At 33.5% G+C, this 144,179-nt stretch overlaps 11 protein-coding genes across 15 annotated transcripts in view; 4 read left to right on the top strand and 7 right to left on the bottom strand.

The window, feature by feature from the left end:
* Nucleotides 1-841: 841 nt before the first annotated feature.
* LOC148604658 (uncharacterized) lies at nucleotides 842-1,243 on the bottom strand. The gene has a single exon (XM_088550211.1). It carries the CDS (start codon nucleotides 1,241-1,243, stop codon nucleotides 842-844), a length of 402 nt encoding a protein of 133 aa, XP_088406337.1.
* Nucleotides 1,244-12,133: 10,890 nt separating this feature from the next.
* LOC148604659 (cholecystokinin receptor-like) lies at nucleotides 12,134-13,810 on the top strand. Its single transcript, XM_088550893.1, has one exon. It carries the CDS (start codon nucleotides 12,134-12,136, stop codon nucleotides 13,217-13,219), a length of 1,086 nt encoding a protein of 361 aa, XP_088407019.1. The 3' UTR covers nucleotides 13,220-13,810.
* A 116-nt stretch (nucleotides 13,811-13,926) lies between these two features.
* On the bottom strand, nucleotides 13,927-18,070 carry LOC148604660 (uncharacterized). The gene is made up of 3 exons (XM_088547854.1): nucleotides 17,776-18,070; nucleotides 16,945-17,013; nucleotides 13,927-15,680 (listed from the first exon to the last, which is right to left on the bottom strand). Exons 1-3 carry the CDS (start codon nucleotides 18,017-18,019, stop codon nucleotides 15,214-15,216), a joined length of 780 nt encoding a protein of 259 aa, XP_088403980.1. The 5' UTR covers nucleotides 18,020-18,070; the 3' UTR covers nucleotides 13,927-15,213.
* Nucleotides 18,071-19,764: 1,694 nt separating this feature from the next.
* LOC148604661 (uncharacterized) lies at nucleotides 19,765-36,080 on the top strand. Of its 2 annotated transcripts, none has more exons than XM_088547850.1 (7): nucleotides 19,765-19,917; nucleotides 20,291-20,367; nucleotides 28,849-29,064; nucleotides 29,678-29,809; nucleotides 31,267-33,647; nucleotides 34,431-34,513; nucleotides 35,408-36,080. In XM_088547850.1, exons 2-7 carry the CDS (start codon nucleotides 20,295-20,297, stop codon nucleotides 35,640-35,642), a joined length of 3,120 nt encoding a protein of 1,039 aa, XP_088403976.1. In that variant the 5' UTR covers nucleotides 19,765-19,917; nucleotides 20,291-20,294; the 3' UTR covers nucleotides 35,643-36,080. The 2 variants fall into 2 exon arrangements, with proteins under 2 accessions (XP_088403976.1, XP_088403977.1); XM_088547851.1 differs by having other exon boundaries at nucleotides 19,793-19,917; nucleotides 28,893-29,064.
* A 1,124-nt stretch (nucleotides 36,081-37,204) lies between these two features.
* LOC148604662 (uncharacterized) lies at nucleotides 37,205-43,187 on the bottom strand. Of its 2 annotated transcripts, XM_088547853.1 has the most exons (3): nucleotides 43,138-43,182; nucleotides 40,539-40,601; nucleotides 37,205-38,286 (listed from the first exon to the last, which is right to left on the bottom strand). In XM_088547853.1, exon 3 carries the CDS (start codon nucleotides 38,257-38,259, stop codon nucleotides 37,210-37,212), a length of 1,050 nt encoding a protein of 349 aa, XP_088403979.1. In that variant the 5' UTR covers nucleotides 38,260-38,286; nucleotides 40,539-40,601; nucleotides 43,138-43,182; the 3' UTR covers nucleotides 37,205-37,209. The 2 variants fall into 2 exon arrangements, with proteins under 2 accessions (XP_088403979.1, XP_088403978.1); XM_088547852.1 differs by lacking the exon at nucleotides 40,539-40,601 and having other exon boundaries at nucleotides 43,138-43,187.
* A 2,843-nt stretch (nucleotides 43,188-46,030) lies between these two features.
* LOC148604663 (uncharacterized) lies at nucleotides 46,031-56,715 on the bottom strand. Its single transcript, XM_088550620.1, has 5 exons — nucleotides 56,582-56,715; nucleotides 48,696-50,254; nucleotides 48,182-48,284; nucleotides 47,132-47,308; nucleotides 46,031-46,611 (listed from the first exon to the last, which is right to left on the bottom strand). The coding sequence occupies exons 1-5, from the start codon at nucleotides 56,694-56,696 to the stop codon at nucleotides 46,313-46,315; spliced, it is 2,253 nt and encodes a 750-aa protein (XP_088406746.1). The 5' UTR covers nucleotides 56,697-56,715; the 3' UTR covers nucleotides 46,031-46,312.
* Nucleotides 56,716-62,530: 5,815 nt separating this feature from the next.
* Nucleotides 62,531-88,943, bottom strand: LOC148604664 (peptidylaminoacyl-L/D-isomerase polyprotein-like). Its single transcript, XM_088549967.1, has 9 exons — nucleotides 88,473-88,943; nucleotides 77,675-77,723; nucleotides 74,179-75,467; nucleotides 73,560-73,641; nucleotides 72,156-72,188; nucleotides 69,439-70,715; nucleotides 68,857-68,953; nucleotides 66,409-66,456; nucleotides 62,531-64,573 (listed from the first exon to the last, which is right to left on the bottom strand). Exons 1-9 carry the CDS (start codon nucleotides 88,485-88,487, stop codon nucleotides 63,981-63,983), a joined length of 3,483 nt encoding a protein of 1,160 aa, XP_088406093.1. The 5' UTR covers nucleotides 88,488-88,943; the 3' UTR covers nucleotides 62,531-63,980.
* A 10,490-nt stretch (nucleotides 88,944-99,433) lies between these two features.
* LOC148604665 (apoptosis-inducing factor 1, mitochondrial-like) lies at nucleotides 99,434-129,963 on the top strand. Of its 3 annotated transcripts, none has more exons than XM_088549031.1 (17): nucleotides 99,434-99,491; nucleotides 103,194-103,390; nucleotides 103,991-104,090; nucleotides 104,297-104,412; nucleotides 107,526-107,608; nucleotides 109,088-109,178; nucleotides 109,998-110,082; nucleotides 111,277-111,353; nucleotides 113,327-113,435; nucleotides 120,710-120,763; nucleotides 122,438-122,500; nucleotides 122,907-122,995; nucleotides 123,879-124,019; nucleotides 125,452-125,594; nucleotides 126,030-126,159; nucleotides 129,077-129,196; nucleotides 129,771-129,963. In XM_088549031.1, exons 1-17 carry the CDS (start codon nucleotides 99,482-99,484, stop codon nucleotides 129,891-129,893), a joined length of 1,731 nt encoding a protein of 576 aa, XP_088405157.1. In that variant the 5' UTR covers nucleotides 99,434-99,481; the 3' UTR covers nucleotides 129,894-129,963. The 3 variants fall into 3 exon arrangements, with proteins under 3 accessions (XP_088405157.1, XP_088405156.1, XP_088405158.1); XM_088549030.1 differs by having other exon boundaries at nucleotides 99,447-99,584; XM_088549032.1 differs by lacking the exon at nucleotides 99,434-99,491 and adding an exon at nucleotides 101,510-101,699.
* LOC148604666 (uncharacterized) lies at nucleotides 114,347-115,271 on the bottom strand. Its single transcript, XM_088550025.1, has one exon. The coding sequence runs from the start codon at nucleotides 115,269-115,271 to the stop codon at nucleotides 114,441-114,443; it is 831 nt and encodes a 276-aa protein (XP_088406151.1). The 3' UTR covers nucleotides 114,347-114,440.
* Nucleotides 129,964-135,549: 5,586 nt separating the features above from the next.
* Nucleotides 135,550-139,470, bottom strand: LOC148604667 (uncharacterized). Its single transcript, XM_088549551.1, has 3 exons — nucleotides 139,318-139,470; nucleotides 136,383-136,582; nucleotides 135,550-135,749 (listed from the first exon to the last, which is right to left on the bottom strand). The coding sequence occupies exons 1-3, from the start codon at nucleotides 139,379-139,381 to the stop codon at nucleotides 135,639-135,641; spliced, it is 375 nt and encodes a 124-aa protein (XP_088405677.1). The 5' UTR covers nucleotides 139,382-139,470; the 3' UTR covers nucleotides 135,550-135,638.
* Nucleotides 139,471-139,483: 13 nt separating this feature from the next.
* The window catches only part of LOC148604668 (vacuolar protein-sorting-associated protein 36-like), an 11,791-nt gene continuing 7,095 nt past the window's right edge, over nucleotides 139,484-144,179 (top strand). Inside the window, exons 1-6 of the mRNA XM_088549549.1 lie at nucleotides 139,484-139,642; nucleotides 142,020-142,088; nucleotides 142,368-142,438; nucleotides 142,752-142,866; nucleotides 143,145-143,222; nucleotides 143,799-143,912. Of these exons, the coding sequence (XP_088405675.1) occupies nucleotides 139,541-139,642; nucleotides 142,020-142,088; nucleotides 142,368-142,438; nucleotides 142,752-142,866; nucleotides 143,145-143,222; nucleotides 143,799-143,912 (549 nt within the window). The 5' untranslated portion in view covers nucleotides 139,484-139,540. The remainder of the gene's footprint in view (nucleotides 139,643-142,019; nucleotides 142,089-142,367; nucleotides 142,439-142,751; nucleotides 142,867-143,144; nucleotides 143,223-143,798; nucleotides 143,913-144,179) is intronic.

The following is a 144,179-nucleotide window of genomic DNA, read 5'->3' on the forward strand; positions in this document are numbered from 1 at the left end:
GATTCCCTCAACTAGGCGCCCCTTTTGGCATGACATAGGTTATATTTTTCTATATACTACTGATATCAATATACATTATACTACGAAGTGTTATGAATTGGATCTTATTTGATGAGGCATTATCTTCCAATCAGTTTCAATTATGGTAAGGAGCTGTCATAGCAGTATCTGCTAGTAGTCAATCCGAGTATTATTATTATATGCGAAAGAAGAACAAAACTAAAAAAAAAATTAATCATGCAAGAAGAAAGTTAGTGTTTTAAAGGAACTACCATTTGATTTTTACAGGGAGCTAGGATCAAATTTGAAATAAAAAAGCAGATTAAAATTATCAAGAAATAGGCAATAAGAAAAAATAAATTAAAAGAGACCTAATATCTTTTTTTTATTTAAAAAATAAACCCGCACCCTAACTCAACAAAGCAATAAGCTTTCAATTTGGTCCATCAATTTTTTTTCATTTTTGTAAATGTTTAATTAGTAAGATCAAGAAGAGGTTCACAGAAAGTTTACGTTTTTTTACCTATAAACAGTGCGTCACGCCAAATCTCCCGCATAAAATAGTTGTCATACATGACGACCCCACATCTCTGAGGTAAACAGGTATGCCTTCGAGACCCCTTGTCTTTATCTATGGTCCTTTATTCTTTGGACCGTTGTGACCTGTAATTTCAATAAACAGATTTTCAGTCTTAGAAAAAATGTTTATATAAAATTAACATGAACATTATTAGCGGAAGCAAATAGGTACAATTCTCCTTTGGAATAAGAAGCACCATTTATGTCATGAATTACTTTTAAGTCCAGCAACGAAGCCAAAATAATCATACATATTTTTTGTTTATTTAGAGCATACGACACACGTTATTGGATAGTTGTTGACATACGGCGGACAAGGTAGCGATCCACACTTGCCAGTGACGCTGTAGAAAAGTACCCCGTCACTGTCACGAGCACCAGAATTAAGATATTCAGGTTCAATATCTACACAGGCAAACGAAGCCGATGCCAGATGGACATGTTTTCCAGAAGCAAGGTAACCATAGTATTGCTTTGTCCATCCGTTATTGCAATCGTATGTCCCTGGAATCATGACTGTTGTTGCAAATGATGTACGACATAAAGAACAAGGAACGTCTTCATCATCGGCATTATGTGCCCAAAAGTTGGACTCATATTCTCCACCATAGAGCCGACCATAATCTTCTCCTTTTGTTTTGTTATATTTTGGTTCTGGTGTCATGCAAAGGTAGTCTACGCCAGCACCGGTTTCAGCATACCCTCCCCCTCCTCATAGCCTGAAAAGAAGAATGAAAACAGTTTGACCTTATCTTTCTTTATCGAATAAGCACACGAACGAACATTGTGCATTTACAATATAAAAAACTTAGACTCATTAACAAAAGTGTTTAATAAATGATATTTCGTAAGAACTCCTTAAATTCAGTTTTCTTCTAAAAAAAAAGACTATGGTTACATCATTACATTACAATGTACTAGAAGATGCCCGCGGAATTGCGTCGATTGAGCTAAGTATGGACACAGTACTACTTTGAATAAAATAAGTAATCATTGTAAAGGATCGATGATCATCTACCATACATCAATGATGTAGTTCGTTCAAATTTCTTTAGCGGTTTAAGAGGAGTTGGCCATTAACCTTTCAGGTGTATTTGGTTTGCCAATGCACTTTCCTGAAAAAATTGGTTTAATCTGGGTCTTAGAAGTAGCATTTTATTAGTCCAAGGTGTAATTTGACCCAGGGGTATGGAAGGAGCTGATGTTTCACGACGACGATGACGACACCGACAAACGCAAAGAGAAGACTGTAAAAGTTGATATGGCCCGTTGAGAAAAAAATTAACTCCATTAAAATACACTTGCAAAAAACAATAAGACTTCTCCAGACATGCGTTGCATCAATGACGTATTTTTGCAGCGATCAACTAATTCAAGATTAGCAGTCTCTACTTGTAACCCTGGTGCTATTAGCTAGTATCCTGAGGCTTCGATCAAGTTTTCACTCCATGGCCAATGGGCAGCAAAAGAGTAACTGGCTTGATTTTTATTTTAACATCAGGAATTCTGTTCATGTGCACGTTATAGGGGGCTTCTTGGTCTGGTTTGAGGGTGTTAATGTTTTTTTTCATTGTTGAAGACCCTCGTACAACATCAAGTCCCAGAAGAGGCATTTTAAAAAGCCCTATACATTGATATCGGTTATTTTCAATGTATTGTGTAAGTTTTTTTTATTTTTGTAAATGCACATTCACTCCGTAACCACCCTTTTATATGTACATACAAATATGTGATCAACCCAGAAACTTGGACTTGTAATTTTTTAATGGTTAAATTGGCGAGGAAAGTCGGAAGGGTACTTTTTAGCATTTTGTCCTATTATTCTGCAAAATGTCCTGTCAGTTATCAAAAAATTACGCCCAAAAATGCTTTAAAGTAGGTTATCAAAGTGGTCTTTTGCTAACTCGGAAAATATTTTTTATCCAGCTCAAAATCGAACGAAGTGTTGTTTATCAATGGAAAACGTCAGGATACGAATGGACAGACAGACGGACACTCAACTGATTTTTTTATGTTAAAGCTTCATTCACAATTTATCCGAACTGTGCATTTTTTCTCTAACAGAACTTTTTATCATACAATGTAATAGAAGAAAAACAACTACATGTATATTATAAGCTTTTCTGACTGGATACAACATTCTAAATATATGAAAATGTTATTTCCTGTTTGTTTGTGATTGATGATCCAGTCGTTTTTTTTAAACCCTTTAATTTTCTGAAAGTTCTGCTCCACCCAGTTAAAAGGTATATAATAAATTCTAAAATTTTAAATAATTCAATATATTACTCAAAACAATTGGTAGGGGGTTTACCAGTCATGGCAGATCATACATAAAAAGCAGGGTCTGGACTTCGGGCGCAGATGTTTGTACATAGAAAGGGAAAGGTTTATTTCGACACGTTCTACGCCTTTCCATGTCTTGACAGTTTTGCACCTTAGAAAATGGTGGATGTCGTTTAATTTAGCAAAGTAATGGTGTAACACATGTACACATGATCCGGATAGTACGTCTGTTGAGCATGCGCGAGGGCGTATTATAACACACGGACCAAAGACGGTCTCCGAATTGAGGAATTTTCAAAAAAAATGGCGTTTTCCGTAGAAAAAAGATTGTTTCAAAGACAAATTTAGGAAGTACACAGCACTACATTTATACGTAATATCACAAATATATTCGACCTTGTATGGTTAATTTCTGAGGAGTTACTGCTCAAAGAAATCGGTCTCTTCCTTTAGTAGTATAGATAATCTCAGATGATGCAGTAAACAAATGTACAAGAAAAACTCTTTACTTTCCAAATTATGAAGCGATAAGCCTAGCGGCCCACTGAAATCTAAATGGCTTACTTGAACAGGAACGGCAAAAAAAACATATTTATCGTCAATAAAAATACACACCAGACTTTGCAATGTTGACATCAAAACTCGCTTTCCTTTTTTATATTTTCGAAATGAGATCAGGACACCCATTAATAAGCAGGCGAGCTATAAAATTCATAGAAATTCATTCTAAAAATTATCATACTATCAAACTACACTACATCACTATCTACTGAAGCTTTACAAATAGTCGAAAATGCCGCCTAACCAAAACATTTAAAAGACGTATATACAGGTTGATCGGAACTACTCGGATTATTTCCGGTTGCAGAGATCGTTAGAAAACCCTGCTTTCTATGCTGAACCCGGACCTGATTGACCGATGACTTTATAAATGTCTGGAATGATTATTGCCGGTTCCGACTGATGTAAATATCCTAGTCAAAGTGGGGCCCCGTGCAGGTCCGGGTGTCAAAAGAATAGGCCTGCAGCAGCGCTAAGCTTGTCGTAAAAGGCGACTAAATAGTGCTCAGAAATCTAGCCGGGGACTAGCCGCTCTGCCCACAGAGCAACTGGGATGTGTGCCCCAGGTGGTGGAATGGGGTACCCCTGGCATGTTACATTATATACAGAAAACCTGACCGCAAACCATAGCGGTGCACCGTGTTGGGAAAGATGCCACGTTCCTCGCACGTTAAAGAACCCTGCTGTGGTATTCTATAGGAGTAGGAATCTTTGCGCTCCGCCACAGGAGGCTAAATTGCCCGCCCCTACCCAACCCCCCTTTTTCTAGTGGCAACCAAAATATGTCGACCCTATTGCCCTTCTGTTCCATCCCTTGTTTCATTTCATCATCATTCATGTTCATTTTATCATCCACTTCGTGTTCATCGCCTGAATATAGCTGAAATATTGCTGCTCGGGCGTTAAACCCTAACAAACAAAACCTAGTCAAACTGGGCAGAAACGATAAATGACCTGAAGAGGGATACATATTGTCCCGGCTTCCACAGATGAAATTATCATAAATCAATTTTAGCAAAAATGGTTAATGACATATTTTAAAGTGAACCTAGTAAATGGTTCACTCGCACGTAAGGCAAATGCCTTCGTCATAATACTGAAATTAAAGGAAAACAATTTGAAAGTCATGAGATAAGTCAGGTAAATTATATACCAAACAAAGGACACGATAAAAAATCTTTTATCAAATGTAAATATTTTATCGTTTGGTAGAAAGCAATAAAAATAAATTGATAGAATATGAATCTGTATTGAAACATTCTACGCAACACGGCACCAAAAAATAATGTCTCAGACAGCAATTATGGATGGATCAAAATAAATAAATAGTCCGGACTTTCAGATTGCGGAATTTAATGGTAAGTATGAATGTCTCTTGAAGATGACCTGGATTTTTTACCTCCTCGGACCTTATTTTCTACATTCAATGTACGGTTGCGCTTGAAAAAACTGTTTAGTACTGTCTTGACGGTCGTTTCTAATCGGAGTCATTATTAACGAAATAACAGTAATTTTTGGACGTCCACCTCTGACCTTTCCATTTGTTTGTTTACGCTAATTTTTTTAGTATATATAATCAATAAACAATATTTTAGTTTTTTGTTACACTTTTAAACATGGGGAGTTAAAGTCTATTGTAGACATAACTAGTTTTGAAAGATATTTAACAAAATGTGAAATTCAATTACAGTTGAAAGAAGTTTTGCTGTAAGGGTGCTAATCTAACACCTTTGCATTCGATCAATATAACATCAGAACCGGTCTTTACAAAATATACACAATGGCTTGAGCTCAGGTAAATTTAAGGTCAATGTCCTGAAGCTCATGGATACACAGTCCTTCTGTCTGAAGTAACAATATTCTTACTTAAACATGTATAAATTTACAGTGTTTCCTCAACAGCGATTGATTAGTACACGACATTAACTGTGAAAATTTAAGTGTATTGCATATTTGATAATAATACTTTGGTATAAAATTCTTTCGTTGCTCAAGAAATGCTGGACATTCAATAATAAGATGGTATTCATCTCCAATGCTCCACATATTACAGAAATTACAAATTCTGTTTTCTTTATCAACATTCCAAAGTACAATTTCGATGAGTAAATAATGGTGTGTAGTTCTGAATTTACAAATTTTGATTGAATCTCGTGTTTCCAAATTTCAAGAAATATTTGTCCAACTTAAAGTGGGTTTAAAAAAATTCTATGATTAATCGCTTTACTAGACTCGAGTACCTATGCTGTATATATTGGTCTTGCAATCGCTATTTCAGAGTGCATTTTAGGTTTTAACATTATGTTGATTGGTTGGTTGAATAAATGATTGATTGATTGATTGATAGCGTAACCTGGTTTAGTCCCTGATAACTCGCTAACCGTAACTGATAGAAACACATATGCAGGCATTTTTTATGAGGAATCTGAAAAAAAAATAAATTGAACAAAATATTTAAAGTTTGGGTTTTTGTATTCGGAGAAGGGGCTTGGACTACTTTAGTCCATTATTTATGACTCGAAATCTTATATCTGATTGAAAAACGCAGGCAGGAATTTCCATGAGGAATCTAATGAAAAGGAAAATTTATGAAATAGGACCAAAAATAGAAAAGTTCATTTTTGGGGCATGGCTCAATTTCGTAATCATAGCACTCGAAAACGGTTTAAGGTAAGTCTATTCATGACAAAAATTCTAAAAATCGAATTTGAGAAGGAATACATTGACAACATAATCATTAAAACCAGATTAATAATTAACTATATCTACAAAAATGTATATATACCATTTCTAATTACAAAATTTAATCCACTATTTTAGACCGTTATTTTACATTAATGTGGAGCAAGAATCTCTAAAAACTGTAGACCCCATATAATATTTGCTTAAGTTATCGTAAATAAACTAAAGTTAACCGATAAATTCAAAATTTGATACAGCACTTTTCTACTCTGTATCTTGCTGCATAAGACCAAAGCATACTAATGTTCTTTTTTAAGGCGCTAATATTGTTAGTGACTTCTTGCACTCGTAATTTAAGTACTTTACATTCACATATGATTTGCATACTACACCACCTTATGCTGCTAATCTATGCCGTAAAACCGTCAATTCGAGCTTCATACGAAACCAAAATATATCTCTTAAAATGTGTTCTACTAGTGCTTTTTGCTTGTATACGAACGGAAAATTTACTTTGAAAGATAATAAGATCAGTTAGCATTGAACTTATAGTACATTTGTATATGTAACATTATTCAGTCTCTGATTCAGACATGGGGCTTCTTACAATTGACATAATGTCATAAACATCCTCAGGGGGTCCGGATAATATTTATGATAAATATAGTCATTGTCAGTTGTTTAATCTGGTTCCTAATCTGGTTCCCTGGTCAATATCATAAGCGACCCAAAGATCGCTAAAAAAAATGAGAAAATTTGTGGAACCAAAACATTACCCTCACTTCCTGGTAACCAGTTGTTTTGATTGAGAAACATCAGGGTCATCACGGTAATGAAAGAGTAATCACATCAATAGAACAGAGATTCTATACCGAAAACTACCCGATTTTACAGCATATGGCATTCGTGCCATTTCGTATGTTGAAAGGAAGCCAAAATCAGTGGCATTGAATATTTGACGATTAGCGACTTTATCCACCCTATTTATGAAATCTGGCAGTATTCCAAATTCAAAAATACGTTAAGCTCTGATGCTTCATTCCTTGCATTACATATGGTAAAACCTCTCCGTGAAATATTTGGCTTCCTCTTTCGATCGTTTTGGTTTGAGTTCTTCTTGTATACAACTAATATTTTGATTATAATCTTCCTACATATTTGATTTTAATGCTGCTGATGAGAGGTTACTCCTTGAGACACGTGTACAGCATATCGAAATTTACGATATATAAAACTGGTATTTTTGCATTTAAGAACCACTGGGTCGATACCGCTGCTAGTGGACCTGAGGTTCCCGAGGATATTCCCCAATCGAGTAGACAGACTTGTCTGACCCCGAATTATATCATAATTTATCTACTATTTATGAAATATTGCAGTATATAAAATTCAAATATACGTTAAGCACTGAGGCTTCATTCCTTGCATTGCATATGGTAGAACCACTCGGTGATGGATTTGGCTTCCTCTTTTGATAGTTTTGGTTTTGAGCAGACTACTTCTTGTATACAACTAATATTTTGATTATGATCTTCCTACATATTTGATTTTAATGCTGCTGATGAGAGGTTAATCTTTGAAATACGTGTACAGCATATCGAAATTTACAATACATAAAACTGGTATTTTTTGGTACTCGAAGACTTGAGTCTTCGATTAAATATGTATATCGACATTGACTAACTACCCACCAACCAACAACCTTCCGTGCAATCTTTGGGGATGGTGGTAATGATGGACGCACCATAGCATTAGAGTCTTATTTTAGTGTGATAATATCCCATAAACGGGAGAGGAGGATTCGTGCTTGAATCATACAAGATATGATGACATGAAATTCTCTAAGCTATTCCCTACTTGCGGAACTCGGGATACAGCCATATTTTATCCTATTTTTGAGTTACCTCCCGTACGAGCAGGTATAATTTCGAAGTCTCTCTAATCGATGTTCGGATTCGGGTGCAGAAAAAAAGAGGTAACTCGGATGAAAACGGAATCCCCAGCAGACAAACACAACGGTGTTTCTAAAATTTACAGGGTGTTTCATTTTGTTGGTAGGTTACATAAGGATGATTTTCATTTGTATTCCTGGTAAAGAAAATTTATGGCAGGGTCAGTAGAACGAGAAATTCCCTTTTGACTTTCGAGATTTTCTAAAGTATCGTCGATATCGGATGGAAAACCTTATGTGTTCCGAACAGATACCTGCTACAAAGGGAGATAAATGATGACAAAATGTTGGTCCGCAAGTTGGGAATATTCGGCTACTTTTAAGGAGAAATCTTATTCTGAGACCAATGTCATTTCAACATTAATGTACAATGTATATATACATTTACCTGAATACACTAAATCAGTGTTCGGAGGACATGTTTTGCTTCCCCATCTAACAAACGTTGAACCAGTTTCTGTGAAAGAATAGATAAAAAACGATGAAATGAGTTGATAAATCAGAAAAAAAAATACATGTAGCGTCAAGATGATTCAGATTTGAAATGAAAGAAACGAAACGAAATCGTTTTCTATTGCGATTATGTATACAAAATGACTAAAATGAACTCAAAGTGTTTTCACAGTCTAAATTATTTGCATTCGACTATCTATCTATCCTTGGTAATAGTGAAAATAAAGTATCTTTGAGTATTGGCTTTTTTGTCAATGAAAGCAACGTTTACTTGGCTGACATCGACCTAAACATTATGCGAAATCTGAACTTCTCATAATAAACGGAACAAATACACATGTATACCGCCATTAAATATCAGAAACTACCAATCATTAAACAATCATATTTTTTTCACAGAAGAAAATCACCGAGTATAAGCTAATTAGAAGATGACTGTATTGAATTTGGAGGTATTAGTCGTGGGTCTGAAAAAGCTTAAGGTTACTGACAAAACAGGTATTTGAAACCGTCAAATCTTTATAATTACTTTCGTGTTAAGTCGATGAGCATGCGCGAAATATACTTCCTCGAGGAAGGGCTTGTTTCAATCCCGTCCGCAGACTCATAACCGCTTTCTGATTCATTACATATCACTCCGTTATTTTATATAGGCTCAGCTATACAGGAAGTGGAAAAAAATCAAAGCATGAGCACTTCTCATAACAAATCAGCGATGTTATTTCTATTGTACTGTACTGATTTGCAGACAGAGCAGGGCCGGATCCGTACACTTTGAAAAGGACTGATGCCAGCTAAGGTCCCTCAGAAAAGGGGGTGTTAGGATATTGTTTGCCCTTTTTGTGTCAATTGTACACATAAAAACTGACAAATTTTCCAATAAAAAATAGGTTGTCAACCCCCTGCACCTCCATCTTTGGATCCGCCACTGTAGATGCGGAATTAAGTACTGAATATGGCAGAGGTGTAAAATTTTGGAATATATACCATCTTACAGTAGGTTGGGTTTGGGTAGAATAAAATAAGTTTCCTAACTCACAGAAAGTGTATAATGAACATGGTCCACGCATGCTAATCGACTATCCCTCATTACCACGAAAGACTCTATGTTTGACAAGAAGTCTTCAAATACAACACAGTTATCTCTTTCTAATGCAACTGGCAAATATATCAGAGGAATCTTTAAAAACAAATACTGTCTTGGTGCTCTCTTTGCATTTACCTTGGAATACCGGAGGTCGTGGGTTCGATCTTCGGCCGAGTCGTACAAAAGACTAAAATTGTTAGTCACTGCTTTTTCACTAAGCACGTAGGATATCGGAAAAGTGACAATTAGTTTTCGGGACTCAAAATCATGTATTTTAGTGGGATGACTGACTGTCGTTTCTGTGAGTTAGCACATTGAATATCTGGCCCATTATAACGAAAGATTAATAAAAAAAAACAAGAGCAGAAATCAAAAGATTACAATTCAATGATATAAAATAGAACACTTAACAAAGAACATGAAATAACCACCCCCCCCCCCAAAAAAAAAAAAAAGAACCGTTCAAAGAAACCAAAGCAAATGAACAACTCGGACTCCACAAAAAAAAACTGGCAGCATGGACCAGGTGGTGTCCTCCTCTTCTTTTTTAGAAATACCCACCGAGTCAAGTCCGGGGTAGAAGAAAGAGGAATGGTACAAAGGTACTTCGAAGGATTTGTTCGATAGGTCAAACATTTGCGTTCTGAAATGCATGACATATCTGCCATACTCAAACAATCTTTGAAATAACGTCTACACATGCGTCAAAATTTTGAGGAAGTCGATTGTAGAATTGAAACGATGTTATCCAATGCAAGTTGACGTTTTAAGGAAGTCGATTGTAGAATTGATACGATGTTATCAAATTAAAGTTGACGTTACAACGAAAGTTACATATAACAGTTAGTATTGATGCATATTCAATACATCCCACTCTGAATGGTACCGACACTAAAAGCGTGGAGATTATTTAACGTTAAACTCTAATGAAACACTTACGTTTAGTAGCTTCAAGTTTTATCACTTTTTCTTCCAACTGACGTATTCTATTCAAAACAGCATCCGGGTCATTTAAAAGGAGCCTTTTGTCCAAATCTTTTGAACATACGTCTGTTAATATCAAAAAGAAAATAAGAAATGATTTCGGAGAAGGCAGCTTCGATATAATAACTGACTTTGACATATTTTCTGCACTGCTTGATCTTTGCTATCTAACTTGTCGGCTGATCATTCAGTAAACTGTCACATAGTATAACGAAAGCTAGTTTTAACTATTAGAAATAATTGTTTAGCTATGCTACTTTTCATCTACTTGCACCAATCATTTTTTACCTTTAAGACATAAACTTCTAAAAAGACCATCAAAGATTAACTAAAAATGCACTGAATACACAAAAAAACAATCATATAAGTATTGCTAATTTCGGAATAATGTACACCTGTACACCTTTTTCAACGAGTAACCTCACTAGAAATATATATATTTTACTTAAGAAGTTCGAGATTCAAATGTAAATTGTATACAAAAAGTACTCAAAACCCAAAATATCGAAATTGGAAGCCAAATACAACACCGAAGAGTCCTACCAATATATGTCAGATCTACATTATTTTAGCCCCATGTTTAATACAAGTAATGCTGCATCAGTGTTATAGGGGTTGCGAATTTTGTGATATTGCAAATTTCGGTAAATAAATTTATGTTTGTAGTTCAGGTCAATACAGGTCTGACTACTTGCTACTTGTTTGAATATAAATATTGAGGACTTATGGTCTACCAGAAGTGACATCGGTCCAGTGGCTTCTAATTTCAAAACCAAACAATCATATGAAAATGACAAATTTCTGTATGCTGTCCATGTGTTTCAATAAGAAAACATGCATATGTATACTGCTTTGGTAATAGCATTATGTTTTATCGAGTAGAGTCATATCTGTGTAAATACATTTGTTTTGAAATATTCAGATTCTACTTAAATCCCATTTGGAGATTAGAAATTATGACAAAACATTATATTAAAGAACAGTCTGCCAGACAAACCTATTAATAAGTATTGGAAGGGTATGATATGTTCTGCTGTTCAAACAATTTGTCGGCTATTGATTTCTATTGTTTATATAAAGACCCAATTATACTAGAATTAGATTGGATCGTCTAAATAAGAGACAGATCCACTCAATGTATTGACTTTCTGTTGGGACACCTGCTTCCTTTAAAGACCAAAGTTATTGCTTCTAATACCGGAGAGAAACCTAATATAACAAGGAACATCAGCTCAAGTCATAACTTACATTCTACTAATACCGTTATTTTATTTCTCATGTATAGAAGCGATGGCTTCAATATGGACCTAATTTGTTCCCCAGAATTGCTGAGGATTCATTCATTGAAATTTGTTTTGATCAAATCCATTTTCCTCAATTACTCAAAGCAGTTTACAGATATACAGAACTGCATTATGTTTCGTGTGAAAGTGGTATAGAAAATTTTGTGATTTTAAAATTAGGAATCAGAGACTAATAAAACAATGAATATTTCGGTTAACCAATCGCAGAATAACTTTTCATATATACAGTCGACGACGAATGAGGACATGATACCACCACTTATTTATTTAGGGTGCTTGTTCTTGTTTGGAATTCCCGGAAATAGTCTCGTTGTAGCTGTTTTCGGTTTGCGACGAAAACCCTCAGCATACAGAACAATAATTCTATTTTTGGGAGTTAATGACCTACTTATATGTAGCGTAACAATTCCATTCGAGTTTTACTACCTTAATTATCATATGTCGTTTTATAATAAGTGGATATGCAAAGTGTTCCGTTCGTTTAATTACATGTTCGTGTATAATTCAGTCCTTGTCCTGCAGCTAATGGCCATAGAGCGCTTCAGAAGAGTTTGCAAACCACTGAAAATTCAGATGTCAAATAAAGTAGGGAGAATTTGTATTATATGTATTTCTATCTTCTCCGTGATTTACACTGTACCGAATTTATTAATACGGGGAATACACAAGGTATCTTTGTCAAGGAATATAACCGGTTATGAATGTTCAACTTCTGATGATTATAAGCATTCAATATTACCGGTAGTTTACACCCTTTCGACTTTATGTATTTGTGCTGGACACATCACAGTTTTCATCATTGTGTACGCCTGTATTGGAAGACAGATTTATCGCCATTTTATTTTTGTCAAAAGTATAAACCCGGACAACAGCTCGTTCCAGGAACAAACGGTTGACGTAGCAGGACACTCTAAATCAACATCTCTCGAAGTAACTGGAGACTTTGACTCCGTTGTCAAATTTACGGAACATTTGCAATTTTCTAATCTTTCCTTCAGACGCAAATATCCAAGTGCAAGAACATCGCAGAAGATCAAATGCAAAAGATTAGCCGATGCTCAAAACAATAAATGCACAAAAATTGCGATTTTAATTACGTCCTTTTTTGTTGTGAGTTATATTCCCAATTTAGCTCTCAGTACCTTATCTGGAATCTACGGTGATAGTTTTTTAGCTGAGCACTTATCTCCCCCAGTGTTGCACTTTCTGCAAAGGACATACGTCATAAATCATGTGCTTAACCCTGTAATATACGGCTTTATAGACCGAAGGTTTCGGATAGATTGTAAGCATCTGACAATGCAACTGTTTAGAGGATGCCTGTGTAAATGAGTAGCGAGTTACATGTAATTTGTTCTACATTTTTGCCATTTCTGTTCAGAAATTGGTATGAAAACACGTCAGTAACGCATCGACGACACCATGAGTGATAACGTACTGTAATTACTTACATGTGTTTGTGTATATTTATTTTTTTTTCTTTCCAACGTTCTTTCTGCATATAAATTTTATTTTTTTTCAAAATGTGTTATATTATTTCTAACAGAGAAGTAAAGACATTTTGTGAAGTTTGACAAATGTGTTTATAGTGTTAAAAATGTGCGAATTTCTTTTGTTTACTTTTTTTTTATTTTTAGTATCTTGCTATCTACATTTGCTTAAGTTGTGAAGTTGGCGCCTTGTCAATCTAGTTCAATATCAATGCATCTTTTGCATCAGAAACGTCTAGCAATTATTTATCTCCTTAGATTATAATCATGTTTTTATATGTGATATCTATTTTGCTGAACCAGTATACTTGTTTTAGGGGTAAGTCGACGGCAAACACCATGGACTACATTTGGTTTTCTTGTCGTTTTTTTTTCTCAGTTTTGGTTGATTTTGTAACTTTGACACACTTCTCATTTCTGCCTTTTCTCTAGGTTCCCCGTTCACCTTGCCAATGAAGAAAACTGGAAAAATACATAAATTAATAATCAAAACGTCACATCCAGTGAAAGTTAAGATCTAAAATAGTGCAATAAAATGAGTCAAAACAGTTTTACACTATATAAATACATTTATTCCACAATGGAAAGTGACAAATATATATTTACCTCTTCACAATGTGAAACATTTTAGTTAGGCGAATCCAAACGAAGGAAACAATTCTCTTTTAAATACACGTGTAAGCCATTGCATTCTGGAAAGGTTTAACATTAAGAATGCTTTAGCATATGTAAACACCAGGCTCGATGCAGAATTCTAAAACTTTGTGAACACAAGAGCACTATGTTTATTTCATCTCAACAATGTTGTGTCATTCATGCTTGTGGTGTAAAGAAATCTTCATTAAAAATGTTTAAAATTTTAACTTAAACACTCCGTAATTGCTTACAACGGTGTTTTCAATATTGTGAATTCATAATTGCTCATGGAATGTAGAGTACTCCGAATATTTTCAAGATCAGTATAAGATTTTAAGACACCTAGCCTACATTTAGCACGTGCTACTTAAATGGCGGACTTATTTGATACCAGTATCACATTGCATATCCCTGAGCGGGTGTACGTCAAAACATGGATGCTATAAAAATATAGTGCATTTTACTTTTGCCTCTCTACAAATTAATGTTTTGTCAAATGATATGAAAAATGACTTATAAAATAGAGCAAATGTAAATATTCTCTGAAGGTACGGGTCAAACTGGAATTTATATGGAAACCAGTCAACTTTACATATTTGCACTAGGTTAATATTTAATCGATTTTATGATCAATATGATATTTGGTGTTTTCTATGATGTAATGATTAGACTGTCTGGAGTATCAGAACACGTAAATACACATAGCAGAAAATTTATTCAAAGATAGATGAATATAAGAATTTCTCCAAAATAAAGATCTGTGTACAGAAAGGGAGTAAAGTCAAGTAAAAATGCAGCATATGTACTAGCATCAATTGTTCGATTTTTCAATTGTCTTAATGCACCTTGTATTCTATACTCTATATTTAGCAGCGTTTGCATTTTATATCGATTGATACTTAAATTAATATTGAAAATACAGTTTTAATGTATAAAAATATGACCATATGACACGACATAATCATTAGGAGAAAAATGTGGTTGACCAAATATTTGAGAGCTAGCAAATTGGTACAAAAAAAAACATTTTTTTAATAGTTCTGATACAAATTCAAAAGAAAATGGAGTGCTTGGTTTGCACTAAAAATGTTTTATGTTCACCATGTATATAATGAATGAAAATTAGAAGGAAATAAAGAATGTTCAAGCCCCATTTTAGCTACAACTAAAATATAAATGGTTTCTGATCTTTTAAGTTACTCATTTAGAACAGACAACACAAGTTAATGGATAGTTATTGATGTATGGTGGGCATTTCAGTGATCCACACTTTGCTATGACACTGTTGAAAAGCTTCCCCTGGTGATTTTCCACTCCCCCGAATATATATTCTGGATTGATGTCAATGCATGCAAATGATGATTGAGCAGTTTGTCTGTAGTCAGCAGCCGACAGATACCCATGGTATTCCTGTTTCCATCCATCATGGCAGACATTCTTTCCCGGAATCATAATGGACGACGATGTGTGCAGTGATCTACATAAAGCACACGGTACATCCTCATCCATCGAGTTCGACTTAAAGAAGTTTTCAGAATCGTATTCTGCACCGTAAATGTGAGCCGAGAGTCTATCACCAGCGGTTTTGACAAAGTCAGGATTTGGAGGAAGGCAAACGTATTCGGCCCCTGAACCCGATTCGCTATAATGTCCACCAGCTGCAAATCCTACAAAACATTTTGCAGTGAAATTATTATTTCTTTCATACTTGTGTACTTGCCGTGTGCTGTGTTAACGAACAAAATCATATCCTGAGATTGAATAAAAGGCAAAGACAGGTTTTAGAAATGATTCGGTGGGGTCTTCCGGCTTGTCTAAGGGTGTGAATAGAGGGTGTCCGAATACTAACTTCGCAAAGACATCCCAATCTACGTCTGAATTCATAAAAACAATCAATCATGACATGGTGTTGGTTGCAAAAAAATGATAATTTTCATTTCAGTATAGTATATTTTATTGTTTTTTTTTGTTGGTTTTTTTTTGGCTTTTTTTTTTTTTGTTTTTGTTTTTTTTTTTTTTTTTGTGTTTTTTTTTTTTTTTTCATTCAAATGCAATATTTTGTCATTTAATTGGTATAATTTTTCGTTTGAATGTAATATTTTTTTTTCATCTTATCGGGATAAGTTTGTAGTCGAATGTAGTATATAGTATATTTAATGAAAAATATTGCATTCAAGAACATATACCATCTGAACAGAAATTATTACATTCAAATGAAAATTATTAGATTTTTGCAACCAATAACCGTATGATACGTTCAATCAGCCATATATTTGGTATAGAGATATATGACATGTATAGTATGGATCGTAAAGCTAAGTATAACTTTTTACAACATTAGTCGTCTTAAAATATAAAAAAAAAACAAATTGAAGACGTTTTCTGTCGATAATGGAATAAAGAATGGATATGGCGAAACGCAACAAATGCACTAGTATATACAACTAAAGTCAAATCAAAGATCGCTTAAAGGTCTTCAACAAGTGTAAACACACCTTTAAGTAAGTTCTAAAAGTCCCTGACAACAAAAGTAATAAAATCCACAGTAATAGAATGATGACTATTCTTGAAAAACAACACGAAGGTGCATTAATGACCAATACCAATAACATGACTAAAGAGTAAAATATATCAGGTGAGGTAGCAATACCTAAGGTACAAATAATGTAGCATTGTTGGGCAAGACAATGCCTGGAACACTAAAAAAGGATACACAAATCAGCGTACCAAGAACAAATCGTACAACGCAAAAGAACTAAAACCTTCGCAAAAATGAACACCATAAAGCCCACTGAAAAAAGGGACTGGGAACTCAGGTACTTCGGAAGGGTAAGAAGTTCCTGCTTCTTGAAGGACTCCCGATTTGCTGCTCGAATGTGAACACGATAAGTATTATTATCATGTCACGTTCAAATTTAATCAGAACTATACCAGAGTAAATTTCTTCCGTTCTATTGTTGTTGACACAGTGATGTCTTCCCCATCTGATGTAAGTGGAACCTGTGAATTGTAATTGACAATATTACCTGAAGATTTAATATATACTTTCTATTCGCTTTCCTACAAACGTGTATTACAAAGCTTGGGTAGGTAAACTGATTTGTTTATATTTTATTTGCATTTCGAAGTGCTGCTCTTAAGGGACGACAATTCGACTCTAAGACTCCATGGTAACATACGGTCAATAAAATATTACGTATATAGTTCATGATATTTTTTTCAAAGAAATATGGCATCCATTTATCAGATCCATTTATTTATTAAATTGTCGGTTTGAAATATTTTTCAATGTTTTCCTGACTTTTCATCATAAACACTGATGACACCAAGAAGGTGAAGGGAGTAATTGACATTTTATTTGTATTACCAAAGCGTATATAACAATATCGTTATTGGCAAGGGTGAAATCATCCAGGTGCACTGTTTCGAACACTCAGTCTTATTATGTCAAATTTAAAATTAATTTTAAAAAGTTGAAATTTGCAATGTTTCAATCTCCGTCGTAATGGTTCCTCTCATCAGCATCATTTAGTTGACTTTCTAAGGCAAATGTTAGGAATTAAAGGTGCAAGACAATAATCGAAAAAGATATTATTCCTTTCCCAACCTCTTTCCTCCTATGGTAGTAAATTGCTTGATACTAGAATTTTTAAAAGCACACTTCTAATTTGTGATAATTTTTTTGTACTAAAACTCAGTAATATATTTTTTTTTCAATATAAAAATTAACAAGGATATGCCCATGAAGAATACGCAACGTACCTGTTTGTTTGGTCAGAGAACTTTCTAAAGTTTGAACCTTGCTTTTAAGTAGGTTATTCTCCGTTTGTTGCTGAATAAGAGTTAAGTTGAGCACTGCAACCACCTGTTCAAGTTTTGCAAGACGGTCTGCCATCACGGTCTGGTCATTCAGCAAGAGTCGTTTAATATCACTTCCACTGCAAACACTCATCAGAGGTGAGAGCAGCAGTGGGTTTAAGAAGAGAAATATTAATAAGTTTGTCATTATTTGTATTCATCTGTTGTATGATTATACACAGTTCAAAGGTGAGGAGATAAGCAATCTCGTTTACGTCAGAGTGTCACCTTAATTCTTGTCTATTGAATGTTAATTCTGTCTATTAGAACCATAGATTTGACAATTTAAATGCATTTTATTTTGTTAAAACATACTGCTACAGTCTTTTGATTTTGCCATTTTTTTCATACCACTAATGTTAATGGTAGCAGAACTGACAGAAACTTCGTCCAAAAAAAATGACATCAAACTACCTTTTTCGAATGAAGATTTTCAGAAGAATTTTTGCCCACGGCTTTTGTCAAGAAATTTCAATGTGCCCATTTTGATAATCTACATTTTGCCGAAAGGTGTGCAAATTGATGATGGTAAAATGATCTAATTAATTACGATTGTTTGTTTATTTAGATAGTAAAATATTTCTATAAGTGCGGACGAATTTATCATTAACAACAGACTTCTGGAAAAAACCAGTTACTTTGTATCTCGTTATATATAGAACCATAGGATTGCACACAAGTAATGTGTTTCGACAAGGGCGTCAAATGTTCGAGATTGCCTAGTATTATCTAATCACTTGGGTGTTGTTCATGATGGGGTATTTAACGTCCTTAACTGCTTTTGCGAGTCTTGCACGGCCGGCATCTTAGCTGTGTAAGTAATTGAGATTCGTAAATCTTTTATTGATTTAGTGAAAGAATTATTTGTGTTAAGGGCTAATCACTGATAATTATATTTTTACTTATTGATATTAATAAGATATGTATTTTTAAGTAAATGAATGAACTGTAATGTAAATTTTATGTCATGACTTCAAGTTTTTTCTTCATTCTCAAAACGTTTTTCCCATGAACATGTAAATTTTAAGTAAGAAAATAAAAATCAACAGTCAAATCACTGAGTCGGGAAGTGCTAAAAATCAGCAGTCTAATCACTGTCGGGAAGCGTTATAAATCAGCAGTCTAATCACTGTTGGGAAGCGTTATAAATCAGCAGTCAAATCACTGTCGGGAAGCGTTATAAATCAGTAGTCTAATCACTGTCGGGAAGCGTCATATGTTGATTCTATGGTTTAATTTTGAAAAATCAATGGAGGAATATTGCTAAAATGTAATCAACCCTTATTTTCACTAATATAAGAAAGTACACAAGAACATATTAATTCAGATTCAGAAAGGACATTAACCCTATTAGAAACAACTAATTATCCAGTTCTACTGGTCCTTGTAATTAAAATCATTTGGAATTAACTTAGGCTGTAATCTAAATAGATAGAACCCGAGTTGTCAAGGAAAGGACCTGTGCTGTCGGTGATATAACCTGTGTAATCAAGGATATAACATTTGTTCCGTGTTATCGGGGATGGAACCTGTGTTACCGAGAATAGAACCTGTTTTATCGAGGACGGAACCTGCCTTATCGAGAATAGAATTAACCCATGCTATCGAGAACAGAATCCCTGTTATCGAGGAAAGATCCTGTGTTATGGAGGATGGAATCTGCCTTATCGAGAAAATAACTCGTGTTATCGAGGATAGATCTATTGCAGAATTAGACGACGAGTCTACTTCTTCCAATGAACATGACGATGGTGGCTGTAATGTTTATAAACGGGAATGAAATGAAAATGCTCTTTACTTTGTGTTAACCCGAATAAGTTTTTGATATTACTTTTATACTATAACCCTACTTATTATTTATTATGAATATATTCAAGCATTTAAACATTTAAAAATTTAAAATTCGGTATACAGCGTTTAATGAACCGTATAGTTTTTTTTTAAAAACAGGTATCCAATTGTGAGTTCAAATACCTTTATTTGTGTCAAATCAGTGATTGAGGATAGTGTAAAAAGCAGGTGAATCAATAGTTTTACCAGATGAGGGTAAGGATAGATGCAGACAATTGATTTTAATCACGTCCTATTTTAATTTTAGTTAAAATACTAATGTTTAATCACTTTCTGCTTTCTAGAACTTTCAATTATGTTTGTTTCTAAAAATAAATATTGTTACAATAATAATTATTCATTGCAATGTTAGGTCGTGTACTGTTTCGTATTTTATTATGTATTTAATTTCCAACATCTTTCTTATTATAATTTTGTTTGTTTTCTTACGTTTTTGTGCACTTGGTACAAGTAATCTGGAAATTTCTATAGACTTCGCCATCATATATATTTATAGCTTGAAAAAAGTCCCTTTTATTTTACAAGTAAAAAAAGTTTACAACAAAGTAAAGTGTTGATATTATTTAAGGAGTATGGCTTACCCAAGGAGCAGCACATTGAGTTATGAAAAGCTATGTCTAGAAGTTGCTGAAAGTTTAACACCAGGTAACATTTACCTATACAATATTTTAGGTAACCTATATTGATTGACTTACGCATGTCCTGTTTAGTGTAATTCTTTTGATGGTCGTATGACATGTCTTTCTCCCAAGTCGCATTTCAAGTTGAAATATCTGAAAGCTAAGAACAACGAATAAGTTGACTTAAAAATTAGTTTTACAAAAGAATTAAATGTTGTTTTTAATCGGCCAGTGTACTTAGGCCTATCAGGATCATTATTCTTCTCAATGAAAACTTTTTTCATTCATTTACTACATTAGTTAAGATTTTTGCCGTGGTTTCCGAAAGTATCTTGAGATGTATTTTAAATCAAATCTGGGGACGACTTTATGACTATATAAGGACTTATATCCTAATAGGTAAATCAAAACTTTTTTTCAGGAATATTCTAAGAATGACAGTCTTAAGATAGCCATAAATGCATATATTTAATACTCACTACATACTTAGTAGCCCCAGCGCTAAGCTTGTCGTATAAGGCGACTAAATAGTGCTCAGAAACCTAGCCGGGGCTAGGCGCTCTGCCCACAGAGCAACTGGGATGTGTGCCCCAGGTGGTGGAATGGGGTACCCCTGGCGTGTTACATGCTGGGGTTGTCAGGCTATAATACGGAAAACCTGACTGCAAACCATAGTGGTGCACCGTGTTGGGAAGGATGCCACGTTCCTCGCACGTTAAAGAACTCGCTGGGGTATTCGATAGGAGTAGGAACCTTTGCGCTCCGCCACAGGAGGCTAAATTGCCCGACCTTACCTACCCCTCTTTTTCCAGTGGCAATCAAAATTTGTCGACCCTATTATCCTTGTGACCCATCCTTTTTTTCATTTCATGTTCATTTTATCATCCATTTCATGTTCATTGTCTGAATATAGCTGAAATATTGCTGCTCGGACGTTAAGCCCCAACAAACAAACAAACAAACAAACATACTTAGTACATCCGGGTTTATTTTGTTTATTTGGGGTTTTTTTGGGGGGTTTAGTTTTTTTGGGGGGGAATATGAAATTGAAAATACCACGATACTGTAATATTGAGAATAACTTAAAATAAAAAATAATAGTTTCATGAAAATAGCGGTAAGAAGAAATTATATTTAGGTTACAGCCCACCAATTCAACCAGTGAGCATTTGGAACGTACGCAAAAAAAGTCCTACGCAGAAATTACCCCCGTTCCTCATAGTGCTGTGAAAAATGTCCTCATTTTATTTTAAAAATTAGAACTGTTTCTGAAAGGAAAAAAACATTTCTGTACATTTTATGGGTGCATTTTGCTTCTTGTGATGTAAAGCCTGATCTCCATAATGATTTCTAAATATACCCCTATCTTGTGAAAACACGGGGATTTCCCATGCTATTTATAGATCCTTCACTTCCGGTGACCAGTACTGCACTGCAAGTCTGCTAACTTCACATGCCATTCTGAGGATAGTGAGTTGACATGTGTGAAATCATGCTGATATATAGTCCTGTGCAGGTTAAAGTTAAGGTAAAGTCCAGAGAAACCATTGAATATTTTGAAATTAGCATTGAAGCCTATGGGGAGTGGAATTAGTGGTTTCTAGCCTTAAAGTATACATTTATTTTTTTAAACATTTTTTTTTTCAATCTATATTTCAAATTATTAATGTATTCATGTTTTTTAAATATATCATGAATATGTACATCTGCATGTCTCAATTTTAACAAACACCAATATGACACTATTGAAAGGCCTATTGAATAAAGTTTAAACTGACTTGCAAGAAATACTCTAACATGTTTTTAAGTTGCTAATATTGTTAGCGACTTCTTGCACTCGTAATTTCAGTACTTAATATTCGCATATTATTTGAATAAATATATAGTAATACGCCACTTAATGCTGCAGATCTTCGCCGTGTTAACCGCCATAGCGTCATAGTTCTAGTATCATACGAGATAAAAATGTACCTCTTGAGTATCATACACGTGTGTTCTGCGTGTGTTTCTTGCTTGTGTGCGAACGGGAAGTTTACATGAAATGATTGGTTATCTATGAATATGCATTGCCAGTTGTTTAATCTGGTTCCTAAACTGGTACCCTTGTCAAAATCATTAGCGACCCGAATATCGCTACAACATACCTTTTTTTTTTTTAAAAAAAGTATCATTATACACATGTCTATGTGTTTTGTTTTGTTTTTTGTTTTTTGTTTTTTGTTTTTTTTTGGGGGGGGGTTTTGGGGGGGTTGCTTGTATTAGAACGTTAAGTTTACAATTAAAGATGAATTAATCGGTTAGCATTGAATTAATGTAATATTACCCAGTTTCCGATTCAAATACTGGGGCTCGTTACAATTGACTATATATAGGCCATAAATATTAACAGGACCCCAATATCTATATATAGCCATTGCTAGTTGTTTAATCTGGTTCCGGGAAATTGAAAACATTCGGGTCATCTCGGTTACGAAAGAGTAGCAATCATATCAAGGGAAACAAGATTTTGGCGGAAGTCACCCGATTTTAGAGGATATCGCATTTGTGCCTTTTCGGATGTTGAAAGTAAGCCAAAATCAGTTACAGAGAATATTTGACGACCAGCGACTTTGGAGTTCTCAGTCTTTGATTTTTAATGCAGTCACTACATACACAAAACTTTGGACTTTGAAGGTCCCTAATTCATATCAGAATTCACAAGCAACAATTCAAAGAACTAGAGAAACTACTTCATGGTATCAGAAATAGGTTATAAGAATTTGAAGCATAAGAACATAATAACCGAACTATCAGTTGACAATTCAGATACACCTAAATCCGAGTGCATAGAAACATTGAACAAAGACAATCTACACGCACATAGTAGCGAACCCAACAGAATAAAATAGATTACATATAAAAACTGAGGATAGAGGAAACAAGACGTAACACAAAAAATAAAAACACTACACAAGTATGGCCTTCCACGATAACATATTGCCTGACACTTTAGAAATATTGAACATGATTTGTCAGTTTTTGATTAGAACTTTATTTGTTTGTTTGTTTGTTTGTTTGTTTGTTTGTTTGGGTTTAATGCCCGAGCAGCAATATTTCAGTTATATTCAGGCGATGAACATTAAATGTATGATAAAATGAACATGAAATTATGATGAAATGAAAAATGGTATGGGACACAAGGACAATGGGGTCGACAAATTTTGATTGCCACAGGAATTAGAGGTGGGTAGGGTCGGGCAATTTAGCCTCCTGTGGCGGAGCCCTATGGTTCCTACTCCGGGAGAATACCACAGTAGGGTTCTTTTACGTGCGAGGAACGTGGCATCTTTCCCAACACAGTGCACCACTATGGTTGGCGGTCAGGTTTTCTGTATCATAGCCTGACAACCCCAGCATGTAACACACCAGGGGTACCCCATTCCACCACTTGGGGCACACAACTCAGTTGCTCTGTGGGCAGAGCGCCCTAGCCCCCGGCTAGGGTTTTGAGCACTATTTAGTCGCCTTTTACGACAAGCTTAGCGCTGTTGCAGGCCTATTCTTTCGACACCCGGACCTGCACGGGGCAATTAGAACTTTATAGAAATCCACCTGTTTTGATGAATGCTTACATTGTTACCTGCATGTTATTTATGCACTCCTAGAATGTTTTTTTCTGCGTAGAAAGACATAATTATAATCAAAGTAGTCATGTACTGAATCAATTTATATCAATTGTTTGAATTTTCCCGTCTCAAATAATGGTCAAATTGCAAAGAGGGGATAAATTTTAAAAAAAGGAATGAACTGGAATCTACTTCAAATGTATCTAAACACAAGCTTGTTGTGTAAATTGTTGACATTAAACTCTCTGATTCAAATTCACAATTCTGGTTGCGATCGAAAGACAACACTAATTCGAAATATCACACAAAAAAATTACGTGGCATTTTCTCAGTTGATAAGCTATAATTCAGTTGCTACAAACTGTTGCATAGACACTTTATATAGATTATTACAAATTAGAAAAAATTATCAAAATAACGTATTTTTGTGTGTGAATATGCACGCATGAAAAGTGTTTAACAAAAATTATGTGCCCCCTTTCAAGTGATTCTCTGGATTCGCCACTGTTACAAATAACAATTACACCAGACTGCAGACTGATACCATTTTGGGAAAATCGATTATCAAAGTTACATGTATTATATATGTCACCATCTCATCAAAGTTATAATTTTATTTGTTATCTCCTTCCGATGTCACGAGGCGAAAATCTGTTAAGATTAAAAATCATTTCACAATTTGTTTTCAACCTAACAGTCAGTTTTTAGTTCGTTTGAATCGGCGTTTTTGTTTTTTTTTTTTCCGTTTAGTAGAAAATGGAATAAATATGCATTCTGTGCTGAAGATAATGGAACGTACCCACTCGGTATAATGGTCTGCAAAGACCGACTCAATCATTATAAATACTGCTGTTCTGAAATACACTACTACATCAGGTTGGTTTCGGGGTTGACTCACCCTTTTGTTATTCAGTTTGTGTACAACTTGGTCAAAATGAACAAATAATAGCCTTGAACCCCTTTCTTTATCGGAATCACTGCCCTTTTTTTGTAAATATTTGGATCTGCCTGCATGAAATGTGAAGATAGCTCTTTCAATTTGTTCCCAGGACCGGTACCTCTGTTTTTATTTTTCTTTCTAGGATTGATGACGACTTATAATCTTATAGGGGTTCTCCTGCTAGCTTTACATCAAATGGTTGGTTTATTAAGCGTCTAACATTTGTAGACAATATGAGTATATAAAGAAAATGACTGGTTTATTCGGGTAAACATGGCACAGAAATGATAAGAAGTCAGAGGTCAACTACATCTATTTTTTTATTAATTAGCGTTTAAGTTCGAAGTAAGAGTTGTTTGTTGGTTTTGTTTATTGGCGTAAATAGTATGAATTGACCTTGATATTTTAGAAATTATGGCAAAGGGGACCCACCTGTTTGCATTTTAACTTTAACGGAGTTTATCAGTGGAACTATTTTCCTGCGGCGGAGTCAGAGATAGTTGCAGATGCTAACAGACTACAAATCTATATGCTCTGGTCACTGCTATATCAGTTCTGATCTTCGATCTAAAATGATAAAAAGAGGGGATCTGTGTTGAATTTACGCACTTTCAAAGATCTGTATTCACCTTCTCATGATTTAGTTTGAAATGCTAGAAAATGTAACTGGATTTTCGAAACTATCATCTTTGTAGACCCCAGAACATGTTGCGTCTCCCATAAAAATTCAAGTCGTCCAAACACATGGAAAAGTTATAATAATCATCAAGGAAACAAGTGAAGGGTGTTTTTGAAATAGTGTATTCCATGAAAAAAACCGTATGCGCATTACTAAATCATACAGAGACCGGTTTAAAAAATCCCGAATAACATACTAGTATACAAAATACGTCTATAATATTTTCCTCCATGGGCTTAGAGTAAGGCAATAATTTTCGTTGGTACTCACCAAAAAAATCTGTGAACAGCTGTACAAACATGATATTTTACTTATTCTGCAGTACCAATCAATTTTAGGCTGCTACGCCCCTGTCCTCAAATTTACTGATTTGCATACATTTAATTGGTTTATTCCTGGAATGCCAACATCCTTTGATCTACCGACAAATTACCCGTAACATTTTGTTGGCGTTCAAGGAATAGGTGTGAGTGGATATCACTAAGTGCATCCTTATCAAAACATCCATACCAATTAACAGGTAGCTAAACCTCAGGTGACTTATTTCAGTTCATATTTCAGATAGTTATTCAAGTTGTAAAAGTCCTTTTTTTTTTCTTTTTGGCCGTTTCTACTTAAGAATTTTCTTCACAAAATCAGACATACACATGTTTAGCACAATAGACTTTTGAATTAGTTTTGTAGTCCAATAACTTGAAGATATTTCAATCTATCTTTCTACTTTATGTAAGAATACTAGTACTAAACACTAGTTTTTGTTCAATTTAATAAAATATTTGTAATTGCTACACAATAAATATATTCATATTATTAGTTGAAACATTAGAATGATAAAGAATGAAATAAATCGTAGTCTTCAATATTAAAGTTCAGAGGTTGAAATAATGTTTATTGGTGTCAAATTTCTGAATTTCTGTAATATTTAGGTATATAACTCATACATTTCTTTAAATAAAAGTAAAAAAAAAATGTTACAATTTTATTATATTTTTACAAATTTTTAATAATTCACTTTTATCATGTTCTTACATATTTTCAAAAATCTGCTTTTTTTCATATAAAAATGGTCCCATTTATCAACTTCACTAATTAATCTCAACAGTTTAATACTTATAAAAAAAATTAATTGTTATAAAAACTCCTATTGTTATAACATAAACATCTATTGAAGTATTATTGTTGGCATTCAAGTAATAGGTAACATATAAAATGTTGTCATTCGAGGAAGACACCATTTAATTACAGGTTTAAATAAACATAAATGAAATTGTTGTTTTAATAATTATAGTCTTTTCTTTATTGCTCACCTTAATTTCACCTGGATTTTACTTGTGGAATTATAGTTAAAATAATAAAATACAGCCAAAAACTTATTAGAAAAAAAAGGTATTTGTTATCAAACATAATAACTGAATGGTGTTTTAATATTTTATTACATGTTGTTGAGTAGTTGGATTATAGTACAAAAATATAATTATTTACATGTATATAACTTAATAAAATTGAAAAGAAAGGTTAGTTTTACCTTTAATTAATACATGTTGAAATTTATTATGTTCCGTAATGTCAAGCCTCCAAGCAATCACAGTTAGATTGCAAGCTAAACATGTTTGAAAAGTGTTCAACTGCTATGCAACGGTGCTATGTTCCAAATAGTATTCGGCTTACTAGTTACTACCAGGCAAACCCCAGCTGCTACTGTATTCATAGGTGTGACCATCGAATAATTTTTGGCGCAAGACCCAAAAGTTTGGACTCCAGACCTACTATGAGGACAACGTCGACATCACTCAACTAGTGAGACAAGCAGCAGTACTACCACTGGTCCCTCAGAATGAAGGTTATGACGTATGGTTCCTCTCACTCCAAGACATTGACAATGCAGACAATGTATCCGACACTACTACATTTACGGACTACTTTCCTGAACACTGGGTTGAGAACAACAGATTTTTATGGAACCACTACTAGACAGAAGGACATCGCTGTACGAACCACTTAGAGAGCTGGCACAAGATAAAGAAGAAAATCCAACATGCACATCCAAACGTCTATGAAATAATTGACTAACTACTGACTATTCAGGCCATGACAGAAATTACAATTATTCAGTACTCAGCAGGAGGAGGTCGCCAATCCAGAAGACCCGTCTACCAACGCATCGACTCAAGACTACAACAACTCAAAGACTGATACCGACAGGTGTTAATTACTGTGACAGACTATGCAGATGCTGCCTCCCACCGACTGCATCTTGATAAGTGAACTTTTATATTATACAATTTACAAACATTGTAATATATTTCAAGCTTTGTCATCTTTAATAACTGTATTTGATTTTTTATTTATTTGTATTGTGTGAAACTGATCATATAGATACATTTATGAAACTGATAGTCTATAATGTGTCTTAAATGTTCTTGTTTTTTCCTGCTATATGTTTATTATTGATTTAATTTGTAGTAAATCTTATCTATCTGAAACTGAATTGTCATTTATCCTTTGATTTGTGATGTTGATTTTGTTATTCATTAAATAGATTTATCGCAAATTAGTTTGATTCAACATAAAATATATCATCAACATTCGAAATGCACTTCAATGACGAACTCAAACATATAAAATGCAAAAAAAAGTTGGTTTTTTTTTTTGCCTAGTATTCTACATACATTTATAGTATTTTTACAGGTAAAAAAATTTAATGCATTTTATTATACATATGTAAAACAAACCATAGATCTTCTAGGTACGTGAACCTATTGTCTTTTTTGTTTATTTAACTATTTAATTAGTAGGGTAATTATTAAATGTATGCCAACCAGGACGACACCCTCAAATCTTCCAGTTTTTACTTAAGTTGAGAAGTGATGTGAGGGAAGCCTCAAAACGAGACAGTAAAATAAGGCCAAGCACACATTTTTAAGCAGTAATATATTGCGCAATGATATTATCAGGGTCAGGGAGTTGTTATTAAGTTTGAGAAGGCCTGGTCATTACTCGCTAAAATCTGCGAACTTAATCAAAAGTACCTAAAAATCGTTGCGGATATTAAACCAATAATTTTTGTACGGATTTCAGACTTCAGATCAATCATTTTAACTCACAAGTACACAGTATGATAAAATGACCATTCAACGTGGTCAATTTAGTCAATGAATTCGTTTTGTTTACTAGTAATTGATTTTGATGTGTGTGTGTGTGTGTGTGTGTGTGTGTGTGTGTGTGTGCCAAGAACGTGTACTTTCTCCTTACATCGCCTGGTTTTATTCGATTATTTTGTAGGTGATATAAAAAAAATTATATTTTTTCTCCGCAATGATATAAAGAAGGCAGTTTCCGAGAGGATTGTGGACGGCAAAGATCTCATCAAGGTGCTAGAAGAACGAGAATACTTCTGTAGAAATAATGTTGAAAAACTGGAAAAGCTGTTTGATCAAGTCGAATTGTCTTCACTAGCTACTCTCATTCGGAACTACAGAGAAGGTTACAATTTATTCGGTAAGCTTGAATATGACTACTTATTTCAATACATGTATTCAATACCATCTTCTATAATATTTTTTTATAATGTCGATGTGTGTATACAATATAATTGTCCGTTGTGTTTTGTTCTGAATTCTGGTGCGTACAGTTCTCTAAGCACAGATCATTCAGTATGACTATCAGGGACTGTGCAATATTTATCTGAGGGAGGGGCCGGTGTACAGCAATCAATAGCTTTTAAAAAATCTTTTTTAAGTATTCTAGTCAGAATGCTTAACTGTGATTGTATTATGTGTTATTTTAACTGAAAAATATTGATTTTTATAATTTACTGTTATTTTATTTACTTTTGATTAATAAACTTAGTTCTTTTATTATGTCTTTAATATTAGGTTTTGAAAAGTTTATGCCCCGCCAAAAGACTTTAAAAAAAAACTTATCACCCTTCTAATTATTTTTACGAAAAAAAGTATTTGCCCCGTCTGCATTTGCACCGGCTCCTCCCTCAGATAAATATTGCACAGTCCCTTACATATATGAAATATTAGTGTGACTACTTTTATCAGAACATCGAATAAGAATAAATATTATAGAAACAGTTAACTATTACTTGTATCATGCATTGTAGATATCACAGAGTCACCCGACAGTTTCACAGAGTTTTCAATGATTACAGTACATAACTTCGTAGAAACAGAAAATTTTAGGAAAATGGAAAAACTCTTACAAACAAAGGAGGAAAAATCTGCTCTGTTAAAAGGTTAGATGTTTTAGCGACTAAGAAAGTTATTCATAATACTCTGCAATTTGTTAGAAGATTTTGCACAAAAGTCGGTTTATTTATAAGCAGATAATGCTTAATTCTAGGTTTTCGCATAAAAGTAAATTACAACTGACAGATGGAAGGAATTGTGTTTTTATATCATTTTATTCAATATATCAGCTACAATATAACAATATTCCAAGCCTACGGGGTATTATTTCAAAGATAATCTGTTACTGCCAGAGCGTATACAGCCTTTGTTGATGTCACATCATATATAAAGTTTCTATCTCACAGATGAGACCATAGATTTAACGTCTTGCCGGCATGATAACCCACCTACCTTACTAGCTACTGTAATGTAGCTCCTTTGATATTCAGTGTCGGAGAAGCTACAGAGCTAGGTCTTATGATTCACTACTGTTCAATATTCAATGCAAATTTTTAAGCACAATACCATCATGTAAAGACGTTAAAATGAGATGTACGGAACGCCATAACTGTCTTATCTGGTCAATTATATTTATACGCGGTGCTGTTTTCTTTATATTCGATACTTTCTTATTTATATGTGGTTGTATTATCTTAATATGTAGTGGTTTTACCTTTATATGCAGTGGCTTTACCTTTATATTCGGTGGGTTTACCTTTATAATCGGTGGTTTTACCTTTATATGCGGTGGCTTTATCTTTATATAAAGTGGATTTACCTTTATATGCGGTGGTTTTACCTTTATATGCGGTGGCTTTATCTTTATATAAAGTGGTTTTATCTTTATATGCGGTGGTTTCATCTTTATATGCGATGGTTTCATCTTTATATGCGGTGGTTTTATTTATATATGCGGTGTATTTTTCTACACCAGCACTCTCCTTTATATACTGTTCGAAATTCATTGTATGCTGTAGAAAGCTTTGATTATCTCATTGCAAAGCTTAATGGTCGGAACTTTTTAACTTGATCAATTTTGCACAGCACATTGTGAAAAAAAATGGAGGAAATTTTGCAAGAATTGGGCTTCGACAATCTTGTAGAATCATTTGTAAATAAACAGATAACACCTGTTATTATTGGACTTCTATCTTTTTCTCAAATGAAACAGTTAGGCGTAAAGGATGTATCGGAAACGATGAAACTACGTATGAAATGTTTGCCTTATAGAAGTCGAAAGCCAAGTAAAAATGTTGGAAATTTCGAGTTCCCAAAAGAATTATTTGAAAACTTATTAGAAACCAACTTTACAATTATGGACATCAGCAAGGTTCCCTCGGTTTCTGAAATTGTTCTGTATAGAAAAATGAGGATGTACGATTTAAGCAAGCATGACTTTGATGACGTTGAAGATGATGCACTAAACAGAACACTTGGTTTTCGACTTCAATAAGGCAAATTAAAAGGTTTCACCTTCATCATATTATACTTAGTATATATTGGTTTGATTTCTTTCTAATAGGACCTCCAGGTTCAGGAAAATCACAAAATGCATTCCATTTTGCAAAGAAGTTCAGTCGATCAAATCATAAAAGCATAGTTTGGCGAATAAATTGCAAATCGTACAGAGACATGCATTTCTCTTTCGCTAGTTTGATGTTAAAACTTGGTATCAGGGAAACTGTACGTTACAAAGAACAATGTATTCTTGAATGTCTTCAGGAAATGTTTAAATTTATATTTTGTCAACTTACAAAGGGAGATCATCTGTCCTCGAACCATCTTTTTATAATGGATGACATGGAGTCGCACAACTCAACACCGGAAGTTCACAATATGTTAGAACATTTGATCATTGCAAGAAATATTTACGTCATCGCTACCTCACAACACAGGTACTCTCCTATGCTTACTCATAAATACGGAATGGACATTGAAAAAATGGCTGATGATGAGGTTATTCAACTGTTTAAACGTGATCTGAATCGTTCTAATTATAACTTAGATGATAAAGATGAGCAAGATATCAAACTTCTTGCAAATGAGATGGATCACTTACCACTGAGCCTCGCTTTAGCATCGTCATACATAAATATAACGAAGGTTAGTATAAGTGACTATACAAAATACTGGTCGAAGTTGCAGGAAGACGCGCATGAAATATCTACTGATGGGAAAAGTTTTAATGCTTCGTTTGTTCTGACGTTAGAAAAACTAGATCATGAATTATCAGATACCTGCAAGAAGCTTTTAGACTATATACCCCACCTCAACTATGGTTTAATACACGTTCAAATCTTGGAGAGTTTACTGGAGTCGGAGTCTTCAACAAGCATCGCTGCTGATTTAAACAAGTTTTTGGCAGTATTGCATGACTTTTCTATTGCTACAATCAATGGGGAAGGGAATAATAGAATTGTATCAGTACACAGTATTACTGTATGGTTTTTAGATAAACAGAAACAAAAAATTGACAGACAAAAAGAGAGATTAAAATTACTTAAACATTTTTGTCACTATATTGATACCGATGCAAGACTGCTGGAAACAGTGAATCGAAATGTCAAATTTCTTGACCATGCATGTTGTCTTCTAAAGTGCCTAGAGGAAAATGCTAATACTGATTGTACGGAGACATTGATTTTCGAATGCTATCTGTGTTGTTGTGTGGCAGTAACATTTCTAATATATGGTAATACTCAGTTATCAGCAGATCACTTTTTCAAAAAGGCAAAACGATATCTCTTTGGTTTGTTGTCATGGAATGAGATTGATCATATAGATAACAATGATAACGATCAATACAGTAAAGTAGAAACTTTTTTAAGCGGAAACGATACAATTAAAACTTCTTCCAGTCAACTCTTTGAAGCTCTTCTGAAAAAGTCGAAAGAAATTCCTCTACAATCTATTAAAAGTTTCGTTGTGCACAAGCACAGAAGTGGACGAGACATGCGATTAGTGAGACAATACGGAAAGTTTGCCGAAAGCGAGAAAACTGGCCATCACATTCCAGAAACACGTCTTGAATCCCTTACTGAACAGAAAGTCTTAATACCTTTACAAAACATACAAGAGATATTTTTAGCGGAATTATTCGTGACTATCATGTATAACCACAGTAAAAATATAGTCTTTATTGAAGAAGGTAAGCAAAGTACATTTGCGGAAGATATCCAATCTGGATATCAATCCTCTTCGAAATACGCGTCAAAAGCTTTGGAACAATTTCAGTATGCTTATAATGTGTCATATTTGCTTGAAAAACATCTTAAAAATATACAGCCTACTTTGCACAGTGGACAGTACACCATGACAAAGCGTGGAGGAATTTATCACTTCTTAAAACAAACAAACAACACTGACGTGCTTCAAGACATTATACGTGTCATGGACAATATGTACGATTCTTGCGAAAGAGAACGCTTCTATAACTTTGGAATACTAAAAATGTGCAAGTCCTTTAATCTGTATCAAAGATGTATGATTCAAAATATTCTACGTTCGTGCTACTCTCGATTGTCTTTAATGGATCCATCTAGACAAGGTGATCACACTAGTAAAGCCCTGAAACACTGTACAAATGTAGAATCCATACTATTGGAAATGGATCCGTGGATAGCCCTTACAAATGTACATTTAGACATAGCTGAGACGTTTACAGCAGTCGGGAGACCGGACGTAGAGAAAGCTAGGCGTCATTATGAACTGGCTCTTCGGAAACAGGAACTACCAACAAGGTACAAAATAAAGGCTTTCCGGTGCTTTATCAAGTTCTGTAAAGCTCAAGGGACAAATGAAGACTACAAAACAGCTGAATATTTTGCAAATGAAATCCTACGAAAATCCACGAAGACAGAACAGATAAACTTTATGATGGAATCCATAGACAAGTTAAAAAGGGTAAGCAGCAGCAAACCATAATCTATCCACAAAGAGGCTACACGCGTCATTCTCTTTATTTATCTCTATCAATGAACGGAATGCAATAATACCTATCATATAATAAAATATTGTAAATATCAGTATGCTGTACACGTGCTTCAAGAAGTAACCTTTCATCAGTTGCATTTATGAAAAAAACGTAACATTTGTAAATACTGTTGAAGTTCAAGATCCAAAATCAAATTGTATACTAGAAGCACTCAAAAACCAAATTTATCGAAAGAGGAACCCAAACCCAACACTGAGAAGTTCTTCTAGGTGTAATACAAATGTTTATGTATATATTTCCTATTTCCGGTAGTTTTGGGTCCACTCGAACAGTTTAACACTTTTACAAATATTGCACGTCAGCCAGGAATGCATTTTTTTTTTACAAAAATTTTATTTACTTCGTGTAAAGCCCTGAAACACTGTACAAAAGTAGAGTCCATACTATTGTAGTACAGTTGTCATGTAAAAAGTTGTTACCGTATAACGTAACAGAGCAGCGATTTAGTACATTGGTTTTTTTTTTTTGTTGATATCCTGCTTATTACTTTAAAAAGTATTTCAATTGGGTAGTCTTCGACGTATTCGTAATATGCAGGTTTTCAAATTCTAAAAGAATGGTAATAACACAGTGTCAATTGAAAAATGTTAAACCCTACGGCACGTTAAAAAACAGACGCCGGATTATGATGTTATAAAGCACATATTAATAACGGATTGAGGTTCAGTAACTATATAGTATATGTGTTTTAGATAACGGGATCATCTGAAAATAGGGAAGCTTCAGTACCAATGAGAAGTGACGATGGTGATACTGAATCGAGGACCTTTAAAAGGTACGTATATATAGCCTTTAACCTATGTCTTGTTTTTAAAACCACAAAAAAAAATGTCATACTTCTCCATCAACATGCGGCTTGTATTAAACAGAATTTCTGGCATAGACGGATCCCAGGGGTTGCTTCCCTTATGCTCGAAATTTTAGTTATCATTGGAAATCATCGGAGTTCATTTTTTCCTTATTAGTACATGTTAGTTTAGTCGAATTTATCGTTAATTAGAACATTTACAAGATCAATTAGTAAAGTTCAGCAATATTTAGTTAAAGTTCAGGGAAATTCAGTAACATTTAGCAGAACTAAGTAAAAATTTAACAAAATTTAAAAACTTTTGTGAATTTCAGTGAAATTAATGGTACTTACCTGAAATAATTTCGTTTTCGTAACTTTAAAATTTTCAAAGTTCTTGTTGGTTCAGAGTCCGAATTGTTCGGGTGATATATTGCTGAAAGCTAATGTGTTGTAACAAGAGAGTCGGTCAGGTAACCAAATGTTTTTTATTTTACGACCAGGTGCATCGGTAGGGTAAGTGTCGCCTGCTTTTCTAGAAACACCCGCCGAGTTGCTCATAAAAAGTCAAGTCCAGGGTAGACGGAAGGGGGAAGGAAAACTATGACACGTCGAACAAATCAGTTTTCATGTCAATTCAGATGCAGGTGTATGTACGTAGAATGGTATAATCACCTAATATTAATAAGTATCTGTTTAGAAATTTAGAAATTCAAAATTAACATTTGTACTAGTTTCTATTGGAGTTTTGTAACCCCCTCGTCACTGAATTTATGCGTGGTTGAATTAAATGTTTTATTTGAAATATTTTTTAATTAAGACTTAACGTCATGTTAATTGCATTATGTTTTGTTCTTAATTTTGTTTTTTCCCGTTTTTAAGCGTCGGGGTTCAATGTCATAATGAACCAATTTTCCTAACTGGACAAGAAGATACGGGGGTACAAACCGGTTTAATTCATCAGAGTTTAGAACACTTGAAACAAATTCAGCAGCAATTACTGACTGTTAACAAAGAGCGGCTGTCGGTCGAAAAACAGAGGTTAGAAATAGAACAAGAGAGACTCAACATTGAACGAGAAAGAATAGCGATAGAAAAATCGAAACTTAAACAGTAGTGAAAGTATGGACACTGAATAAAAAAAATATAGCGAAATTTCACCTTGGATGTTAGTCGCGCTTTTCAGAGCTTTCTTAAAGGTGAGGATACGCTTGAAACCTTATATGACATATCTGTTCCTTTTTTCATTGAGTGACAGGAAATCTGTATGCTCCTTGCGCTTTTGTGATGGATTGGTTGAATACTCGTAGTGCGTTGGGCAAATGTATTTGCTTAAGGCATTCTATCCGTGTATTATTCACTGGTTTAATTTAATTCTTGTGTAAAATCCTTAGTGTTCTGTTAATATCTTTGTAAATTTGTTGTTTGTATATATTTGTAAGATACTAAAATATCAAAACCAGTTTCATAGTAAACCTTACTATAAAACACTGGTATAAACTGACATAAGAACAGCTAGGCAGTTTCCCTGTAATAAAAGACTGAGTTGGTTTAATACATAATTGTCTTCCTTATTGAAAAAAATCAAAGACTGAAATCTTCAAAGTCGCTAATCGTCAAATATTCACTGTCACTGATTTTGAATTACTTTCGACATCTGAAATGGTACGAATGCGATATGTTCTTAAATCGGGTGACTTCCGTAACATCTTAGTTCCCTTGATATTATTGCGTACTCTTGGCGTGATTACCCGAATGTTTTCAATCGTCCGGGAGAAGATAAACAACTGGGTCGCTTATGACATTGACCATATTGACCAGGGAACCAGTTTAGGAACCAGATTAAGCAACTGGCAATGAATATTAATAAATATCGGGGCGTGGTAATATATATGACCTATATAGTCTTTGTAACGAGCCCCAGTGCCTGAATCAGAAACTGGGTAATGTTGAAAGCTAACCTATCATTTCGTATAATCTTTCTGTCCTCGTACAAGCAAGAAACACACGTAGAACACACGTTTATGACACTTTGAGGTACATTTTTTTCTCGTATGAAGCTAGAACTATGACGCTATAGCGGTAAACACGGTGAGGATCTGCAGCTTTATGTGGCGTATAACTACTTATTTATGCAAATCATATACGAAAACTAAGGTCTCACTAACCACTTCCGGGTCAAATGGCCACCACCCCACTATGTAGTACCAAAAAAACACACTGAACCTAGACATATGCATTGAAAGTGCATTATTTGTGTTATTATGATTAAAAGCAGTCAAAATAAAGCTGAGAATGTGTACTTTAAAATCATATGTGTAATTAACTACAAAAGTGCATGAATATTGTTTACATGTGTGAGTAATTTGCTTCCATGCTGTCAGTTAGCAGAACAGGTAAAAATATGGATTTTCAGTATTATTTATTTAAGTAAATTTTGTGAAGAATTTCTACAATCATCGTACCATTAGCATAATGATTTTGGAAGCCTTATTTTCCAATCTTCGCAACTGTATGCAACTTTAAGATGTCATTTGTCCTGGGAATTCACAGTGAGACTTTGAAAATTACTTTGTTAACATGTAAAGTAAAGGAAACGTTAGAAATGGTTAGTGAGACCTAAGTACTGAAATAACGAGTGCAGGAAGTCACTAACAATATCAGCGACTTAAAAAACGCTCAAGCTACATGACGGATTTTATTTCGTTCAATACCTCTGTCATGTTAAGTGACTGGTGGGCAATGGTCTGTATACCTGATAACCAGTTGCTTTTTGTCGTATCGTAGTACATGTTCAGGACATTCATCGACCAGGGAATTGGTTTGATGTTTCGAGCAAAATATTTTGCAAAATTGATTACCTCCCTTTTAGTTAAATGCCCAAATTCATTATCAACTGGCATCCACGCGCCTAGATAAGTTGGAAGAAGATGCCGAGTCGTGAAATCTCTGGCAACATGTATTGCTGAATCTACATTCCTTTGTCCAGCCTTACTTCCGTCGCCTTCCCAGTATTTCTGACCTGGATGACCGTGCAACATTTTCTTGTTTGGACCCGATGCAAATATGTGCCATTCGGCCATCATATGGTGATCATGTCTGTAAATGTGTTGGTCTATTAACTCTAGACCATCAGCAGTTTTCATGGGAGAGGCGAGAATTATTATGCGCTTATCGTTATTCCCACCCGAGTTTCTAATTCTATGGACAACAGCCCTCGTCCAATCATTATACTTCGTTGTATTTTCTCTGAGGCTTCCGGCACAAGAGGTACCACATTTATCAACCCCTAGCTCCGTAAATAAGTTAAAGGATAGTCTGTAGTCCTTATCTTTGAGTCTTGTTGCTACATGTCTCCACCATCTTAGATATTCCGTGCGGTGATAGTCCGTGGCGTGAGCCTCGGCTTCGTGGTGAATCCATGATATTATAGGAGTAACATTTGTCTCGAGGCAATCGTCGACGACTCTCTCCAGGTTTGTAAGAAAAATGTCCATGTTAAAGTTGTTTAAGTCTGCTCTGCATCGTAGTCGGACATTTCTGAAACCTTGAGCATAAATGTCTTGAAGGTTCTTCTTGTGATACTTCCTGTCTAAGTTGTTTGATTTGAAATAGTTCGTAGAGAATCCCTGTCCGATTTGTGTTTGATAGTCCGAAGGGGTAAAAGGTGTGTTTCTAGCAGCACAGTCAGTAGAAGGTACAACTGTTAGAGTCAGTAGTATTAGGAACACCATTTCACTTACTGAGAAGTATAACTGTAACTGTAAAAGTAACCATAGTGTAAACAAGAGTACAAATATAGTGTCGATAACTTTTCGATTGCATCGTACTCAGTGATGAACAATATTCTGCGAATTTCTATCAACGTAATGAGAAATAATACATCTTAGTATGTTTTATCAACTTAAACATGAGCAGTGTTTTGCATATGATGAGTTGCAATGCTTGTGTGTCTTTATGAGCATTGTTTTTCGGTTAATTGGGAATTGGATGTTTCATTTTGTATTTTTCATCGGCGTGTAAAAGCGTTGACCGTAGCACATTTTCAGTTAAGCGAGCTATGCTTCATGTCCAATATGTGCGATTAATCAACATGATGATGAGAAACATCATGCGTGTTTTTTATTGTGTGTTATAGCAGTATAATGACAGAATTTCGGCATATGATAAAATACACACATCATAGTGTAATTGAACTACAGTATATGATAGAATACACGCATTATAGTGTAATTGAACTACAGTATATGATAGAATACACGCATTATAGTGTAATTGAACTACAGTATATGATAGAATACACGCATTATAGTGTAATTGAACTACAGTATATGATAGAATACACGCATTATAGTGTAATTGAACTACAGTATATGATAGAATACACGCATTATAGTGTAATTGAACTACAGTATATGATAGAATACACGCATTATAGTGTAATTGAACTACAGTATATGATAGAATACACGCATTATAGTGTAATTGAACTACAGTATATGATAGAATACACGCATTATAGTGTAATTGAACTACAGTATATGATAGAATACACGCATTATAGTGTAATTGAACTACAGTATATGATAGAATACACGCATTATAGTGTAATTGAACAACGGCTTATGATGAAATACCCACCTCTTAGTGCTTCAGTACTGAACATTTACAATGAAAATGCCACTCATTATGTTGTTGATCCATTTGAATATCTACTTTTCAAATGTTTGTGGTTTGAAAAAAGTTATTGACCCATGTATTTAATGAAATTAATATGTAATCATGATGTATGTGTTTTTGTAGAAACAAAACTTACATATTTTGATGAGTTGAAACTCCCAGTTGGGTATACTTATATTGTCAAAAATAGAATCAACTGTAAGAGAGCATCAGGTGGGATTGTTTTGGTTTTAAAACTGAATTATCTCAAAACCTAAAACTTGATATCAAAAATGATAGTTAATCTGTACTTTGGTTCAAGATCTCGAAAAATATGTTAGCTATTGATTCGGATGTACTTTTTGGTTGCATCTACATACCCTCTTTGGCGAAAGAACATGTAATAACTCGAGCGTTGTAGACTATCTGATTTTGTCGTCAAATATTTTTGCTTACATTACTCATTTTATAATTGACGAATTTTGCCCATTATATTCAGATTGTCATAGTAGTTTACGTTTTGGTCTTAAGTTCAAGTCTAGGCTTGATCACGTGGTGGTCACAGACGAAACACCAAATCAAAATTATGTCAGATGGAAATGTGAATAGAAATCTGATTATACAAGGCGTGTTCGTATTTTGATAGCGGTAGATAACAAGTTAGACAATTTATCCCGTAGAAATGACTCAAGACCAACTGAACTCTGTTGTCTCAGATATAAACAATAACTTTACAAAGGCCGCAATTGAAACATTTGGAAAATTAGGGAAGCGAAAAAATATATAAACACGACGATTCAAAACCGTGAAATAACCGCGAATGCTCAAAAAGAAGAAAAAAATCATAAAGCAAGAAAACGTTATAGCTTTGTGAAAAACGCTGAAAATAAACGGAATTTGAGATCAGCAAGTAAGGAATATAAATCATCTCTAAATAAGGCTTACAATGAATACCAACGGAAAGCAGCTGATGAGTTTCGAAATATTTCCAAAAAAGATACTAAAGTATTATGGAAAATTACGAATCAATTCAACTGTAGTAATAAAGGTGAAAATGACGATAACATCACATTACAAACTTTGTTTGAACATTTTAAAAATCTTAATGAAAAAGATGACGATAATGAAGTTGAACCGGACTTCGAATTAAATCATGTCGATGATGACGTAGAAAGGTTTCTTAACAGTCAGATAACTGAAGAAGAAATCAAAAAGCCATATCGAAGCTAAAAAAAAAACGGTAAAGCGTTCGGAGCTGATGGTATATTGAACGATTATATTAAAAACACTGCCACCGATTTGATGCCAATATATATCAAACTTTTCAACATTATACTTGACACGGGTATAGTACCTGACAGTTGGTCTTCTGGAGTTACGATAACTATCTATAGAAATAAAGATTCGAAATCTGATCCTGAAATGTATAGAGGTATCACATTAAACTCGTGTTTTAGTAAGACTTGTTCTGCTATTTTGAATAACAGGCTTAACGATTATGCAGAGTATGTTGAGTTAATAACCAAATCGCAATCTGGCTTCCGAAAAGGGTTTTCAACTGTTGATAATATTTTTGTATCGTATTCTTTAATTACTATTTACTTTTCACTAGGAAAAAAGTTATATTGTACCTTCGTTGATTTTAAGTGTTCTTTCGATACTGTGTGGAGAGCAGTTTTATGGCAGAAAATGCAAAAATGTAATATTAAGGGTAAAATATTCAATGTAATATATAGTATGTATCAAAATATAAAAACTTGTGTTAAAAATGGAAATAATGTATCAGAATATTTTGTGTCACATATTGAAGTGAAACAGGGTGAAAATTTGTCTCGCTTTCTGTATTCATTGTTTTTGATTTGGAGTCATATTTTGTAGACAATGGCGTAGACTTATTATACAGTATTTCGCATATGTGTCAAGAGTATTTAGATATGTATATTAAACTCTTCCTCATTTTATATGCAGGCGATACCGCTTTAATGGCCGAGTCTGCAGATGGACTACAAAATGCATTGAATTATTTTGCGATATCTGGAAACTTAGAGTAAACACCAATAAGACTAAGGTTGTGGTTTTCAGTAAGAGAAAAGTTAACCAAAATATTAATTTTAAAATGTATGGCCAAAATATTGAAATATTAGATTCATACCTTTATCTTGGAATACTATTCAATTATAATGGGAAATTTTGTTCCGCGAGAAAAGAGTTGATAGAACAAGCACAAAAAGCTTAATTTGCTCTTTACAGAAAAATTAGGAAAATATATATACCTATTGATTTACAGCTGAAATTGTTTGACTCACTGGTCAGTCCCATTTTACTATATGCTTTAGAAATATGTTTTTTTATAAAAAGGATGATATTGAAAAAATCCACCTCGAATTTTGTAAGGATATTCCGAAAGTCAGGACCTCTACGCCTAATTATATGGTTTATGGTGAATTAGGAAGGTTTTCTATGGAAACAATAATAAAACGTAAAATGGTGTTATTTTGGAATAATTTGTTACTTGATAACAATAAGTTATCTTCTATAATGTTTCAGCTAATGCTCAAATTACATGAACAAATCCTTCACACTATAAATGGATATCTTACATCAAGTAAATATTTGATAATGTCGGACTGAGTATGGAACGACCAGGTACCAATGAATGAAAAAATGTTAAAAAGTTTAATATCTAGACAATTAAATGATTAATTCATCCAACAATGGTTTTCACAAATGAACAATTCTTCCAGGGGACAATTTTATTCTGAGTTTAAGGTAGAATTTGAATTGAAAAAATATTTACTGAGACATAACTCCTATGATAGGTAAACATAGCCCAGTCCAGATGTTCCAATATAAAGTTTCCTATAGAAACGGGGAGATGGAACGCGATTCCAAAGGAGGAGAGAATTTGTAATCTCTGTGGGGAAGGGGTAGGAGATGAATTCCATTATCTGTTTATATGTCAAAAGGAAGAAGTGAAAAACATTCGTCATACTTAGGTCTTATTCTTTAAACCCAACAGAATACAAACAGAAAGGAATGTTAATGTTCTGTCATATTGAGTTATACAATAACTTGTCAAACTTTCTAAAAACTATGATCCTGTTTTTTATAATATGCAATACCTTGTATATGTATTTATATGTTTATATATGTATTTGTTGTGTCTTCTTGTACACCTGTTTGTCTGATGAAATCTTGTCTTGTCTTGTCTTGAACAAAGACAGGACGTAATTAAACTCGTCTTGACGGGTTTGTTAATTGGACTACATGTCCCGAGCTTGTTAAATAAATACCAATGTACCCTCTTGTACACGTGTTTGTCTAAGGTTTATAAATCAAATATTGTCTTGTCTTGTCTTAGTGTAATTGAATTGAAAGTGTAGGGATTATCAAAACAAATTATCCCCAGCGACTGCTTGAAAAAATATTTTTGCGCTTGCATGAATGTCATAAAAATTCCTGAAACCCCCCCTAACGGCCTGTGCCTAGTTAGAAATGGCTGGTGCGATGTGATAGGCAATGTCTCGTCTGTTATGATAACCCATGTCTTGTTTGTTTGAAAGCGGAATCAATGTATTCAATATGACACAATTTCAGAAAATTACTTGTAGTTCACTTACTGGGTTGTTTATCAATATAAAAAATGAAAAACAAATCTCATTGTGAATAACTTATTCAATATACAAAGCGCAAATATACATTTGTCCAGCGGATTGCTGGTCTATTCTGCTGCAATTTTATGATATCATGTATTATGAATAAATGATATGTACGTCATTTTTATGTAAATAGAGAAATGCTTGGATATGTTTGAGATGTATGTCATAAGAAAAGAGAATGAGTCGCACCTCTGACATATTGTTCAATTATGAAATATAGGTACTATCAACCGTTTTGAGTTAAGATACAGTGGTTCATTGATACGTCTAGTCAAATAATTCAAGATATCATACCTTCTGAGGCCCGCTGATGTCTTATCTATATTTCGTCTGCCTTGTTATTACGAAACAGAAGAGGTCATAAGTCTAAATATCTGATAAATTCTTGATACATTAGTATAGTATAATAGCGATTCGTTCGTAAAAAAAATAAACCTCTCGGGGAAAAATCTACATGAAATTTAACTGCAAAGCAGAATTAAAAAGTTCTTACGAAAAGGGGATCAATCTTTATGATAAAGAAAAAGTAATAATACCGATGGCACAAACAATAGAAAATCGTCGGACAAAAAAAACCACATCAGGAAAACAAAAAGTACAACATGCGAATAACAAATCTACAAAATTTAATAACAAAAAGTATACATACAAATAGATAATGATCAGCACGAAACACGCGAAAAAACACGCTTTGAACACACACTCCGGACGAATGAGCGGTTCTTGATATTTCCAAGATATATACCTGTCTTGCAGCTGGTTGAAGGTCAAGTTAAAGAAAGAAGAGAATATCTGTAACTTGTTGATCATATTGAATCGGACTGTATTTATAAAGGAAACATATCCTTGTCCAAATAGTTTGTGTCAGTCGCTGAGATCTGTCTTGAGCTTTGGTGTTTTTATCGCAATTTTTAGAAAAGCTTTGAGTTGAAAGACAAGCTACCATGTAACTACATGAGAAGGAATAGTTGACAACGGGGAATTAAAAGTAAACGCGTTTGCCATTGAGTTTGGATGACGGTTTTTCTCTATTTTGCGATGAATGTGAAAAAGACTTCGGTGTATCTGTAGTGTCCTTATCTTTAAGCACTCATGGGAATATTCTATATTTTTTTCGTCGTAAAAAGATTATGGAAAGCAATGAAGAAACAACTCGCAGTGCGTCCCATAATAAAACAGAAAATCCTTGATTTCACTTGCTCGATGGTAGATTGATTTTAAATTGGAAATAAGACTTGTCTCTTCGATCATTTAGTGTCCAAAAGAAAACATAATTATAGGCGATAATGCTGTCATCAAAGATTGAATAGTTACTAATATTCAAATTAAAATAGTAGTCTTTTTTCAAAATGCGTTGTTTTTGATATTCTGTCTGTAGAAGTAAAATATACACATGTGTAACCGTCATCAATAGAAACGAAATACCTCGTGCATTATGTTGTAAGAGAATACAAAACTCGCAAATATTTTTGTGTGGAATTATGTTCGGTATTTAAGTCTGCAATGACCTGAACATTACTCGTATTTTTTTTTGGGGGGGGGGGTGGGGGGGTGTTTCTGACACAGTCGGTATATTTTCTCTTTTGACCCTTCGACCTTAAGGACGCTCTTCCATGGAAACGCAAGTCACCTGATCACAATTCTGTACCCCGATTGGCCAAATACTGATAACATAGTGGCGTTCGAAAAAACTATCGAAACTGCGTGCCATGTGTTATTTCCTGAATGAAATGCAGAAAATTATAAGTAGAAAGAACAAAATTTTACCGCGTCGGCTATTTTCTTTTTTTTTTTTTAAGATAGTACTTTCTTATATAAACATGTTTATTGTATTTGTTTTATCAAACAGTGGATGTTGTTTTATTTTTTAAGCTTACAGAAGCCGACATAAATATGTCCTTGGTTTATTACGAGATATTTATATCGTAATAACAAGATGACATGTCCATATTTCAAGATATCGGAGCTCTAATATTTTGCCTGAACTGAATTGATACCAAAGTAAATTGCCATGTCTGCGGTTATTTTTTTTTTTTTTTTTTTGGTGCTGTATTTTCGTTATCTCATACTTCTTCGAACTAGCAGCATGTTATAATAATCAAAGAAGACGCAGAATGAACATTTCCAAACATATACCTAATTGGTAAAGCAGAAACTTATCACTTCTTAATTGTACATGTATATGTTATCAACTTTTTTTGCATATAGTGTCTTTTATTCTGTTCGGTGTGGGCGGTTTTCTTCTTTTTTTTTCATTTTCTTTTGCACCATTTTGAACAAATTTTATACCAAACGCTGAAATGCCAAAATCTTAATCAAATTATACACGTATATCAAAACTGTTAATAACTTTTTGATTGTCTTCCTGGAGTTTCTAATGTATACTTTGATTTAGACGCCTTGTTCTGATGCCATAGTTGTTTTCTTCTTATGAGTTATGCATATCACTCTAGTTTTACTTTCCCTAACTTTGCGGATTTCAATTATACCCTTTTTAATTCTTAATACCTTTCCTCGTTTGTCTACCCCGGACTTGACTTTTTATGAGCAACTCAGCGTGTGTTTCTAGAAAAGTAGAGGACGCTTACCCTACCGGTGCACCTGGTCCATGCTCCCAGTTTTTAGTGGAGTCCGAGTTGCTCATTTACTTTTCTTACTTTGTATATATGATTTTAGTTACTTTATGTTCTTTGTTGTGTATGTCTGTTTTCCATGTCTGGTCTTTGTCCTTAGATTGCATTCTTTTGATTAGAGCTATAACCCTGGTTCCGTTGATTACTCTTAAACATGATCGTATTGCTACAATTTTTTAGTCAACACTACAAAAGGTTTGTGGACTACATCATGAATTCGTGGATCGTTGTTGTGTGTCCGTCTGCACCATGAAAATCGATTTGTTCATACCTTTTCCTTTCCTCTTTCTTCTACCCCAGACGCGACTTTTTGTGGTCAGCAACTTTGCAGGTATTTCTAGAAAAGCAAAGAACGCTTACCTTACGAATGTATCTGGTCCCAGGTTTTAGTGGATTTACGCTTCTATGTGCGTGTTATTCTGGTTATGTCATGCTTTGTTGTGCGTGTCTATTTTTCTTGTTTAATCGTATACCAGGATTATGTTCTTTTTTTAATGTTGGTCGAATTCTGCCCCCCTCCCCCCCCCCCGTTTCCCTTTCACTCTAATTGCTTACACAATTAAATTTAATCAAAATCAAATGCAAGTTTTAAGACTTTAATGAAACATGACAAGTTTGAACACAACTGGATTTGATTTCTAATGGATTTCATTCTACTATATATATTTGTACATATAAACATTTGGCTCAAACAATTGTATAATGTCCTTATGTTGAGCACCATGAAATATTCGCCCTATAAAACAATACAGATCTAAACATAACAAACATTAACAAATCTCGGACGGAAAATAAATATTTTGGGACTATAATTCACACATATGTACAACTCTGTGTTAATTTCTTGGACGTAAAGGTCCACTCGAAGGCCTACTCGCTTCTTGAAATTTGAAGTGTCTTTTGTCGTGTGGTTTGGCAAGAGCTGGGCAGTTCGGGTGACGTTCTTTCAAATGGTTATAATGAATTTCCGGGTCTGTTGTCGAATGGCCACAATCTTCGCATACGTAAGTTTTACTGCGACGCTGTTTATAACCGTAATTCAGATCCAAATTGTGAACTTTCCGACAATGCGATTCTAATGAACACCTTTGAGTAAAAGCTTTTTCACACTGCTCACACTTATAGGGCTTTACACCTAGAAAATAAAAACGTACATTTTAACGAAATTCAACCTAATACAAGTTTACATTATACATTATAATGTCGGATTCTAAACAACAAAGTTCTATTGTGAGAGATAGAATATATTCACAACAATATACCCCACTTCAACGTCCGCTTGTCCGAAGTTCGACGCAATTATCTTGACTACCAATGGATAGATTAATTTCAAATTTTGTTTTAACGTTCTTGGATGATGTCCGAATCAATTTCCTGTTATGTATTACCTATTACCTTGCAATTGTTTATTTTATGGAATGACAGAGAAATTTTCGTCAAAACAATTTCGGCTGCCACGGGGGGATTGACTTCATTGTTTGTGGCTTTGTAAAGATGAGTTATACGTTGTAAGCTGTCTCAATTTTTGTTCGATATCAACTTCTTGTTTCGTGGGACTATCCAATTTTTCACTGTATATGGAACGATATTGGATATACATGTGAAATTTCATGTTTCAAGCAGGTATATGATGAATAACAGATTAAAAGACTTACCTGTATGTATCCGTGTGTGTCTCTTCAGATCGAACGTGTCGTTGAAACCTTTTCCACAGAAAGTACATAAATAGCGCTTAGCCTCGCTGTGACATTTAAGATGGCGGTTCAAGAGACGTTGCATGGCAAATTCTTTCCCGCAAACTTTACAAGCAAAACTGCCTTTCCCGCTCTCGTCTGTAAAGAAATTAACTGTTATATAAATGACTACAGTCTGGAATATAAAGTTTCAAAACAAAAAATGGCAAATCGTAAGGAACACTTAGATTTTAGTTAAATTGAGCTTAAATCGTGAACACTCTGAATGATTTTAAATTGAACAATTGCGTCATTTATATATACTTTTATTTTAAATTCAGGTATTCCATCATACAAATCAGACCAGACTGGACATAAAAGGATGTGTTTTGCGATTTTTTCATGACCTCCCCCCGTAAGAAATTTAAAAAAAACCTGAATTATAAATCGTGAGAAAAAATGGTTTTAACCAACAAATTACAATATTTGATTCATATTAAATTTTCTTAATTGAGTTCCATTTGTGTTATTTTAATCCAATAACAAATTGACACAAGTTAACAAGCAATTACTATGATTTATCCAAACTAACAATCGGTGTTCTTTTTTTTTTCATATTCCATTCTTAATCAATCAGCTGTAAAACTCAAAAACTGCTATTATAAGTGAACCAAATTTATAATGTATTCGCAATAGTGTGAATGAAGGAATCTGTTAAATGTTTACCCAAAACTAATATTTCACCACAAATCTCCCACAAAGCCCTTTATCGCCATTTCACTGATAAAGTAAATAAAGTTACTTCAAGTGGCAACGTTTAAAGATTTAGTCATTTTAATTTAAACAAATTTTAAATACGAATAATAACAAGGAAATGGTTAATTGTTAAATAAGAGGTTGACAGATGGTTCTTACCCATCCATATTGAGATAAACAAACGGCGCGAAACCACTATCGTCTGCTTAGCTGTTCGAAATTGATGGCGCGTGCCAAGTGCAAGGTCACGTTACCTAGAAAACCGAAAGTGCTTACCATGTTGAATGTTAGTTATGTCTGCTGGTTTAGGAGGCACAAATGAAGGGTTCTTTATCCCGAACCCACCATTAATAACTTCGATCTTCTGTGGAACATTGCCCTAAAATGAAAATTTATCATAAATAAGACAACTCACAACTAAACCCGGTGTAATGTTTTGCTGAAGCAGAAAATTAAATTTTTGTGAACTCGGATTATAAATGCTTTTTGAAATAAAGTGCGTTGTGCTTTTTGAGCTCAGATATAACGCAAGTTTTGTTTTTGTTTTTTTTTTAAACAGATATGAAATGCCCGTATAAAGTCGGGACCATCGCGGTCGTTTCCAACTTTCCGGTTTTGCTTTGATATTGCCAAAGTTATATGAACTTTCCATTTTGACTATGCCTAGGTTTTATCAGTTAAATTTGAGTTAAGCCTTTATGTGTGTACCTGTTAAATATTCTGCTTTTACAGTGTGTAGTTGCTATTTTTATTTTTGTCAGGTAAAGGATCTATAGCTTATATTACTTACATTCAATGGTTTGATACAACCATCTTTCTGCATGGGTACATTTTCTTTCAACAGTGATCCTAACACCGCTGGTGACATTGGTCTAAGAGGCATGCGCTGCTGGACAGATGACAAGGGGGTCCGGTTAACCGGGAGATTTTCTTGATCACTTCTGCCATTAACTAACACCGGTGTTATTGGACAAGAGAAACCCATTCTCTCAACGGAATGGTCATAACCTCTCGGTGACGGACTTTCCTTATAGATTTTGAAGGGGAAATTGTCAATTTTTAATCTTTTAGGCGTTTCCTGTGATGGTGTACATGACCGTTTCTGTCCAGTTAGTGGCATAGGAATCTCGTTGAATTGAGCCTTTGGTGTCGTGGAGACCGGTGTAGACACAGGAGTAGACGTACGTGATGACGTCCCCGTCTGGTAGGAATCAGGTGTACAAAATGGTCTATACGGTACAAATGGACTTGGAGCTCTCGGGGAGAATGCTGGGCTGAAACTCATCGACGAGTTAATTTGGGGGACTGTTTGAAATGTATTTGCTGCAATAGTCTGGTATATTGAACTGTCAACACTTAAACAACTTCCATTCTCCGTGCTCCGTCTTTGTGAGATCACTTCCGCTGGAGATCGCGTGGAAATGCTTCTCATCAAACTTGACGGTGCAAACGAACAGTTCATCGGAGAAACTGATACCGGCAACTGGTGACATGGTATGGGAGTGGTATTTCTATAGGGGGAATTCATTACTTGAGTTTCCGTTAGCACTTTGTTTGACTTCGGTGTTGCAACATGAGTAAAAGGATTCCATATCTTGGGAGCACTTTTGGTGGAAATGTCTTTGGTTTCTTTTATATCTTGTTTTACAGTCGATGTTTCTTCGTTTTTGATATCTGGTGTTAATACAGAAGGATTTTTATCATGTTCACTATTGTCCTTGTCTGACGAAATTTCACTATCTCCAGAACTATTTGGTAACTTTAATGGAAGTTTGATTATACCCGCAGGTTTACAATCCATAGTAACGGTTTCTTGAATTGTCTCTCCCATCGGTATCTTAGACGTAATAAATACGTTATATGCAAGAGAAGCGAATGGTGGCAATGGTTGATGTGGTGTGATGACCGGAAGTTTCAAGAATGTCGTCCCGGTTCTATCAGACTCTTGAATCGACTGTGTTGTGGTATTACTGTAGAAGCTTTCGTCAGGCGTGCGACTTTCAATACTTCTAGGACTCAGAACACTTGTTCGTGAAATAGTTTGGCGATCTGAGACGGAACTGAAAGACTTGTCGGTATGGTAAGCTACCTCAGCATCCAGTTCAGGTTCATGCAAATCGTCCTTCACAGAAATATTTAGAAACTGCCCTTTATTTTCGATGGCTCCCGTCAATGCATCGACTTGCAATGCGTTACGCAATGCCTTTGATAGGTATCTTGGAGACTTTTCAATTTGCGTGAGGTTTTCACCACTCTGTAGTTTTGTCACTATTTCTTCTACCTTAGCTTTAGAAGGTGTTTGGGAAGAATGTGGCTCGAAGTGCTGTTTTCTACTGTTAATAGCCAGGTCTACAAATACAAAACAATGCATTGGGATCAATTGAGAAAATCGGATATGGTTTTATTGGAGTGCTACAGTAAAGAAAAAAAACTTGTGTATCTAATATAATGTTAAAACAATCACACCAATTAAAAATCTTATTTCATGGCATTTTACTTCAAAATCCATATCACTGAATATAAAGTAATTTACCGCCATTTAAGCCATTAACGAAATTAATTTGCCACAGCTTGAACGATTTACGTTTTGATTATTAAATAATTGCTGTGGTAACATATTGGTCAAACTGCCCAACATCTGTTTCACCCACAAAGATGTTGCAGTTTCTTATCATTATTACACCATATAATCTGTGAAAATAACTTAATTGAATCTTGACATATTGACATGTGATTTATTCAAACAAGACAAACATGCGATTTGTAATTTCCAAATGATAGCCATTATCAGATCTTGTACATGCACTGAATTGCTATGTTCATGTGACAGAGCCATACGTGCAAAAAATGTGTTACACGTTTGAAAGAGGCGCCAATATTAAACTGTTTTCAGCGAGTGTTTACCAGCATGCTTATCAATTTCAAAAATACATATTACGATTGAACTTCAATAGGATGATATTTACACAAATCACGCGAAGTAATTTTAAAGTGCTTATACATGTTTGGTTAGGCATTTTTTACTTTGTATTTTAAAATGTGCTCACAAAGCGAGGCCTCCTACCGTCCACAATGTATTATCATGCCATGAATCTCCTTGATCAGGAGCACGTACTTGTAAAATGATCAAGAACTATCTAAATTAAAATTAATGTAAAAATGCTATACGAATCCTACTTTAATTACAACAAAGTATATTGTGTGTCGATGATTTTAATATTAATATTTCACAGATACCTGAAGGCAGACATTACGATAGAAAGACGTTTTCAGATACAAATCATTGCATTTCCTGTGCATTCATTTTATAACATCTTCAATTTTGGTAATACCAGGGTGTCAAGAATAAATTATCTCCATTCGGAGTACCGTGGGGTCTTACTTGACCTAATTTACAAATGTAAAGGATTTTGATTCTTGACATAATAATGACACTGACCAATAATTGTAGACGGCAGATGTCTGCTAACTAACTTGACTTTTTCTCTGACCAAAAACACTGTCAATGAATTTTTTGTAAAGAATTAAAAGGTACTTCCCGACTCCCCACGATCTACCTCCCTGACCCCAAAAAGAAAGGTGTCACATCTGTCTTAGGATGTTTTTAACGACCAAACAATTTTTACCTGACAGGTAGCGAACGCAAGGTGCGACAGGTGTTACGGAAATAATAATGCGGTAGTACAGTGGTTCAAGGTAAAATCTTGAATGAAATTCCATTCAAATTAACGGTCATCTCGTTGAGACGTTTTCTCGTTCATTCAAATTTTCCATTGTGGGAACAAAACCGTGCATTCCTCTACTCCAGTTCAATAGTGTATTCGGTTATCAAATCTAAATAATTTCTAAAGGCTCCTGCTATTTTATAGGTTAACTGTTTTACATTTTAACTGTTCCCAAACAAAAACCCATAATTTTTCGTATTTGTCGTGCATTTGTACTTCTTGAAAAACTGACACGTAGAATTTCGAAGGGTCATTTTTCACCGCGTGTCAAAGTCGAAAGTTAAATATAATCAACCTTTCATATGAGGAAAATATTACTGAAATTTCTTTTCACATAAAAAGTTCATAAACTTTATTTAAGTGTTGCCTTTATACGAGTAAGATCTTTGACCACCATTCTTTATTTTTTTATCCCATGAGCAGTTGAAATGACCGCACTAGCCAAGGTCATACCTCTCGAATGGTCAACTCCATTGGAAAATTAATATAACAGTTTAATAAATCGGGGGATATGAAAATAGTTCACGTGTTGCTGTCCAGTTTATACTTTAGGGCGGATATATAAAGTATTTAATTTGTTTTCTTAGAAAATTATTTTCAAAATTGAAAATATTTATGACAATGTGACATTCTTCCATTCGCTCAACCTTTATGTATAGATATTATTCATTCCAAAATATATTGAAATGAAATAGAAGTAGATTAAACGAGAGATTTCGTCTTAAATATCATCCTTAACCGGGTCATATATACTAAAACCTAATACGACACTTAACGAAATTTTGAGGGCTTGTAACCAATGGTTGTGGAGGATTATGAGTAGATACATCGATCTCTTTCTCGTTGTATGAGGGAACATATACTTTTTTACATCGATTTTCAACTTCGATTCGCTCGAGACTCGACTATAAATGAGAATTTCCTGCGTATACGAAGGAGTGGAAATGGTCGATAAATTCCGATTTATGGATTATGGGCTGATACACTTGTAACCTCATCCCAGATTAACACCCAAGAATCTCGAGGGATTAATTCTGTAAAATTGGTTAATTTCAAATGTCATCAACGAATTTACGATTTGTCTTATCAGGTAAATAAATCTCTTTCTATGTTAATTAATTTATCACCCTTCATGACGGAAGTGAGAGATCCGTCACGAATATAACGGAATAACAATACCTGAAGTGTTATCTAAGAAACTGAATTGCGGAGAAAGGCGCGAAATCGTTGGTCTTCGAAATTTGAAGTCATCTCGTGCCACCAATACCTCGATTAGTATTAAATTCATTCATTATGTCACCATAAGGTACAAAAATTAAATTAACATTGATTTTTTTTTTATGTTAAAAGTATGTAAAACTTTTATCTCATATAAATAATAACACCGTTAATTACTTCTTTATTTTCAATTGTAATTTTAATCATAGTTTTTATCTTATTTTCTGCATGTAAATGGTTTTTTTTTCTTTTTGTCGTTTTCAATTTTAGCTCAAAATACGTCACTGCCAAATTTCATTCAAAAAGGCGCCAAATTATCTATCAATAAAACTACATGTAGCGTTTTATCACAGTTTTTTTTCCACTGTTCTATTGTTCCCAGTAACAATCGTTTTTCCCGTTATGCAACAGTCGGTCCATTTAATAATGGATCATCAAACCGTCGTAAATTATAGTGATAAAGACCCATTTCGACACCAGTACCTAACATCGTAATTTAACCGATAAAAACGAGGGTGCCAGGTGCTTTGTTTTCGTATACATAGTTATGTTTTTTAATAGTCAAGAACGAATACTGAGTTTAGTTGAACACAGTTGTACTGTCCTTTGTCTAAGACAGATAAAAGTAGTTATTTTCTTTTTAAATGTTTCAAGTAGTACATCTGTCGATGTTTACAGGAGTTTAACTTTAACTTTTAACAGATGGGAGAATTATATTTAAAACACAAAGATTGTATCATACAACGAGGTAATAGGGTAGATACAGTAATACGAGTGTACACTTAAGATGGACGGGAAAGCGGCCATTAATATGATAATTAAATTCGGTTTCTAGAGATGATACATTTTATTTTTGAAGATTTACTTGATAACATGTATGTGAAACCCACTTTTTGAACAACATTGATTCGTCTTCGGGCGACCAATTTGTACGTTCACTTGTAATACTGTATATGCAAATTATATTAATATAGATCCATTGCGAACGGTCAACGTTTGGATAACCCTAGCCTACTGCCAAATCTTATTCAGCTCTTGAATAATGCAAAATATTGTCACGTCTAAGAAAATGGATAATACTGCGCATTTTGTTCATATTTTCACATTTTTTTTGTCTCTTACTCCTTTGATTACATTCTTTTGATTTTCGCTACAATCTTGGGTCCCTTGATTACTCTTTTAAACGACTTAAGTTCGCTTCTACGACACTTAATTTAAATGTCTGTCGACGAGAAATTTTCGTAACTATAAACGATGATAACGTGGCACATCAACGAAGTTACGTAAACCCTAATATACCATAATGAATTCTTCAAATAATGAAATGGACAGTTAAACCCAGTTATAATCCTTTTATCCGTTACTGTTTCACCAACAGCTACGGTCTGAATGGGCAATATTGGTTTCAGGATTAGCAATAAGACCCTCCGTGCTTCCGTTGTCACAACACAGCGCCGATCCATTGTTTTCGACTTAATCATAATCCAAATTCATAATCCAAATAGGTGAAAAAATGAGATAAGAATGTCCAAATTGTGACACTTTTTGTGTATGAATTAGAGATATGGGAATATATTAGTCACCAGTAAAGTTTGCACAGAAAAAAAGATATTAAAAATTCAGCCCCAAGTCTATGGAGTCCATTGAAATTTCAATAAGTTTGGTACCTTAAGTTAAGCTTCTTACACTTTACATATAAATTATATATCTACTTAGTGACTCTTGCTCTTGGTCCGTAGCATTGCAAACATTTCCTATAATGATTTCTTTTTACGCGCGGAAATTAATAACCGTCGATGATTCCAAGAAAGAGTCTGTGCTGCAAGTGGTCCAGAGAAAGCCTTTAATAGAAATTTATTCCACTTAGCAGCTGTTACAAAGAATAAGGACCCTAAAATAGCCTAATACTCCTGTTTTAGTCGTTAATCATTGTATAACGAAATCAATATGTTATCTACAAAAAGGTTCCTCTTGTAGCCGCCTGACGCAGACGACCGTTATTGATCTTGCAGACGACCAATCCTGGAACGTGGCTGCAGCGGCTGGCTCTTTGGAAATCAATAACGGGACATACTAGAGGAACAGTTTGAAGTGCAACAAAGGCTCGCGACAGATGCTTCATGCAAAATGGAAATTTAATCAGCTATTCACCGTTATATTAATTATTCATTTAAGATGTAATTTGAAATTGTTGGCGCGTTCCGTTGACATTTAAAAATGTAAACACGTATTATGAATCTTGTATGTTCGAATTGGGATTGAACAATTAACGTTACCGCTTTTGGGCACTATTAATTTTCCAGAAGAGAACATTAATCTTAAATTTAAAAAAAAAATGAATAGTATTATACATGCCCCTGGTAAAATTAATGACAAATTGAACTATTTTGTAATAGAGATGTTAGGACAATGTACATGTAGTAAATTATCAAAGATATTAGGTTGTTAATTGCTAATTTCAGTAACATAGCTAACCTTATCTAACATAATTATCAAATAGACAACAAAATTATACAAATAAACAAAAGTTCTTTTTTTTTTTATAAATTTCTTCCCTTGCGGGTATGATAAGGTAACAAACTTTTGAAACCGGTTTATAAAATGTTAACAGTTTGAAATTCTGCGGCTCTTTTGACTGGTGTACTAACGGTGCATACCTCCCTACCGCAGGTGAATATTTGTACGGAAGGTGTGAAACGTCCAATAGTCGCACTCTATATGGAGCTAATGATAAAGGGTGTTAATTGGTGAGAAAATCAATTTAATCCAAGGCGTTAATGCACGGTAATTAAAAATTCCCAGACAGAATGGAAACAATGAATTCAACTATAAAAACACTTTATAAAAACACCTGATTCCTAATCAATCAGGTCGTTATTGATTCGTTTTGTTATCCCATACAAACAACAAAACATCCAATGCCTTTGATAGTTCAAACCTCGACTTTGGAGGCTAAACCCAAAGTTTAAAACATCCTTAATTATGCATCTAGTCATAAGTAAAGAATATTTTCTTATTCATAATATCAAATTACTTAGCGTTGAATATATAGGTTATATTTACAAGAAATGCAGTTACCGTCCATACGAAAACAAAATATAACTAGTCTTATACATGTAGTTGACAGTGTAGTGTTTTGATGAATTACAAAATGTCTCATTTTCGTTAAGATGTCTAGATATGCTGCCAAGGATATATTTTTATAGTGAAGTTAGTCTTTTATTAAATCCTTGATGTAAATATTTAACCAATTACCACAACCCACTACTAAATTGAAACTCCTGGCCATCACATAGATAATTCTATCTGCATGAATAAGAACAGAGAACTGGCACAAATAAATAGAAAATACACATGAGAAAACAGAGCAAAGCAGTGTTGGGTTTGATAGGAAGACTTAATTAATTAATAATACTCATTATGTGTTTGGTATTAGTATTAGACGTGGTTGTTAATAAACATGTGTAGTCTTGGGAATTATCTTGACTTTGATAAACCAAGTCTGTCCACACTGGTCAGTGTTATTAACGGATGCTGACAGATGATGCCAGGCTGAAGCAGGTACCTGTTATCTTCAATACAAATGTTTGTACAAATATAATCTAAATGTAGTCTTTGTGTTTCAAGTTAGATGTGCAAATAAAACCTTTAATATTACATTCTTAAAATAGTCGTATAAAGAGATATTAAAGGTAGTTATTTTCATGCTTCGGTAAATATGAAATAAACATACCTAAGTTCTGGTTCACGTGAAGTTCACTATGTTTATCAGTGTCTTCTTCACTTTCTGTTGAAGATATATTGTCTATTTGTAATGCTGCTCTCCGGACTAAGAACGTCCTTGGCATGGCTTGCACTGTCACATGGATTTAACTCGTTTTCTTACGAAATGTCAAAATATCACTGAAATCATTCCCATTTTGTGGTTCGTAATAAGCGCCGTTCATCTGATAAGCCCCTCCTGCGCATGCCTATCGATTTCAACCAGTCATCGTGCGAGCGCTATTGGTATGCAAATTAGATATTGTAAATAGCGGTATATTCAATTGTAAAGTGGAATACCTCGTGGAAAACCGTTGAAATGAATGAAAAGATTAACAATAGGAACGGCAATAATGGAACTGAATTGTTATCACGTTTATTTTGTGAAACATTTACAATAGATACTTGTTTACTTCCGATACAATTTATTTACATGGTTAATGTAAAGTCTATCATTTTCACGAGTTTTAAAATTGACTTTTAATTCTACTATTAATGATTTTGATAGTTTATTTAAGATAACGCAGGTTCAGTTAACATTTTAATTTTCATTTTACAAATCTTGAAACCGGTATTCGATATTTTCCACGAAGGTTTTAACAACAACTTAAAACGATTTTTTATGAGACTTCAAAACTTTATTATTGTAGGAATGAGGATGAGGAAGCTGTCACGGGAAAATTGATTACTATTGTGTTATATCGGTTTCCTATAATAAATTACTAACCCCAAGAAACAGTTGCTATGGTTATCTGATTAAAAGGCTAGGATAAAATTTGAAACATGTTTAATTTGAGACGACCAACCAATTATATAAATTGCTCACAAAAGTTAGTATCGCCGTGGAAATTTTATGTACATTAAGATTTTTTGGAGGACGTAATTTCGTGCCTGTCTTGACTGATTATCGGTCGATTAAACAAAACACTGGGAGACATGCCTTATAAACGTTGATTTAATGTTCGACATGGTTAGAAAAATCCTTCCAATAAAAGGGAACATAACAAGAAAGAGGAAACAGTAAATTAATTATTATCCTATAAATTCACTCTCAATAAGACATGCTGACAACAGAAAACGAAGGATGTTCTAATAATACTAACATACTAATAATACTCAACAACTAATGCGGCACAAACCGAAACTCTCTCAAGATTCTTACATAATATTCATATGATTTGAGTAGCAACCAAAAATAATTGCAGTAACAAAATTATTTCAACATATTCACCAAAATACATCACATAGAAACATTGCTTTGTTTGGTATTTTTTCCGACACCCTAGTTTCAAGTCTGACTTACATCTTATATACCCAAATGAACTTGAAATTAATTATTTACATTAACTGCTAGTTACTTAAGAATTAAACATTTTTTTTCATACTGGCTGTCCAAATACTTGAGATTCGAAAAAAAATGGGGTTCAGAAAAAGGGGATTCCAGTCTGTAATTTGTTAATTTTTGTCCATTTGTGATTTTTTATCACGTATTTTACAGAATTGTCCAACAAAAATGAGGTCCGACCCACGGAATTCCAAAAGACGCGCCACTGGAATGTTTTGTTCATCGTTGTTCTTCTTCAGAAGTGTTCGAAACTTTGTAGATTTCATCGGTGATGTAATGGTCTGAACAGAGACACGTAGAAAATAGCAAATTTCAACAGTTATACCCGTTAAAACCAAAACAAAAGGTAATCTCAGAAAGAAATTACTTTGGATCTGTTTACATTGTATGTCTTGTTTCAATTATTTGTGAAAATTTCCACCCCTCCTTTCCAGAAAATGAAATGCCATTAACAGACATTTGAAACTGGTTGGAACTTCAAAGGACTATTTTAGAAAAGTCCACTAATGATCCAATATTCCAATTTTTATCAAGTGATTGTTCAATATTTGAGTTATTCAAGATCGATCATAGATAACAGTGCAATAGATAAATTGATTTATGGAGTTTGTATACAAACAATAATCATACGCCCATATCAAAAGTACCGGCTGTAAAAATAATGCCTGCTGACCGCAGGAGTTTCATAAACTGGTTAACAACTTGTTTAACAATTTAATTGAGTTTTAAAGAAAATTCACCCTCTGAGCCCCGCAGGTCTTTCGTCGAATTATGAATCGATTTTTCGATGTAAATACATGGGGTAGACTATAATGTGACCATAAATCCTGATACGTCCTATTGTTCTTAACAATCTACATACAATAACATAGAACCTGAGGTTTTTATGGTCTGTTTATACAAATCTGGGTTAAATTATCATGAAATCATTAAAATTATACGATATAATTATAGAAATTTAGGCAATAAGTTTTGGCAGGCGTATGATAATATGATATTTCTATCTATTTTACGGTAGTTTATTGTAGAACTGGTTCTGGTTTAGGACTCATTATCGATTACAATTTTACACAAATTCAAATTCAAATTTGTTTATTAAAGAAAACTCAGATGGAGCATAATAGAACAATACCAATGTATATATACATAAATATAAAGAAAGAATATAGCTGACACATTGCTAACCGTAAAATTAAGATGATCTGTTGTAGAGTTGTGAGCTGGGTTTTTTTATCATATTTTTCAATTATATGCACTAGAATATGCATCTAAGGTCCTAACAAGCACACCCTAAGTAAATGCTGCAAACCCCGATGTTTGAAAATAGAAATTTGACACAAACATATTGCATTACTGTTCTATTCCTTTGAACGAATGTATTTTTATGTATACGTCCGTTTCTATATTCCTACCGTCTGTTGTCACCATTTATAGAAATCTAAAAGCTCCAGTTTATCTGTTACATTAATTTTCTACGCGTGCCCTGACCCTAATGAAATGTTACTGAAAATACTGTTAAAAAAACTACCATATAATACATCGATTTCTTGTGTGTATACAGACAGTCCAGCAAATCTCCTGGACCAACGCACGTGTGCGCTTGGCTCAAATAAAAAGGATAATTGAAATCCATCCCAATGTATACAAAAATGTATTGTTCCAGTCATTTGTATACTGTTAAAACATAAACAATCCTATTTATTTTGTAAACAACAGATAGAATAATTTCCGGGAAGGGAGAAAACGGTCTAGTTGACACGAGCAAACCATTTAGAGTTTAGATTGAGATAAAGATAATATAATGGCATTTTAGAATTTATAAAAACATTTTGTGTTTTTATAACAATTAACCGTTATATTATTTACTAATCACAACTGCCTAAATAGGTGTCAAACTTAAACAAATATTAGTATACTGTAATCTATTGTTATTTTTGATAGTCCTGTTAACATTGTACCCGACAGGCATTCTGTACATTCTTTCGTGCTGATACTTCAAGTTCATCATATCGGAGCATGATGAATACAATCATGATGAATTAAATTTTAGCTTAAATTTCACCCCACATTGATGATACACCTCCACTCAATACTTCCAAAATATTTCTACATTGTGCTTTTTTTAGAAAATTGCTGATACAGCTCATGTTAACTGTCGCAATGGCCTTTTATATTTCAGTTGGACAGAGTTCTACGGTTTCATTTTTTTTTTTTTGTGAAAGCGTACATATTAATGCCGACTTAAAATTTACTTACTTATACTTAAAGTGGCGCTACAATGTATATTTCAAGAAGCAAATTTTACGGCTTCGATATTCTTCTTATGTGAATCCAACAAAAATAAATCCCTCCCCTTTTTCTGTGCTTTAAAGGCTTCCACATTGATTTGGCCCTGACTACGTAAATGATTAGGTCTTATTTACTTACTTACAGTTGTTATTTCTATTAAATGAGAATAATTTCATAAGTGACAAGAAAGCAATACATGTATTATGTATTTCCTTATCTATTTTTTTTAACAGTTCTATTTCTTGCTCTTAGTCTAATTTCAAATCCTCACGAAACCGAGCATTCTTAGTTAAACGATACGGAATTACCATCTAAATGAATGGAACAGTCAGCTCAACAGTCTTAGATAGACCGCACATTACTTTGTTCTTCGGGCTTATCTGTTGCATTTCAAATTGTTAAAATATATTTCAAGGAAAATTTATATAGGATAGCGTGTATTTGTCTATGGCAGTGCGCTTTATTTAGGTGTCTACATTATTTGTTAAGAAAAACTTTTATTTTTCAATTGGGCATTGTCCTGATGCTTATGTCTGTTTTTATGTTTGTTGCAATTGTCCTACAACGCGGTGGGATATGATAAAATTTGGATAAGTCGTTAAACGACGTTACAATGAACATTACATATATACCGGGTGGAATTCCCAAATTATCTAATAAGAAATTAAACGAACATCGTCCAATGTATGTAAGAATACGGTAAATGCACAAAAGTGTATATTTGTCCGTATGTGGTGCTTAATCGGCGATTTAACTTATTTTCTATACGTTTTCGTGTCGATACATCTCAGTATTAACTTCATTTTGTTTCCCATTGTAAGTCAAGTTTAGAAAAAAAAATAGTGCCATTGTACACGAAATGGTGTTATGCTATAATTTTATATTATATATTTTATCTCTTTAATGAGGAATAGTAGATACCATAACACATCTTTACAACAGTCGGTGCAGGGGTATATGTAGATTTTTGGTAAGGGCATTTTCGCTGCTTGTAGGCATATGTAACGGATCAGTTGGAAAAATTGAATGATCACTTCTGAAGGCATGTGTACATAAAACTAAGATTTACAACACCCAACTGACAACACTAAATTGTTACAAGTTATACTACACGATTTCCGGGGGATGTTTTACATGAAATTCACCAATAAAATAATAAAATCAAAATCTTTATTTTGAATCAAAATGTCACAATGTGAAAATTTCAAATAAATAAAGATTTCGATTTATGATATTAAAATGTCAACATTAGATAATTGTCGCTCCCGTTGAGAGTTGTAGTGTTACGTCTTTGTTAGTGGCCGTTATGGATATATACACTTAGTTCAAGTATTAAACTTTCTAAGCACTTAAGACTAATAGTATTAAAATACCATAAAAATCGCATAAATATAGAGAATTTCGAATATCCGGATCTAGAGCGATTGACAGAAAAAATGTTTCTTTCCAGCCAAACAAATAACAAACAAACATACAAACAAAATGGTCATACGGACATTTTAACATTTTCCAAGGAAAAGAAATAAATGACCCGGTATAAAGTATAGTTTCACCACCGTTAGTCTAATTCTCCAATACTTTCTAACTACCGTGAAGTATGTTACTGAACATTTTAGATTTTAAATTAATATACGCATATCTTAGGTTTCATTTTGTTGTATTTTTTGCGGCTTTGTCCTCACAATTTCAGTTGTAGATTGCAGTGCTCTGCATACATCTTTCTTTGATTTACGAAAAAGATAATCAGGCTTATTTATACACAGATGAAAAAGCTTAAAATCCGGCAAACGTATACTGTGTCTTGTGTTAGTACCTCACATAATGGACAGGTAATTATCAAAGACACCGACCAATAAAATTACTTTGACTTCCATATCATTTTGCTAATTTTGTATGTTTCTCCTCTTTTTTTCTATAAAGACATGAACATATTGTGGCTACACCTTTTCAAGAGTGTGAAGTTCACCGCTTAAGATATTAAGATGTTAACAATAATAAATAATTCTCCAGGTCATAATTTTACCATGAAAGTGACCTTGTAAGACAACTTAATGAAGAAAATGCAGCTAATTGAGTGTGCGATAGAGTGTAAAACAAAACTGACTTTTCACAAGTTGCAATGACCCTCAGGATTTTTTTCTAATATCATAAGATCAAACAAGTTTTAAAATATCATTGTTCAATACCTTGTTAGAAAGCCACTTCAAAGAATTGGGCTGCAATCCGTCAAAAATGCAAGCTACAGTTAACTTCTCCGCTTGCAATGTAAAAAAGAAAAAAAGTATATGACTTTGTTAAACTTTTAATATCCTTTAGTACTGCATAACAAAAATGTCAACAACAACAAGGAAAGAAAAAGAAACAAATCATTATACTAAAGCATTGTTTGAAACGCATTAAAGCATTTAACATAAAAGTTAACTTGTTAGGTATCAAGAGACAGGAAGTAAAGAAATTAAAATCAAATTCGGATCCATTCCGGGGCAGGTGTGAAAAATAAATGTTGGGCAATATCAATCGTTCATTCAATGGATAGTTGACAGCTAAATCTAACTCTTAAACTTAAATTAGGTGTAAAAATATCAAGATCGTTTGAGAATGTCACATTTTCAAGGTTAACGTCGTACTTATTGTGTCAAGGAAACCGTTCTGTTCAGCTCTAGAAATAACAAAAATGACCACTTCAAGACGCAGACATTTCCCATCTCGTAAATGAGATTAATTTTGGACAGTTTGTTGTGCTTTAAAGTCGAGATTATATCACCATACACCTGTGTCTACAAAGATTAGCTAAAGATTGATGGGCAATTCAGTTTTTTTTTCGAATCTATGTAAGAAGAAATAGCCACTACACGTATTCTCACAGACCACACTTTTAGACTTATGTGGTAGAGTTGGGTCGCTGAGATACAGAGCGAACGTTATTATAGTTGTTGCTCATATGTTACATCGCCGTAATGGGATAATGGTGCACAAAAACAACACTTGTCAAATATTAAAATGTATATTTCAATAGTTTGACCTATATGCTGTATAGCATTTGGTATAATAAAAAGAACAGAATAGAATATATCAATGGAAACTAGTATTGGAACAGATCATTTTCTGATGGGGGTAATGCGTTTTATCTCGGAGTTGTGCACCATTCATCACAGTCGACGGTAATTAAACATGTTATAATAATACCAAGCATTGGTAACCAACTGAAATCCATAACATTCAAAATATACGGTCACTGCGGAAGCATACTAACGTAGAACAATATAAGTAAATATGTATATTATATAGTAAAACATATATCATAATATTCGACATCGAAATTAGAACAGCGAGAAAAGCAGCATTAACTCGTATGTAAGAAAAATAAAGTTGCCGGTGGAAAAATGCTATAGCATTATATGTACTGAAGACGTCCATTTCTTTTAAACAAGATTCTGTAAACGTTGCTTTAAGGTTACTTTTAAGCGTAAAAGAGACGTGATGTTTTGTGACACATATTTCTGTTTAGTGAAAAGTAACGATGAAATTATAGAATATTGCAGAATTTTCAGATTTGCGTAAAAGAAACAAGAAAGAACGAGTGTTATTAAAAAATAGTAACGTGTTTGTTTTTTTTTTTAAACAAATTGTTCACTTGAACCCTGAATCATGACTCAGTTTTTTATTATTTCACTGAAACATGTTTTAGATTCTTGTGAAAGAATGGGCCAAATCACTACGTTAAATTCTTACCAAATCACATCCTTCTTACCAAACACCGAGTTTTAATAGTCTGAGCCAGGTTTATAATGTCTAATATGATAACAAAAGAAACCGTCAATACCAGTACAAAAATTCCCGAGAAACCAAGATACCTTACGGAAGTTCTGTCATCGCTCGCCGAATTCAGTTTTCTGATTGACGATGACAATTTGCGCTTGTCAAGATGTAGCGCTCTTTCCAGTTCTTTGAGTCGTTTGCGCAATTTTTCCTCCGTGTTCAAAATATCAGAGTTACATTTACAAGAGCAGGCGCTGCCATCTGTTGTTTGGTCTCCTGTTGTTCTAAACGTGTCGGCTGTGGCAGTGGAAGACTGTCGGCTCTCAGTCGTCTCTGTTAGTAATGTACTGGCAGTTTGAGTTGTCGTTCTTGATACATCGGATGATATTTTTTGCTGTGAAGTTAGAGCATTGGTCATTGTTTCTGTACGAGAATTTCTGAAGAGTGTCGCTTCACTTCTTGTTGTATCCGAGTTTGTTGTTTGGGCTACACTTGTCGAAGTTGTTGTGTCGTCGGCGATAACTGTGCTGGTCAAAAGCGAAGTGGTCAACTCTTGTGTCGTTGTCGGAGCTTAAAAGTTAGTTAAAATTCAAGTAGTTCAAGTATTAAGTTCTTTACGCCTGTACAGAGTGTACAAAATAGAAAAAAATAATCATCGGTTTATTTCTTTCGGAGCGCGATTTTTTTTGTGGAAAATATACATTTACCATATACATATATATATGCTTCACAAAAAATTCTCCTAAGTCTAAAATAATATTTGGTTTCTCCTCCTATATTACTGATATATATTTTTTCTGTGATCGACTTTCTTTTGTTGTTTTCATCGATGTTTTTGTTTGTTTTGTATTTTTATCTTTCAAAAACAACAGAACTTTTATTAGTAAATTAAACGATTATCCCTAAATACATGAATAAATGTATTACATATAGATATAAAATTGATCTCTGTTTGTAACTGACAATTACTATAATATCTATAAAGGTGAAAAAATCACCACGAATTTTCGAAGTTTTAAATGAGCACAATAAATAACAACTAAAGAATATTTTCTTAAGATAGAACGATCTTGTATGCATTGTGGTTTTTCTTTAAGTTAATTCTAAAATATACCAATAACTATTCATGACTTTTGGGAATTAAAGGGGATAATATATTACTACCCTCAAAATTAACAGTTAGTTTATTTCACGGGTCTAAGTATAGTCACAGATGAGGAAGACACAATAATGAATAAAATATATATATGCCTTTTCGACATCTTTCGAATGAACGTCAGTTTCTGAAAAATGGGAAAATATCAGATCTTATATGTTTTATACCTTTATTTTTATATTAGATTTTGAACTGATCTCAATCCATTTTCAAGTAGAGAGTATCGATATGTCAATACAAAGTTAATCCAAACCTGTATCAAGATTACTAAAATTCCTATTAGAAATGCAAATTTTAAGCTTTTTAGATCTAAGCATAGTAGTTAGAAGTCCGGTTTCTTAATGTTACAATTTTAAGCAAAGTTAAACGCTACACAGCGGTTGAATCTCAAAGTTCTATAGGTAAACAATTAGGCCTATTGATTATATGGATTGGGGTAATAGTTTTGCTTTCTATCCCCCCCCCCCAAATTTTGTGATTAAAGGGGTTTCATTATTCCGCATGATCTTTAGAAACAGTATTTATATATTGAATGAAGGAATAACTTATGGATTTTAAATATGTTGATGGCTTTATCGAAATAAAAAACCTAAAATTTACATATTCTTCTGCATTTTTAAACTGAATTACAGCAAAGTATGATATGAAGTTACGAATTTTAAAAAGGGTTAGCTTAAATTTATCAATCTTAAATTTATTGTGTATCTTTTGATGGTGCCCACATATTCAACACAATTAACATTTTTTTTAGTTTATATATGAAGATCGCTTTACTTGTTCAAGTTTTTAGTTTATTTATTTTTACAACCTAGCATTTGCACCCAGACACTTGTATGTGTATCATAACAATTGTATTTTTTAAAGTATCGAAATGATATTCCTTCCCTGATGAACGCCACTTAAGACCTGAGAAATAATTTCTACTATTATACTCGCCGATATTCAAACTTTCGTAAATATCAAACATCAAGTGATTCACAATTTTAATTCATTAACCACTTTAAAAAAAATCATACATTTTCTACTGAAGTTTCGACACAATGGAAGATCAAGAGAGTTTTCAAGGGGTCAGAACCAATTTTTTAACCCAATATGGATTTGCCCATGCTACAACCACACTTGAAAGGTGATTATATCTAGTTCCTTATTCCTCCGAATGCATGCAGTATTCATTTTAGAAATGCATATCTGGCTTTGTTGGATAGAGACTTAAGTAGCTGTGATAATAGTTCTATATATATAAACTTACTTAAGAGTTGCGTATGACAATCTTCTTCGAACATCAGGTTCGCAGAATCTGAAAAGACGTGGTAAAAGCTAAGCCCGTGATAAATCCAGAGAATCACATAAAAGGGGGGTGCAGTAAAGCTTACACAAAATTTTGTTAAACACTTCTTTCTGCGTGCATGTACGCAAAAAGGAGACGCGCTCTTGGATCTGTCTGTGTTACTCCTACAATGTAGCGGTTGGAAATCTTTTCCTCCATACCCCAGCCAAGTAAAAAAATAGCTAGCCAAACAACCCCTAGCACTGCTGGAGAACCGTCTACATAAGCATTACAGAACAATAAAGATAAACAGACCACTTTCTTTGTATCAACAAACAAGAACCAAAATAATGTAGTAACCAAGACAAGTAACAAGAAACCAATGTCTACAGATTTACTTTAATTTCAAACAAGGGGTTCACATTATATCGATTGAAAGGAAAAAAGAATTTCGAAGTTCCATAATTTTGTATATTTTACGCCTCTAAGTTATCAAGATTTGGCCAATCGGGGAAACAGAATTACGACCTGGTGACTTGACCGACAAAACCAAATCATTTTGATATCGAGATTTTATTGATTAAAATATATTACATTCCTACATGTACCATCATTTTCCTTCAACTCGGTTATTGTTTCACAGGAGCGGGTCCAGGATTTTATGAGGAGGGGGCGTAATTACGAGAATCAATAATAAAAAAAAGAAATCAGATGATGACATATTTAATCCAGCCGTGCGAGACCCGACAGGGTAACCAAGGACGTTAAAAAAAAACACTTAGTAGTAGACATATTTAATCACTTTACACGTTGACGTACTCCCTAATAGTTAGAGTGGGGAAACGCTCTCGGACCCACATTGGGGTCAGTGAGTAGGCCAGAGCGTCAACACAGCAGCCCAGCCGCTAGCAGGACATACTCTGACCGAGCTCTTCGGTCAGGTATCCCGAAGGCCTGGCTCCGCCACCAATACCAGTTCGTTCTACTAACCACGACCGTGAGAGGCCTGTATTGATATTCAAGGTCGTTAAAAACCCCTATTCATCGACATATTTAATGAATGAATAAAATAAATGCGATATTCAATACAATATTTAGCAGAATACAATATTTTTTTTTCTTGAAAGGGGGAATGTTCGCCCATTACGCTCTCACCTGGACCCACCCCAGTCTCAATAGTCAACTATTTAGCTCTGAAATAATGATAGCATTTTTTAAATGACAAAAAATCTCGTATTAAAAATTTTACATCTATTTAAACGGATGATATTTTGGAATTTCAAAATAGGAAAATGCATGAGAAAAGAGTGTACAATAATATTTGATAGTAATCGGATTCGTAGACAAGAGGCCTTGTTTTTTTTTTTTTTTTGTCGTTCAAGGGCAATAACTCTAACAAGGAGCTTTCCGACAATTTTGACTAAATGAAGACTATGGTAGGACTTATCATAAGGATCATTTCATCATCTGAAAGTTTTTCATTCTATCATCCATTTCTCTTCGTCGAAATTTTCTAAAATTTGTAATGATTAGCATTTTTTAAATGATAAAAAATCTTCTCATATTAAAAAAAATTACATTTATTTAAACGGATGGTATTTTGGAATTTCGAAATAGAAAAATGCAAAAACTGTAATACTGAAAACTGTGAAAAAAAAATTTTAAAAAATACATTTTTCATCTTTTAAGTGCAATTTACAAGGAGTCGCCTGACAAATTTGATCCCTGGAGACTTTTGTATGCCTTATGATAAAGAAACATTTCAGCAATAAAAAGAATTTGGCTAAACCTAACGGTTTTGATATATAGGAGAATAACTTCTGACTGACCAGATGGGCTAAAATGGAAGACTTGCAATTTTATCTCTCTTACCACCTTCAAAAATAACAAAAATTAACATTGTTATATATGCATTTTATTCCTTTGTCATCGGGGTCTTCCATAGTTTACTTAAAGGTGTGTTTACACTTATTGAAGACCTTATGTCGGTCTCTGAGGGTATTTTGTGTATTTTGGTAGTATACACTGATGCATTTGTTACCTTTCATCATATCAGTTCTTTTTCTTTTAACTGACCAATCATAACTTAGCATTAAGATGGCTGGAAAGTGGTTTCCTCGTATCACATATCTATGACGATCAGTTCATCTTAGCCTCCTTCATCGAACAAACAAAATCCTTCCTTGTTTAAAATGAATTATTGTAACTTTTTACTAATTATGAACACCTCTGCCGGAAAATCTACATAACTCTCCCACAGTATTGTACACGTACAAAATATCGAGTCTAACAGAGGTTAAAAATCAAGAATATACACAATTCACGCCTCAGCCATCTTACATTTGTTTATTATACACTAGATGTGTATATTCCATTACTTTTTGACGACACTGCATAGAGTTGTCATTGTTTTATATTATATATACTTACGCGAAAAAATGCTAGCATTATTACAAGTTTTTTCATCAACGAGTCCATCACAGTCATTGTCTTTTGAGTCTTGAATTTCTTTGGATGGAACACATTCCTGATGAAAAAGAAGAAATACATATTTTGTCAGCATAAAATGGTTGTGACAAAAGCTTTGTATAAAGTTATCTAGAAAGGATGAAGGGGTGAATAAAACCCGAGACAATGTCAGTAGTGTTAAGTAAACATTTTACTATGCCTGGAATAAAAAGAAGGATCTAACAAGGCTACCAGGATAAACAACACACTCGGTTACTATTACTCAATACTTGTATTACATCATCACATTGACTTAAAATTTGGTGGACACTTGTAGAGCCACGCGCGGCTTTGTTTACAAGATAGCAGTACTAATGAGGAATGCCGTTAACAAGAATCTTCAGTGATTTCTTAAGATTAATCTTGACTTGCCAGTGAGATGAACAGAATGATGCTACGCTTACTCATTACATCAGCCCATGACCCGTTACATCCAAAATAAACCGGAAGTTATACGCTAGCATTGTGTATACAAATCGGAGCAGAATGCAGATCGATTATTACCTGAACAATTGCGTGGAGGAGACGACCAGCAACAAATGTATAGCTAGTCTGCGATCCTGACGTGCTATCATTACCTTGAAACAGAACAAATGGCATTATGAATTTATCAGTTGTTAAGTTGTGAATTCCAGTGCTAGTTTCTTGGATGAAGTTCTTAGTTCCTAAACGTATTGAACCATCTAGTTGTAAGTTAGTAGTATTAATTGACGACATAGAAGGTTCCACATTAAGAACATATCCCATGTAAAAACGTTTTTCGCCTTCAAGAGGCAATTGTGGGATAACTAAAAAAGTTTCCGACACAAAATGACGTATACTTGGTAGCAGCATGGAATATAGGTCTCCAAAGATACTGGAAAACATGACTTGTATTGGCTTTCTCCCTGTGATATTCAAGTTACACTGATTACTGATCTCAAACGACATGCTTCTATAGGATCCAGGGTAAGCAAACGTCATCTCATAGTCATATGAACAAGAAACAGAATTGCCAGATGATTTGACCGTTACTACATTGCTACTTGCTCTTGATACAATTTTCAAATAATGAATTTTTGGGTCAGTATTCCTAGAAAATGAAGGTGTTATATAGTTTTGGCCCCAGAATTTTGTTGGCAATATCTGTTCTACGACTATCCCTCGCCCAAAGGTCATACCACCACAAAACACAGCAATTGGTCTATTCGCTCGAATTCTTGTTCCCGTAAGGTCAACATTTCCAACAACTTGAACGGCTCTATAATATCGTATAGAAAAACGCATTTGTTCACCATTCCGATATTTTACGTTGTTCCCAGAATAAAATACAGACAGGTCATCAATAGTACTAAACACTATATTGATGCGTGTATCAGGGCCATTTACAGGTACGATGACACATTGGTACGTAATTGTCTTATTTGGTATGATAACGTAATGGTCTGTCCCCAGAGCGTGTAAGGGATATACGTTAAATGCACTTACAGCACGGGATGAGGGGATATATTGTCCGATCACAACAATATTAGTCGAGGATACTATCCGAACAATTGCACGGCTTATATGTGTCGTTGGAAGTGCTACAGAAAACTTTTTTCTAGTCGTAGATAGTTGTTTTGTTTCGCCGGGATAAAGAATGAAAGAAGTGTTCCAATCCTGGAGGATGTAACAAAGAACGACAACTTCCGCTTGTAATTCAGTTGCGGGAGTCATAATGATCGACACATTTGTGGTGTAATTTATCCAAGGATAGTAAATGAATGTAACATAAAATTCTTTGCCTGTGTTTGTAGTATTTCCTAAACAAACAAAAAAATGAAGAGTAGATTGAAGTAAATAAAACGTAGATGCTAAATATGTGAAAAAAAGTTATAGAACAAGCGTATCTGTTAAAAAAGCTGTTAGCTAGACAGATGAATAATCATAACTTCTTTTGTATCAGAACCAAAATGTATTTAAACAGACTTACTAAAAAATCAGGTATATACGACTTATTGCATAAAAGGTAAAGATGAGTCAGGGAGAGTAATATAAAGTCCCTGGGTGAGCTAGAAAAAAAAAACAAACAAACAAAATGTTCGATCCCTATGACATATTTTTTGTAACTGCAGCTATGTTTATCCACGAATCAGAATCTCTGTATCACAATACACCTAAAGAAATATGTACATTTTTGTAAGGATTTGCAAAACAGGTTGAAAAGAATAATACGGGAAAATAGCAAAATAAAAAGTCAAAAAGGACAATACATGGTCCAGCAGATTTTCACAAAAATTTCACTGTGGATAAATTTCATATTGCTAAACACTTTTTTTATAGTTACTGTGGCCATGTTTGTCGACGGATCAAACATCCAATAATTAACTCTGAGCAGGATAACCTAAGAAACATTTATACCAAGTTTAGTTCAAATTCGTCAATTATTTTTAAGGAGGAGAAGATTCAATGGAATAATCAAATTCACGAATATAGCAAAAACGTTATACATGGCTATTTCAGTGGCTGTTACTACACCAAACGCCAACTGATTTTTTCCTGAAAATTTGACTATTGTAAGGTCGAGCTCTCCTGATGGTAGTGCAGTTAATCTTTTTAAGCTAACTGCTATAAAAGTGTTTATTGCAAAAACAAATGTTAAATAAGTAATAAAATATGTTACTGGTGCAATATCCCTATGGTCTGTGTTTACAACAGCTAAGATCTTGTTAAGGAATCAAATTACTAAATACATTTTTTGGCAGAAAATCGTAAGGAAAAATCATGCAAAATTTCATTGAATTCTGTCCTTTAGTTTTAGACGAAAAAAATGTTCATAGACAACGACGATGACGGAGGTCAAGTGATGGCAACAGCCACCTTCAGGTGAGGTCAAATTTTTATTGCCTAAGGTTTTCCATATTGGCTGAGTTATTGGTCCGAGGCTAACTATATTTCTAGCCGAGGATCAATAACTCAGCCAATATGGATAACCTGACGCAATTATATCTTTATTGACTAACTAGTCTAATACTCTAGGCCAAATTATTGAATATGGATTTTTAACTAGTCCAATATGACGTATTGGGCAGGTAAAAGCCGTATTGGACGGCTATATCCCGTATTGGCGCACTTTTGTATTTTGTATTGTATTAGCAGTTTTGATCATATTTAGGCTAATATTCGAACGTTAGTCAATAATGCCCGTTATTGATCAGCAAATAGACAGGTGCTACAGTCGAAGCAATGATAAACATGCGTACCTGCAGTAATATATTTACAGTCTGTACATGCAACTACAACAAAAAAAAACATATTTGTAAAGTAGATGAGACATAGCATTTGATTACGGGAAATCATTTTCATTTATGGCTACTTGGTATAATGAAGAGATGTATTTTTGTTTCGTGTATGATCGACTCAATAGCAGGTACCGGTATGTAAAAATAAACCAATTACAATTATGTCGGAGCAATCATTAGACAGCATTTGGACTAGCGTGTACGAGGGATATTGGAGGAGGAGACGAGGCGAGTGAGTTTCATAACGAATACTTTTAAAATAATAAAGTGCAACCGAATAGTGTATGCTAAATCAAGCACATTCGCCAAAACTGAAAAAAAAAATATATGTTTAAAGCCAAAGTAATAGGTATTTTATTAACCAAGAGACGAGTTGAGATCGTTTACTGTTTGACGATTAAAGAGGCTGTCCATGTAAAAAACAGGAAAATCCTATGATATAGGTGGCACATGGTAAATTTTATCCAACTGAATTTTGTATTCCAATGTATTGTATATATCATATGTATGTCGAATAGTATTAAATTCTTGTTTTAAATCAACAAAGGATGGCTCGGAAAATGTTTTCAAGTTCCCTAACAAGGCAACCAAATTGTCCCCCAAAGAGTTATCTTCTCTTTTCAATTAGTTTCAATGTTCTTTACAGCTGTAGAAGTTAATCAAAAACCAACCTTAAACTTTGAGAAAAGGTGCATTTGTAAATTGGGTGATTTTTTTAAAACAAAATTTGTCATATGCCACCCACTGTCTGGTTTTTGCTTGGACACCCTCTTATCAAAGGACTACTGAAGGTCTCAAACTACTAACAGTCATTTACTAACACAATCCCCACAAGGGGCGGTCGTGCGAGATCCGCAAGGATGTAGTCAAGACCGTAAAAGAACACCAATCGGATTATTATATTTCAGTCACTGATGTTTAATAGCCACTGACTATCGCTTACCTGATATTAATATACATTGTATATTATAGAACATTGAATTCGCCTGACCAAATCAGGGACGTAGAATGTTTGACGATTTAGCGACTTTGAAGACTTCAGTCGTTGATTAAATATTACTAAAGTAGAAACTAATTGAAACTAATATGCTATTAGTAAATTTCATGAATTTGTTGCGTATTCATGAATTAGAACTAGTTTATTAAGTTTACGTGTAAATGAATATTTTATCAAGACTAAATGCGTTGCTTTTAATCGTGATTTATGAACTATTTGGGAAAAAAATATGCTGGTTTCGTTTGTTATCTGCCGTTTGTTTGCATTATTCTTTTATTATTTAAAAAAAAATGTTCAATTATTATAATAATTATCTTGATTGTCAACGCATGGTAGCATAAACAGTTAAAAAGTGTTGCTATACAAACATCCAGGAACGTCTTCGTCTATGTACCGATCACAGTCGTTGTCAATGTGATCACTCATTGCTATGTCGGACGGGACACAAGGCTGTAATGATACACGGAAATTTGTTTTTTTAAATACTGTCTGATAAAGTACAAAACGGTTAAGTTCAAGAAATACAGCCTATATTTATTGAACTGAAAGGAAATTGTTGGCTTAAAATACCCCCCTCCCCCCCCCCAAAAAAAAAGCAGGAGGTTGCGTCCAAAGATTGGAAATTATGACTTAAATAATTAATTTTAACGACACAAGTCACATTCAGAAATTATTTTCATCAAGTGAAATGAACAATGTTTTTTATAACTCACGAAAAACACATTGAAGGATAATTTATTTATGGTCTAGATCATTCCTTTTGAAATTTGAACGAAGATAAAGGGGTTGTTATTTATTGCATTTTCCAAATGTAAATTAATTTATCGGTAACTATTTTTGTGCATGCTTATTGTAGCAATTATGTAATTAATTGAGATGGAGTAAAAGTTTAAGATGCGTTCCAGTCACTATTTAAAAAGGTGTGAACCAGTGACCATAGAAAGGGAACATACCAAGAAATTATTTATAATTTATATTCTTCTATACCTGATTCAAGGTGTTTAAACCATGGTTAAAAGGGAATCTCAGCCCATATCTGCTGACGAATCCAAAGGATTTCCAAAATTTGTATGCGTTTGAAAGATAAAATGAGTCGTCCTCATATTCTTTCGTAACTCCTGGGAAGCTGGTAATGTTTTGCCTAAAATTTCGTTTAGGTTGGGTAATGATATCTGTTTCTACGTAAGACGTAGATGGAACGTTTATAAATGCTTCAGGTTCTCGAAACGTCCCGTCGATTTTTGTTGATTGTTTATCACCATCATGTAATAATAGGTAAAAACGAACACTTTCGGACACCCAAGATGGAATTATCACCGTATTGTTGCCTTTCCACTGTTCAACTGAAGGCACTAACATGACGGAGGGGAAAGCCGGACAGACGACATTGTCAACTATATGCAGGTCGACTACTGCAACCAAAATTGGATAACGGGCATCAATTACGACTCCATGAATATTTGTAATCGATTTTATAACTAAGTCTCCTGGTTTCTTGAGAACGAACGGATCTAGCGATAATATATCGACTTCTGTTTCTTCTGTGGTGGCTATTATTTTAATCAGACCGCCATATTGACTCATTGATCGAGGCAGAATGTATCGATAACCCAGAGTCTGAACAGGAAACATTTGACGAGTAGCACCCTGAACGCTGAGGCCATTTTGAGACCTAAAGGTTGATATTCTATTCACTAGCGTAGAGTAAAAGACGGAAAATATTCTGTTGCCCTTTATGTATGTCCCAGAAAGATCGCCTTCACTTTCAAACGTTATAGTTTGGTTGCTTTTTAAAAGTAAAGAAAATGATCCTTCGCTTACCTCCTCTCCATCATTATTGTAGACCGGAAGTTGTGGGTTAACCTTTAAATTAACTGTAATATTTGTATCCATGTAGTACCCGACTATAGTAATACGACAAGTGCTGTCGTATCGACAGAAACCAATGACATAGTATTCTTTTCCTAAGTTTTCTCTTGGTATGAAGTAACTTGCATCGACTATATCGCCTGGCAACTGCTTAACTTCCTGTATAAGGTAAACACTCGTTGATGAGATTATAACGTAGTCCCCGACCTCTTGTGGGTTCGATATTGAAATGCTGCCTTGAGATGATACATTTACTAATGTTTCGACAACATTATTATTTCTGTATACTTTTACATTGGCTTCCGTGTCTGCTGGGTTCATAATCCTTAAATTCATTGTGGTATTTGGTGAACTTGTCGAGTTTACGAAAACAGTTTTGAAGTATATACCAGCGAAGTCATTACTGTCTGAAATATTCATAATGTTACGTTAAACAAAACTTCTTTGAATGTTAGAACTACAGTAACACATTATGGACAGTTTGACGGAAGTCAGTTGAGTTTTTGATGCATTCATTTAATCTACTTCCAGAATATAGTAGATACTGACTTAATTTCGTTCGCTTTTTAAATAGCGATAGAATATATTTTCTTTTCGATATTATATTATGTCTTGATACCAAAACACATTTTAATCGGATAAACGAATTGACGAATTGACAGAAATGTCTGTGTGACGTGTAGCGAGAAAAGGGGGCGGGTGACGGTAACTATTCAGGCCCCAAATTCCCGTGGTCCCCGTGGTGGCGATTAAAACTATTTTGTTCGTTTGATTGCATTTATACATAAATAGTTCTTGAGTTAAAATTTTTCAAGTAGTTTTCATCTGCTTTGTTTGAAAATCTCGTGCATAATTGTAATCTGAGCTTGTCTTGATTAAGAGCAAAATATCATAACAGTTTAACGAATCTTAATGTAATTTTCTCAATGTGCTTTCTAAAATTTTATATTTTCATTGAGGTCTCACTAACCACTTCTAACGTTTCCATTACTTAAAATGTTCAAAAGGTAATTTTCAAAGTATCACTGTGAATTCCCAGGACAAATGACTACCACTGCGAAGCTTGGAAAATGAGGCTTTCAAAATCATTATGCTAATGGTACGATGATTGTAGAAATTCTTCACAAAATTGACTTGAATAAATAATACTGAAAATCCACATTTTTAGCTTTTCTGCTAACTGACAGCATGGAGGCAAATTACTCACACATGTAAACAATATTCATACACTTTTGTAGTAAATTACATATATAGTTTTAAAGTACACATTCTCAGCTTTATTTTGACTACTTTTATTCAGAATACATACAAATAATGCACTAACAATGCATAGGTCTAGGTTCAGTGTGTTTTTGGTACTACATAGGGGGTGGCCATTTGACCTGGAAGTGGTTAGTGAGACCTGACAATAAGACCTCTTTCCTATACAATGTTACATAACAAACAAATATATTAACAACCTTAAGTATAATGACCTTTGTCCGTTACGTAAAAAGATATTTTTAAAACAAGAACTGTCTTTAAAAATAAAGATAGCCGACGCAGTAAAATTTGTTCTTTTTACCGGTAATTTTCTACATTTCATTCAGGAAATAACACATATGGCACGCAATTTTAATTTTCGATACAGTTTATTCGAACGCCACTAAGTTATCAGTATTCGGCCAATCGGGAAAAGAATTGCGATCAGGTAACTTACGTTTCCATGGAAGAGCGTCTTTAAGGTCAAAGGGTAGAAAGCGAAACCATACCGACTGCGTCGGAAAAATTCACAGAACACATTGCACAACCATTTAACAAATCATAGACTATTGGCATCATCTTACAAATGAAAATCCTGAAACAATTACCATTAACGCAGCTATTAATGTTTGCAGTTGACATATCCTAAAATGCTGCGTGATGAGCCTTTCCCGCTTTCGATATTTTAATCGTCTGCAAACTACTTTTTGAATCTAACTGACATCTATGTACTTTTAGGAGACGATTCAATAAAAAGATTATTATAGAATTCCAATAATCTTTGTTTTTAAATGAGGTTTTAGATTACAATCCTCCTTTATAGGCATAAATGTTTTATGGGTTGACATGCCGTGAGTCATAAAATTATTCGTTTTGATAAACATTGTATTGTAAGGGCAATTATTAAAATGAAAAAGATGTGTCCGCTGTACTTTTAGGTAGAACGGTACTATTTCTCATTATTTTAGTTTGGACTTTTGTGTACCATATTTAATACTTCCGAATGCTGTAATTGGAGAAATAGTGCTGATACCCAATATGTTTTATTAACTCCAGACAATGACATTTTTATACTTTAAAAAAAAAATGCATTCTATTTTTTTTTTGAAAACCATACTATATAAATATTATATTTTATTTAAATTTATGTGCCTGATTAGCAACTTGTATAGTTAAATTTTTCGGTCGAGTGTGTTTGCTTTATGGAAAGAGTGTACACCTTTGTATATGTTGGACGAAACATGACTTGACCAACTCATTTTATCTCCTAAATTAATCAGTTTACTGAAATCGTGTCAATGGGCTAGGTCAGGACAATGTTTTTACAATATTTGTGGTTTTAATCGAACTAAATAAGGAGTTAAATACTTACAAGATATTTGTATGTTTACAACAGTTAGCATCAATGAAAATGCATGCATCTGAAAAGATATTTTAAAACATATAAAATCGTCAGTACAATTAGCATAAGAATGTTGGATGAAGAAATTGTACTATCATTCTTTGTTTTAATATCACTCTTGGAAAATACGAGACCAAAATATAGGAAAAATAGTTATTTTACAATACAGACCAGGTGTTAACATTAAGACCATGGATTGGATGGGTTTGAAGCTACTAAACGGTTTATTGTTAGCATACGCAGAAGCAGGTTTAATCCATGCAATGAACATATAAATAAAAAAAAACTTGAATTTTGTGATACGATATTCGAGAAAACTGAGCTAATTAGTTCTAAGCATGATTGCTTTCAAAAACTACATAAACGGTATTTCATTTTAATTAATCTGGTAAAAATTGAGTGTGATTTTGCAAGTATACTGCATTGCCGTGTTATTTTCCCACAGACTTTTTGAAAAGATTGAGGAAAAAAGATTAATTCATTGATTGCTTCAAAGAACAAAATTCGAATATTTGAATAAAATTTATTCCTGAAAGCGGCTAAAATGAATATGGTTGTAGTGTGAGCAAGTTCTATAAAAATGTAAATTTGAAGAAAAAACACCTTTCCTGTAACCGGCGATGCATTCCGTGAATGTGTGACCTAGGCATATTAAATTTTTGATTTTCTATCGACTGCCAATTTCAATAGGCTCTTTTCCCAAACACCAATATATTTGAATATTAATTACTCAGCTTGTAACTTCCTTATTTTAGCTATACCTTTAGCTTTTCCCTTACTTTAACAATTAAGCCACGTATACTATTATATATTACTTTGATACCAAAACGCACCAAAACAAAATGCAGTCGCATTCAGTATTTTAACTTTCAATTTTAAGCTTTTGTTTTGAATTCGTCATTAACGCATCACAAATCGTTTAGCATCAGCGTGATGCATTTCTAATTGAGCTTTCGCACGGAAATAAATACTTTATTTTCTATAAACTCAGAGTTCTGATGATAGTAATTAGTTTCTATGTAAATATTACAAGTATTTTTATCGAGATTGTGTTAATGATAACTTTTTTTTCAAATCCTACACTAAAAGTTCATTTTACGGTGGCCGATCAATAGTCATCATTAGAACATAACTAGAGGCCCAAGAGACCCAGAATCTCTCACCTGGGTCTCATTGTTTCGTATAGGAATATTTAATGCCAAGAGTAAAAGAATAATTCACCAATTTCTGATTTTTTTCAGACACAGTTCTTAAAATATGTAAGGCTGCACTATACAGTTGCATTTAGGCGCACTGTTTCGTAAACAAATTGACTCGGTTTAAATTAAAATTACAATTAAAAGTTGAAATTTGGTGGATATATTGATTAAATGTTGTTTAACATTTATACATTTAGACAGATGTAATATATATGATAGTAAACAAGTGTAATCTACATGAAGAAAGGTATCCGGAATGTTTTAGTTCCCTGTCGCATTAGGTTATCTCCTCAACATCATCATCTTGGCTCATTTTTAAAAATACATAATTTCATACAGCCAAGAACTTTTGGAACTAGACTTGAGAGAAAATGAATCGGAATAGGTGTTAATATATTAAACTATTACCCACCTTCTTCTGGCATGCTTTTTCTAAAACATAGTTTTGAATAGGCACCCCTGATTTGTATGAAAACTCAGTAATATTATTTTTCAGTATGTTATTATGGCTACTGGTTTTTATGATAATAATCGCTTATGCACTTATAAAATACCTGAATCTCCACACAACCAGGAATAGAAAAATATATACTTTATATGAAAAAAATAAACACTTGGAATTTATGTTTTGACTGCCTCAAAATAACTTTATTTCTACTAAATAATGATACCAGGTTTTCTGAATCAATCTAACCATATAGTATTACCTAAGACTGAACGCGGATGTTCGATGGTGCGCAAAAGTGCGACGGTAATACACCGAAGTGCGTTTACTGCGATGTTTAGAAGTGATATGCGTTGGCCACTTAGCGGATCTAAAACGCTGAAGTGCACTTATGACCATGCTGAACAGTGATTGTTGCAATTCATTGCTCATAGCAACGCAGAAATGTGTATGTCACTATGCAAAAATGTTTTGACTCTCACATATGTTTTTTCGTTAGTATACAAAAACCTTGATTTATTTCAATTTAACAAAATGAATTTACATGTATTTTACTAGCCTACATGTAACCAGGAAGTAAACTGTATGAGAAAGACTGGCAGACCCTTCCACATTAAAATACCAGTAGTTCTTGAATGGCTATGCTAACTATGTGTACATGTAGAATTTGAAAATACAAATGAAATGTAGTATAAGATGGACGCTTTTTATGAGTGTCACCCTATACACTGCAGCCAAGGCTAGCAAAGAACGATTGATTCTTCAGAAGTCTGGATTTGATTTGTTGAACAGGTTATACGTAATATGAAGAAAAACGTGTCAGCGCCAGCTAGTCTAGTCGTTTCCCGGGCCCTCGTATATCCATGCCGGGTAATCGGACACTATGAATACAGGAAAAACAACTTTCGGACATGCTATGCGTGAGTATGAATTCTTCACAACCATTCATCATGAATGTTTGATACCTGACGTGGCACACCTACTGCAATTACAGATGTCAAAATTACAAAAAATGGTCATTGGTTAACGTTTGAGGGGAGTCTTTTCTTACCCCGATTCAGCTAGCACTCCATAGTTTTGTTTAGTTTCACATAAATGGAAGGTAATGGTTACCATAATGATTAGAAATGGGGATTGGATTGTTGATAGATTTTTAAAGTGGACTACAAAAAGTATCTTGAAGTACTTCTTATATTTCTAATTTTGAAGGGGATTTTATTTTAATGACAATTTGACTTCCATGTGAAACTGAAAGTAAGGTAATTTTAAACCATGCTAAATTTGATAAGTGGATTACGAAGCGAAATAGCTAAAAATCTGATATGCGATGCCCATGTAGGTTTTTCTATAAAGAAATATCGGCAGTTTCAGGGCATAAAATAAAAAAAAAATAAGATATTTTGTTGGAAGCCATTGACTTTTTTAAACCTGATACATTTACTTTTTTGCACTTATTGGCATATTTTTATTTGGGTTCTATGGAAACGATATTTGATGCAGATATATATTTTTTCAGACAATTTTTGCTGTATTGTGTAGGCCTTGGCCTTAGTTACACTCCTTGAAACGTTTACGTTTCCCATTTTAGCGTTCGTGCTTTGTTTATCTTACGTTTTCACATCATTTTGCGTTCGTTTTAAAACGCACGATAGGAGCGTTGGTTTAAACGCACGATAGGAGCGTTCTTTAAACGCACAATAGGAGCTTTCGTTTATTTTTGCACTTTGATTATTTCTGTAATTTATATATTTTTTGCTATTATTTATATATTTTTATTAATTCAATTTTCTTTTTTTCTACTTCTGCATTATTTGTAAATATTATTAGGCGCGTTCGTTTGTCGTGCGTTTAAACGCACGCTGGGAACGTTTGTTTATCGTGCGTTTAAACATACGATAGGAGCGTTCGTTTAAACGCACGATAGAAACGTTTGTTTATCGTGCGTTTTGTGAACGTTCAGCGTGCGTTTGGGTGTCGTGAGTGCGAGAAACCGTCTCAAGGAGTGTACTTGTGGAAATATACATGTAGACATATTTGTTTGACATAATACATGTCAAAAAGTGTCAGACTACAAGACTAAAATTAGGCAAAACTGTGGTGCTAGCTCTTTTGAATCTTTTGTAGGACTGGCCATAAGGAGCATCTTATTCGAAAGTTTCCTTCTATCTATCTACGCTATCAAAATATTAGCTAATCAAGAAAGATTATTTTTCTCTTCTTAAGACAATAACTCGAATAAGAAGTTGTCCTACTGCTTCAACAGGTAAGTGCAAACCCTTTTGATTTTGGGTTAATTTTGTTCAAGGTCAAGGTCACAGTGGCCAAGAAACTTTTCCCCCTTTATAATGGTTAAATTGGAGGTTTTCGAACGATAATTCAAAAAGTTACATATTATTCCAAACAAAATTCGGGATGTTGCTGCATACCAGGTAAGTGAGATCTCTTTTGGTTTTGGGGAAACTTAGTTTAATGTCAAGGTCATAGCGGGCAAAAAAATAACTTTCTCTGTAAAATTAAGGTTTCCGGACGATAATTAACAAAGTTTACATCAGATTCAAACGAAACTTTTGGATATTGTTACATACAAGGTCAATACAAACCCTTTTGATTTTGCGGAAATTTAGTTCAATGTCACGGTCAAAGCGGCCAAAAAACTTTTTTTCGTAAAATGGAGTTTTCCGAACGATAATTAAAAAAAACTTAAAGTTTAACTTTATGTCCAATTCCAACCAAACTTTGAGATATTTTTATATACCAGGTATTTGATTTTTGGTATATTTCGTTCTAGGTCAAGATGACAGTTAAAAAAAAACTTTACTTAAAAAAAAAATAGTTTCGGTACGATAACTTCTGATTCAAACTAAGCATTTGAATAATGTTACATGCCAGAAAAGTAGGATACCTATATTGATTTAGCAAAAGTTTTGATCAAGGTCAAGTATGCCAAAACAAATTTACATTTTTGCACAAAATTTAGAATTCCAGACGATAACTTAAAAAGTTTACATCTGATTGAAACGATACTCTGGGATGTTGTTACGTACCAATTGAATGAAAACACTCTTGATTTTGGGTGAATTTAGTTTGAGTCAAGGTCGCATTTGTACAAAAGCTTCATTTTTGTTTCTGTAAAAATTAAGTTTCTGGATATTTGCATCCGATTCAAATGGAACTTTGAGATATTGTTGTATATCAGGTAAGTGAGAACTCTACCTATTTACCTATCTGAAATATTTTTTTCTATAAAATGGGGTCGCAACTCAGCTGGAACACCCTGGTAAGGTATATTTCGATTTTTCAAAAACTATTTTGATTATCCCGTTTTTAGCTGAGCACTGCAAAAATCAAAATAAAACTTTCGATAGAATTATTTGGAGCCATGCGTGTTTAACGTAACTTGTGAGTCGATGCATGACTCTTAATCTGTACATAATTAAAATCAGAGGACTAAAATATTCAGTATCAAAATATTTCTCCGGGTGTGCACCATTTCAATAAATGGTTGATTTCTAGTTATGATTGATATTTACATCCCGTAGAGATTTAGGATTTTTTTTTATTCAATCTCAGAGTCAAATGCATGGACTAATAAAATAAAAAAGATCCCGTTTTCAATTGCGTTTCCTCACAAAGAGTTTCACGTAACTATCGTAGAATCACTGAACATTCATTCCTTACTTTACAAATTGGTTGGTGCACGCAAACGAACAATTCATTTCCTGTTATCCCGGATGACAATTATTTGTTTCTTCACAATTGTTCTGAAATATGCTAATAATACAAGTGCACGTATTTTGCCTGCAATTGACTGCTTAATTATAACTTCGATAGGTTTCATTTATTCACTATGCTCAGTGACATTTCCTGTTCAATTTATTCTTATATTTTAAAATTTGACATGACCACACTGACAAAGAACAAGTGGAACTGCCTAGAAGCTAGACTATTTTGTTAAAATATATTCATTCCACATTTCCACGTTTCTTTTTGAATTGTGGGACTTGTTATTAAAACTGACATCATTTCAGGATGCTCTGTAATGTTAAAATGTCAAATTTTGCAAATAGAAAACTAAGAAGAAAAAAGAAATAAACTATTCAACGTAGGTTGTGAAAAATATTCTAAACCATTGCGTGGTTGACGCAGAAATAATTTGCAACCTTATTTAGCTAGTTACCCCTAAACTTTCACAAAAATCCAAGCCAATTTAATTAAGTCGCCGACCACGAAGTGGCGGTGACTTATTGTTTTTACTGTGTTTATTATTATTATTATTATTATTATTATTATTATTATTATTTTAATTCTCCTGTCATAAAAATTGTTGAAAGTGTCCGCCCTTTTTCTCTAAAGTGGCTGGTCCGACTGAGATGAAATTTTTCAAGAAGTTAGAACTACTCTTCGAAGGATGCAGAACCTCAAAAAAAAAAATCCAGCTGCCGCCATTTTTTCAAAATGGCCGCCGGACTAAATATACCCATTTTTTACACCGGAAATTGGAACATCAAATATCTCGAAAACCACTGATCAGAATTTGACGAAACTTGATGTATAAATTAAGCTCAATAGTCCAAACAAATTAACGAGAAAAAATCGCGTGCGCCTTGGCCGCCATTTTCAAAATGGCTGCCAACGCGGTCGAAAATTCAAATTTGTCAGATTTTGATGAAAATTGATATCTATGTTCTTTGAATCGTCCTGATCAATAATCTGGGGCTGAATTGGCAATTTGAGCTACGTGTCGGACGCCATTTTTTCAAAATGGCCGCCACTGCGCGCGAAAATTCAAAGTTGTCTGATTTTGATCTAAATTGATACCTAGGTTCTTTAAAACGTCCCGATTAATAATCTGCGGCTCAATCGGCAATTTTAGCTACGTTTCGGCTGCTATTTTTAAAATAACAGCCACTGCGGTCAAGAAATTTAATTTGTCCGATTTTGATGACAATTGATATCTAGGTTCTTTAAGACGTCCCGATTAATAATCTGCGGCTCAATTGGCAATTTTAGCTACGTATCGGCTGCCATTTTTAAAATGAAAATTCAAACTTTTTCGGTTTCGTTGAAATTTGATATCCACATTCTTTACGCTCCTCGATTAATAATAAGCAGTTCCATTGACAATGTTTCTCAAAACACAGATCAGCAAACGGGAGGAGACTTCTACACGTTTCGTGGAAACGTAAATTTTAATCTTTGTATGTTTTTTATACTTTAACATTCATTCAGACAAACAAATTAGTCGTACGGTATATTGTGTCCAGTTTCATCCGTTGAATCCGGTCATTTTCATCACGAATATAAAGCTTTCTTTGTGCTACTTACATTTCTAAAACAATTATCTAAATCAACTTTGTAAGAACGTCCTTCTTCGAAATGCATGTATTTGTTCTATAATTTCATATGGCCATTGCTGGTTATAAGGATTACTGATTTGAAAGGGCGTTTTTTTTTATCACCACAACTAATTTAGAAGAACACAGAGAATAGATCCTTTATTGATAACTGTGGGATGTTCGATGAGTCATGCTCAATATAAATACATGTACACTTCCGCGAGGAAACATTCATTTGTTTTACTCAAGCCCTACCTCGCGGAAGTTTATATTGAGGTTGGTTGAGACTTAACACGAAAAGGTCTATTACAATAAGCAACAATAACACATAGAAACTGATATAATAGACAAATTAAATGAGGAACTTGGACTATAATATCTTGAAGCAGGGTAATAGTCCTTTGCTTTTATGGAAATGCACACCGAGTGGTCCGGTGTTAAATATGAAAAATAGAGCAAACACAGGAAACGGCATAGTATGGTGTCGGCCATATAACTTTTGAAGTGGTCACGCCGGGTGACTTAAATATTATGAGACATGTAACTTTGCTCTAAAAAAGTTTTCTGTGAAGTTGAAAGTGCGTGTTACTCCGACAAGCTGTTCTCGTGCAATTGTTATTTAACTGTATGCATGAAACTCTATGTAGAAAGAAATTATTTAGTTTTTTTAACGTGAATTCCCTGCTTCATACTTTCTGTTGTGGATCCCAAACTGTTCTTGCTAGTTATGTTACATACTGCTTTACTCTCAGTAAGTTAATGTACTCGATACCATCCTCGTATAATGAGAATCGACGAACAAAGATATACTTTATATGGTATCCTCTAAAGACTTTTGTGTGAGCTAAAGAAAAATACATAAGATGCATAAAGTGATGATGTCGATTCCAATATCTATTGACTACATAGGAGGATTAAGATTTTTATTTTGAATAATTGATTGACGCGAACATGACTTTAAAATATCGTGAAAAGAAAAACATCCTGCCGATTTTTAGTTTAAGAATTTGTACTGCAAATAATGAAGGTAATTCTGTGGTTTGGTAAACTAACATAATTTGCTTCACTAATAGGTTATTAAAACCACCACTAATGCTTATTAGCAATACTTTTCATTTCTGTAAAATCTTCCAATATTAAGGCTAAATAAAAACAAAAGTATGTGTTTTAGGTTTCCTTACCTACCCTAACAGTTTTATGGACCTTTTGGCAGCAGCATTTTCTTTCCAATAATTAGCTTTATAGCCAGTTTGGCACAATTCATGTAAGTCGTTCATTCACGTGATTCGACCAGCATTGAAATCTGAGTTGTTTTACATTGTCATAACTTAGAGATTCAAATAGAACCCATAATATAACTGATCATACCCTAGCCATCCTCCTTATATAACTGATCACATACTAGTAAACCTCAATATATAACTGATCACATACTAGTAAACCTCAATATATAACTGATCACAACCTAGCCATCCTCCTTATATCACTGATCACATACTAGTAAACCTCAATATATAACTGATCACAACCTAGCCATCCTCCTTATATAACTGATCACACCCTAGCCAACGTCCTTATATAACTGATCACATACTAGTAAACCTCAATATATAACTGATCACACCCTAGCCAACGTCCTTATATAACTGATCACATACTAGTAAACCTCAATATATAACTGATCACACCCTAGCCAACGTCCTTATATAACTGATCACATACTAGTAAACCTCAATATATAACTGATCACATACTAGCCAACCTCCTTACATAACTGATCACATACTAGTAAACCTCAATATATAACTGATAACTACCCAGCCAACCCCCTTATATATCACATCCTAGTGAACCTTAATATATAATTGATTACAACCTAGCCAACCTCCTTATATAACTGATCACAACCTAGCCATCCTCCATACTTAACTGATCACAACCTAGCCAACGTCCTTATATAACTGAACACATCCTAGTAAACCTCAATATATAACTGATCACACCCTAGCCAACGTCCTTATATAACTGAACACATCCTAGTAAACCTCAATATATAACTGATCACACCCTAGCCAACCTCCTTATAAAACTGGTCGCACCCTAGCCAACCTCCTTATATAACTGATCACACCCTAGCCAACCTCCTTATATAACTGACCACACCCTTGCTATCCTCCTCATATAACTGATCACACCCTTAAAATTGCTAACCTCCTTATATAACTGATTACACTCTTGCTAACCTCCTTATATAACTGATCACACCCTCAAAATTGCAAACTTCCTTATATAACTGACACTACCTAGCCATCCTCCATATATAACTGATCACAACCTAGTCATCCTCCATATTTAACTGATTCCAACCTAGCCAACATCCTTATATAACTGATCACACCCTAGCCAACCTCCTTATATAACTGATCACACCCTAGCCAACCTCCTTATATAACTGACCACACCCTTGCTAACCTCCTCATATAACTGATCACACCCTTAAAATTGCTAACCTCCTTATATAACTGATTACACCCTTGCTAACCTCTTTATATAACTGATCACACCCTCAAAATTGCAAACTTCCTTATATAACTGATCACAACCTAGCCATCCTCCTTATATAACTGATCACACCCTAGCCAACATCCTTATATAACTGAACACATACTAGTAAACCTCAATATATAACTGATCACAACCTAGCCAACATCCTTATATAACTTAGTACAAGTATAATATGCATCACCACAAACTATGCACGCACCCTGGTTACCTGGTTACTTTCTATTAAACTCGCTGAATCTGATATAACAAATAAAAAAAACAAATAACAAGAAAATGGTTATTTTATAAGTAAAAATAATACAAAAAAAATGGTCGGTCGACGTATGTTAAAATCTAGATTTAGCTTGATTAAGCTTTCTTTTTTCACTTGACAACCAAATTCGACAATTGTCTGATACTTTTTAAAATCTCACCTTCTTTTTGTCCGTATATTGAAAAAGATAATTATCAAACTTTTAGATGCAGGTGGACAACAATTAATTCAATGCGAAATTATGAATTAAATACTTCAATGCGATCATGATATGTAGATGTATGAATGATTCAGCACTTGAATATTTGTCTGATTTTTTTCCCAAAATGCTCTTCCATGAATACATACACATATACAAGATCAGCGACATCAAGTAATTTTCATATAAATAGACTAAATTAAAATTTTTGAAAAAAAAAACATTTCAATGCATTGGAACAACCTTGTGGAACTCCCTTAGAACTAAAACAGTCAAAAACTCTTGAAAATTTTAAGAAAAAATGTAATGTCTACCTACTAAATCAACAAGAAAATAAAGGTATTTAGTGACAAATTGTATTGTATAATATCTTATTCGTATATACTTTAGAAAAATAATCATATGTATGCTTATAGGCTTATCTGTTTTGTTTATTATTATTTTTATTATCATTATTTTGTTTGTATTTGTGAAGGCCACAGGGGAGATTAACATATTTTATTGTTAACTGTGTTACCTTCTTTAAATAAAGAATTTAGTTAATTAGTTAATTAGTAAATTCTTAAAATATTCACACAAAAACACATAAATAAAAAAAACCAAAGCTGTCGACAAAACTACATATATTCTGACTTGTATGTTACTTGTTGTCTGGTCCTACGTTGCATCGCCTGCTAACAAATTCAGAATCAACATACAGACATACAGACATACAGACAAATCATGGCCATTTGACAAAGTACAAGCAACAAAAATTACTTGCAGACATACCTTTATTGCATTCATTTTTCTGCAGCTGTATTCCGGGTTAATCCTAATACTAGTAATACATTTACACTTTTTTCTTGTGTAAGAATGTTTTAAGAAATGATATACGACTGATAATGGCGAAATCTTTCCATAAAACAGTTTGAAGTTAGATGAGGATTAAATTCCATCCATTTCGAATTAAAGTAGATTGACAGTAAAATCAATTTTGATGCTGTAGCCTTTTTAACAAGAAAATATATGTATGATGTTGCCAATGTGAAGATCATGATTGCATTATTTTCTGTCACGCCTTCGAAACTCAGAAGGCGTGCATATTTCCAGATTTTCCGTCCATTCGTCTTGCCGGTGTCTCTTTGTAATACTTAATTGATACACGGAGTAAGAATTTCATCGTTCCTCGTGCCAATAACTCAAAATTTTCGCTTTCAATCTGTAACTTGATCATTGCCAATCGAAAACCGTTATGCATACTTATTAAAACTTTTCGATTAGAAATGAAGAGTGCTCTTATAAGGCTAGTTTTTTTTAAACCAAGAGGGTGTGGTCCAGTGCTCGTACATTTTACCAGACGCGGAAATAAGGACGGGCGTGCCGGGCATACACCCCATCTTTAAAATTAAAAAAAAAAAAAAAAAAAAAAAACAATTTGTTTTTGGCATGCATGAAATTTAGATTTTTTTCCACAAATTATACCTCCAAAATTGTTTTTCCTTGCTTTATTCGGCATTTAATTCTATTAAATTGATGTCGCAAGATGATCTTGCTTGGGATATCGAACTGGGTATCGAAATCGTTACAACATAAGACACAATCCAGAACGAAGACAACATTTATTTACTGTATACACATTCACTACAACAATTAGTAAGTCTCAATCGGAGGTAATACTTATTGAAAACCAATACAAATAGTATAAGAATTAAGACATCAATAAAATTATGTAATTGATCATTCAAGATAAAAAAAAACCAAACAAAACAAAAAAACCAAAAAAAAAAACAACAAAGTGACATGCAGCTAGGTCACCAGGCAGATCCCTTTTGTCAGTTACAATTTTAATTTGAACATACTTAATATAATAGTTAATAGTTAATAGTTAAATGATTTAAAACTTCATTAATGTATGCATGTAGTACGCGTTTCGTAAAGACATGGTGAGTCCTCACTTTGTTCATGCAGTGTTTGAAACGTTTATGCATTTCGAATTAAGAGCCAAGTTGGTGCTATTAAAAACATAGCGTTACGATAGAAATTACAGATCGAATCGCTCCTTCAGTCCAGGTATGCTGAAGACGATGGGAATCAAGTATTTTATTAGGATACCAAATATACATTCTGTTCAGAAATAATATGTTTATTATTATTATTTATTGTTTATAAGTTTGTCTATTACGTCCAAAAAGTTCTAAATAGGTTGCTTCTGGGCCAGTTTAATGTATGAAACATGCACTAGTGGTTCAGTTCTTTTTTATTTTCACAAATATCATTCTTAGATATAGCACACGGAAAGCTACAGATAGCATATAAGGTACTAAACTGCCTTGATTTTCCAAATAGTATGTAAACATACCATTATTACAAGCTTCTAAAGACGTCGCAAGGCAATACTCATGCAGTGAAACATAGTTTCTCAACATTGTAACTAATAAACATGAACTTTTATAAAAATATTTATTTATGCCAATAGTCAAAATTCAGATAATATTTGCTAAATCCATTATTGGTGTACACCGCACGGCAGCCAGTGTGTTTTATTTTCGTCCCGTATAAAGAATGATTTTCATTTCGTTTCATTTCGTTTCGTTTTAGTTCATAGTTTCGCGTCGTAACTGTCTATTTCGTTTCGTTTCGTTTTATTTCGTTCCGTAGTTTTTAGATGCCATAATTAGAACCTTAGAGATCAAATCAGGACAGTTGTTAACTAGCCAAAACGGTCGAGCATATATTTATTATCGTTTTTTCTTACTTTAAATAAAAAAAATATTGTGTTAATTCGTATGAAGATATTTTTATCCTTGTCCGCATTTTCGAAAGGATGGAAGAGTGAAAATAAAAATATTGATTAAAAGCTCTACAAAGCTGGATTTTGTAGTTGATATATATTGACACCGACTTTATAGGTAGTCTCTATTTGTCTGTCTGTCTTGGTACCCTCATTCAGCAAATATGTATTTCATACAAAAATTGTATGTTAAGTTGTATTTGTAGTCTTCTTAATCTGTATAATAGAGATTCTATTTTGATTATAAACGCAGTACGTAGTTTTCTAAGCATATCGTGTTTAAAAGCAGGTTTAGATCGAAGAATTGATATTTAACATTAACCAGCGCCTACAGATTTGTAAAGCCTGTTAGCATCTGCAATTATCTCTAACACCTCCGCAGGAAAATAGTTCCATACCCCATTAACGTTCGAATGCATATATTTTTGTCCTCTTTATTGTTAATTCTAATAAATCATTTTGAATTGTATAATAAGTTATTTTACTGCGAACTAAATATGCTAATTAATTTGGTTAGAATTAACTATGTATACGATCCAATTAAAAATAAGATTAAAAATAGTTTACCTCTTACCTCTTATGATTACAATAGCGCAATTGTGTCTCCTCGGTATTGAACATGCAGCCCAGTGGAAATACAGAAACGTTCACGGTTGGTGGATAATAGATATTTTCATGAAAAAATTGTACGAACAGTAAGGAACCAAAAGTATCGAATTTAAAAGCTAGCAGCCCATATATGTGTATTTTATGGAGCACTTGAAGCTTAGGGTGGCTACTGAAAAATTGATGTTTGAAAAAAGTATCCCCCTTTTTGAACCTTAATTTACGGGCAGAAACGCCGCATGACAAGGTGGTTTTTATTTCAAAATTTCAAAGCTATATGGTTGTATTTTAGCGTTAGATTAGAGAAATTTCAACCGGATCTATTTTTAGATTTTAGTGGAAGTGAAGACCCCATACGGAAATTGCATTGTGAATAATTGCGCTCTTGTATCCTTATCAGTACCTGTTGATTTGCCCGAATAGAACCCGAATTGACCAGTCGTCAAGTGCCATTTTCGCAGGAATTGTTAGTCTGTGATCTGGTAATATTGCCTTCACCGGAAAAATTGAAATTATATTCTAAGACTTTTGCGTTTATGTTAAGGTGCGTATCTCTTATAAGAGATAGCTTATCCTAACAGTGCACTTGGTCCTTGCTTCTAGTTTCTTGTGGAGTCTTGAGTTGCTCATTTGCGTTTGTTTCTTTGTACGTATAATTTTGGTTATTTGGTGTTTTTTTGTTATTTGTGTCTATTTTGAATATTCCCTGTCTGGTCTTTTTCCTTGGATTACAAGTATATTCTATTTATTTCCACTCAAATCTTGATTCCCTTGATTGCTCTTTGCATAGGAACAAAGGGAAAATTTACAGGCGACTGAATACTGGTACATACCGATATGTGTAAAAAGTACCCTTACCCGTAACAACTTTTCCCCGTACCCAAATACTTTTGCCGATTTCTTCATTAATACGCGCTATTTCCAGCTGATAATTTACAAACATTCACACAAAATGATATTATGGCTAGGTTAGAATAAATGATTTTTATTATTATTATTTTTTCGAAAACTTGAATTTATTCAATTAATTTCAGATTTCAAAAGAACCGAAATGTGTAGCCTAAAATTTCCGCATACCCAAAATTAAAGTCCAGTATTTTTGTTATTTATTCAATTTTATTATATATTTCACATTATAACGCCAGAATATTACTTAAAAAAGTAAAATTGAAATTGCATCAAATTCTATTTATGACACTTTCTTTTTCATTCTTGATAAGATCGTATCCATCCTTGCCTAGTACGGGCATTCATGCTACAGTACGGAATGTATCCGAATTCAAACTCCGACATTTCCTTTTCAAAACAATAACAAATCTTTCAAAACATTATCCAAAGTCTTTGAGCTGAATATTTTCAGAAAAGTAGTCAATTATTAGTTTGGTAAATTAACTTCCGGTTACACATTTCAAAACCATATCAAAACTTTCAAAACATTATCCTAATACTTAAAGTGAAGTTTTAAACTCTGAATATTTTCAGAAAAATAGTCAATTATTTGTTTGGTAAGGTAACTTCCGGTTACACATTTCGGGACTTTTGAGAAAATAAAATTTACTGAGTTCAAAATATCATATTTTTTTCAATTTGTTTTGACTTCAATTAATAGAAAACATCATTTAGAACATTAGGATCAAGTTTCAGTACAAAATTCCTTATACTAATAGCACAGTCGGCGATATAAGGTCTATTAGTCTCGTTCTAATTTCATTTTCCTTTCCGGAATTTCCGATATTGAAGGCTAAAAACCACTAATTCCACTTCCCATAGGCTTCTATGCTAATTTCACAATATTCAATGGCTTCTCTGGACTTTACCTTAACTTTAACCTGCAGAGGACTATATATCAGCATGATTCTACACATGTCAGCTCACAATCCTCAGAATGGCATGTGGGGTTAGCAGACTTGCAGTGCAGTACTGGTCACCGGAAGTGAAGGGTCTATAAATAGCATGGGAAATCCCAGTATTTTCACAAGATAGCGGTATATTTAAAAATCATTATGGAGATTAGGCTTCACATCACAAGAAGCAAAATGCACCTATAAAATGTACAGAAATGTTTTTCCTTTCAGAAACTGTTTAAATTTTTTAAATAAGATGAGAACTTTTTTCACAGCACTATGAGGAACAGGGGTAATTTCTGCGTAGGACTATTTTTGCGTACGTTCCAAATGCTCATTGGTTGAATTGGTGGTCTGTAACCTGAACAATTGAAATCCGACGACCGATCTGCATCTTATTGTTTACTTCCGGGTCTATATACGCAGCATTACAATACAAAATATTTTATTTTATGCTTTTCTTTACATTTTTTATAATGTAAAACTGGATATTGTGTAAAAAGATGTTTGATTTTTTTATGCTGAACGCAACGTTCGGTAAATGGCCAATCTCTTTTCTCTTTCGTCTATCCGGAATTAACTTTTTTATGAGCAACTCGGCGGGTGTTTCTAGAAAAGCAGAGGACGCTTATTCTACCGGCGCACCTGGTCCATGCTCCCATTTTTAGTGGAGTCCGAGTTGCTCATTTTTTTTTGTTACTTTGTATGTATGATTTTAGTTACTCTATGTTCTTTGTTGTGTATGTCTGTTTTCCATGTCTGGTCTTTGTCCCCGGATTACATTCTTATGATTACCGCTATAATCTTGGTTCCCTTGATTAGTCTTTCAATACATTTGAATGGTAGATAAGGACCTAGTCTCATGGAACAATGAAGACACGTGATGAGACTTACTTACCCTATACTGATTTGGGTATGGAGAATTTGATACGGCACGGGTAAGGGTTACAAATTTTGGGCGTGCCCTGAATACGTTTGGCACGTCTTTGTATTTTGATTAAAAAAAACAAATATAAAGTTTATTTTATACGTCGGATTTTGGCTGACATGTACGGATATCATTTTCTCACTTAACAGATTTCGTAAAATTTCGTTTTCTCACGTTTCGATTCGTTTCTCAGTTTACAAGTTCCCAGGGTCGGTCATACCAAAAAGCGCCCGAACGCGTCCGAGAGCGTCCGGGTGTTATTTTTATTACATAACGGTAACAAGTAAATAATTATAACGATACAATTTTATTATTACAATATTTAAATTGTTATTCGAATTAATTTCTGCATTCACGATTGGAATTTATTCTCCTGCTGGTATCTGTGGTTGTTGACATGGATTAAACTTTCTTAAAGTTGTTTTAGTGGCACACTCGACTAGTATCAAGGAAATGTCATATTATTCCATTAATCACAGTTTTTCTTGTTTTGAATTATTCAAAGTTGGGCTGATTCGTATGAATAATTACTTAGTTAGTATTGTAGTACTTAACAATAACTACATTTTTTCAATCAATGGGCAATTCAACAGACTTCAATGGCATGGCTATTGATTAATACTAGTATATTGGCTATTACATACTATGAACCCTGGTCAATTGTGTTCATATTTGAACTACTTTTGATTTGAATGAAGACTGATGTATAGTAGCATTGATTTGGTCTTCACAATACCAGCCTCAAAGAAATGGAAAATAAAACAATACATTAAAGCTAACCCAGTCTGTACAGCTCCAATACATGGACATGCGCCGATCGCTGCATGGTTAAGATATTATAAGCACTTTCGCCATTGGCTTCTCCAGCGGAAGTGTATGTCACACACAATAATACGGGAAATGACGTTACGCTAAGAAGCATCAGCGTTCCCGACTAACCCGTGCACTACACTACACTCTTCCAAAAGTTAATGAATTAAACGAGGAATAGAGATAACAACATAGAATCAACAGATGGCATAATTTTGCGAAATTCAAAATAAAAACACACCAACCATTGCAAAAAAAAAAAAAAAACAGACCAAAAAAAGAGAGAGAGAGAATAAAAAAACCAGTACAACGACATCGTTGAAATTTTCTTGAACATTCAGTCTAATTAAAATTAGCCTCTCCGATTTTTATTTGTTTCGCCGGAGGTTGCCATACAGTCCTTTTGATCAATAAGACATCTTAGTATTGTCTTCTGCTCAGGCTTCAAATTACTAACACCAAAAGCACATAAAGTTTCTTGAATAGCAATTTCAAATTTATCGTCCGACATTTTTGTTACTCTTCCAAGTGTAATTTATAATCTACGCGCCGATTGGTTGAACAAATTTAGGGCATATTTGCATACTTATTGCGGGAATTTTTCTGATTGGTCAATTGTAAGGTTACGATGACGTAACATAGGTCACTCAGATGAGATTGAAATCGGGATAACGTTAGACCTTGCGTACATCAAAAATGAAAAAAACGCAAGATCTAATTTTAATTAGACTGTTGAACATTGTGTTTCCAAAATGAGGAACTTAGTGCATAATTATGTTTTAGTGCTTTTGTTGATATGCTGGATATGTGATATTTTTTTTATACTTTTATGATATACATTTTCACCAGGTTTTATGGGACATTATTTTTAAAGTTCTATGAAATATTGTCAGTCTAAAATTTTGTATTATTCATGATCAAATATTTACAAATTTTATTTTTTATAGAAAAACTTTACTTATGTGTGTTTTTTTTTTTTTTTACTTTAAAAACAATTATTACATTTTCTAGAGTTTGAAAATGTGATAATAATTATATCTAGTGTCATTATTAAAAAATCCAGGTTAAATGTTTATTTTAAAGTTCATTTACTTGTTTTTGGTTTTGTTTTGTCATTAGCTTTTTTAATTCTATTACCGCTATAACCTTGGTTCCCTTAATTACTCTTTCACACCACTGGGTCGATACCTCTGCTGGTGGATTTTTTCCCCGAGGGTATCATCAACCCAGTAATGCAATTTAAAAAAAAAATTAATGGTTTTAACAAGAGGAATGAAAGAAAAACTGGCTCGGACGTCGCTCAGTATAAAAAGGTCCGAACCTGACAGCAGATCGGACACTCTGTTGTCTTGTATGTGGTGTCCCCAGATGGGAATCTTAGCACACTTACATCTGGTATGGAAAGTGCCCCGACCAATTCAACTAAAAGTACCCAATCACACGTTCAGTCTGCAGACCATCTATTCCAGTACAAAAATTTTGACGAAATTTCAAAATTATCAAACCATGTTCCATCACTTTAAATGGTATATTTGACTACAATGATGACGAACCACATTGTACCATATGAAAATGTGGTATTAAAAATTGCAAAACATGCAACATTCTTATAACCGACCCTTACTTCTCCAGTTCCCTTACAAACAAAACCTTCCATACAAATAGTCACGATGACTTAAGTTGCAAATCAACAAACTTAATATATGGATTAGAATGCAACTTATGTGGTTTAGTATATGTCGGAGAAACGCAAGAACGATTAAACAAAAGAATGTGCGGTCATCGTTCGGAAATTAACACCACCAAATTCCCGATAGTTTATCAACACTTTAATCAGCAAGATCATTCAATCCTCTCCATGAAAGTTCGTATTTTAGAAAAAAATTACCATCCTACGAACAGTCCCGTTCTAAGTAAAAACTATCGTAGGGAAAGAGAGGAGTACTGGATACGCAGACTAGGTATACCTTACGGATGGAATGACAACATCAAAAGTATAGGAAACCTTTCATGCCAATATAACAATAGCATAAATGTGATGAATTTATTTGACAAAACTCCAAGACGGGAAAGGAGTCATGGCCATCGCCATTATACGTCACCTAAGTTACATGATGTCTCCATAGATGGTCTCCTTCCTTTCATACAAAAACCTCTTGGACTTCATCACATTAGAACCAAACTTTATTCTATACCTCTCACTCTACTACACTCCCTTTACAAAACAGGTCTTGACACTCCTGTTTCTGACCCACCTCATCATTATACAGACTTGTTGCCATCATTTTGGATATTGATTTCCACAAGACTCTTTAAACCAGTTTGTGTGAAAAGTCAAGACAAAGAAAAATGATCATTTCTTCCACTACCTTTTGTCAACAAAGGTATAGATGCAATTAATTTGGCTAACATCCTCCATCACAAAAACGTTACCAACAAAATTCCCCCATATTTCAAAGACAAATCCATACCAATTATTTCATATTCCTATACTTCACCCATTGCATCCAAAATTTTCAATAATAAAAGGCTATAGCAGAACCTCGAGATTGAGGACTTCAAGGCTAAACCACCTGACTTTTCTTGCAAAACCTCTCCATTCAATTATGGTCCTTCTGGTCACGTCGTTACGGGAGATTTAACCATCATCGAAAACGAATCTCTTCGTAATATCCTTTCTAAAGGTCCCAAGTACCGTGAACCATGCTGGAAAAATGGATAAAACGAGAACAAGAAGAAATTGATTCTCTATCAGAGTGGTTAAAGGGCGTGAGGTCTTTAATTTTGAAACGATTGTTTTAAGTAGGTCAATGAGTGCCAAGGCTACATCAGTTTTTAAAAACCCCGATGTAGCAAAAACATTGTCTACTATACATGACAAATATGTTGTCGTACAAGCAGACAAGGCCCAAAACAACATTGTTTTTGTCTACAAAACGTTTTACATCCAATGTTTATTATCAGAGGTAGACGTAGAAAATAATAGCAGTGATAAGACCTATACTGCTACCACACTCTCCAAATAAGAGATTGTGGAAAACCATAAATCTGTGCTATCCTCTTTTGGTCTCTCTACCAAGGACGATGATTGTGATTTACCATCTATATACTGGATTCCTAAACTCCACAAGAATCCATACAAACAACGTTTCATAGCTGGATCTGCAAAATGTACCACCAAACCTCTTTCAAAACTTTTAACTTCTATACTCACAACTGTCAAAGAGGGTTTGCAGTCCTACTACATCACTTGTTACTCCCGCAGTGGTGTTAATTCAATGTGGATCCTGAAAAATTCGAAAGATCTTTTGGAAACAATTAGTTCAAGACTATTATCTGAATGCAATAGCATTAAAACCTATGATTTTTTAACACTGTATACTTCTATTCCCCACTCAGTTAAAATAACAACTTAAAAACATTATACATCGTTGTTTTTCCAAAAAAGATGGTAAACCTAGATACAAATATATAGTTCTTGGTAGAGATTCCTCATACTTTGTAAGAAATAATTCAAAATCATCTTCCAAATATACAGAGGAAGACGTTTACAAAATGCTGGGATTTTTAATCGACAACATATTTGTCCAGTGTGGTGGACGTGTTTTTCAACAAACGATCGGCATTCCAATGGGAACAAATTGTGCTCTTTACTTGCTGACCTATTCTCTCACTCTTATGAGGCTGACTTTATAGCTGATCTGATCAGAAAGAAAGAATATCGTTTGGCTAGATCCTCCAATCTCAGTTTCCGCTATATAGATGACGTATTATCTTTAAACAATCCTAATTTCAGGGATTTGATACATCGCATCTACCCAAAAGAACTTGAGATAAAGGATACTACAGACACTGTGAAGTCAGCCTCTTATCTTGACCTACACTTAGAAATCGATGGTAAAGGAAAACCATTGACCAAACTTTACGTCAAACGTGATGACTTTTCATTCAAAATTGTCAACTTTCCTTTCATATGTGGCAACATCCCTTCAGCACCTGCGTATGGAGGGTTCATATCACAACTCATACGTTATGCCAGAGCTTGCCGAAACTAAGCAGACTTTTTGTATCGCACTAGAACTCTAACAAATAGGCTTATGGAACAGGGTTATGTTGGTACACGATTGAAGTCATCACTACAGAAGTTCTATGGTCGTCATCATGAACTCGTGGATCGTTATGGTGTATCCATCTGCACCATGAAAAGTGATTTATTCAACGGGTCATAGTTTTCCTTTCCTCGTTTGTCTACCCCGGACTTGACTTTATATGAGCAACTCAGCGGGTGTTTCTAGAAAAGCAGAGGACGCTTACCCTACCGGTGCACCTGGTTCATGCTCCCAGTTTTTAGTGGAGTCCGAGTTGCTCGTTTGCTTTTGTTAGTTTATATGTTTGATTTTAGTTACTGTATGTTCTTTGTTGTGTATGTGCATTGAATGTTCTTGCCGTGATATGGCCCTAGTCGCCGAAACGGCATTAAAAGATAACAATCAATCATTGTTGTGTATGTCTGTTTTCCATGTCGGGTCTTTATCCCTGAATTACATTCTTTTGATTACTGAATACTGCTATAACCTTGGTTCCCTTGATTACTCTTTTAAATTCAACATTGACTTGTAATGTGTGTTGCCATAAATAAATATTTTCTGTCATAGCAAATGATATTTCTCCACAACCTTACATTTTTGTCATCCAAACACAAAAATACTGCTCGGGTGCATTTTATTGTCCTGGGCGCTCTCGGACGAGTCCGTGCGCTTTTTTTTAGTAAGACCCAAGAGTTGCTTCCCTTTGAAGAAACTCCAGTCATTTCTGAAGCATGTACCGGGGTAAACTTTTGTTTGCGACATTATACAAGGCAAAGTTTAAGGATAAGCTTGGGGTTTCACCAAGAGTCCTCGACAGAAACTTTCTTTTATCCAGTATGTTGTGAAATTGTTTATTTTTACGTGCTAGTATATTACCTTCAATATAAAAAAAGGGGGGAGGGAGTCTGTCAAAATTTGGAACATTATCTCAATTTAAGGTTAAGTATTCGTAGCTAAATTATAAACTAAAAACTTTTTAACCCGGAAACATGAAATTTTAGCCTGTTTATTGTTGAAAGACTGATATACTTGGGTATCTGGTAAACATTTATGTATTTGGAACCTATAATATATAGACTACATGTATATGGTGGTTTAACCTCTTCCTGTGCCTGTGTAACCTCAAACCAGTGCAATTGCAAATTCTGATTTTTTTCTGTAACAAAGAACAGTGGCCTGTGCATGAGGATCATATATGATAATGTCATTAATGTAAGACTAAGAGGTGTTTACTAACATATTAAAATCAGTGCAACATCTGAACATTCCATATATGGTAAAAGTTACCTTTTTAAAAGGCTGTGGCTCCTCGTCCATGCATTCTTGGACAGGGAGCCACTTTAGGCTAATCATCCACTTACCCACTTTGTTTCAATAGCATATGGAATCATGCTGGAAACGCCTGATTTGTTACAGAAATATTGTCCAACTTATCTGCAAATGTATGACTATTAATGGCTTGGCGAACTGTGATCACACTTAATTAACTGGACAGTTTTGTATTTGTGTTATATACTAGTTGGGCTGTGTATTCGAGAGTAGGAGCAAGCCCCTGCACTTGAAAAGGTACAGATTTTATGTTGTTTAGATACAGAACAAGTCACAAAAGTTGTGATGACTTGTGCCAATGTTGATGCATCGTCTTTACCAGATGTTTAAAAAAATTGTAATAAAATCTTGGAAGAAAATGTAAATATCCCAATTGTTAAAAATACTTCAGTGCTAATGCATGAGATGTTCTTAAAATTGTAGTTCCTACAAAGAAGTTCCAGTGTGAATGGACATGTTTCACATGTAAGGAGAAATTGCATTGCTAAGACTCATTAGCTTGTGATTACTGTCTGGAATGGCAGCATTATAATTTAACATGTGCTTGATTGAATCATGTGTCAAAACAAAAATTTCTGGATGTGCAAACCTTGGGCTGACATTTTCATTCCAGTGGGGTCGTTGGATCTTGGACATATACATTATACCTATTCTCATGATATTTATTTTAAATAGTCTTTCAAGTTTGTTAAATGTGTGTATTTTGTCTTAATTCTTAATGATTTTTTATTGATACTTGTTCAATCAGATAGGATTTAATATCTTCTATTTTATTTGTATCATTTTGTATGTATTTGTATAGTTGAATTTCCCACAATTTCCACATTTAATACTACATGTAACTTAATTGGAGCATTTTCGTCATGATTCCATGTGCTATTGACTCAACAGGACATGTGGATGATTAGCCTGTATAGGCTTTCTGTCATTGAATGCATGTACAAGCAGCCACTGCCTTTTTTCATAAGTTCCCCATTGTGATTTACTATACACTCTTATAGTGGGTTACCATTCCGGTGGTCAAAATTTTAAGCCTCTGATAGAAATTCAAATCATCAATTGATGGGCATGTTTTCTTTCAATTCTTGAAGCTTTGATATTATTCTATTAAATTCAGAAAATATTATTATGATTGTAATTGCTGACCTACTTAAGGAATGGATTTATGACAAGGGTTTGGCGTTTTTTTCTTAAATTGTGGGCGGGCATGAACTTGTTTCACAGGAGAGGATGAAAAATCGGTTGGCCCTAATTACTTACTGGTGAGAACTACTCTTTGATCAGTACTTACATGTGTGGTAGGACAGCCTACCTTCTTTGTAGGTGTATCTAATCTTTGTAGTAAGTAGTCAGATTTCAATAGCCAGTTGATTGACCATGATCGTGGTGAAATATAGTTTTGTAACTCAAATCATGCTTTCCCGTTGCAGGACTTATCTCAGCAAATACAGTGTGTCACTACCATGAACTTGGCTTGCACACAAGTAGTCATGCTGGAAGTCCTTGTAATAGGACCATGTAAAGTCTTCTGTTTGCTACCAGGCTGGGCTTGATGAATCTTTTTTCTTTCATAGATTATAGTTTTATCCTGCACTGAGGTTATTTGTTAAATGAATAAAGGTATATGGTTATTTTTTTGCTGTATCCGTACATTAGCAGGTTATCGACTTTCTGGCTCCTCCTACTCACGTGATAGGCAGAACTACTTTTTTCTAGTATGCGTAAATTAATCATGGCCACCATCATAGATACGATATAAACAAATTGCAATTGCGTATCCAGTTAATCTTTTTTTTTGCTTTTTTGTTTTGTTTTCACCTGAATGAAATAAAAGATTTTATGTAAACCAAATAATGATTTTGTTTGTATTTTTTTCACTGTCATATATATGGCAAATCCCTAATCTCGTTCAGATTTGATTCATTATCAGTTTGGAGACGACTTCCCCTGTCATTTCAGTCATGTCAGACTCGGAGCCAGAGTGTCCATCACAATGTAACATAAACTGGTCCCCACTTAAAAAAATTGAAGCATTACAATATGATAAAACTCTTGAAGAGACAAATGACTAGGAAACTGTTATGGTCTTGGATTTATTACTGCCTAAACCCGAAGATAATGAAACAGAGGAACACTACATTATAGATCTGCCCATACAACTGCCTCCTCTTCTGCAAAAATCTCAAACAAATATATCAAATCCTAAAGAAACTAGTGCACAAATTTCACCCCTGAACTCTACTGCCATATACCAAACAGAAACAAGTCAGCTTCCACCTTCCTCGCGAAATTCAAAACTTTAATGTTCTCAAAATCGACTTTACAACATTCAAAATATTTGTATTTATTGTTCATTTTACTTATTTGTCTCTTGGAATTAAATAAATTTTGATACATTGCTTATTTTCTTCAAACAGTTTTGATGGATTATATGGTGCGGATTGAATTTCAATCTTTACTGAGTCATACGCCATGTGTATTAATTTTTTTCTTCGGGTTTAACGATCGGGACTCCTCAGGGGATATGCATTTTAAAATTTTATTTTAAAAAATTTACAAACGCACAAAACTATTTATATAACAGGATAAAAACAATATAGGTACATTGTCGAAAATTCTTGAAGATATGTGTATTAGGCTTGGAACAGGGGAAATAGCTCGGCAGAGCCTCGCATTTCCTACCCGTTCCGTCGCCTCATCACACATCTTCAATAATTTTCGACAATGTACCTATATTGTATATATAACTTTATTGGACTTTTAATTGTGACAGCATGGATTTTCTTAACAGCTGGAGTCTGGGATCTTAATAACTATGTACACATTGTACTTGTACATACTGAGTCTGATATCATTTATTCTAATAATCATGGGCATATACTAGTAATAATATTTTTGCTGAAATATCTGCATTTAATCATAAATGTTTGTAATGAATATGCTCCTCAAGGTTTCCTGATTTGCTATCAAATGTGTATACTTTTGATGTAATTTGCCAATTTCCATCTGAGGTCCTTTTAAAGAAAGATGTAAGGTAAGCACAACCATATTTTATAACTATTTTAATTTCTATATTAAACACTGCTGATACTACATATTTATATCATTTTGTAGATGTAAGTGATAATGCAACACCTCTTCGGTGTGTTCGCTGTTTTTGTGGTCATAACAAAGATATTAATAAAAACTTAAGGTGGCAAAAGACTGATGAATATTCTAGTTACCATGGATACACAAAAGAGAGTCATAGAAGTCAATATTCAAAATCAACATGGCTGACATTAGCAGGCACTGGACTGTTTTCATATTCTGTAAGTTTTAAAACTATTTAACTGTCCTTTAAATGGTACAATATGGTCGTAGTATATGTATAGTTATAAAATATTGATCTAGGACAAAATTTGAGGTTGATATCAGGCAACCAGGTCCATTATAGAATGTGTATCGCTAGCTTTTCAAATATTAATACCAATTTGATCATATGGTTATGGGTAGATGAATCAGTGACATGAAAGAAACAACACTCATGATATTCCTAATTGTTTTCATTTGTTCTAACCCACTACTATGGAATGGCATCAGTATTGCCATGATACATTTACTGGGTCATGATTATTACATGAATTGCTTCATTTTCAAAAAAAGGAGCTTATTTTCAATGATGTTTTGAAAACGGATAGATGTTGTAAAGGATGATTAGAATTTTCTGCTTTTTGTACCCTCCTGTTTGACTTCAAAATATTAAGTTGGACCCACATTGCTGAAGTTAACTATCTTATACAAAGCTATATATGTCATTAGAAAATGCCACAGATACACTAGAAGTAACATACTAAATGATCTAAACACTGTTACTGTTGAAAATTATGTATAGTACATGTATACTAAAAGTTATAATTTTTTATTTTAAGGTTTGGAAAGCTCGACATGTCTTAGAAGATCTGAGAAAATCTTATTTTGTATATGCAGCTGATGACAGCAATAAAAAGTCAGCACCAAAAATAAGTTTAGGTGCGTTCATATTTATGTTTGTTATCTACAGTACTAGGGTAAAAATTAGTATGTGAATCCTCATAATTTTAATTAATACAAATTTAACATATGACCTTTGTCATGACTCTTGATGGTATGATTAACCCCCTTGATAGTGGTTACTGTAAATGAATTAATTTTCTTGAATTTTGTTATTTAATTTTACATCTGGTCTTGTTTAAAAGGACTGGATGATAAGGACCAAGAGATTCCTGAATATGTTCCATACCTATTAATTGGTGCAGGTACTGCATCACACAGTGCAATGAGGTCCATTAGACTCAGGGATCACACAGCTCAGGTATATCATGTACTCAGTATCACACCTTTATATCACACAGCTTAGGTTCTGTCACACCTTTATACCATGTTCTAAGTAATTCACCTGTATATCATGTAACCGATGTATAGCAAGTACTCAGCATCTCATCTTTATATACTTATGGAAAAAAGTAACAGAACTGCAAATGCACATTAATTCCTTAAAATTGCAGATATTTGCTTAAATTTTTTACACAATGCCAAGGTAATACTGTAAATCATTTTTTGGCAAAAAAAGAAAAAATCATGAATACCAATATCTGAGATTAAAATAAAAACACTTTTTAGCTAACCTGGCCTATAGGCCAGGTTAGCTATTGTCATCACTTTAGGTCTGTCTGACATCATTTGCTTTTTTTTCAAACATCTGCAAGAAACTGCTTGATCAATTAGAAAGAAACTTGGCATGGTTGTTTCTAAGGGTGTCCTGCACAAACTGATTGTTTAAAAGTTGTGAAATATTAAAAAACATGGCCATTGTTACTAAAAATGGAAGATAGGGGTCAAAATACAGTTTTTTTGCAAATAACTCAAAAACAGTTGAATTTAGCAAAATTCTGAGACTGGTAATAATGATAACCATCAGAAGATGGACCCATGTTGAAATTTTCAAAATAATTCATCACCCAATTTAGGAGTTTTGGCTCCTGAAGCAGTCTTTTTCAGTTGTTTTTTTCAAATATAACACTTTGAAAATCTTCTTCTCTGAAACCATGCATCAAAATTTAATTAAATTTGGCTTAATTGTTCCTTACGGTATCCTGCACAAACTGACTGTTTAAAATAACTAAAAATAGAGCAAAGGGGTTAAAATACTGTTTTTTGAAATAACTCAAGAACAGTTGAATTAGCAAACCTCTGATGTGGGGTGAAAATATTCACCATCAGAAGACAGACCGATGCCAAAATTTTCAAAATAATTTGTCACCCGATGTAGGAGTTATGGCCCCTGAAACAGTTTTATTTTGTTGTTTTCACATGTACAACTTTGAACATCTTCTCTGAAACCATGCTACAAAATTTAATTAAAGTTGGCATAATTGTTCCTTAAGGTATCCAGCACAAACCAATTGTTTACAATTTTTCAAGGGTAGAAAAAGATAGCTAAAATTACTAAAAAAGGAACATAGGGGTCAAATGCATTTTTTGCTATTTTTTCCTCAGCTATAGATGAATGAAAGATGAAATCTACTCATAAGATAAATTTGATATTCTGAGTTGACTGGCAGGATTGAAATTTTTGTTAGGTGACCATTTTCAAAATTGCTGCCAATTTGCTGACATTTTTACTAGTTGCTCGGATTCCTGTGGTTCTAGTTTTCAAATGTAAACATGATTTTTTATAAGTTGAATGGTGATGAAGAAATTTTGTTAACCATTATTAAAATGGCTGCCATTTCCTGCTAATTTGTACACTTGCTTTAATTTCAATGATATTTGGTTTAGATTGTAAACATGGTCTTCTGAGTTGAAGTGATGATGAAAATGTTGTATAGCCATGATTTAACTTCATTTTATGTTCTTTTTCTGCACATGTATAGTGGGCTAATGCCCCCCTCACACCCTGTTGGATAACAAGGCATGGGGGACTCCTCCCAATTTTTTCCAGAGAATCTAAAAAACACTTCGAAGCCATTTCTAAAATTTTACAGTGCCTTAGGTACTCAGTTGAACTTACAGCATTCATCAATAGATGCTCTTTTTCAGCAATTTTTTGTCAAACATGGTAACAAAGCATACTTTACTTAGTTAATAGGGCATGGTTTTCCACATGAGCGATTCCGGCTCTTTCAGAGCCTCTTGTTCACCAAAAAACTGGAAAAAGTCAATTTTACTGTAAAATTCATAGTGTAAACTCTGTACAGAATAATGATCAAATGTTTTTGTCTGGAATCATAATCACAATATCGATATTTAAAAATGTATATATATTTCAAGATCAGAATTGTGAATTCATTTGTTTACCACCTATCTTCTTTTTTTGTTTAGAAAGTTTTTTTTTTCTATTCACATCAAGAAAATTTTGAATATTGAAAGAAAAGCTTTCTGTCTTAAATTATTAATGTGCAGAGTTTCTTTTTTCCATTAGTATATCACACAGCTCAGGTCTTGTCACACCTTTATATCATGTTCTAAGTAATACATCTGCATATCACAAAACTCAGTTATATCATGTACTCAGCATTACACCTTTATATCATTGCACAGCTCAGATGTTATAGCACATGTAAGTTATGTACTCAGTATCACACCTGTATATCACACCATTCAAGTCATGTCCCACTCAAGTATCATGTGGCCAGTGTCACACCTGTATATTATTTACTGAGTATCACACCTACATATTGACTTGTATATCATATACTCAGTATCACATAGCCCATGTGCTATAACACTTGTATAGTATGTACTCAGTATCACTCCTGCATTTCACACAGTTCAAGTACTATCACACATTGTAACATGTTTATCATGTACTCAGCTTCACACCTGTAGCACATTAATTTGGGATTTCAGCAATAAATATTTTCTCAGTTGAAGAGCTTTTTTCAGTGGCCTATATTTTTCTACAAAATTAATCTAATATCAGCTATGAATTAAAAGCATTACATTTTTATTAAAGAGTAATCAAGGAAACCAAGGTTCCAGCAGAAATCAAAAGAATATAATCCAGGAAGAAATACCAGGCATGGAAAACAGACATACACAACAAAGAACATAAAGTAACTAAAATAATACATACAAAGTAACAAAAGTAAATGAGCATCTCCAAATCCACTAAAAACTGGGAGCATGGACCTGGTGCACTGGAAGGGTAAGTGTCCTCTGCTTTTCTACAAACACCAGCCGAGTGGCTCATAAAAAGTCAAGTCCAGAGTAGATGAGAATACTGATGGTATTTAGTTTGTCATTTATGTGAACCAAAATTTGAATTGGCTCAATATGTTTTTCAAAAATTATATTGTTTATTACATGATCTCTAGTGAATATCACAATTATGTCCAAATGCCATACTACCGGTAGTCACTGAAAAAATAAGATACTTGATGTAATTGCATTGTTGTATTAATGATTTTTTGTTGCTTTTATCAGGTGTTGATTGTTGGTGAAGAGAAAAATAACCCATATAGTAGACCCCCTTTATCAAAAGAACTATGGTATGGAGAGAAAACAGGGTAAGTCAGCACATTGTATTGTCAGCAATTGATTCTCATATCATCTGCTTATAATCCCCCACCATAGAGTGACACTATCATTCATTCCTCTGTCTGTAGTTGACAGAAAATGTCCAACTTATTTTAATAATTGCTTAATTCTTTAAACAATTTCTTTGTATGACACCTTTAGAACATAGGCTTGTGAGCTCAATAGAGTTAATTTTGTGGTGAAATTTTATTACTGTTTGGTGTTTTTGTAAAGCTTTAGCTTTGAATAATCATTATAAGATATTTTAATTAGGATTACAGATGGTAAAGGGAGTATAAGTCTTGTGACTCTGGGGTTTCACAAGAATGGGTCCTTTTCTATCATTCAACTGCATGGAAATTTATCTTTTACATAGCATTGAGTAGCAAAAAGCTTTCTGTGTATCAATACAGATTTAAATCAAAGACTTAAGTTTACCAAGTCACTTATTGTCAAATATTCACTGTCACTGATTTTTGGCATTCATCAAACATCCGAAATGGGACAAATACTCTTTCAAAACTGTTATGACCCGAATGGCTATATATAGATATCGTTTACTGATAATATATATGACCTTTATATAATCAGTTGTAATGAACGCCAGTATTTGAATTGGAAACTGGGTAATATTACATAAATTCAATGCTAACCGATCGTTTTATCTTTTAATGTAAACTTCCCGTTCTAATACAAGCAAAAAACATACATGCATAGACATGTGTATGATATGTTTTTAAAAAAGTATCTTGTAGCGATCTTTGGGTTGCTTATGATATTGACAGAGAACCAGTTTATGAACCAGATTAAGCAGCTGACAATGAATGTTCATAAATATTGGGGCGTGCTAATGCATATGACCTATAAAGTCTTGTGACTAGCCTCAGTGCTTGAGTCGGAAATTGTGTAATGTTCAAAGCTAACTGATCATTTCATGTAAACTTCCTGTTCTCATTCAAGCAAGAAACATACGTAGAACATACGTGTATGATATTTAAGAGGTACATTTTTATCTCGTATGAATCTATAACTATAACGCTGTGGCGGTGAACCCGGCGAAGATCTGCTGGATTATGTGGTGTATAACTACACATGAATGCAAATCATATGCAAATATTAAATACAGAAATTACGAGTGCAAGAAGTCGCTAACATTATTAGCGACTTAAAAATGGCAAATATCTATTTCTACAAGATAATATGTTAAGAAAAGCATTAAATAGAAGATTTTGAATAATAATACATCTATCAGAGATCCTGGAAGTAAACAATAAAATTCAGATTGATCTTTGAATTTCAATACGTTCTACATCAGGAATTCTGGTAAGGAAACTGAAACTAAAACTACTGTAGACTAACAAACCCTTTAAAAAACAGATTACATGTTTGTTAAGACTTTTACACTTTTAGTTACTGCCATAGAGAACAGTCCTAAAGACAATATATTAGATGCTTTTGTATAATTTCAGAGTGTTTTATGACCCTGGTGATTTTTATGTAGATCCAGAGGACTTACCAGAAACAAAGTATGGTGGAGTAGCTGTTGCACAGGGTAGAAAGGTAATTGTTCTCTTGAATGTAAACCCCTGCTCAAGAAATGTATTGGAATCACCTTGTCCATCAGTCTGTACCTCCTAATTTCATTGTAGGGTAGTTATCTCCAGTCCCAATTGATGGATTGATTTAAAATTTGGTGTGTGTCTGTATATAAAAGAGGCATAAGTTTTAAACAAATTTGGGTGCTCTCTGAATTAAAGACTTGTACATTTGGGGGTATACCCCATGTTGAATGTTTATCATACCCCCACCAGCAAATTTTGAGAGGTAAATAGGAATTATTTTGCTCCTCCGTCTTTCCGATTGTCTGCCCATATACCTCTTACATAATGCTATTATAAACTTGGCTTTAAAATTCATGTTTTGTATTTTCATTGAAAAAACACAAACAAGCAAACAAGCAATTGTAAAAGAGAAGTAATAAAAATTAAATCTATTTCATTAAGTAAATTTGTGTAAAATGGGAAAAAAAGCAGAAAAAAAACATTCTGTTAAACAATGAACTGTTCTGACAGCTGTCATCTGTAAAACGAAAACACCATTTTTATGGATCAGTTTGATGTATTGATGACAGAATCTAAAACTGATCAATTATCCGAATTATTGCTGCATGGATCAGTTTAGGTACTGTACTAACTCAAACAGCAAGCAGTACAGAGATTCATGGTTTACAATTGTTTTATTTTCTATTGTTTTTTAATATATATTTACCTACATGTACATGTATCTTAGATTTTTCCCTTTTAAGGTATAGGTATAAAGTTGTCAATGTTTTAGATAAGTAATTACAGGTAGTTACGATTATTTTCTGTTTTCATTTAGGTTGTAAAATTAGATACAGAAAAGAGGATTGCATATTTAGATAACTTTAAACAGATAAAATATGACAAATGTCTCATTGCTACAGGTAATTAGTGTGTCGGTGTTGAATTCATTATCTCTAGCATATTGAATATAACAAACAATCATCACAATAAACATTCAATTCAAGCACTACCAATACTCATTTATAAGTAATAGAAAAAAAAACAGAATATTACTTATCCAAACAATTTGAACATGTACTTATGATAGATTCTCAGATGCTATTTAGGGATATTGTGTGTTCAATTAGGCCTAAAACATGTAAAATAAAAAAAATTCTGTGTTTCCAGTAGCAGGCTGTAAAAAATGAAGGTTCAGTTTGTCAGAAAGTTAATTTTGTATTTTGTTTTTCCTGAGTTGCAATGAGGAAAATATTTAAAAAATTGGATCAAGGATTATAATAATCTTCAGTTTCTGTTATCTGCCATTATAAGAAGTTGTTTTGTCAATCTGAAGAAAATTTTGCTTTGTTTTACACACTGTTGACGATTTTCAGTAATATTGAAGCAATTTGACAAATAAAAAATTTGATATCAAAATCTAATGTCTAAATAAGATTTGTGGAAATATATTTTTTTTTAAATTGTTAGAGTTGAAAATATGAAAAATGTCATTTTGGATTACCAAAAACACATTTTTTATATATATACCTGACCTAAAAAGCAATTTTCTTGTTGATCAAGCTTTATAGAAGAAGCATCGATCATGTACCTTAGGGTATGAATGTGCTGAACACTTCTGTAGTTTAATTTAAACATATTTGTTTGCTCAAAAGTACAAGCAAGGGGATTGGACTCAAGTTATAACAACATTATAGAGGTCCTCTCTCTTCTGTGATTTAGACAATTCAAAATTGCTTTAATATATATAATCAGCTTTAATAAATGTATTAAGTATTTAGTAATAAAGCTGACAATTTAAGTATTTAACTGTTTAAGAATCAGTCAAAATGTGTATAAGATATGGCATATGATGATGAAGAAAAAAAAAAATAAAATTTATTACATTATCCAAGTATTTATACCTCATAACCTTCAGAATTGGCTATTGAAGTGTTTGTAAAGTTGGCTTTTTTAAGGTATTGATAGGTCAAATTTTGTTGAAGTGTACTATGGGAAAATGACAGGAAAATTGTATAAGCAGCAAAAAATATTTAAGTCACAAATGCTTCAGGGTAAATTTATGTAGATACTTAATACACACACATTCTTAATGGGCTTATATTTCTCATATTCAGGTGGTAGACCAAAAAATCTTCCAGTATTTGAAGAAGCAGATTACGGTGTCAAGTCCAAAGTTCATCTGTTCAGGACGGTAAGTGATTTTTTCTACCATCTGTGTAGGTACTCTTCAGTCAGAAATCTGAGAAGGTTGCACTTACAGGTCAAATGGTCACCCCTCAATGTTGCACCGAAAACACACTGAACATAGATCAGTGCATTGTAAGTGCATGATATTTGTGTGTGTGTCAAAAATGGTCAAGAAATAGATGAGAATGTGTACTTTAAAATGATATTTGTAATTCACTACCAAAGGATAGAATGTTGTTTGACATGCAGTCAGTTAGCAGAAAAGGTAAAAATATGGATTTTCAGTATTATTTATTCAATTCAATTTTGTGAAAAATTTCTGTGATCGTTGTACTCTTAGTATAAAGATTTTGAAATCCTTAATTTTCCAAGTAATTGAAATTCTGCAACGGTTAGGAATTTGAAGACATCATTTGTCCTGGGGATCCACAGTAAAATTAAAAAAAAAATGACATGAAAAAATAATGGAAACTTGAGAAGTGGTTAGTGAGACCTAAGCAGATTAAATTGGAAGCCAAACATATGAGAGATTAGAAGGTGATTCCAAAGATAAATCATTTAAATAGTTCAAAGAATATTTGAATTCTAAAACAAAGATTAGTTTATTAGTCCAATACAGTAAACTATGTTGTTATAATGTATTTTGTTTCTATATTGATAGCACCTTTGAGATTTTGTTGTATAATTCAATTTAGATTAGTTGGAGTACATTGAAGACTAATGTCATTAGCTAATGAGTTGTACAAATTTAGAATTGTAATCTACTCCATTTATAATGTGTGTAAAACACTGATTTGTAACAAGGCTTAATTGTTTGTTTTAGACGTGTGTGAAGTTAAAATTGTCTGTATATAAAACTTTTGGTACATAATTTTATGATTGGTTTCCTTAATTTCAGATATAATTGCAATGTTTAGAATATCACATGTCCTCTTCAAGACAACATCCATTTAGTGGGGTTTAAGTAGCTGTCTTTGTAAGAATCATGTAAAATCTGAAAAATGTGATACACCCCAAAAAAGACTACATATTTTTCTTTCTTTATAATTAAGTTGTTTTGTGGGTCTATATTACGAAATGTGTAATTATTCATTCAAATCTGCCCGCTCTTAGGAGATAATCAGCATTGAAAATCCAATAGATTCTATTGTATTTGAGTGTCATTTACAGAGTTATCTCCCTTACTTTTGAATTCTACAGTGCATTCTATGCAATTTTTATCTCCTATGAGCATGGGTTATATGAAAAAACAAATGTTAATTTCTGTTTACTAAAGCATTTTAGACAAGATATCAAAAATAAAAATATGTAGGCTTTCCAACCATGTATCACATTTTGCATGATTCTTAACTGGAGTGCTGTTTAAGTCCTTAGAGCTATGAACAAAATGTCAGAATATCTGGCATTTTGTCTGCAACTTTTGACACAAGAAATGTATTATCAAACTCAGCCTTCCATGGCTTGTAAAAACTAGAAATGATGATTGATTAATAAAAGGTTACCTTTCTACATTGATAGTACAACACATACACTTTATATCAGTTATTGAAAGATGACTAAAGATAAATAATTAATATATTACATGTCAAATAGGGAGCTTGTTTCATTTTGTCTATCTTACTGAAATTGATAAACTAATTGGTAATCAAATCAAATGTTGTCTTTTGTGAGTATGGTGCATTATGGTAGATATAACTTTTGGTTTGTGGTGTAGTCAGATTATGAAAACTTGTATATTGTTAAGCCCCACTCATTTAAGTAAGGGCTATATTTCAGTCACCTTGTCTATCCATCCCTCTGTTACATTTGTTGTAAAAGATTTCTCATCTTCTATATATTTTCGTATATTGCTTTTTGCATGGTGACTTGTACCATGTCTCCCTTTTCTAGGTCTGACAGCATGACCTAGCATGCAACATTTTGTTCTATCAAAATAATTGTATGAATATATTAAAGAAATCATTTTTATTCTTATAGATGGAGGACTTTGTACGAATACACATGCTAGCACATGCAGACAAGTCAATTGCTGTTATTGGGGGTGGATTTCTGGGAAGTGAGTTGGCCTGCGGTATGGCTTATAGAGGTTTGTATACATTGGTAATTAAATTACTTAATTTGGTATGAAATATAATGAGTCATCATTGTGGCTTTAAGAAACAAATCCCATGAATTATGCTGCCATATACGGTACCAAATGTTCAAGTCTTATAGACATGGGTATGCATTTTGAAATGGGTTTACAGGATGTCGATTTTAAGTTCAATTTGGAATGATACATGTAATGATACTGCACCTTCTGTGGATTTTGGAAACTCTAATTCTGTTGAAGTCATGTCAAAGATAATGTTTTAAGAATGTTTGTTCTTCTGATTTTCTTGATCTTTATGTTGTATTGTGTTTTTCATTTTTTGTTTTCTTATCTGTTTTTTGCTTGGCGTTTTTTTGTTTATGGTATTCTCTATAAATAGTTTGAAGGACTGTGTTAACGATTTGTTATTAATTTTATTTAGTAATTTATAGTTGTTAGTTTGAACTGTTATATTTGTTGTATTTTTACTTCTTTTGTGCATAAAATCGTATGAAGTATTTAAGAATAGTCAAGTATTGCATTGATAATTAACATCATCAGAACTAGCAGTGTTCTTCACAAGGCCTTTTAGCATCATGATTGATTTGATGCTACATTTTTTTTTTATTTAATGTGAGGCTATTTGAAGAGATTTTCCTGTAGTAATGTTACAAAAGTGATGTTTATTATACTTTCAAAGAAAAAGATGCTGTCCAAAATTTCTAGTTTACCAGAATTTGAATTTTCTATGGAGAACACTTGACTAGTATGAAATTTTGTTAAATGAATCACTTGTACACATATATAGTAAATAGTAGGCAGTACTAAAATACTCAAAAACTTCTATAGAATTATTTATATAATTTTTACATTATAAATAACACATAACAATAGTAAAATCAATAACAGTTATATAACATAGCCCACATGATAATCCATTACACAAAATAAGTAGTGTTTCTGATCATTTCACTAATAGCACCAAGAAATAAGTTAAAGTCACTAAGTGTTGGTGAAATATCATACTCTGTGGTTTTGTACAGCCAGTGGTGATACTCCTTGGTGATATTGTTGGGTATATCCTTGATACACTATTGGTGACATTTGAGTATATCCATACATATAAGATGGCAGAAAATGTGTATTGTACGCTTGTTGAGTTACAGGAGATGATTGGTACACTTGTGTTACATGTCCTGGTAACTGTGAAGACTGATTTGTTGTTACATTGTGTGGTGGAGGACATGGTATACCATATGCTGCAAGCTGGGCAACATCCACACCCCCACTTGGGAAATATCCTGTCCTGCCATCTTTGACTTGCCGTTTCTCTTTCATGCGACGGTTCTGGAACCATGTCTTGATCTGTTGCTCACTTAGTTTGAGTCTCTGTGCCAGCCCTGCTCTTTCCTCTATTGGTAGATACTTGCTCCTTTTGTAACGTTTTTCTAACTCGTTGACCTGTGTGTTGGTGAAGGCTGCTCTGGCTTTCTTCCTGCTCTCTGATGTACTACTATTGCAGTCTGACTCATCTGTGGTAGAATTTGGAGTACTGCATTCCCTTGTCTTGGAATCAGTTGAGTTTAAGCTGCTGTCTTCTGACTCAATTGAGTTGTGTCTCTTTCTTGTGGATTTGTCCTCATTCCCAGGTGCAACCAGAGGTAAAGACAGAGGAGTGCTAGTCAGTGGTGTTATCTCTGTCTGAAGTTTAACAGGTGTGAAGGCACTGTCATTAAATGTTATGACAGCTGTAGGCTCAGACTCACTTGGCTTCTCTTCTCGACTGCTCTTTGCCAAGTTCTCAATGGTGAACAACATCCTGGCAGGTTTCTTATTTATATCCAAAACCATGTTGACTATTCAGTGATATTTGATAAGTGTTTTCAGTGGTAGACAATTTGAGAATGAGTATGTGCTGACACCAGACACTATTTATATTAAGTAGTCCAGTAACACTAATCAACTTATGAAAACAACCCCATATTGTGGCCAGTTTTTTTCTATTCTTAATCTTTAATTAAACAATAAGTAATTGTTTAAATGAGCAACTTTCATTCAGGTAAGCCATATTGGTTAGATAAACACCTGTACAAATGAGCTACTAATTAACTCAGGTAGATCACAGAACACCTGTATCTATCACTAATTACTCCAGTAATTTACAAAGGTAAGATAATTACTGGTGTTGATTGACAAACTTTACAAACTGTTAAAGTATTAGCCAAGGAGAAGTGTTTAGGCCTCAGGTTTATATAAACACAAGCTATCACCTTAGTTGATTGCTCTGTCATCCAAGCTTTAGAAAACAATAAGATTTAAATAACAAAAATATGTACATGTTTTGAAAGAATTTTGCTCAGTGTCTGGGAGTTTTGACACTTTGAAAATTAATATGTTGTGCAAATAAATTACATTAGAAAATAAAACTATTAACTTTACAATTTTAAATGTGTTGCTCATGTCAGGCTTTGTTTTAAAAAAAAAAAACAATAAAATTGTTGTCAATTTATAAAAAATGTTTTCTATCTTTCAAAAATAACTACAATGCATGCTTAACTTTCATTTCAATACAAAACATTTGATTTATGAAGGCATGCATCTTAAGTTACTTACAAATACTTTGAAAGTTTATGGTGTTAGTCTAACTTATTGATGGAATCATTAAACTCTCCTACTATAAAATTACTTGATTAGAACTATAAAATGAATTATGATTGTTTAAGTATCTTATGGTGAAAATGCATCCTTGTATCTGAGCTGAGGTTTAAAACAAAAGAAAAATTAAATAATAATAGCCTTTATTTAGACAGAATTAACACATATTAGTACCCAGTTATTTTCCTACTGTTTTTGGGAAGGGGCCCATGCAATTGGGAAATGATATATAAATGAGAAACACTACTGTTCCCTCAGCATTGAAGATTGTAATTCTCCTTTGGAAGACAATTTCGATACAACAATGACTGAAGAAAAGTTTGTACATGTACATCTCTCATAAAAAATTCAGCCTAATAATGCATATTGTTTTCCTTTTTCTTTAGTTTCAAACATTAATAAAACATTTGTCATTTGAATCATTTAATAGTATATTAAAATTTAAGTTTTCTTTCATGTTGATTTTTTTAAGCCAAATGAATCTAATTTCCGACATTTAGCACTATCAGCTGAGCTCAGTTTTTTTTTTAAATAGAACTTGGAATTATGAGACATCGCCGCACCAGCAATTTAATTATCCAGTCAGAAATATTCTATTGATGTATTATATGGGTAATATTTTTGCTTGTCTGTTTAACTTTTTTTAGTTCCGTTCAAGCGCAACGATGAGATAAAATAGAATAGATTGCTAAATGCAATCATAATGGCATTGATAGTATAAGGAAAACTAACGAAACACCTCAAAAGACGATCCAAATGTAAATAAAGAGAGTATGATACGGAAGAAAAAAAACATGATCACGATCTCGAGGCGACCTGACGTCTGTTGAAAATTGGGAATTTTACAACCCACAATTGGGATTCTTAGAGCCCTTTTCTCATTGGGAATGGGGCAGAAATTCGGACCGAAAATAAGGGTTTGAAAATCACTGGTACCTTATACTAGTTCACATAGTGGTCCTGTATTATAATACATATATACATCATGGAGATACACTAAAAACAAAAATGTAAAAAATGAAATTTTGGTCTGATTTGGTTGGAGTTATTTCTGTTAATATTTGGGATATAAACCATCAGTTGAAATGAAGTAATATCTTCAGTTGCAACTAGTTTAATTGATCTTTAATTGACTTTGTCTGAGTGGGTTTTATGAATGGCTTTTGTATAACAAAATGGCATGTTTTTTGTCTAGGAAAGATGAATAATATATGTATACAAGTTGGTGATCATATTTTTTATATCTATAGAATTGTTAATGACTCTAAATTAACTTTATATAGATGCTTATCATTCTATTTTATTTAATTTAAAGGCAGTGGCAATGGAAAATTTTTGACATTATTCTTTATTGAGAAAGAGCAGTTTGTATGTAATAATTAGAATTTTGGAAACAAAGGCATTCCTTCATTATAAAAGCGTTGATTAATTTTATAACTATACTACTTTGAAATGTGTAAATTTTACAGTTTTCCAATGAGTTCTTTTGTTTGATTAAATGTCAATAGTGATTGCAATCTTAATAGCAATTAGAACTCAAGTACTTCACATTGAGTAGCAGTCTTTGTAAGAATCATGCAAAATCTGTAAAATGTGATAGACCCCAAAATAGGCTACATATTTTTATTTTTGTGATTAATTTGTTTTATGTGTCTATATTATGAAATATGTAATTATTCATTCTAATCTGCCTGCTCTTAGAAGATAATCAACATTGAAAATCCAATGATTCTATTGTATTTGAAGGTCATTTACAGAGTTATCTTCCTTAATTTCAAAATTTACAGTGCATTCTATGTAATTTTTATCTCCTAAGAACATGGGTTGTATGAAAAATTGAATGTAAGTTTCTGTTTACTATGGCAATTCAAACAAAATATCAAAAATGAAAATATGTAGGCTTTTCACCCATGAATCACATTTTGCATTATTTGTAGCATGAGTGCTACTTAATTCATGAAGTGTTGAAATTATCAGTTTGAAAATTATGTAGACTTCTCCCTCTTTAAAGCCTTATCTAAGTATGCACACATTTTTATTATCCTGTGTAATTATGTTTTTCTTTGGTGGGGGACATATTGTTTTTGCCCTGTCTGTCTTTTTGTCATAGTTTTCCTTCCCTCGTTTGTCTACTACGGACTTGACTTTTTATGAGCAACTTGGCGGGTGTTTCTAGAAAAGCAGAGGAAGGTTATCCTACGGGTGCACCTGGTCCATGCTCCCAGTTTTTAGTGGAGTCTGAGTTGCTCATTTACTTTTGTTACTTTGTATGTATGATTTTAGTTACTTTATGTTCTTTGTTGTGTATGTCTGTTTTCCATGTCTGGTCTTTGTCCCTGGATTATATTCTTTTGATTACTGCTGTGGCCTTGGTTCCCTTGATTACTCTTTGTGACGCTTTTGTAAGTGCAACTAGACAACTCCTCAGAAACACCTGCACTAAATTCATGATATGTTGTAGGTAGTTAGGATATGTAGTTGTACACATTACCAGGAGTTTATGATTCACTGAATTTTCTAAGAGTAATACCCTTTTTATACCCCTGCTCCATAGGGTGGAGGCTATACTGCAATCACCTTGTCTGTTCATTACACTCTTTTTGTAAGAGATTTCTCAGCTACAATTGGAGGGAATGCTTTGATATTTGGTATAGTGCTTCCTTATGATAACTTGTACAGTGTCTCCTCTTTTCCAGTTTGTCACTCATCTACCTCCTGTTTACCGATCAACTTTGTAGTTTTTTTTTTGGGTGCTTTATAATGAAAATTTTTGTAACTTATTTCTCAGCTTCTACTGCAGGGAATGCTTAGATATTTGGTATATTGCTTTCTCATAGGTTTGTTGCTCATCTACTTCCTGCTTACTGATCAACTTAGTAGTTTTTTGGGTGCCACATAATGGAAATTTTCATATCAGATTACTCAGCTTCTGTTGCAGGGAATGTTTAGATATTTGGTTTATTGCATCTGCATGATGAATTGTACTGTCTCTCTTTCCCAGCTTTGACTGAAATGGTTGAGTTGGGGTATTCTTAGTAGGGCATAGTCTTCAACATCTTGTTAACATTGGAACTAAGGAGACATACATTTTTGTAGGGAAAAAACACTTTAAAATTCTTACATAGAATGCTGATAGATTTAAAACAGATTTATTATGGTAATGTATTACTGTTTTACTATGCTGGTCGCATAATTTCCTTACCTTGATAGTCTGTATTCAAATTTTTGATGATATGTGTAAATATTCTAGAGGTTATATGTGGCACACAACTTCAAGACAGTGTATTGTGTACCAAAGTTGGCAACCTTTTAATTTGAGCTAAGACCCTTTCTTTAGCTATTTTAAAAAATTTCGAAATCAGATCAAAAATAAAGAAGTATAATTTTTTGAGGTTCCTTTGATTCTTTTAACTCGAAAACCATAAGAGATATTTGAAATATGATTGAGAAATGCAAGCAGGGGTTTTCTTAAGGAATCCAATAAAAAAAAATTTTAGAAATCATACCCATAATAAAAAAAGTCCATTTTTGGGATGTGATCCCTTTGACTCCTTATAATTCGAATATTGTAAAAGATATCTGAAATCAGATTGAAAAACGCAGACAGGAAGCCAATAATAAAATTTTTCAAAATCAGACGAAAAATATAAAAGTTGAATTTTTGGGCATCACCAAACTTTTGACCCCCTTAACATGAAAATAGTCCAGAATGCATAAAATCTGCTTGATACAGTTTACCAGAATTAAATAAGGAACACAATAAAAAACAAATAATAAAAATTGAAAAAAAAAAACATTCTACATGGGTTTTAATAGAATACCTATTTTTACCCTTTTTGGCTCCTTATTCTAAAACGGTAGGAGCCACAAACTCCAAATTAAATGGGAACCTTCCTTTAGTGGTAAGTAAAAATCATATCAAAACTTCATAACAGTTGATCAACCACAACTTAAGTTATTGCACAGAAACTTAAATATCCCCAGAGGACAATGATGCAGATGAGCTGCAAATGTTGCTGTCATATAAAAACAAACAAAATGAAATTTGACCACTGATTAAGGTAATGGATTCATCCTCTTGAGGTTTTCAACTGACATGCAAATGTCGAAGGCCTATCTTGAAAGACAAATAAGTAACAGCTCAGACATGCTTGTTAAATTAATTGAATTTCAAATGTTGTGCAATATAGGATCCAAACCATTTGTTGTGTCCATAATGAATTGTAAGTATCTATACTTAATTGTATCAAAAGCTAATATTGTGTCCTTACTTGCCCCAGCTGTTCAGGGTTTGACCACAGTAGTCGTATCATGTTGCACTCTTCTTCTTCTTCTTGTGTTATAGCACAGGTTGTATTTTAATAAACAAGTCTTAATCTTCTTCTTCTTGTGTTGTAGTACAGGTTTTAATTTTAACAAACTAAGTCGTCGTCTTCTTTTTCTGAATCTGAATCTGAAAATGGTGATGTATCAAATTCAACTTTTGTGGTTTGTCAAAATTCTGTAAACTTGTTAAGTTTTCATTTAAACTTAGATTTTTTGCAATGGTATCTTTACATTTCATTTGGAATTGGACTTAATTGTTTGACCAAATTTTGATAATCATGAAAAATTGTTTCCCTATTAATTTGCAGGTCAAAACAGAGGGCTAACAAATTTGAAAGTTTATCAAATATTTCCAGAGGAAGGTATGTAATTATTCATGAACAATAGACTTTAGTATTACAGCGAAACCAGTGTGAAAATATAACCTCTTCTGAACTTTTAAAGTTACTCCTGTTAAAAGTGTCTGGTTTTCAGACTTCTCAGGGTTCAGTTTAGAAAGGATCACTTTTCAGTGGTTTGCATGTGAAAAACTAGTAAGTGTAACTCCTCCTAAACCACTCAAGGGATATTCTTTGAATTTTTAGGAAGGTATACGTGTATGAGGGCATATGATTATTGTCAAAAGACTCAAAAGGGAGGTAATCTAAATTAAAGTTTTTAGCTCACCTGGCTGTGGGCCATGTTAGCCATTGCCATCACTTGGCGTCCGTCATCGTCTTTGTCATCGTTCACAGTTTCTTCAAATATCTTCTTCTCTGAAACAATTGAATAGATTTGCATGAAACTTACAGTGATTGTTCCTTAGAGTATCTTTCTCAAAATGACAGTTTGGATTTTTGATCAGTTAAAAAACTTGGCCGCTGTTACTAAAAATAGAACTTAGGAGTCAGACAGCAGATTTTTGCATATATCTCCAAAACCATTAGGTTTAGTCAAAACTTGACAAGGTAAAAGTATTTAGTATGATGGAGATCTGTGGTTGGTCAAATTTTGGTGAAAATCTGTTCACCCATTTTGGAGTTATTGCCCTGTTTGGATGTTTTTTGCTGTTATTGATGTTATTACTTTCAAAAATCTTCTTCTCAGAAACTACTAAGAAAGGTTTTGTTTGGATTTTTGATCGTTTAAAGACATGGCCACCATTACTAAAAATATAACACAGGTGGTCAGACAGGAGATTTTTGCATATATCTCCAAAACTGTTAGGTTTAGCCAAATTCTGACATAGGTAAAAGTATTCAGCTTGATGAGATCTATTGGTGGTCAAATTTTGGTGAAAATCTGTTGAGCCATGTTAGAGTTATTGCACATTTTTGATGTTTTTTTGCTGTTTTTGATGTTATTACTTTCAAAAATCTTCTTCTCAGAAACTGCTGTACAGAATTCAATTAAAGTTGTATTCTTGTTTTTTAGGGTATCCTTCACGAAATGATTATTTGGATTTTTGATTGGTTAAAAAATATGGCGATCTTTACTAAAAATAGAACATAGTGGTTTTACAGTAGTTTTGTTTAGTTATATCACAAAAACCTTTAGATTTAGCCAGTATGTTTCAATTGCTGAAATGATCCTTATTATAAGGCCTACAAAAGTCTCCAGGGATCAGTGTTGTCTGATGACTCCATAGGAGTTATTGCCCTTGAAAGGCAAAAAATATGTTTTTTGCAGTTTTCAGCCAATATCTTGAAAACTGTAATAGATAGAATGAAACTTTCAGTTAATGAAATGATTCTGATGGTAGTTCCACAAAATTCTTCATGGAGTCAGCACTCCTCGTTAGAGTTATTGCCCTGGAAAGGCAAAAATTTAACAAGGTGAGCAATTTGGGCTCCTGGGAGCCTCTTGTTTCATTACATTTGAAACAGGGAATGTTCTTTTTTTAAGCTTGCTCACAGTATTTCTAGTTGAATGTCACATTTTAATCAAAACTTCTATATGACACGAACTTTCTGTTTGACTATAATAAAATAGAGCATGTGGGACTATTCATAATTTGTTGTCTTTGAGATACATGTAGTAGATATACTATCTTCCAGGTGTGATGAGAAATGTGTTGCCAGACTACCTCAGTCAGTATACAACAGAAAAAATTAAAGAAGGTATTTAGAATTTTAATGATTGATTTAGAGTTTCATGCTATAAAATATGGTCGTATTGAATTACAATGTCAATTTGATGTTATATAGATAAATATTTGTACTGTGTTATAGCTTACTTTCACCTGTCTGTTATAAATACTGGTAGCTGAAAACTTATTTAGAACTTTTGTTTGCACTCGTGATGTACAAAAATATTTTTGACTTCAGTGAATGTATATGAACCACTTCAATGAGTTTTACATTGGTTGTCACAAAGCTCTTTCAAAACCAGATGTCTATTCATGAAAACTACCAACTGCATGTAAATTCATTATCCTGTAAAAACATGGAGCAGACACATAGTAAATGAAATAAAATCAAAATTATTGATTACATTTACAAAAACTTTATCATATTTCTGTTGTAGAGGGTGTGGATGTGATACGTGGTAAAACCATCAAGTCTGCAGAGTATGATGATAGACAAGTTATACTGACACTTAATGATGGAAGTCAGGTATAAAAATCTCCCTTTTTTATCATTTGATTTTCATACTTAAACACAATAATCAACATATCAATGTTTGTACTTTAATATTGGGATATTAGAAATTTTGTATGCATTTTTAAATTAACTTTTGAGTGTGAAAGTTTATGAACTCTTTTGCCTCCTAAATGAAAGCTCCACCAGGTCCCCAATAAGAATAAATATAAAGTATGGTGGCTCCAGGACTCAGGTAAATGATTCGACCTCAGAAATAGAAGGTCCTGGACCTCAGACCAGTGCTAATTTTAACCCCTGCCTCCAAATTTCACAAATGAGTTTTGATTGATCAGCATCTTAGAACATAGAAAGAAGTACATGACAGAATTGTCTCTAAATGGTTGTAAATACAATGAACACACTTAAGTAGCTGTCTTTGTAAGAATCATGCAAAATCTGAAAAATGTGATACACCCTATAAAAGGCTACATATTTTTATTTTTGTAATTAAGTTGTTATATGGGTCTATACTATGAAATGTGTAATTATTCATTCAAATCTGCCTGCTCTTAGTAGAGAATCTACATTGAAACTCCAGTAGATTCTATTGTATTTGAGCGTCATTTACAGAGTTATCTCCCTTAATTTTGAACTCTGCAATGCATTATGTATAATTTTTATCTCCTAAGAGCACGGGTTATATGAAAAACAAATGTTATTTTCAGTTTACTATGACAATTCAAACAAAATATGAAAAATAAAAATATGTAGGCTTTTCACCAATGAATCACATTTTGCATGATTCTTAGCTGGAGTGCTACTTAATAGATGTTAGGAGTTGTTGCTTTCTTTTGTACCATTTGAAACGTACATACATGAAGAAAGGTAACACAGTTTATTCCCCATGTATTTTCAGATCAAAGTTGATGATGTTGTGGTTGCTGTTGGTATACAACCAAATGATGACCTTGCTAAAAAGTCTGACCTTGAAATTGACCCTGATAGAGGAGGTCTGATGGCCAATGCTGAACTAGAAGCCAAACCTAATGTTTGGGTGGTAGGTGATATTTATATGAGAACATGAATTAAGAAAAATTGGTCGCCTTCTTGTTAGATTAATACTTACAAAAACCAACAAGCTCTGATCAGTTCCTCATAAAAGTAAACTTTATTGAGTTTGTACATATATGGAATACAAAATGGACACATAAAAAAGAAAGCTGACAAGAAGACTGTTATATACTGAGTAGACTGAGGTTTTCGAGTTATTCTCAGCTGCAACATCTTCCAAGCCTAATGAGGCACTTCAATTACACTTTGAGGTAAAGATGAGGCCAAATTGAAAAATAGTGTGGTTCTGGTCACCCAGCCGACCATAGTTTATACCACCATCCTAGACTTTTTTTGCCAAAGGAAAAAAAATCTAATTACAATTGACCAACCATAACTTTCTATTCACATCTGTCTTTTTTACCTGCGTCTGAGTCTGGAAGCAGGTCTGGGAGTTTGGTCACTCTGTCCATCCTTACTTTGTCTGTCCATCCTTCCATGACACTACAACTTATCATCGCAACTCCTCTGAAACTACTTAGCAAAAATTCTTGAAACTTGGCTATGTAGCAAGAACACCATATGTAATTTTATTGGACGATAAGCCTTTCGAACTTAGAAATTTACCGTAAATCATCATATGTCAGCTTCTCATCACATATCCTCTGAAACTACCCAACATAATTTTCTAATACTTGGTATGGAGCAAGAACATCATTTTTATTGGAGTTATGTCCTTTTACACTGAGAAATTGATTAAAAATCATCATGTATCAGCTTGTCATGGCAACTTCTTGTAAACTACTTTACTGAATTTCATGAGCTTTTGTATGTAGCAAGAATACCATATGTAGTTGTGCATATTGTCAAGAAATACTGACTGTCAATTTTTATGGGAGTTATGCCCTTTGAAATTAGATATTTACTGAAAATCATCGTGTATCAGCTTGTCTCTAAAACTACCCAACAGAACATCGGTATGTAGCAAGGACACCATATGTTGTGCATATTATCAGGAAATTTTGATTCAGTGACTTTTAAGGGAATTATGTTCAATAGTTCCTTATCTCTGTCTGTAACACTTTTTTTGTCGCATTTTCCTCAGAAACTATGAATTACCGCTGCTGTGGACACAGATCCAGACATTGATTGGTCTCTCTTGTTTAAGCCCAGAGCTATCTATACTATTACTTAGTTTAGTCAGCATTGTAACAAGAGGAAAGAATAAGGTTTTGAAACACAACATTGAGTAGAGGTAGAATTAATTAATGAAAATGTCAACTACAACTTGTGGAATTAACTAAAATTAAATAATAAAAAAATTCTATTAACTGCCCGGAACTACACTTATTTTTTATTTTGTTTTAGTTTGATCCGTATATTCAACCAACTACATGTACGTGTATGTGAACCCTCTTAAACAATTATATTTTTTCTAGGCTGGTGATGTTGCTAGTTTTTATGATTACAAGTATGGTAGATGCAGAATGGAGCATTACAATTCAGCAGACGCTACGGGTAAACTGGCTGGTGAAAATATGACTGGTGCCAAGAAACTGTATGAACATCAACCGTATTTCTGGTGGGTGTAGTAATACTGTTTAAAAAAAGCTATTCAATCCTTTTACTTTAGTCACATGGTTTATTTCATTCTGACACATTCGACCTTAAAAGAATATGTTGTAAGATGTAGGCCGCCCTTAATTTAAATTTATTTTGTTGATTTTGGCATTTTTATACAAACTTTAAGCTACCTCCTGTTTTTCTATATTTTTCAAAGTATGGTTTCAAAGTTGTGGGACTTTGAACATAAAAACAAAGAAGGGGGCATGGCGTATATAATAATCACTACTTTGGTGGGAAACGTTGTTTTTTGGCTTGTTCATCTAGCATTGAAAACATGCTGTGATAAATTCCACTTCCTTTTTTGCCATGAAACAAACTTTGTTTGCAGTATATATATAATCTTGCATCATCAAATTAACTTCATGTTTGACTGATTTGTTCTTTATATCAGGTCAGATTTGGGATCAGAAAGTTACCAAGTTATAGGTGAAGTAGACTCTAGCTTAGAAACTTTCAGTGTTTTCAGGAAGTTTAAAGCAAAGGACAAAAACGGTGGTAAATCTGAAGAGATTGTGTCTAAGGTAAAGTGTTTCTATCCATTTTCATTAAAAAAAGGTGAAGGTACCTCATTATGAAACTCCAGCACTTAAAGTTTAGGGTGTATTTAGGAATCAACTTGTCCTTCAATATGTCCAACTACACATCTTGTAAACACAGCTTCTCCTTAACCATTCTATGGTGTGTTATGAAACATGATAGGAAGGTTAGGTTGTATATGTAGAGATAATTCTTTGGTGAGGTGTTAGCAAAGGGGGATAATCATAACTTAAGGTCCCCAAGAGCAAATTTACCAGATTTTCATAATGGATTTTGTTGAAATTTGTTGGAGAGAGAGGCAATATATGTATATGTATATTCATGGCTACAATAGAATGTTAATCAATAGTGTAAAACATAATTCTAGTCAAAAAGAAGCTGGGGAATTCTTTTTGTTGACTTCTTGCTTTATTACTGATTTAAGAATCATAGTTTGCCATATCTGTAGAATGTGAAATCAGGTGAAAATGGGTGAACCCAATAATGTAGTCTTTAAGGTTCAAGGTGAAACAAACTTTAGAATCATTAAGAATGTGAAGACAGAAAACATCAACACATGTAGCAAGAACTGAAAGTGATCATGCAAAAAGCAAAAAATAAATGAGTTGCTCCTTTCAAGTGGAGAAATAGTGGTTACCGATATATATACAAGAAGATACTCCATCAAGTAGGAATAGTTTTGGTTAATTCTCAACTTGATATAGTTTTGTTTGCATTTCCTATATGCAAGTTTAAGTGAGAATGTTCAAATAAAAATACATATTACTTTGTTCTATAAATCACACACAGTTGTAGGAAAATAAATCAGTTTCTCTCATTATGAAAGTCTTATGGTAAGAATGTGAAGTTAATCACTACTCATTTATATCCATGTATAAAGTCGCTAGCTTTTAATGTGAAAAATACTAGTAAAGAATACACAATATTATGTGGAAAACCAAGAATTTTGTATCTCGCCACAATCATTGGCGACGGGACGTGGAAGTACGATGGTCTTGCAGAAGTGTGATGGTAGTACGCCAAAATGCGTTGATGATCACACTGAACTGCAATGGTTAGACATGATTGTTGACTGCCAACAGCAATGCAGAAATGCGTTGGCCATTACAAGGAGGTGTGGTTATTTTTTTTGTGCTTTGCTGAAATGGTTTGACTATCATGTAGATTTTTCCGTTGAAATCGTAAATAAACGATTATCTTAAAATTCAACAGATATGATATAGTATACATGCAATCAGAAAAAAACTTTGCTTTCATTTCATTCATACTTCCAACTACTGAGGAAATTATAAGAACAAAATTAATTATTTTACTTTATTTCTTACCTACACCCAGTGGAAAGAGAAAAAACTGGTAGTCTCATTTAGAAGGATGAGTACTCTTTTAACACGAACATATTTTTTTACTAGCTTAGCTCTAGAACGCTTGTGGATAGCTCTAAGACTTCTGTATTAGCATATGAACTACATAAAACACATCTGATTGATAGTACCTGTAGAATTTGCAAATACGAATGTAATGTAGTATAAGATGACTCTCTTTACTCTGCGTGTGTGTTGTCCTATACACTGTGGCTAAGGTTATCAAAGTAATATGAAGAAAAACGTGCTAGTCTGGTCCACCGGAACTTGTGTCTTCAAAATTCTAATACTCTATTTGAACTCGTATATTGCAGTTTCTATTTCGACTTTCAACTATAGAATATGCTCCATGAATCGTTGTGAAAGCATGTCTTACTTTTTCTAAAGGTAAAAATCCATGATATCAAATTGATAAAAAGAGCAGCATTTACTTTGAAATTTTTAATACAACAATAACAAAGTTGTCCTGGTAAATCTTTTAATTTTATTTATTATAGTTTTCATGATGCAAGAAATACGACTTTCAGTATCCGCTATCTTTTGTAACCTGTAGCTACAGTTTATGTTCCTCGAATTACCTTGAGTAACGTAACGTATCTTTTACATTCTGATACTTCATTAAATACATGTAATGTTAACACTCAAAATTAGTAATGATGTATGCTACGTTTGTTTAAACAGGCAACAATTTACTAGCTACATTCATGACTTTCCTTTCAGTTTGTTAGTTTTCTCTATGACATAGTACGTGCTTATGCACGTAAAATTTCATGGCGACGTTGAATAGGGTATACCAATGCACTTCCGCACATTTGCGTTAGACATCCAACGTAATTCAGCTTTGATTATCGCAGATCAGCGTTACCTTCGCACTTCGATGTCCCCATCGCACTTTCAAGTCTTACACATATATATAGACATTATTTGTATGCTGAAGAAGGAATCAGTTATCCGAAATATTCAATGTAAATTTTACCATCTTTTGGTGATGTTAAACATATTTAGACATTTTATGTATATATATATATATGAATGACCCGGCCAGCAAAAGCTATATTATTTATAGCCTAGCTGGCCGAGTGGTCCAGGGCGCTGGACTTTGTGCAATATTGATTTGTTGTGACATGCATCATTAATTTGATCCTCTATCCTACATTGATGAACTGTCCCGTACTACCATACATCGTGTACTAAGTTACAGCCCTAGATTAATCCTATGAGGAGGAATGACCCGGCCAGTGAAAGCTATATTTTATATAGCCTAGCTGGCCGAGTGGACTAGGGTGCTGGACTTTGTGCAGGTAGTGTTGCCATAGATGTCACAGTGGTACGAGTTCGAGTCCCGCGGAGGGAACGACCGAAAAATTTGCGCTGCAAAATTTGACAGTTCTAACATCATTGGAATTTTTCAGACCTATCTATACGTTTACATATCTTCCCTGTATCAATTTGATATGATGGAGCAGTGTAGCAAATAGAGTCGTCACGTCGTCACATTCTGAGACGTTTGTGTGTATATATTTATTTTGTTTCTACACAGGATGCATTGGATCCCAAGGCTGACTATGAAGGAGTGGTGTTTTATTATAGAGAGAAAGAAATAGTTGGAATATTATTATGGAATGTGTTTGGTAGGGGGAAAGTACATGCTGCAAGACAGGTCAGTATTTTGTCAATAGAAAGTGACTTGCATAAATAATTACATATGATTTTTGAGAGATGAGAGGATGATGCAGGTCCAGACATGTATACATGTAGGTCTTGTTGAGGATGTGACACAGTATTGGTTTGTGATCAGTGATTGGAAAAAAATTCAGTATTATTGCAAAATCTTGAAAAATCTCTGTTCTGGTTTGTGAAAAATGTGGACACATGTAAATTAAAATGATATTGGATGTTTTTCTATGTGGAAAAGTTAGGACATAGGACAAAACTAATGTTAAAAAAATAAATATGGATGATCAAATTGAGAACCAAGAAGCAACAAATTCCCCACTAGTATTCATTCCTGATTTCCCATAAATTCACTTTTGCATGTCACCAAAAAAAAGTTTTAACTTATTCTTTATTTGGTAATCCAGGATTTTTAAAGATAAAACTGTACTTAATACATGTTTTACTGGTACTTGAGCATAGAATGATGTTTAAAGGGAATTTGTTTTCTCACCTTTCAAGATTTGGCATGAACATATTGTTAGTAGTTTGTTCATATAATTCTATGTTCTTTATTTCAGATTTTACAAAGGAGCAAAGAAATAAGAAATGAGGACCCATATGAACTGTCCAAGTTATTATTCCGTAGCTATAGAAAACAACCCAAAGAAAATAAACAAAAGTCTCACGATGGAACATCATGACAAAAGACTAGCTGTGATACTTTGTAATATTGTTAAAATCTTATAGTAAAAATATAAAATCTGAAAGATTTTTGTGTTTGATGTTATGTTTTCAGATTTTTAGTGGACCACTTTCGTCTTAAAGGGAAAGACCATCTTTGCATTAAGTTAGGCTCTTATGATAAATCATTCCCTCGTAAACAAAAATAAATAACCTTTAATGCAAAATGTGCTTTTATAAAATGCTCAAGGCTATGCAAAGTTCTAAATCCTTGAAATATAAGTGGATAGCCATCAAGCAGAACTCTCCTATCTGAAGGAAGATCATCATCAGACTTAATTGATTTTTACCGATAGCTTCTGATTGGCTTGTGACATCACTAAGTCGGTTTGGTACTGATACAAGTACGGCAAATAATATGTAAAAATAGGATATTCTGTAAATATTTCTACGATCCTGTTCATTTAATCACCAAAACATGATGACTTGTCAAGCTTACGATTGCACGAATGATAAAAGAGAAATGTTGTAAAAGTTTGGGTTTTTTTTAACAGCAACACGAACATTCTTTGGAAGTCATGGAAGTAGCCATAAGATTTTCTTTACAAATACTAGCCATCTGGCTGCTAATCCCGTTGTTCGTCAATGATGTCTGACATTTGCTTACATGTTGTTCCTCAATCTCTTCTCCTATTAATTTTGGGTTAAATTTATAGGGGGAAAGTCCTAAATTTGTGATTTCTTCAGACATCATAATCAATTACCTATTTACTTTCACTTTACAAACCGACTTAGTGACGTCACAGTTCAACCGATCATGGTTTCGCCCATAGGGGCGGGAAATTCAAATTTCCTAATAATAAATCTCGATTAATTAATTAAGAAAAGGAAATTATTTTGTTTCAATTTAATTTTCATAAATATTAAACAGATTAGTTTCGATATTTATGACTTGCGCAATAACATGGTCTTCTCCTTTAACCAACATGCATGTATATTGTAATGCTGTACATGTATTTTGAAATCTTTACTTGAAATACTTTAAGACACACTTTTAAGTAAGAAAAAAAACTTAATACAGATTATATAATTCATCTTGGTACAGAACATATAATTCACCAGAAAAAAAAAAACCCACTGATTATCTCATAAAATAAATCACATTTATGTAAGCACTTTCACCTTGTGGTTCTTCAAGTACCAGTAGACACAAAAATGTCAACTAACACTGGTGATACATGTATGATGTTTCTTTGTAAGGTTAACTGGCACTTTGCAAAATGATTTTTGACAGTTTAGCAATAGATTGTACTTGTGAATGAAATTTTATCTTTCACTTCTGGTTTTGAGTCCACATTTAAAATAAAATGTCAAACATTTAGAACATGGGGTATTTCAAATCAATGGGTCTTTTACCTGTTATTTGTGCACTTAATTAATTTATGAAGTTCAAATTTTGCTTAAATTCATGATTTTGAAGTCAAACAAAAGTAGATAATAAAAATAATATGAAGTAAATAATGTAGACTGATCAATAAAGTGAATCTATTTCTAAATCTAATTACTAGTATCAAAGGCAAATAAATTGTTTTCAGTACATGGTTTGTTATGGGTGAATGGACAGACAAATTCTACATACATCAAAGGAAACCATTATTGGAATACCAGGATGAAAAAAAACAGGAATATTCAAGATTTTGATTGGAAATCTGCAGAAAAACAAGAGGCTCCCAGGAGCCTGAATCTCTCACCTGCTTATTTTTTTGCCTTTCAAGGGCAACAACTCTAACAAGGAGTCGTTCAACAAATTTGACCCAAGACTTTTGTATGACTTGTCACAAGAATCATTTCACCAATTGAAAGTTTCTTTTATTATTATTATTATATTATTATTATTATTATTATTATTATAGTTACTGGCTACTGGCTGGAAACACCATTTTTACCCTTCAAGGGCAATAACTCTAACAGGGAAAAGTCCTACAACTTCAACCCATGAAGACTTTAATCAGTGCTATCATTAAGATTATTTCATCAAATGAAAGTTGTTTCTATCTATTATTATTTTCAAGATATTGCCTAAAAACAGCATATCACATCATTTTTCATCTTTCAAGGATATTAACAAGGAATCCTAACAACTTTGAACGAATGGAGACCTTTGAAGCCTTTATCATAACGATCATTTCATCAATTGAATTTTTTTTCATCTATGATGGTTTTTAAGAAATTGGCTAAACACTGTTAATAGAAGTAATTTTTCTCATTTCTAGGGCAATAACTTTATCAAGGAGTTGGCCTACAATTTAATCCTAATGGAGACTTGTAGAGCTCTTCAAGTCAAACTGCAAATAAATAAATGAGTAACTCCTTTCAAGTGGAGAAATAGTGGTTACTGGTATATATACAAGTAGATACTCCTTCAAGTAGGTCGACTTTATTTTTCTCTATCCCTTATAGTTCTTGTCCCCCGCCGCAACGCGGAGCAAGGACATAGAAATGCTGGTGTCTGTCCGTCCGAAGCTTGTGGACGCAACTCCTCGGAAACCACTGAACGGAATTTGACCAAATTTTGTAGGATTGTTTGTCACAATCTGTAGTTCACCATACTTAACTGCTATTTTGATTCGACAATTTTTATGGGAGTTATGGGACTAAGTTCATTTTTCACATTATTCGCAATAGGAACACCTTGTGGATGCAACTCCTCAGAAACCAGGGAACGGAATTTGACCAAATTCTGTAGAATTGTTTGTCACCATACTTAACTGCTATTTTGATTTGACAATTTTTATGGGAGTTATGGGACTTAGTTCATTTTTCACATTATTCGCAATAGGAACACCTTGTGGACGCAACTCCTCAGAAACCACTGAACAGAATTTGACCAAATTTTATAGGATTGTTTGTCACCATACTTAACTGCTATTTAGCTGAAGGTAAGTATATCATCTCTTGCATCCAAGTTGCTTTTATATGGATGGAACCCAGTTGTTCTTGGATAAGTCAAATCATTTTGTTGTCATCATTTTTGTTTTGGAATGCCTGCTTGAATCGCCACATGGACTTATGAAAGCACATAAGTTTTGAATCTGCTATTTATGCAAGTGTCAAACATTTGTAATTCAACTCTTTCTACAGCAGCGGGGGACATATGGCTACGTGTAGCGTTCTTGTTGAGATACAAGTTTACCTTAAAATAAGTGGCTTTGCCTCAAAGTTCTATAAATAGACATGGTTGCCATGTTTTTTTTTTTTTTTTAAATCAAATGCAGTATTTGCTCAGGATACTGTTACGAATATCCATAAAATTCTGTCAAGTCAGAGAAAATATTCAAAGAAGTTTACTGACGACGCCAACGATGTATGGCAATAACAAATATGGCCCTTTTGGCCATGTGAGCAAAAAAGAAGAGAACTATATAGTACCTTAAAAAATTAGCAGTATACTGGCGGTTCTTTCCTGCTTTTTCTAAGACACTCATCTTACTGCTTGTTAATATTCAAGTAAAATGGAAAGATCTGACAATTGGAGGTAGATTTCAATGAGGCCATCCCGCCATGTCAAGGTAGCAAGGCTAAGGACCATAGAATTTTGAGGGAACAACATTAATTGAACAGATTTTCCTAAGTTCAGTTAGCCATAAAATCTAAATAAAGGCTGCTGTTCTAGTAGTACATTAACAAGGTCAAGAAAACAAGACCAACAAACCAATTCCAAAAACTAAAATTGAAAGGGAAACAAGTACTCCAAATCTTCAAGCCTTGAAACATTCTTCATCTATATATCTCATACCTGTTAATCTAAAAGTGGATACTACTCAGTTATTCATGGGTTTTATGTGTATGTGCAGAATATCATTACATTGTTTATTGGCCCAGTGCAGGTCTGGGTGTCAAAAGAATAGGCCTGTGGCAGCACTAAGCTTGTCATTAAAGGCAAGTAAATAGTGCTCATAAGCCTGGATGGGGGCTAGGGCGTTCTACCCACAGAGCAACTGGGTTGTGTGCTCCAGGTGGTGGAATGGGATACCACTGGCATGCTACATGCTGGGGTCGTCAGGCCACAATACAGAAATCTAACCTCAAACCATAGTGCATGTTCCTTGCATGTTACAGTACCCAGCTGTTAGGAACAGGAACCTTTGGGCTACGTCAGAGGAGGCTAAATTGCCCGACCATACCTACCTCTCCAAATACCCAGTGGCAATCAAAATGACAACCCTATAATCCTCAAGTCCCATCCCATTTTTCTTTTCATCATTATTTGATGTCAATTTTATCAACCTTTTCATGTTCATTGCCTGGATATAGCAGAAATATTGCTGCTTGGGCATTTAACACCAATAACCAATCAATCATTGTTAATTGCATTAATTATAGGCATGACTGTGTTTAACAATAAATGTGGTTTACACAATATGTACTTCACATTATTGCAATCTTCATCCTACTGACAGGAAAGTTAGAGTGCATATTCCAAGGATTTTGATAAATTATCTGGACCTAAATTGTGATTTTCAGTGTCAACAAACTTATTCTCTGTATTTTTTATTCAACAAAGTTCAAGACTTATTTTGAAGTTTCATATCTTCTCTGTTGGAACTCATATTTTAATTGTATTTGGTTGCTTTTATTTTCACTTTTTTATTGTTCATATCTTCTATACTGTTTTGAATACTGATTTTTCACAATTCTGACTGATGGCAATTTTATGCAGCCTCTTTGTACATTTGTTTTGCTATAGCCTGGAAATAATTACATTGTAACTGTAATGGAAGCGGTACGTTAAGAGAGCTGTAAAACATTGTTTAACCTACCATTTCCATAAAAAATGCCTAGTCAGGACCATTGACGACTATAACTGACAAATTTATGCATTTGTAACTTTACATCAAAGACCTAAATCTTCTAACAGTAAGTCTGAATTTAATTAAAATTGTATCAGACTCCAATAATTCCTATTATACTCGGCATCACATACATAACATATCGTTCAAATTTGAAATAAAAAATGGTGTAGTTCCATTGACACCTACCGACAATTAAAATGTGTTGAATAACTTGCTCATTCAAATCACATAACGGCTTCTCCGTGAAATCTGAATTGTTCCAATCCGATGAGATTTTAAATCCTGATCACAATGTTTACATTGTCAAATTGGCTGTGATTTTGTTAACAAGACGATTTTTGGTAGTTGGTAGTTTTACCGCCTTGTTTTGGGTCAAATTTTTTTTTCTAGAGATTATCGTTCCTACTAAATAATTGTTTATTTTCAAATTCAGGAGAAATTTTTGTCAACATAGAAACTAAAAAATGATGGAATTACAATGGAATTTCTCGTAAGGAATTATCAAGTTCTTTGATTGTGCATATCAATCGTAAGTATTGATGTTTGGTTTTCATAAACTGAGAAACGCATAGCAATAAAAAGAAGGACAACTCTGCCTCGATAAAAGAACAACTGAACAAAATCATGATTAAATCGAAAATTGGCTTGAATCGAGTATAATCGATTATGGATTTTCATCCTAGTACCAACACTAATTTACATGGACCACTAAGAGTGATTGATAGAGTTGAGCAGCTACATGTATTAGACCTGCTTTTATAAATGGTGACACAGGTAGCGAGTACATTAGAAATCATGAAATAATGAGACTTTCTGTTGTCAATTCTAAGTTTCACATTTTAATATGAATAAAAACAAAAATATGAAATAGACTGGTCTATCAACACATTAATTTAGGATTCAGTCTGTGTCTTAATCTTCTTCTATTTCTACATTTGGTAAATCAGGTTCATTCCAATCAACTTGGACTTTCTTGTAGTCAAGGGTAGTGATAGTTTTCCATGCTGCATCATGGGATACCATCTAAAAAATAAACAATGCATAAAATTAAGTACAGATTCTTAACTTATTTAAGCTATTAGACAGCTACTTCTTGGACAATAATAAAGTTATTTTGCAGTATGTGTACATCTTCATTTTGTTAGGAGAAAAAAATCTTAAAGTTGTGTAGGTATTCCAAACATATATGAGCACTCAATATCTTAACAAGCATACAGAAATTGAACTTCCTGTTTATAAAATATTTTGGTTAAAAGATCAGAAATGAAATATTAACTATTTAATATTTCAAAGAATATCTGTTAAAATGTGATTTGGTCTAAAAATAAGTTTTCAGTCAGCAGAGAAGTGAACAAATCCAAAATGGGCAATGGCTGAACATTTTTAATAATTGTAAGAAATTAATATAATTTTTGCAACCATGAAAAACGTTCAACTACTACCAGTAATTGTACATGCATAAGTTCCTTATAAATATATTAGCAATTAACATTGTTTAATAAGAACAAATTGATGGTGATTTTAAACAGCTCAGATGCTAGAGATTAAGATGTCGTGAAGACAGATAGCTTGCTTGTCCACTCTTGGCACTGCCGGAGTATCCCAAGTCCATGTTAGGTTCAAAGTTACTTATTGGTTCTTACTTATTGTTCTTACCAAATAGTGTGTAATGAAGAATGCAACTAAATTGACTGCTAACAAGATATTATATTTTTGTTGCTGCTTGGCATATCCTTCCTGGAATGAACCCTCTGGTTGTGGTAGGGAATCTATATCTGTCAATGTCATCTTCGCTACCTCTCGTTTACTTGGAAGATTAGCAGCATGTCCTCCCATGCACCTTACTGCAGTCATTTCTAAAAATCAATCAAATATACATACATGTATCAACTTTGTACCAGTAAAATCTTATATATTCCATATTGACTTCAAACACAACTTAAGTAGCTGTCTTTGTAAGAATCATGCAAAATCTGAAAAATGTGATACACCCCAAAAAAGGCTACATGTTTTTATTTTTGTAATTAAGTTGTTTTATGGGTCTATACTATGAAATGTGTAATTATTCATTCAAATCTGCCTGCTCTTAGGAGATAATCCACATCAAAAATCCAGTAGATTCTATTGTATTTGAGTGCCATTTACAGTTATCTCCCTTAATTTTGAAATCTACAGTGCATTCTATATAATTTTTATCTCCTAAGAGCACGGGTTACATGAAAAACCACAAGTTAATTTCTGTTTACTACAACATTTCAAACAAAATATCAAAAATAAAAATATGTAGGCTTTTTACCCATGAATCACATTTTGCATGATCCTTAGCTGGAGAGCTACTTAAGTTTTGACATGATCAAGGAAGCAAAAGCACTAAATAACTCCTAGTTAATGCCATATCAAACAATCAGGAAGGCATAAGTGTTGGTCATCATAATGATACTGGATGATGGCAATGTTATGCTACTGTGGCAAATAACAGCGATTTTTTTTTAACTTCATCCTTTTAACACAATGTACCTGCCTTATCCCCTTCGAACCTACATGCATCTTTGTCAAGAGCTACTTTTTTTGCACACATTGTATCTACATGTATAAATGATAATAAATCCTCTAATTCATTAAGTAGTTAATAAGTTTTATGTTCAGAATGTTTGACTATGTACATCTCTATATTACCAACAAGGCAACTAACTCTCCCACTCGAGGGAAACTAACAAGGCAACTCTCCTACTCGAGGAAAACTAACAAAGCAACTCTTCTACCCGAAGAAAACTAACAAGGCAAATCTCCTACTCAAGGAAAACTACAGATTTTACAAAAGTAAAATATTTACATGTACTACAGTAAAGTGATTTGTTTCCACTAACAATTAATTGCCTTCTAATTTGAAATAGTTTAGAACTGTGTACAACAATTTTATTTGTTAACTTCACAAAAGGGATAGGACATAAGTTTTACCAACTTATGAAGTTTTCTCCTTATTTTTTGTACTCAGTACTAATCAAATGTTTCTACAAAATGAGCCATCAAAGCAAAACAAGGGTACTTAACTGAGGATAGGCACACTAGGATGTAAAAAATATTTCCAGAAAATGCAAAGAAAAAAACTTGATAGGAGGCCTAAGGCAGGAAACTTTATTTTGGAATAGAGAGTCATTTTGCCTACATTGCACATCAACTATAAAAATGCTACATTTTTGTACATGTACACAAAATATGCTTATCTGTACCAAAATGCTTAAATAAAATATTACATTATTCCATATTTTTCCTTCATTTCAACAGTACCATGTACATGTACATACATTTAGGTAAGCATGACTAAAATCAGGAAAACCAAGTCCAGGGCCTTTTCAGGGTAAATTGGGAAAAGCTACCTTGGGTCAAATAAGTAAAAATGTTGACATTTTAACAGTATTTTGGGAATTGTTTAATCCACCATTTTCACATAAAATGGTCTTTGTAAGTTAGGAACATTACCACATTCCACAGATTTGATTAAATAATTATTCACATGTATATGCAGTTTTAAAATAAAAGATATTTTGACTGTTAATTTACATGATGATCAGTTGGTACTTCTGTGAGGTAGGTACAATTTGGTTGGAAACTGTTAGCTTTTACAAGTAAGTGTAGGGTTTTACATTGCAGAAGTACCCACTAAGATTGCAAAGGAAACTGGCACAAAAGGGTTTATTGTACATACCCTTTATAATATCCATAGGCAATTTCTGATTTACAATGATTTACAGTAATACACCAGCCTTCAAAATTGTTTTCTACAGTGACATCACAACAGAATGTGAAGTCGAACAAGCAGCTACAACTAATTAAGGAGTTCAGACTCCTGTCTGGGAAGGTCTCTTTGATAAGAGCACAGTGGTTTGAATTTTAGTAAAAAAACGTTATAAAGATTTAGGGAAGGCATTCTGTCTATATTATACATACCAACCCCTTAATCTTTAAATCTGCTTTTTCTTTACATTTTTTAACTTAAGTTCATAAGACTATGATAGAAGCTATGGTACATGTAAAATTAAAAAAAAAATTGATTACTTCCCCCAACATAATCCCTTTCGGGATTCAGTGTCTGGAGCTATTTTCTGATTTGGCTGCCCACTGAGCGTTCAGTGGTGGCCAAATCAGAAAATAGCCCCCGACACTGAATCACAAATTGGATTACCCCCTAACAGTGCCAACTCTCTCACAACTAACATATTTTTGAAGCTGATTTGGCAACAATATAAAAAGCATAAAGCATAAAAGATTAATTTAAAGTCGGTTTTACATATAACAATATAACATAAGCTCTGTAATATTTGTCCTATTCGCTATTGTCTTTCCAACTTTTGGCTAAATCTCACGCATTTGTATCTTGAAAGATTTGCAGTTCTGCTCCCTCTGACATGAATGGAAATTCGTAAACATATCTTATAAAGCCTTTAAGGGAAAGAGAGATATAAAACAATTTCACAAAATTTATCATTACACAAATTCCGGCGCGATCAAGCTTACGGTATCAACTGACCTAAATTTATACACGTACAAAATCAGATATACTAAATACTTGAATTTCAATTAACCAACTTACGTGGTACACGTCTTACTGCGAAACGTGTTAAAGGGAGTAATTTTGGTAACATTTTGAAGGACATTGTGCTCCCCTTGCAGAAATGGCAGCTAACTGTTCGGAACTCGTACCGGTAAGGGACCAGATTGAATGGTTCTATTATGAGCGAACGTACAGTGGCAATTTGTAAAACTGGAACCAGATTTGTCTCCAGTTCGGAATATGGTAGGAAGAGACATGAAAAATGGACAGGTTTGAGTGGAGTGAAAATGACAGTTGTGATAAACCTGGTGAAACTCTTGTTTGTCAACAGCCTGTCGTTTCGTTATATGACGGGGAAGAAAAAGTAATTAATTAAAAAAAAAAAACCACTTTTAACTGAAAAACAAATTGTATGAACTGGTATAAATCTTAGACTTAGGTATTAATATTTGATACCACTATTCCGAGCCATAATATGGATTTTATATCTTAAGTTTAAGATGATTTTAATGTGGAATTATATTGGATTTATGCCAATATTAATTCTCAAATTTACATATAGCTGATCTGATGCGAAGGAAAGAATGTCATTTAGCTAGATCCTTTAATCTCAGCTTCCGCTATGTTATGTAGTCGTAGATGACATATTATCTTTAGACATTGCTAATTTTGGGGATTTAATACATTGCATCTACCTTTAAGAACTTGAGATCAGGGATACTACAGACACTGTGAAGTCAGCCTCATATCTTGACCTACAGTGCTACACTTAGAAATCGATGGGAAAGGAAAAGTATTGACCAAACTTTATGACAAACAAGATGACTTTTCATTCAGAATTGTCAACTTTCCTTTTATCTGTGACAACATCCCTACAGCATCTGCATATGGAATGTTCATATCACAACTCATACGTTATGCCAGGGCTTGCAGAAACTATGCTGATATTTTGTATCGCGCTAGAATTCTAACAAATAGGGTTCTGGAACAGGGTTATGTTGCTAAAAGATTGAAGTCATCACTACAGAAGTTTTATGGTCGTCATCATGAACTTGTGGATCGTTATGGTGTATCCATCTGCCCCATAAAAACTGATTTATTCAAAGTGTCATAGTTTTCCTTTCCTCTTTCGTCTACCCCGGATTTGACTTTTTATGGGCAACTTGGCAGGTGTTTCTACAAAAGCAGGGATGCTTACCCTACTGGTGCATCTGGTCCATGCTCCCAGTTTTTAGTGGAGTCTGAGTTGCTCATTTTCTTTTGTTACTTTGTATGTATGATTTTAGTTTCTTAATGTTCTTTGTTGTGTATGTCTGTTTTTCATGTCTGGTCTTTGTCCCTGAATTACATTCTTTTGATTACCACTAAAACCTTGATTCCCTTGATTACTCTTTTACATAAACTGATTATTTGGCATTTTACACGACAAAACTGTGATCAAATTTGTCATTGGTTAATCAATCAGTCAGCGGTCATGATGCAATCCGTCATTAATATTCATTTTACTAAAAATATATTTAAATAAATTTTCTGTGATTAACTGTTGTGAACTTGCTGTGCAGATAATTATAAAATAAACCCACAACAAAGCGTATAGAATATCAATAAAAGATCAATTTTGCATATATATATATCAACATTGACTGCAATTTCTTCAAACATCTTGCCTTTAGCATAGTGTGTCATGCATCCATGTTTTTGTTTTAATCCACACAATTCATCTGACCTTATTTTTAGTCAAGGTACACTGTACCCTCATCAGTATACAGTACATGTAACTTTGGATATTTTATTAACTTTTGTATTGATACTGTGCTTGGATGATAATGAAAATCCAATAAGGCATTGCCACCTGGATGCTCGCCATCATATTAATACAATTCACATGTATTTGCTTTGTTTACTGTGTTTTGTTATGTTCATTGTCTCATGTATCTTGTTTTAAATGTTAAGCCTGCTTAATGTTCAGTTAAAATCTCACTAGAGCTTTAATATTTTAAATATTGTATATATGCTGAATTCTTCGTCTTAGTCTTACATTAAATGATATAGCATTTGACTTACAGTAGGAAAAAAAGCTGATGGACAGGCAGGTTCAATGTCAGGTACTTGTTCCCTCAAATTTGGATACAGGTCCATTGAAACTTCATCTGCCTAGGTTTTGGACCTACCATAATCACTGCATACTTAATTTATTCTTATTGATGATCTTTCACTTCCTTCTGATGGACTTTTCATTTAGGATGCAAAAAAGTCTTGGAACTTTCACTCTTGAGAGTACAATATTAACCCTAAACCAGCTAATGTTATTTACAAACCCTGCTTGTGTCACATTTCTGCTCTTTATTTAGAAAATAATTTTATCCTACTTAAATATTTACTAAACCATTTCTGATCTACATTATTAACACTTAAGTCATCATTGTCTATAGCTTTGCTCTTGACATTTATGACAATTTCTACAAAACTTGTGAACAGTTATTGGAATTGCCTATCAATTTCATAATGGAATTTGTCATTTTCACTAGATAGACCTGATGTACATGTACTGGTATATCTCTTTAATAGGTCTTTCAACTTAAAAATTTTTTTCTTTTTGTTTTTCTTGCACCAGCGACTTCATTTTTCTTTGTTTTAGAATAGATTGTTTACTTTGCAAATATATACTGTAAACTGGGAAATTTTTCTCTTTTTTTCAGTTTCTGTTTCTCCTTTATAGTATTGTTACTTTCTTTTTTCAGAGTACTTTTGTCCATGGTCTGTTGACCCTTACAACACATAAATTAATTTGGAAAGACCCAAAAAACAGAGTAAGTTCAAGTCTTCGTTATTAGAGTTATCTCCCCTTTTTAGTGGCTTTCATATAGAACTTTAATAACAGACAATTCCTTGAAGTGAAATATTAAAAGATCATTTGTTTTGTACTTCTTTCACATGTCATTAATATTTGAGTAAATTCAAGGTCAGTCTAAAACAAACAATGGGACTCTCTCTGTAATGATCTTACCATGTCTGTTGCATGGTCTCATGGTTAGAAAGTTATATTCTAATATACATGTGAATGTCTCATTTAACCTTTCTATTTTCAGGGAAGAATACTTTCTTTGCCTCTTTCATATGTTGTGTTCTTAGAACAAGAAGCAGCGGGCTTTTCAAAGAGGTATTATTGACCAGTATTTCTATAAAAAAACAGATACTTATTCTTTAAAAGAACAATTGATATTACAAATTAATTTTGGAGGATATTTATATAGGTATCACATTCTTTAATCTCAAACTAAATCGCTTAAATTGATTTCACAGATAAAATACCTTAGAATCAGAATTTGTTTTGGTGTTGAAGTATTGTTACCACAATTACCAAGGAGTTAATTAAAAATGTACAAATGTACAAATATAAATAAATGTAAACATAATCACTAACATACAAACAAATAAGATAAGCTGTATTGGAGAGTATAATTCTGTTTCAGTGCCAAAATCGTAGTACATTTAAGTGCAGCTGACAGTAACAGGTCTACAGGACCAACAAGACAGAGCAAATACAACCACATCAAATTGTCTTTTAAACAATCTGGAGAAAGAGAAGTACTGTTACATTGTTACAAGTAAAAAATGTTTGTCATGCATCTTTTTTTATATGCTTACTGATATCAGAATGATGGTACACAGGTTTGAAGATATTAATGTATGAAATTTTATTCACCAATTAATGGCTGAAGAGTTAATATGAACAGAACATGATTTATTTCAAATGAATATCACCTTCACATATTACCAGTATCAAACTAAGGAAGGGATGCTTTTCTAGACATTTTTCAGAAATACTAAAAATTGTATTTCCAAACTGATTTTTTTATCTTCAGTTTCACAGAGAATTTTCTGAACAGTTAAAAGAGAGAAGATGGGAGAAATCCTTGCCACCTCCACAAGCAGCTGGTCCTGTAAGTTAGCCCAGGTTTCTGGCAAAAAATATGATTCAAAGCTTGTAGGTGAATTGAAATTCATTACAAATACAAATATGTGCTTTTTGCTGTGTGAAAATTCCCAAATTTGTTCACATTCACTTTGGTTTATTGAAATTTTGATGATTTTCTTATAGCTCTTGCACACAAAAAAGCTAGGAAATATTTGTATTTTAAAGTTATACTAATATAGCAGCAATATTTTTGTGAAAAACATGTTTCCCGTGTAAAAAAAATTGATACTTCACACTGTGAAATAAATTTAGTAATTTCACTCTTGGTCATTCCCCTGCCAAAACAACAGGCTGCTCAAAAATTTATGTTGACATAAAAACCTATAAATAGGATAATCAATTGATTGTGGGGAACAACCAAAATATAATTGTATTGATGTGTATACTGAAAATTTCAAATCCATGAATTCAAGAACCCACAAACTTGTGTTTCTTTCCTGATCCACAAAATTGGTATCCATGAATTAAGGTACCTTCACAGTAATGTATATTTATATACATGTATTTAAAAATATCTTCATAATTTTTCTGATATAAACAGGTTGGAAGGCACAGAGGCATTATGGGTATAGAGCGTTCTTTACAACAAAAAAATAAAGCTACAGATTCTAATATTACACAGTCATTTCAAGACCTCAACAATTTAATTGAAAAGGTAATAATAATTTGAATGGGAAGTATATCATCATACTTCATTAGTTCAGGAAAGTGATTTTTTTATGATGTTTGTAAATAGTGGTATTAGGGAAATAATAATTATAATAATAAAATGGACACAGATACAAAGGGAATGAAGCCTGTGGATCAAGGGAGACAGGGCTCACGCTACTGAGCAATTGGGGCAAAATAGTCACCCTGGGGTCGCTCACTTCACCCTCAGACAACACATAAAGCAAAGACGAAGTCGCCCTCTCATTTTCAG

The sequence above is a fragment of the Perna viridis genome, chromosome 10, assembly GCF_037379345.1.
Source record: "Perna viridis isolate PV_CMFRI_1.1 ecotype Kerala chromosome 10, ASM3737934v1, whole genome shotgun sequence".
Lineage (NCBI taxonomy): Eukaryota > Metazoa > Mollusca > Bivalvia > Mytilida > Mytilidae > Perna > Perna viridis.

What these genes read in the sequence shown, in the direction of transcription:
- LOC148604665 (XM_088549030.1), top strand. Translation starts at nt 99,482, where the DNA reads ATGTACCGGGGTAAACTTTTGTTTGCGACATTATACAAGGCAAAGTTT. An exon ending in TCAGGGATCACACAGCTCAG is followed by an intron (nt 104,413 to 107,525) that starts GTATATCATGTA and finishes TGCTTTTATCAG; the next exon opens with GTGTTGATTGTTGGTGAAGA. An exon ending in AACAGAAAAAATTAAAGAAG is followed by an intron (nt 122,501 to 122,906) that starts GTATTTAGAATT and finishes TTTCTGTTGTAG; the next exon opens with AGGGTGTGGATGTGATACGT.
- LOC148604660 (XM_088547854.1), bottom strand. Translation starts at nt 18,019, where the DNA reads ATGACAAACTTATTAATATTTCTCTTCTTAAACCCACTGCTGCTCTCA. An exon ending in TTCTCTGACCAAACAAACAG is followed by an intron (nt 17,014 to 17,775) that starts GTACGTTGCGTA and finishes TACAATTCACAG; the next exon opens with GTTCCACTTACATCAGATGG. An exon ending in AACGGAAGAAATTTACTCTG is followed by an intron (nt 15,681 to 16,944) that starts GTATAGTTCTGA and finishes AATGTTTTGTAG; the next exon opens with GATTTGCAGCTGGTGGACAT.
- LOC148604666 (XM_088550025.1), bottom strand. Translation starts at nt 115,271, where the DNA reads ATGGTTTTGGATATAAATAAGAAACCTGCCAGGATGTTGTTCACCATT.
- LOC148604658 (XM_088550211.1), bottom strand. Translation starts at nt 1,243, where the DNA reads ATGACACCAGAACCAAAATATAACAAAACAAAAGGAGAAGATTATGGT.
- LOC148604667 (XM_088549551.1), bottom strand. Translation starts at nt 139,381, where the DNA reads ATGTCCTTCAAAATGTTACCAAAATTACTCCCTTTAACACGTTTCGCA. An exon ending in CGCAGTAAGACGTGTACCAC is followed by an intron (nt 136,583 to 139,317) that starts GTAAGTTGGTTA and finishes ATTGATTTTTAG; the next exon opens with AAATGACTGCAGTAAGGTGC. An exon ending in TCTTCATTACACACTATTTG is followed by an intron (nt 135,750 to 136,382) that starts GTAAGAACAATA and finishes TTTATTTTTTAG; the next exon opens with ATGGTATCCCATGATGCAGC.
- LOC148604662 (XM_088547852.1), bottom strand. Translation starts at nt 38,259, where the DNA reads ATGGTGTTCCTAATACTACTGACTCTAACAGTTGTACCTTCTACTGAC.
- LOC148604664 (XM_088549967.1), bottom strand. An exon ending in CTGTAAATATATTACTGCAG is followed by an intron (nt 70,716 to 72,155) that starts GTACGCATGTTT and finishes TTGTTTGTTTAG; the next exon opens with GAAATACTACAAACACAGGC. An exon ending in TAATGCTAGCATTTTTTCGC is followed by an intron (nt 66,457 to 68,856) that starts GTAAGTATATAT and finishes ACGTCTTTTCAG; the next exon opens with ATTCTGCGAACCTGATGTTC.
- LOC148604659 (XM_088550893.1), top strand. Translation starts at nt 12,134, where the DNA reads ATGATACCACCACTTATTTATTTAGGGTGCTTGTTCTTGTTTGGAATT.
- LOC148604663 (XM_088550620.1), bottom strand. Translation starts at nt 56,696, where the DNA reads ATGCCAAGGACGTTCTTAGTCCGGAGAGCAGCATTACAAATAGACAAT. An exon ending in GTTGTATCAAACCATTGAAT is followed by an intron (nt 48,285 to 48,695) that starts GTAAGTAATATA and finishes TTTTCATTTTAG; the next exon opens with GGCAATGTTCCACAGAAGAT. An exon ending in CATAACTAACATTCAACATG is followed by an intron (nt 47,309 to 48,181) that starts GTAAGCACTTTC and finishes ATTTCTTTACAG; the next exon opens with ACGAGAGCGGGAAAGGCAGT.
- LOC148604661 (XM_088547850.1), top strand. Translation starts at nt 20,295, where the DNA reads ATGGCTTACCCAAGGAGCAGCACATTGAGTTATGAAAAGCTATGTCTA. An exon ending in AGAAGGTTACAATTTATTCG is followed by an intron (nt 29,065 to 29,677) that starts GTAAGCTTGAAT and finishes CATGCATTGTAG; the next exon opens with ATATCACAGAGTCACCCGAC. An exon ending in CCATAGACAAGTTAAAAAGG is followed by an intron (nt 33,648 to 34,430) that starts GTAAGCAGCAGC and finishes TATGTGTTTTAG; the next exon opens with ATAACGGGATCATCTGAAAA.